This window comes from Pezoporus flaviventris, unplaced genomic scaffold, assembly GCF_033815535.1.
Source record: "Pezoporus flaviventris isolate CSIRO_AGI_PZ_B2104156 unplaced genomic scaffold, CSIRO_AGI_Pfla_v1 ptg000073l, whole genome shotgun sequence".
NCBI lineage: Eukaryota > Metazoa > Chordata > Aves > Psittaciformes > Psittacidae > Pezoporus > Pezoporus flaviventris.
The window spans coordinates 3,600,339-3,744,517 of NW_026892621.1; the positions used below are offsets into that span (position 1 = coordinate 3,600,339).

General features: G+C 42.3%; 2 protein-coding genes and 2 long non-coding RNA genes across 12 annotated transcripts in view; 2 read left to right on the forward strand and 2 right to left on the reverse strand.

Annotated features, from left to right (window-relative positions):
• Positions 1-3,820: 3,820 nt before the first annotated feature.
• On the forward strand, positions 3,821-5,939 carry LOC133279355 (uncharacterized). The gene is made up of 2 exons (XR_009746851.1): positions 3,821-3,920; positions 5,635-5,939. It is a non-coding gene; the product is annotated as an uncharacterized LOC133279355 (long non-coding RNA).
• Positions 5,940-6,565: 626 nt separating this feature from the next.
• Positions 6,566-73,372, reverse strand: VGLL4 (vestigial like family member 4). Of its 2 annotated transcripts, none has more exons than XM_061472961.1 (5): positions 73,296-73,372; positions 27,558-27,747; positions 11,702-11,924; positions 8,548-8,668; positions 6,566-7,027 (listed from the first exon to the last, which is right to left on the reverse strand). In XM_061472961.1, the coding sequence occupies exons 1-5, from the start codon at positions 73,357-73,359 to the stop codon at positions 6,759-6,761; spliced, it is 867 nt and encodes a 288-aa protein (XP_061328945.1). In that variant the 5' UTR covers positions 73,360-73,372; the 3' UTR covers positions 6,566-6,758. The 2 variants fall into 2 exon arrangements, with proteins under 2 accessions (XP_061328945.1, XP_061328944.1); XM_061472960.1 differs by lacking the exon at positions 73,296-73,372 and adding an exon at positions 48,193-48,477.
• Positions 73,373-84,742: 11,370 nt separating this feature from the next.
• Positions 84,743-117,010, reverse strand: TAMM41 (TAM41 mitochondrial translocator assembly and maintenance homolog). Of its 8 annotated transcripts, XM_061472951.1 has the most exons (10): positions 116,790-117,010; positions 115,372-115,551; positions 113,526-113,618; positions 108,914-109,064; positions 106,667-106,812; positions 104,298-104,463; positions 102,149-102,211; positions 91,930-92,065; positions 85,054-85,120; positions 84,743-84,953 (listed from the first exon to the last, which is right to left on the reverse strand). In XM_061472951.1, the coding sequence occupies exons 1-10, from the start codon at positions 116,925-116,927 to the stop codon at positions 84,936-84,938; spliced, it is 1,158 nt and encodes a 385-aa protein (XP_061328935.1). In that variant the 5' UTR covers positions 116,928-117,010; the 3' UTR covers positions 84,743-84,935. The 8 variants fall into 8 exon arrangements, with proteins under 8 accessions (XP_061328935.1, XP_061328938.1, XP_061328937.1 ...); XM_061472954.1 differs by lacking the exons at positions 84,743-84,953; positions 85,054-85,120 and adding an exon at positions 91,059-91,163; XM_061472953.1 differs by lacking the exons at positions 84,743-84,953; positions 85,054-85,120 and adding an exon at positions 91,446-91,533.
• A 99-nt stretch (positions 117,011-117,109) lies between these two features.
• LOC133279329 (uncharacterized) overlaps positions 117,110-144,179 on the forward strand; it is a 41,434-nt gene continuing 14,364 nt past the window's right edge. The window contains exons 1-2 of the long non-coding RNA XR_009746843.1: positions 117,110-117,227; positions 119,888-120,015. This is a non-coding gene — a long non-coding RNA (uncharacterized LOC133279329). The remainder of the gene's footprint in view (positions 117,228-119,887; positions 120,016-144,179) is intronic.

Here is a 144,179-nt window from a genome sequence, read left to right on the forward strand (position 1 = left end):
GCCATTGCTTTCATCTCTCTTAGTTCTTTCCGTTATTGTCGTCCCCACTTCCCCCTCCAAAAATCCAACCAACCCAACCCAGCGTTTCTGGGTGAAAGGCTGGGTTTAGGCTGAGAACTGAGTAAACAGTCTTGAGATAAGCAGCTTTTTGACTGTTAAATGTAGCAGGCCCGCGGCTGACACAGCTTCATGTTGGCAGCTGCCTTCACGTCTGCCTTTGTGATGGAGAGAAGACAGATGTTCTCCTTGGCACGTAAGAAAGCTGCTGCTCAGCAAGATGAAATGTGAAATCAGAGTGAACAGTGCAGCAGAGAGCAGTGAGTGGCCAGCCTGCAAGCTGGGACAGCCTGATGTGGATGTCATGAGGTGGGTTCTTCTTTGGAGTCAGCAACTGCTTTGTCATTATTTAGAAGCTATAGAGGAAGGAACTCTGCTTTTTCCAACTCTGTTAAAATCTTGATGCATGGCACTGAGTGAGCATCCACTGAGACGAATCCCAGGCCAACAGGTGGAGATGCTTAAGTGATACAGCAGTTGGCAGCTATAAAACCCCTACAGCACACAGTGGTCTGATGGATTGGGTTCCTGTGATGGCTGGGTCACAAAGGAAAACATGAGAGTTTCCTATTTAATGTTACTTGTGGATTCTGTTGTCAGATGAGTCTGGGGGCTGCCTCCAGCATGACAGGGTCCACTTCTAGCACCGGAAGCAGGAGCCACATAGGAGGAGCTCATCCTGGGGAGAGCCTGGCGTTCTGCAGTCCCTCTGTGTCCTGTGGCAGAGTAAGTCCGTGTTCACTGGTGTGGATGCTCCAAGGAGAGGGAAAACCCTGTGGGTGAGGTAGATGGATGCCGAGGGTGTCAGCAAGGAGCCAAGGCTCTGCCTGTGGCAGGGGTCCCATGGGCCCGATGCAGAGGGCTGGGCCCTGCTCTACTCTCAGCACGTCCCTTCCCCTCCGCGTGGGTCTCTGTGAAGGCTCAGGTGTGACAGCAGAATTGAGCACAATTCAGACCTGGTGCCAGCCTCCCCAGATGGTCCAGGGTGGCCGTGGGCACACGCTGGGCACGTGCATCCCCCCGTCAGAGCTGGTTTAGGGAAGACTGAAGGCTTTTTTAGCTGCAGTTGAGAATGAGAAGCTGCAGCGCTGCACAGGCGCTTCCCGCAGCAGCAGGGTGCTCTGGCTCCCAGCTCTATGTCCAGGCACAGATTCACCCTTGGAGTTTTAATTAGATACAACGTTTAGTTCATTGTCTTGCACTTGAACCACCGGCAGTGACTGTCCAACGCTGGGCTCTGCCTCCTCCCGCAGCTGCTTTCAGCCGGTGCTGAGGGTGTCCCTAAGGTACGTGAGCTTGCTGTGAACTACTAAATGCCCCAGGGAAAGTGTGACATCAGAGAACTGGAGATAGCAGCAGTGTCTGTGGCTTCCGATCACAGATGAAGTGGCTTCCTCTCCCCTCACCTTCTCCCCAGAAACGACTGGGAGCAGCAGGGTCTCCCTGGGTCCGCGTTTGGGCAGGGTTTGGCTTGGACTTCGCCACAGTCCCAAAGGTTTGAAGGCTGAGCACCGGGGGAAAGGCCTCGTACCTGCATGGTTTCACTCCTGGCTTTGCCATCGGTCAGAGGTGAGTGAGATCTGCCCAGGTCTGCTGCTCCCTTTTGAGGCTTGTGCCCTGCAGTGCATTGGATGTCACTTGTGTGGAGCGGTGCCTGCGGGAGCCTCCCAGCACCAATCTTGGGTGGAGCAACCCTAGGAAAGCCCTGGGACAGAGCACTCCCTTGCACAGACCAGAGATGCAGAGGGCTGCGGCCTTGTGTGCTGTGACAGGAGAGCACCAAGGGGAAATGGGAGAGCTTTGTCCGAAGAGCAAGGCAGCTGCTGTGGAGCTGTACGTAGCTGCAGTTAAAACCAAGCAATTTATCTGTTCTGGCTCTTCTACACAGCACTTGAGAGAGCTGCTCCACAGAGAGGGGGGCAGCATGTTCCCATGGAAGGAGAGCTTTAACAATTATTATAGCAGTGTATTTTAGTTACTGAATTGGTGCATTTTCTGTCGTTGGCCCTTCAGGATAAAGCACGCTTCACCACTGTCTGCTGGGGGAAGAGCTGGAGACACCGTGTTAGTGTACTTGGAGCTAGAGGAAGGGGAAGCTCCCGTGTCAGGAGGATGCAGACTGGTTGGTTTCTTTCTTCACTCTTCCTCAAGAAGGATCTAAAGACAGTGGTGATGGGGGCCAGCGCCAGTGAGTACAGCCCTGACACAACCTGCATCTGAAACGCTCCCGACGCGTGGTGCCAGGGCATCACGCTGAGCAACGCAACTCGGTGGTGTGGGGTTGGCTTCGTGCCTGCAGCCCTCGTGGATGCGTCCCAGCACTGCTGCTGCACACAGGCCTTTGGAACAGGGCTGCGGGAGCGTTGGTGTGCTGTCACCACGGGCTGCTTTGGCCTCCCGGCAGGACCTGGTTTCTTCCCCACTGGCCCCAGCACAGCCTGTGGAGCAGGATGTCCACAGCGTCCTGTGCGGCTCCATCTCTGGTGTTGAGCGGGTTACACCTTCCAGTGTTGTGAACAGTCCAGTTGTAAGGTCCAACAGGTCAGCTGCGCTGTGTCAGTGTGGCTGCCTCACATGCAGCAGCAGCAGCAGTTCCTTGCAGGGTTTGCTGCAGCAGTGGCAGGAATCTCAACATCCATCGGACACCAGTGCGCCTCTACTGAGCACAGGCATGGTGTGGTACCCGCTGCCTGTGAGCTCCCCTCACTGCTGCCTGCTGCTGTGGTTGGAAAGGAGATAAATGTTGTGCAAGTAAGGTCCCAACAACCCCACAGGGTGAGGAAAATCCCATGGGAAGGTTCCCTATGGTCAGGTACCAGCAGCACTCTTGGTGCTGCACACATCTGGTGTTGGTACAGATTTAGCAAGTACACAGACAGCAGCACTGCCCGTGTGCTACACACAGATGTACACTCCTGTTGCGTCAAGCCATCACTGTCTGTGTTTGTGTGTGAGGTTCATGTTCACAGCTACAATGTGATACATAGAAATGTATAGCTGTACACAGCTAAAATGAAATACATAGAAACTGCATCCAGGAGCAATGGATGCACTGCTGAACGATGCAGAAAGATGTGAACTCCATCCCCAGCATATTTGTGATGTCAGGTCTGGTTTCTAAACTAAACCCCTGCTTTGAATGGAATTAACACAAATAATGTGGTCTGTGTGTATGCGTAGGGGTGAGGGTACGGATGCACAATGGGGAGTTACCTTTTGTTTAGGTCACAGGAGAAGGTAAGCCACGACAAATAGCGTAGGACTTCCTAATCATGTGAAGCATGTGTGTAGGGTCCAGTTTCTCTAGGCCATGGTGCCACCCTTTGTGTAACATTACTGCTAATGAGAAAGATTATGTGGCAGAAAAATGTGTCTTTTAACCTTTATCACATAGAGAACAGAGCACGGTAAGTTACTGACCTGAAAGGCAGCCATGCTGCTGGTCCTGCTTCACGTAGGCCCCAAAATGTTGGTGCAGGGATGCGTTTTCCTAACAGGAAGCCAGCTCCCATCAGGAAGCAGACTGGGAGGCTCTGTGTCACCAGCCTCCCTCCCAAGGGCTCTTGAAGTGTGTATTTAGCTGCTGTCCATGGACATGGGGAGACGGCTGCGTCGTAGCTGTGTTAAACTCATCATGCTGGATGTGTCCTAATGGGACCTCCTAAACCCAGCCACTGACTGGAACAGTCTCACCTCTTCCAGTGACACTGAAATCCATTACCCCTACCTGGCTTTTATACAACAGTACTTTGTGTCTCCTTGGTTTAGGGTCTCCTCCTCTAATTCCAGAGACTGCTCTCCTACATTCACTTGAAGTTCCTCTGAAGGCTTGCGCATGGTTAACCAAACTTCCTCAAAATCAGGTAATCAGGATTTTAAGGATTTTGTTTTTAAGGATTAACCATTTCCAGTCAAATGAATGAATGGAAAACACTCACCGGAAGCACAAGCCCCTGGATTTCTACCTTGGAAATACAGCTGCCTCCAGCAGGGAAGAGTTCCTGTCCTCGGGATGGAGCTCGAAGAGGGACAGAACAAGATGAGGACACTGGTGTCTGATGAGTGGTGCAGGAACCGGCTTCCCTGGTCCCTGACCCCCCCCCAGCCCCAGCCCGCAGCACGGAGGCGGACGCGCGGTGATTTAAGAGCACTTTTATTGTTCTTTAAGGCTACTTTTAAGTACAAAAAAACCCCAAAACAAAACAAAACCAAACAGCTGTCTCTTCCCGCCCCAGTCCCGGTGGGATGCGGCCGCGGGAGAGAGACCTATTTTACACATTTACAAACACAGAGTCTGCCAGACGCAGCTGTAGGTGACCCGGCTCTCTGAGGGAACCACCACCGCGCACGGCAGTGACTGCGGTTTAGTTTCCTTCCACACACCCCCCCCCCCCCCCCCACCCCCCCTTTGGCTCTCAGGACATTATTGTGTCTAATACATGGTTTACCGGACAGATCGCATTACGTCTTTATTGCCCTCAAATCCATTTACCTATCTCAGATAAGTAAATGTAACCTTGTAAAACAGCTCTTATTGAAAACATTAGCTTTAGAAACATCATCTCATTTGTGTTTACAAAGAAATATAGGAGTCACATTTTCCACAGAGTCAATCTACAGCATTAGTATTTAATGTTACGATGCTCAGTAGCCTGTAGCAATAACAAACTAGTGGCTATTAATGCTAATGCAGTGTTCTCATAGAATAACTGTGTTCCTGCACTTTTACTGTATTACAGACAAATCTACAACAAAAAAAAAAAAAGATCAACTTTTTTCTCCAAACAAAAAAGAATGATTACAATAAAGGAAAGGGAAAAATTAAATAGCTACATATCATTAACAAATTAATTGTTCCTCAAAAAATACCTACAAATTTCTCTGTACATTCTTTACGCACAGCGTAACGATGGTCTTAAAGTTACCTATATAAAAAAGTGTTCTTTTAACAATCTTCCTACAGAGAGTAGGGTACTGAATGCCAAAGCAAGGAAGCGTTGACTACCCAGTAGGATGGTAGTGAAATGTGTCAAACTGGGGGGCTTAGGTGGTGGGGGTTTCATTTGTTAAAGAGAATTGAGCAGCCACCTTCTCAACCAGAGCAAGAGCCAATCTCCCGATCCTTCCAAATTAAATAGCTTAAAAAAGAAAACAAAAACACAGAAGTAAAAGCCACAATGGACCCAAATACTGTAACGTAGTCCAGAATACATCACACGTAGTTCATCTTCCAGCTAGTTCTAACCTTCTACACTGAACCAATTGTTTCAGGTAACCCAGTAGAAAAACAAAGCCCTAGTTGCAACTGTACTGGGAAGATGGAATGTCTGGGGGAGAGCAGTTACACATAACAAGAAGAAAAGCTCTTTACTAGCCCAGCTGTGGGTTTACGCCTGCCTCTATCGCCTACTTTCTAGTTAGTAGCTATTAATATAGCAAATGATAATAAACGCAGTAATACCTGTATAAAGTTCTCTACTGGAGGAATGTATGCTGCAACTTGGCATAGGCTTATGGAGAAGCTTAAAAAAACCCTAAAAGATCATATTTCACAAACTGTAACAATCTGTTGTCCAGCCAAGGTACGTCACGGTAACCGTTTCTGCAGCTGGTTCAAGGTGGATTACACAGACTTGGGGTCAGGAAGCAAATCCCTGGTTAAGCAGACAGGAACAATGACTCGGTCTTGCGCAAAGCTGTAGCATCCTGTACCACGCACCATCTATCTCTGACTGCGTCGTCCGAGGCCTGGCCTGAGGCTGTCCTCTTTGCTGGCTGCTACTAAAGTGAATATCAAATACAAATATCATAGAGTACAACTGTACCAGCAGTAAGTATATCTAGGATTGTTACTGACAAAAATAAACTAATTCTGAAGAAAAGCTAATAAGTATTATGATTCTTACTGTCTATACATTAATAGATACCAGCTATTTTTCATAAAACATGCATCGTTAAGCACTATTGAACCCTCCGACCTCAGCTCTACTCTAGCAAACTGCAGTGTTTAGGAAAAAATGCCCGTGTTCTGTAAATTATGCAGTCCAGTTGCAAGCACTAAGCACCTGAAATCTAAAGAGAGAAAGACCTATAACCTGTATGAGACTTCCCCTTCCAAAGCTGTTTTGCTTTAAGAAAAAAATAAATCAAACTGATAGAAATGTCATCCTTAAACCCTTTTTTCAGCAGTTTGCCCTCAAAATATTAGCGTCTTCCAGAAAGTTGCTATGCAACTTCAGTCCTCCTCCAATAGTGCAAATCATACATGACAGTTCTTTTCAAGTATATACATACAACGTTACTTCACAGAGGGAAAAAGAACCAAAACGAAACAAAAAACCCCAAAGCAATGTAAGCAAACCAGACAAATCTAGTTTCAAGAAGCTAATAAAAGCAGAAAGCACTTGGGTCAACCAACTAAGTGTGATGGCTTTTGTGGATTAGCGTGCATTAGTTTTTTTTAAGGGGCAGCAGATTTGCATCAGAGGTTTCTTTGGTAATTGAGGCAGGAAAAAAGGATGCTACATCAGATGAATCGTTATGAAATAGTTCCTGCTATCATCTTTAAGGGCACCCTTTCACAAACAAAGTGAGTACACAAAACATGTGTTCAAAACTAACCTCCCTTCCCCGACACTACCGTAAGCACTGTTCAAAGCTCAGTCAAACCATGCAAATTCACAAGGGTCCCGGTCCCCTCCTCAGGAGACCACCGAGGGCGAGTGATTATGATTGACCATGTGAGAGGAGGGGGAAGCCTGGCCCCGCCGCGACGCGGACTCGGGGCTGCTCGAGACGCCGTCCTTCGCAGCTTTGATCTGCAGCCACGTATCCCCAAGTGCTTTGGCAAAGTGGTCATCGACCGATCCTGTGATGGACACGGAGTTTGCCACTGGCTCAGGCTCCTTGTAATTCTTGCCAAGGCTTCGGCGGAAGTGCTCTTCCACCACCGGGTCGCAGGCAGTGGTAGCTGCACAGGGAAAGGAGGCAGAGAGTGTGTTATTTCAGGGCAGAATCCCGTTTTCCTCAGCATAAAGCAAGACCTTACAGCAGTACAGAGCTGTTGGTGAATGGGGGGAGTAGATGGAAGGGGTTACAATGAAGAAAAGTAATAAATGGAGTTACATATCTTTGTATTTCTGCAACCTGCAGCTGTTAAGCGTTTTCTATACAATTTTAGTTCTTCCTCAGGCTAGTGACGACTACAGTTCTTGTTCTATGGAAACGCTCTCCCAAACAATCCCATAGAAGTCCTATTTAGACTTAAACAGAATTAAAGATGGAAGCAGTTCTTTAAAATCAGCTCCCAAGCCTGCTGATACCAGCTGGATGTGGGGAGACCTCATTCTAAATTACACTGTGCCAAACGCTGATTTCAGGGTATCATCTTCCTCTACGTGCTTTGTGCTGAGAGCCAGTCTGAAAGCTGACTGATTCACTACCTCTGCATTAGGTACTGCAAGCATTAAAACAGCATCATAGTATCGCAAGAGAAACAAAGAACCTTAAAAACAGGGTTTGCGCAACAATAGTAGTTAATTCTTCAGGCTCCATGTGAGAGAGCTGCAGTTTTATGCTTTAGAAACATCGTCTGTGTCTACATGAGATTCATCTTTAAAGTCCCCTTCAAACTGGCAGGATCCACGCGACTGCCCTTAGTGCCACAGACAGGCTTGACTGATCCCAAAATACACCGGAGCATTGCCCCCAAGACCTGTTCAAGCGACATGAGACAAGTATCCTCTGACAACGTCCACCACTGCTGCAGAGCCCATGTAAATACAGCTGGGGCTCGAAGAGGGAGCTCACCTTGGACAAATACCAGCAGGTTTCTAGCAAACTTGTGTCCTCTCAGGTCCTTCACACTAGTGAAGGTCTCCTCCAGGGTCCCGCCTCAGTTGTTAATTCCGGGTTTCAACAATACAGGGATCTTCTTTGAGTAACAACCACACACGCACCCCCCCACTGTGGAATTCAAGGGCCCTACCTCTGTCTTGCTGGTGTACAGGAGGCAGAAAGCTGACGCTCCCTGCCTGGGAGCAGCTGCCCTCTACAGCAATGTGCGCTACCCACACAGACAGACGTGGAGGGTATTTACTTCGGAAGAGTATCTGTACCTTCAGGAAGAGGTTTTTGTGACTGCAGTTCAATCTACTGACTCCTGAAGGAGCGGAGAAACTGCAGCACCTCAAATGACAGCGTGGCTGGATCTGCTGTCCATTAGACAGTAACTAAGGACTTGTTTGTGTGGGGTGTGTGTTTGTTTAAAGCAGCTTTTCAGAACAAGAACGAACCCCTCTCTCCCCAACTCTGAACTGGTACCTCCACTGTGGCACGGGACCGGCGGCTACGAAGCCTGCAGAGAGGTGGCTGTTGTTTCACCTCCTTTTGTCCCTGTTTGTTAATACATCAGTGCCTGCACTGGGCGGAGGGTAACACGGCTGTGCTGCTCTCCCAGGGTGCAAGGGGCAGCGCAGGGTGCACACTTACTGCTGGCGGGCCTCCGGTACGGGGGCACGGCGGAGGCACAGCCGCTGTGCGCGATGGGGCAGTGGGACAGGTTGCAGTTGCGGTTGTTGGCGGAAGCGCAGGTGATCACCGAGGGACGGTTCTGAGGGGGACAAGAGAGAAACTGTCAGTCACTGTCAGCCAAAGCTGTAGCAGCAGCAGTTCACTGCAGCAGCACTTGAGAGTGCAGGCACTGAACAGAATCCCAGCAGTGAAATAACCCATAAACCATCCAATTCAGTAACGAGCATTAAACCCCAAAATACTTGGCTGTTGTTTCTTTGCCTGATTAAAAAACCACTACAGTGCACTTCCATCACGGTTCTTAGATATTTAAGTGACAAGCAGCCCTACACAAAAAGTGCAGTGTAAAAGCAAATAATTAAAAGCACTGAAGTGATTTTACAGCAACTGTTTCAACTTCACAGACAACATTACATACATAGAACTAAATGTCAACACAGTGTACGCTTGTTCCATTCCGGTGCCACAGATCCCTGTGATCCCAAGACTCGGCCAGGCTTTACACAGGTTGCAGGTATTTGCCTCCTTAGTGTTACTCAGTTTTTGATGGCACCATTTTTCCTTCAGGAGCTCACTCTTCCCAGCCTGGCTGATCCTGTACTCCCTACTCTGGGCACAAAATATAAGCCCATAAGATTAAATTATAAAGAGCACCTGAGTGAGCCTTGACCACAAATACTTTCCTGTTATAATTAATCTGCTTTTCTAGTGCTGCTTAATGCATCACCCTTCTTCATTCTCAACATATGCAAACTCCCCAAAGCGTTCATCCCATAACCTGAATTCTGCAACGGATACTCTGCACAGTGTAATGGTAAAACACTCTTCTTATACTTGTTCACTATGTAGATGTTGCATTGAAACAAGGCCTAAGGAGGAAGAATGTCCGAGTCTTTCAAGTGGCTGAAGGGAAATGAAGGGGATTAGAATATTTTTGCTTTGCATCTTTGGTCTATTTTATGGTGCAAGGAGTCCATTTTGCTCCAGCCAATGCAAGTTCACTGGTAAGTGTCCAAAGGATTAACTGAATTGCTGTAATTAACACAGTTTTAATTTCCTGTCCATCTTGTGTGCAGCAAGCCCACAAGAATCACTGCTTTACCTACCACCACATACAGTCAATGAGGAAGGAAAGAGTTTTCATTGTGTAGTGGTACTTTAGTGTACAGAGTAAGAGCAAGGCCAAAGTGAGAGTCTGGAAGGGAAGGTTTAACACTGCACGGACACAACAGGAATGACGCCGTTCACATCTTACTGCACTGCAGCAAAGTACAAAATGTAAATGAAGAATTACTCGATTCTTCCCGAAGCATTTGTTTTCTTTTTAGGGACCAAGACTTTGCACATCTATGAAGCAAAATGTATATATGCTGCTCTCTTTTTAAAGGAGTATTTTAGACATCCAAGAGGTGGGAAGTGGAGACAGAGTGAGGCAGCAAACAAGGATGCACGTTCGGAAGCGAGCAAGGATCCCAACACCACAGAGGATCTGCAAGGCAGGATAAGGCATGTGTAGGTCTGTGTGTACAGGAGCACGGAGCAGACCACACAGATTTAGATGAGAATACTGAGAAAAGCTGAGAATTTAGTGACAGTGACTACAGCAGCTGAAATACAAAGGTAGTTTTTCCCACCTCTTTATTAGAAAGAGGGCAAGATAAAAATCCCATTGAACATACTGAGGTGTAAATAAATAAATAAATAAATCCAAACCCAACAAAAGAACAAATTGTCAAACCTGGGTTTCTGCTGGGTTTTCCAATACACTTTTGGCTCTGGATGATTTCTACAATGTGCTCTTAGCAAGGTCTAACCTCAACATCCAATTTTCCAAGAAAACAGATTGTAACCTAGATCAAAATGTCAAAGGTAACAAGAGAGGAAGCTGGTAACGGGCACCAGGAATGGGCCCAAGTCAAACACCCCAAGAGGCTGGTGTCAGAGGTGGTGGCTGCTCTGGACACTGCCCAAAGGGCACCAGTGTCGTCAGCGGCAGTGAGGCCCTTCCTCCTCTGTTACCACCCAACACTGAGAGCAAAGAGGAGCTGTTCTGCACAGAACAATAGCTCTGCAACCTGTGTGCCAAGTGATGCAAGAGAGCAGCCACACTAGTGCAGAGCTCGGCCTTTTGGGAAAGCAAAATGGGAGAGACAAGTGTACACAGGCAACCCCTGTGAAAACCCACACAGCAGGTGTAAAGCGCACAGCTCCGGTGAAGAGCAGCTCTCATACATTGTATATGAAACCCCAGCCTCTGAAACAGTATCTGCTCCAAGTGTTTACCCTCTGCAGGGCATCACAGCAGGGGAGGGAAGAAGGCAGGAAGGAAGAGCTTGGGCTAGTTTGATTTCTCAACACTGTAGCTCATCACAACTCGGTTGTCTTGCTTTGTCTCTTCACTTGGGATAAAAGCAAGTATGACAGAAGGAAACTATTACTGTCTAACCTGCATAGAGATAGCTCATCTTCAGCAGTTCTGGAGAAAAACACAACATACAAGATGGCAAGCCAAAAACCAAACCACCAGCCAAAACCAAACCAGAACACTGCAGCATATGGAAATAAATGATAATAGAAAAGAATTACTTTAGGAAAAGTCACTGCGGAAGAGCGAAACTACACTGCTCTGAACAACACAATGAATGCTTATGGCTGGCTAAACCAACCAAGGTCTTTCCAGCTTCTTTCACCTGGAAAATTCAGTGACAAATTCTCTGCGATGCCCTTTCTGTCTCACAACTCTTCTTCAGCAGTCCCAAGAGGAGATCAAGTGAATACCTGCTTTACCTGCAAGCTGCATCGGTTACTGCCTAGCAGGCACTGGAGCTCTGTCCAACCACAGACTTTGCATTCCCAGCTAAAGCAGCATTCACAAGCTTAGCAGAGCATCAGAGAAAGGTGTGTCAGCGTGTGACACTGACACACCTCACATCCAACACAATGAGCTGGGACATTCCCTGTGCATTTTTAAAACACTTTTTGTCTGAAGACTAGCATTGCCTACCTACTGTAACTCGCAATATGTTCTGCTTACACCCGCGCAGTCCTCACTGTGTCTACAGCAAGGATTCATACAACCACCCACAGCTGCTTGTCAACTAGAAGCCAGTACCTGCTGCCGTTCCACAGAAGTCAGTGTAGGTGTGATGCCAACTGTCCGGGTTGCATCCATGCTGTTTTTGGTCAGTGCTAGAGGTTGATCCATGGTCAAGCTTGGGATTGAGGCATACATGTGATTGGCATGAAGGCTCATTGTCGGGGCAGCAGCCCTCTCTATGGGGCTGCGACTCCTCTCTCTGTGCTCCTTCCGAAAGTCTCCATTGGCAGTCTTGTTTCTAAGGCAAGAAAGAAAAACAAGATCAAAGGACTCACTATGGTTACAAGCTAGAGCGGGGTACACAACACTGAATCCCTTCAAGAGGCAGGAGGCAATGCATTCTGCTGGGCCTGTGGGGAGGGCAGCGAACCCCTCTGTGAGGTACCCCTGCTCTATCCAGCCAGTGGTTTGCATCTGCAAGCTCTGGCAGCCAACAGTTTTCTTCAGCCTGGAATTCCTTCAGATCCTTAGCTAAATGCACTGAGTTTAAGTAACACTTCTGTTAAGATCAGACACCTCCTCATTTCACATACTATTAATCCCACTCTGTCTCCTGACACTGCAATATTCTCTAAGCATTATTAAGCCCATGCAAAGTCTGTTTTCCTCAAAAGCCATGGCTGTGAGCAAAACACAGCGAGTCACAGCAGGAAGCAGGATTTTCACAGCAGAAAAGGAAGGAAAAGCTAAACTGCACTTTTCCCAGAATCACTGGATTAAGCCATTCTTTAAAAAGAATCATTTCAAACTACTACTGAACAATAAATCTCAGTAAATGTCCTCGCATCATTAGCCTATCACTCACTGCAATTAAAATAATACTGATGTGGGGCTTATGTGTGAGACATCTCAGTTTCCACACATGAAAGGCAAAGCAGTGAGCCACAGACATACAGCACTGAGGGGTTCATGTGCTGCAGCACCCAGTGCCTCAGTGCCACAGAGCAAACCCAGTCCATCTTTCACACAGGAAAGCACTGGAGGAGAAGGCTGCTTCTATGCAACATAGAATTTCTGTCTTCAGAAGGTTCTTGAAGCAAGAGGGACGTGTCCTGTGTGTAAGTGGGTAAAATCCAAGGTATTTCCCCCACTTTTTAAGCATATATTAATATGCAGGAGCAATCTTTACAAATGCTCTGATGAGTATTAGGCAGAGAGAGAAAAGGAACAGAGAAGCGTTTTCCATAGTACTAGAAATGAAGATCTATGAAGAGTATTCAATATTGAAGTAAACTACAACTCCAAGAAGCCCCTGCCTATTGCAACATCAGGGAAAGCATCAAGAAGGCAGGCTGACAGCTGAGGGGAAAAGGAACAGAAGCCAAAGCCCTGCCAGCAGAGGGAAAGGAGGAACCCCGAAGCTTTACCAACCAAAATGCTACAGGAAAAACCTGCAGGAGTGCCCCAGGAGTCAGGGTGCTCATCAAGTTGCACAGCATTTGTTTAAGCGCCTTTGGAGACCACATAAACCATGAGCTTTGACAGCATCCAGTGGCAATGGATTCTTCCATTTAAACTACACACTTGTTGGGTACCTTTTCTTCACAGGTTGTTTTTGTTTCTTTTAAACGTGAAATCTACTGACGTGCTCTGCTGTCACCTCCTTCTTGTATGAGGAGAGGCAAAGCCATGGCTCCCTGCTGATCATCTTCACACCCCTCCTGAGTCCATCTCTGTCCAACAACCCTTTTTCTCCCAGGTAATACTTCCTTCAGGTACAAACTGTTCCCACACCTTTGTCATCCCTGTGGCCCCACCTGTGTTAGAGCTAGAGAAGCTCACTCTATCACCTCAATCTTTCTTGAGGTGAGGGTCCAGATCTTGGCTGCATTCACGAACAGGACGTTTGCTGAACTAATCAGCTATTCCCCAGCTTGCTCAGCAGTCACTTGGTTGTACAGAGATCTGCTATTGCTGCCCGAACCAAAACTCAATTGGCACGGTGGAAGTTAGGGTTAATACGATGCCAGGCAACCAGTGACTTCAGGACACAGCTCATTCTCTCTGCCAAATCCCCTCGATGTCCTTAGGAGGGAACAGTCAATAGAATAATACAATACATAACTGTTCAGATCCCCCAGCTCTGCCTCCTCCCTTGCATCCCTTGTCCCTCTTAACTCATGACAAATCAGGAGCTGCTGATCAGCAGCATCGACCATAAAAACTAACCTTTAAAGTTTCACAGCTGGTGCTCAAGAGGTTCTCTGAACATCATGTGTTTCCTGAATCCTCCTTTGCAGGCCAGATTCAGGCACAAAAGAGCAGCACACAAACCACTAGGAAATAACATTCTCACAGTGCTACATTTCCCTCTCCTGCCAGCGCTGGTCCCATTTCAATTCACAAGACTACTCTGCAGTATCAGCATTCACAAGAAAGACGTTTAGAATTGCAGCGCTCTGAGCTAATGACTGATGCAAATGTGTGACTTGAGGCAGCACAACAGACTATATTTGAAGTACAGTAGCCTCATCTAGAGTTACAGCACTGAGGCAGCCACCGAGCACAACAGCAACATCCATCACCACCCCTGAGGAAGCAAGGATGGACTTCACAGTGTGCCTTTGCTGGCTGGTCTGTACCTGGACAACAGCCACGAGACAGCCTGGGAAACAGCAACATGAAAAGACATGGCTAAAATCATTGTTCAGGCGATAAAGGCAATGCTGTGGAGAGGGGGACTCCCTCTCCTTGCTGCAGCACAGTTATCTTTGGTGGCTGCAAGCCAAGATCTTACTGTTCAACTAAATATTATCTGCTCTACTACAATTTAAGTAACCATTTGGAGGCTGCAAACCCACATACAGCTCCAGCACATTCCTGCTTCTCACTGCCTCAAAGGAAAAAAGTAACCCCTTCTCATCAGGACTGTATTTTGGCTTAACGAGCACAAGCTGAGTTTTCAAAGGAAAAAACTTGGTTTCCTCCACCCAAAAATGCCTGTAAAATGAAGCAAAAAATGCAGCCACACCAGTTGCTTGGGTTTTTTCCTGAGAACTGGGGATTTCAGCAACTCAGGGCTGCATTTCCTGGGGGGGCAGGGCTGTCAAGTGACCGGCCATGACCAAAGCTCCTGAAATTCCCAAGCAAAAGACATTTTCCAGCTTACACAACAGCACCTATTTCACTGCTCCTTACTTCACACAAACAGCCACAGCCCTATGTGTTGGTCAACTTGGAGGTTTTGCTGGGAAAAAAAACACAAAGCAAAGCAAAACAAAATCAAAACAACCCAAGAAAACTTCTGCAGAGGTTTTTGGAAGCAGGGACCGGGAAAGTGGGAAACGGGCTCAGCCGGAGACCAGGCAGCACAGCCCAGCACAGGGACCTTCCCGAAAGATACCCAGACTTAGGAAGCTCTCAGCAATCTCAGCACACCACACCCCAGCCCCTTCTGCAGGCACGTTAATTCCCTCAGCCCGAATTAGAACAACTCCTCTTCCGGGCAGGGAGCTGTTCATACCCCGCTCCTCAACGCTCCTCAGTCCATCTACCTTCACCTACAGAGTCTGGGCAAAAAAAGAGAAACACCTGAAGCTTCAATTCCACATCAGCCCAGCTGAAAATGCTACAGCACCGGTGGAACAGTAACATGATAGCTCTGTCCTTGTGAAAACACACCAGCACTTCTGAGTCCCTCCTGTTGAAATATAAATAGCAAATCCTACAGGCATCTGACTCCACTCGTAAAACAATTGGGCAGAAAATTATTTATAGTTAGCAGTCTCACGTTATTCAATAATTTCAGTTGAAAAGACAACTTCAAAACCAGTTTTAGATTAGAAACCGAAGGTTTGCTACAGTATTATTAATATTATTACCATACTTGAGAGAAGCCATTCTTGTTTTTATCTCAGATGCTCTGCCTGAAGGGGCAATCAAAACAGCCTGCTTGAAGAGAACTGCATTTCACTAAAGTCAGTTAGCTTAACAAATCCCCCCGCACTGAACAAGGGCAGAGGCATCTCTTCGTTCAAACACAAGAGCAGAAAATTACAAAGAAGGATTTCTGACCATGTTTGAAAAAAATCACTTAAAAATACATGCTACAAATAAATCCAGCTGTCCAAACAGCATTACCATCCCCCAGCTCCACGCTGCCCTAAAGATCAGCATGTGTGACTCTGGACTCCATCTCCTGTGGTGCAGATGTCAGTGCCCTCTATTCACAGTGGTGAGAGCCACCGAGCCCAGGCACTGGGACAGTCACCTCAGCCATGCCTACCACCCTTCCTTCCCTGCTGACAGGGGCAGGCAAGCTGCTTGCAGGCTTATTCTAGTAAAATTCTACACCATTCCAACCTTAACTTCTTCTCTCCAGCATTTGAAAAACAGACATTGTTTTCCATGTCTCTCCCCAGTGAATCATAACCAAGGCTCCAGCACTTACCAAGCATCATGTGCTCAGATGGATGTCATACCAAAACCACACACATCCTGACTGAGAGCTGCAAGTGTCCTGCAGCGGGGTTCTAAATACCTTTTGTTAATTGAAAGCCATGTTTGAGCCCTCCTCAGGAGCCAGTTCAAAGGTAGCTCAAATGCATTGTTCTGAGGATTTTGTTTTTGCTGTACAACCTCTGAATGTGGCTGTTCTGCTCCCTGGCACACAGCGGCGGTAATTCACACTCATCCTACAGGAACAAGCTCGCTCTGCCAGCTGCTGAAGGAAAAGGGAAAGAAAGAGGCCCACTGAAGGGGACAGTTTTGCTTGCACTCACTTCCAGCCTGCAGATCCTTAAGGAACAGATGCCAAAAGTATTACTGTACCTCCAAGTGAAGAAATCACAGACGTTTCACACTCCCTTTGGCAGAAATAGAGCTCTAACTTGGAATGGTTGTACTGTAGGAGTGTGTTTCACTCACAGAAAGAACAAGTATCCACTTACAGTGCTTTTAATTGCCATGTTAGATGTTTTCTTTAAACATACACAGCGCACAATACTGCTTAAGAGCAGACTTTCATCTCTGTAACCTAATTCAAATACAGTTTAAGTATTTTCAGCATCTTTATAATGCACCTATTCTAACATATTTTACTTTATTTATTCACAAACTCTTAGGTCTGAAAGAAGACAGCTGCTTTTGTTACAGACTACTTAAGGATTTACAACCCACCACTAGAAAACATCTTCTCCACATTATGGGGATCATTTCCTGCAAAAGTATCTACTTGTATACATAGATTCTGTCACTGTGAGGTGGGAATACAAGTATTGAAGGTCATATTTCAAAATATGTATTTCCAAAGAGAAAAATCCTTACTCAGGATTATTTAAGTAATCTAAATTCACTACGAAACCCCAAACAAAGCCTGCAAGTATTAGCAGTTTGCTCTCTTGAGTGTCAGCCAATTATCTGAAGGACTCATAACACGAAAAAAACCCTCCTAACAGCCCAATACACTCTTCAAACCACGTCTACTTTGAATGGCTGCCACCTAAATACAGAACCCTTTCTCCACTCCATTTTACTAGCTGTACACTTCCTTGTTACTTTGAGTAGCCTTTTCCTTTTACAGCTTAGTACTCCATCCCAAACAGCTTTCAAGTAGGCAACTTGCAAGAGATTTTTGCCTTTGCAAGAATCACTTCTGCCCCATCTGATTTCTCAGGTTTCCTGAGAAAGATAACGCCCTTCCCTTTTTGCCACTGCTGTGATTTAAGCATTATTTGTACAGCATATTCCCCCCTGCAGGAAATCTTTTGGACAAACCAAAGATCGTGTTCAGACCAAAGTGCAGATAAAGCTGACAACTGATCTCCCACTAACGCCCTTCTCCAGGCGGCTATGCCTCCTGCACTGGCTCCGGAGGAGCCCAGAACAGCACTTTGTTAGCCAGCTGGCTACAAAGCCTTCTTCAAGTGAGGTCTGTAGCTGGAAAATCCTCCACTTCTCCCCCTTTCAAGTGTGGTTAACAAGGGAAGAGGCAGGTGGCAAAGTCTTCACTTTCTGCCTCAGGCTAGAAACAGCTCAGCAAAGGAAGGAGGAGCAGGATTCTGAGCACTGCCTCAAAGCTTCTCCAGCCACCAACAGTCACACTTAACTCTTCCCAGAAAAGAGCTTTTGTTCTTTAGAAGTTTTCAGCCTGAGCATCAGGCCGGGTCTGGAGCACTAAGCACCGTAACTCACACCAGTTCCTTCAGAGCCGTAAGTACATACATGGACACCAACTGTACCTGTTCTCCCCTGCCCTCTCCACTCCTCTCTAGCCAGAATCCTTAAGAATTTTCAGTTCACAAAGATTTTCCTCCAGCTCAGTGACACAGCCAATGGAAACAATCTTTGAGATGAGAAGTCAAAGTAAAACCGCTGAGAACAAACTAACAAGAAATAGGGTAACCTTACATATAAACAAACCTAGGTCAGACTTTCTTATCTCACCAAAGCCAGATTTCTCGAGGTAAAAATCTTGGACCAGGTAGTTACTTGTGAATGTAACCAACCAGGAGGGCAGATTTCACAGAGTAAAAACACCTATGCATTTCACTACTAAGCTGTGAAATGCATAAAGGAGCATCCCACTGCTGCCTGCCTGCACCAAGCAAACACACTCAGACACGGAAGAGCTCCCCTTCCTGAAGGCTTAATAGCCTCAAGTACGAAAGAACGCAAGAGAAACCGCATGATGTAAGACCTTAGTCAAAAGCCAAAGCCACAAAACTGAAATCTAAATCTAATGTACAGTAAAATCAATTTACACAATCTCGGATCCTACTTATTTTTCTCACAGGGTGTTTGTTTAGTGTTTGGCTGTGTCTGCTCCGGCACTCACAAGGTTGGTTTAAAAGGTAGCACGGGTTGCTTTATAATGGCAATCACTCATTCTGTCCCTAAGGAAAACTCTGGGATTAATTAACTGAAACATTATGTCACTGCTGGAACGCAGACGTGTACAATCCAGAAGCAAAGTTACCTCCCTGCAACAGGTACAGACTGCAGGTTAGCTGGGAAATCAGACCCTCCAAGTCAACTTAAGACCTCTGCTCTCCCACCACCTTCTCTGCCCTGCACTTCCACTGCCTGCTTGCCCACCTCCTACCCCTGTGGTTCAGCTCTCAATTGGTGAGGTAGACCTGATGGCTGATTTTAAAGCCCTTGAATATTTTGAAGAGGTTTTATGTGAGGCCATACCTGAGATGGAAATAACTCAATTTTAACATGTAGTAAATACGTGGGGAAGATGTGAAACCCTGAGTGATCTCATTGATTCTGCTGAGGCAGCTGGAAATATGAATTAGCCTGTTAGGAAAAGAAAATAAATCACTAATGGCTCAAAAGTAGAGCTAGAACAAGAGAAAGCTCCAGCATTTCAGTATTACCACAGTAACAAGTGACCTGGTACAACTGGACACTGCAGTAATTATACAAGTTTCCTAAAATGCACCCTGGTTTCTAAAGGGTAAAAAAGCCCATTTCATCCCTTCAAAGTTGTGTTTAACTGTATCTAGGTGGACACCAAGCTCAGTACAACTCCCATCAGCTCGGATTTAGTTTTCAAAGACTGAGGACAAAAAATATTCAGGCTCCTGCCAGTTGCATTAGGCAAAGAAACGAAACCTTCTGGTCCTCTGACCTGCAATGCAGCACCACTGGCCTCCCTCTTCTACCTACTGTTTAAGAGCAGGAACAGCACCCATCTTGGAAAGGAGACAGAAGTGACCAAACGCTGAAGATCTGCCTGATCCAGCCTCCTACCCGTAACTCTCAAAAGAGCAACAGTGGCCTTTGGGAAAACCAGCACAACACACTAGAAAAACACAGACATGAAAAACTATTTCTACCAACTGTGAAAACCAAAAGGCAGGAGATGCGAGCTTTTCAGCTGCAGCACAGGATATGGTCTGCCTTTAGAAGGTGCTGGTGCTACTGTTCCAGAGAGCCCCTTTTTGCGAGAGAGTTTCAGTAAAACTGTAAAAGTCAGACGCGTCAGCACACACCAGAAACTCAATGCTATGGCTGCCAGTTAGGAACAAGAACTAAGGTTTCATTTCTAGCGCAAAGGTAAACTGTGCAGAAGTCAACATCATATATGGGCACTTGAAGGCACAAAAGTCTTATTCTGAGAAAGTCAAATGAAGCCAGTGAAACAGCAGAGCCTGCCAACGTCCACATCTGGAGAGCAAGTAAGGCTACTGCCTATACTGAAACAAACAGAACATCATCTAGAATGGCAACTCACCGCTGGAATGGAAACTAAATGTATCCCTGCAGAAGCATGAACTGTTTCAAGTATGAAAGGCACTTGGAATGGCTCGGAGGGGAAAAACATCCAGAAAAGCAAACGATACAGAAAATGAGGTTAAAGGGACACTCCAAACTTTAGGGAAAGTTTCTAACAAGGAGGAAAATCTGACAGTACAAGGGAAGCGCAGAGTCTTCCATGAAGGCAGCTGGAAGGTCAGGGGGGTTACTGGAAAGATTCAGACGTAGCTGTAAGATGATTAACTTGTACCTAACTGCAGCGCCCACCCAAACACCTCTGGCAGACATTTCCTCTTCCATTCTACCAATTCATGTGCTGGGTCACATGCAGCTTTTATAACTCAGCCATATTAACATCCTTTTGAAGTCATACTTGGCGCATGCAACAAACCTTTTCTACTGAGTCACTGGAAAATACTGTAAGAACTATTTATGATCACACAGAGAAAACTATGGGCCAATGTCAGGAGAAAGCTCATACATAAAATGCAGACAGCAGCAGGGCATGTCCTAGTGGAACAAGATTCACCACATACATGCGTGCTCAATATCGCCAGGGGACATCAGGCTGTTCTGTAGGCTCTGGGAAAAGTTGAAGGTGGTGAAACTCAATGGTGAAACTGTGCAGAACTGTTAGAGGAAATAAAAAACGGCTGTTACATTTTCTCACTGTATTTTCTGCATTATTCCTTACAATATTTTCCACATTATTTGGAAAAATACTTTCATTCCTCACCCAGTGCTTGACATGGAACTATTTGTGTTACAGCAAGTACCAGCTTCAGTCAATCTGTGATCCTCAGGCTCTCAAAAGTTTACATGAGTTTATTTAGTTCAGTCACCTGAAAGACTGCATCGAGTAGAATCTCATGGTAGAGAAGCTGATGAATCACTTTCTTCAAATAGATCATGGGGGAAGTAAAAGATCCCAACAACCTGAGAATGGCACGTTTATTACTAAGAGCTTTAACAACACAAGCCAGTCTCTGGAAACAAGGTCACAGTGCTGGAATTAACCATGTCAGACTGTCAGGAGATGGGATGATAGAGCTTTTTTTTCCAGCTTCAATGGTTCTTATGAGAAAGAATCGCCCAGGGAAAAGGCCCTGGATCATGAAAGCTTACAAATGATCGTCTCTATCCATCAGATACACCATGTAACATTAGCTGATGAGATTTCTTTTCATGGGCTGTTTTATAAAATAAAGATTTCACTAAAAGTGTATTGAAACTGTTTGTAATCACTAATAAAATCTGAATTACCTAAACCCTGGAAGCACTATAAATACAATAACAGTTTCATCGTATCTTGTACAACTATTCATACAAATATAGTAAAACAGCTCCTTTCAGGAGCTGATAACCAAACTGACCACAACAGTAGCAGGTTTGAAAGGACACTTTGGAGTTAACGTGCCCAAGTTAACCACTGAATTCTGCAATCTGCAGTATCCTCTCAGAACAACTTCTTGTTTAAGGGAGACTCCAGTTAGAAAAGCAAATCACAAGCAAAAGTGTTTGGGGGGGGGGGTGCTTTAATTCCCCCTCTTTTTAAAATCCTGATTTATGAACCCTAAAAGTTCCTAATTAAAAAACAGATTCATGAAACACCATTTCTTATGGTTCAGACAACAGCTCCAACACACACCCCACAAACAGCTCTGACAGACAAGGCCTTTTAGGACAGGACTTTTACAGGAATGTATGACTCAACTTTAACTTGACTGCAGTATGCAAGCGCTCCATTACCTACAGGAACTGCAGATCTGTGCCACGTTAAAGACTATGTGGAACAGTAACTGCAGTGCACCAAGACTTCTCCCCAGATGGTTCGGGAGGTTTTTGTCATGGCTAAACTGAACTCATCCCACCCCCCTCTTTCTTTCCAATCAGGCATTCTGTGCTCCAGCCACACAAGGAGGGTGGCCATGCAGCACAACGGAAACGTCACCTTTATGTTTCACATTGAGCTCTAACAGTGCTGGCAGAGCTCTACACAAAACATAAAGGTGACTCGACTTAGGTACAGCTAGAAATAGCCAGAGGAATACTATTCACCTTTCAACACTGAGAAATAATGCCATTTGTCCAGTCAGCACTCAGCAATGCTGCAGGAATGAGTTAAAGCCAGCTGGGTGTTTGTGTAGCTCATTACAACATGAGAGAAAATGAAAGGAGACTGCCCAGGCCAGAGCTTTCAGTCTGGGGAAAAAACGTACTTATTCAACCAGAAATTAATGTAATGTTTTATTCCAAATCTTATCCTTACAGAGCCATTGTCTATAGCAACCGTGTCCATAACATCCTAATTCTCAAGAGCGCAACTTTCTAGTAAATGATACATCTGTCAAACTGCAGGAAACATCTGGGAAAACGGTTAAATGAGAAGTGAGATTAAACCCTGGTTTCCATATGGTTAGGATATACATCTAGAATGTGTCTCTAAACGTTACTGGTTCTTTTCTCTTGCTTAGCTATCAGACTTTGGATTGGTGGTCAATGTTGGAGCTAGCTAACAAACCCCTGCTGCTGGCAAGAGGAGACACCTGAGCTAACATCGCCTCACTTTTCAAGTACTCAAACATATACCCATACTCTGGCAGATGGGGTCTTTTGGGGAAGGACTGATAAGCTATCCATCAACTTTTAGCCCTGAAACTGCTCCTACCAACCAGTTCACATGTGTTTGCCTACCCTCTCTTCAACTAAAAAGGACTTGAGTGCTTTCTGAAATTCTCCCTTGGATGAGAACTTCTGCAAAACTGTGTTAAATATTAACTCGGATACATTTGCTCTTTCAAGCCTGCCCCTGAAGGTTCAATTTAATGTATATGTGTTGGAAACAATTTAAGAGTATTTGTGTGATGCACAATCTTCATTAATAAACAAGAAAATGTATCAGATTTGGTCCAGTATTCAAACAATGTATACATGGAAAGAAGAAAACATGGGAAAAGCAGTTGCAATCCTGCTCCTTTGCCCAGTCATCAACAGGAGGCACACTGTAACAGCTCCACAGGCAACAGGGAGGACTTCAGCTTCACCAGGACTGCTCTGCAAACACCAGGTTAATCCTAAAACACTTCAAAGGCATATTTGTGCCAAGAGAACTGAGTGAAGATGCTCACAGCAAATGAGAGAGACCTTTTGGGTGTTCTGAGCTCTGTGTGTTGGGGTTTTCGTTTTTTCCAATTCCAATTTGTCACAATAAAAAGACAGTGTAAACATGTTTCTTAATCCCCCATGGAGCTTGGAACCCAAAAAGCAGCAGTTACAGCAAAGAGCTATCTGAAAACTGCCACATTACCTCTGCAACCCAGTTCTAAATCTTTCTGAGCCCTTCCTGGAGCCGGAGCCAGCCTCCAGCACAGCAGGGACCTGGTTTTCTGCAAGACATTTCCACCTGGCATCTCAGCCAGGGTCAGGGAGGACGGAAAGAGGAGGGGGATAGAGTCCTCCAGATCTTAACTCAAAATTCCTTGCTTTGAGCCACTACAAGCTTGATGAGGACAGAGCTGACCTTGCTTTGAGCAGGAAGCTGGATGGAAAGGTCTCCTGAAGCCTGTTCTAACCTGAATTACCCCATGGTCTTCGAGTCCAGGGAACTTTCCATAGAGCTTAGGGCAGATTTTTTTAAAAGGATGTCAGGATAATTTCTCTGACAGTGTCATTAAAGCAAGCAAACTCCACTGAATAGTCATGGCAAAAGCCTTATAATATATGGCAGCTTCCAAACTCCAGGAATCAAATTCAGCTTTATAGATCAGATTTGCCAAGATTGGTCACTGCAATAAAAGTGAAGACACAACCCAGAATGAGTATCAAAAGTGTCTGGGTCTGATATATGGGTACATTTAAAACTAAACATCATCTTACAAGATATACATTGAACTACCTTTCTGATGGGTAGACCTTGCTTGTAATGCAAGAAAAAGCCAAATTATTTGGCTTTTTAGAAGGGCCTGTAGGGACAGGCCAAGGGGAATGGCTTTAACCTGCCAGAGCGGAGACCGAGATGAGCTCTTAGGCAAAAGTTCCTCCCTGTGAGGGTGCTGAGGCGCCGGCACAGGGTGCCCAGAGAAGCTGTGGCTGCCCCATCCCTGGCAGTGTTCAAGGCCAGGTTGGACAGGGCTTGGAGCAAGCTGCTCTAGTGGAAGCTGTCCCTGCCTCTGACAAGGGGTTGGATCTGGATGAACTCGTAAGGTTCCTTCGGAACCAAACCAGTCTGAGAGTCCATGATTCTATGCTATTAGCTGTAACTGTCCCTAGCTAAGAGCAGTTAAGAGCTGTGTATCTGCTACTCCCTACTCGAAATCAGAGCAGCTAAATCAGCCCAGTGCCATTCCTCCACAACACTCAGCCCGCCACTGCTCCCCGGTAATGCAGGGCCTCCATCAGGACTCTTAGGGCTGCGGACTGGCTGATGTCCACCCTGCAGCTCCACGGAGCAAAGGGAAAAACAAATCACCCCCCGAACTGCTCTTCTGTAAACCAAGGCAACTTCAGTGAAGTTACACATATTAAAAGAAAGGCATATTTCAACTCGAGGCTTACAATAAGCTCGCTGCTTCTTTACAAAGCACCAGAAAATAAAAGCATGGTAAAAAAAAAAAACATGTTTTACTTCAATAAGATTATACTTTAACCAGTGCATTTTAAGTAATACATTTGAGGGACACATAAGAAAGTGTAAAATGCAAATAAAGCAGTTTCATATGACAATAGCTGGGGTTTAAGTTGGGGTGGAAGCATTCCTTTTCCCAAGTAAGGAGCTATGGATGTAATCTCTATGGCCAGGAAAACACAGAAGCTGTATAAATAGAGCCTGTATGCTGCTGTAAGGAAGGCAGGCAGTCTCACATATTGACTTTTTAAGTCATCCACAAGGTCTCAAGGGTATTTTATTATCCTGCAGCTGAGAATTATCTCCCCTGAAAAAACAGAGCCTTTGATAAATTGTTCTCTGCACAGGAATTCCATGACATACTTTACAAACCCAGGAGGACTGCCAGGCCATTTGATTCACTCTGCTCCAGAGACTGTAGGCCAATAGTTGTGTTTTCCATGACAGAAGTAAACATACCCCAGTACAAATCAAAGACAACACACTGGGGAGTTACACCTGAGCAGCGCCTATCTCTACGCATTCTGTTCCCAAGCTGAAGGCTGGCATCGCTGGATTGCTCCTCATGCTTCCAAAGCACTGAAATGGCTTTATTCCCAGTGAGATGCTAGGGTGCTGGTACCTAAGAGTTAACATCCAATTGCTAACAAAAGGTTCTACCATTTACAATGAACCACAGCACACAGCTCCTGCCCTGTTCAATGATGTCCCAACCACAATGTGAAGCAGTTTTGTATTAATTGCTCACCAGCACAGTTCTGCCAACATCATCACAGACCCAAATGTCTGAACAGGAGCTGCTTGTGGCGATAAACCCTTGTCTTCCAAATGAAAAAGATCTGCCCACCTGGACATTTAAACACCACTACATGTCAAAGGTGTAGCCCTAGCACTGACTGGGGCAGCTGTGCCCAGTTTGTGTGGCACCAACTCATGCACCCTATGCTTTCAAGGACTTTGTCCTGAAAAGTTCAAAATGCAGACTCTAAACTTCACCTTTACAGTCCGAATCACACAAAATGCCTTTGCTACCAGTGAAGGTATCGTGCCATCTCCACATCTCTTACGGAGCTGGGTCTCTAAACCGAATGTTGTCAAACTCATGCTTCTAAACCTCCAAGTCACTACCGTGGGGCTGCCATTATTCTGTTCCATTAAGTATTTATTTCCCCAAATCTACTGCCTTGTCTTCAGCGTAAACAAGTCAAGCTGCTACAACACGCTGCCCATGCCCAATGTGCATTTTTAGGACAGCTGCACACAGTTTGAGTAATTCATTTCTATTGTTAAGCCAGAACATCCTCATCCGAAAAAAGAAGGAAAATATGAAAACCATTCGAAAAAAATAACCTCATTAGTGGTGGTGGCAGGGAAGTGGCAGTAAAATTCAGAGAACATGCATGAACTTTCCTTGTATTTGAAATCCACTGATACTCAGTTATTTCAGCTTCACAGAAGTCTGAAGTTTTGCAATATTCAGTTGAAAGTGTATTTTCATATGGCCAGATAAAACTTACAAAATAAAGCAGAAAAAAGATGGCCTCACATATGCTATTTCAGGTCAGGATTCACGTGCAGGTTTAACTGAAATTAATTATGTCCCATCACATGAACACTGGGCAGACAACCAGTGCTTTTCATTAAAAGAAGAAAAGATGCACATTTCATACATTAAAAAAAAATAAAATCACAGAATCTACTGAGTAAAAACATTCCATACTGGAAAAGATCAAAGAGCTTTCAAATACACCTGAGGGAATCACATAAAGTAACTAACTGCCCCTATCTTTTAGGTTTGAACGTTAGTCAAACATGAGTCTGCTCGTTCAGACTTCATTATTTTTATGGCCTCCACTGTATAAAGTGGTATAATGTATGTAACTGCCAGCTGTGCTTGATTCCGTCATCAGCAATTGGGTTTTAAAGAAAATAACACCTTTTCCCACAATCCAAACACACCAACTCAAAAATGCCATAGACTTCTTTCTCATGCATGTATGCCACAGAAATGCAGCACACAGTTCTCTCCAATACCAGCATTCCCAGCTCCAGAGAAGGGCTATAAATAGTTAAGTTTTTAGAAGAAAGAGCAGGGTATGCTGTAAATGAGAAGTCTCCCCTCTGCTTGTGAGCTTCTATTGTTTTGCATTACTTCAGTGCTGGATTCCTGATTTGTAACAAATTCCAAGACTGCAGACTACAGGCCCAGCCTCTGACTAACACTGTGGTGATTTATTTGAGGCTAAATACCTCTGTCCGCATCTTATGACTGAACACAACAGTCCACAGCAGCATGGAATGCGAGGAATGCCGAGGCTGCAGGAGCTGAGGCAGCAGGGAAAGGCACACAGCTATCAGGCAGCCCTGGACTGCTGAACCGCTCCAATCACTTCCTCCAGTCAAGAATGAAAGGAATTCTCTAAGCCTGTACTTCATGCCAAGCAGACTTGCATTCCCAGGAATGAGAACAGAGCAAGAATGGCATTTGATGATTACCCAACACAGGCACCTAACTCATCTACACCTTACCTGTAGGAAAAATTCCACATCTGACTGTCAGAGCTGAGGCACGATCCTTTAAGTAATGTTTAGTAACAACTGCAGCTTACCCAGCTGTCAAGGCAGACTACAGAGCAGCTGGCTCACAATCCTGGCCTCGAAAAAATGCAAAGCACTTCTGTTTCTCCTCCTCCTGCCTCACCACCCCCACCAGCAGAGAGTGCAGAGCTCAGAATCAGGGGAAGTGAAAGGAGCAGATTACGCAGAACAAATGAACAATACTTCAGAAATCGCGAGGTGAATACGTATGTTCTACTATAAATAGTTAAACTGAGCTAATTCCTGTTACCTCATGCTGTATGAAAACAAAAGAAAACAAGATGACCCACCAAATCACACCAGTCTTTGTGCAGATCTTCCAGACTGGAACAAAGGAAAAACCCAGCCCAAAGTTTTGGATGCAGTATGATTTTAGCACACACAGAGACGAAGAGGATAGCACTACATTCTGTGAAGCAGAGGAAACAGAAGCCAGACACTTACAGATGGGGGTTGAACATTCGACTCATTTTAGAAACGTGGTCATTTTCACAGTCTAGCTCATCGTCCCCTTGGTCCATGCTCAGCTTTCTCTTGTTGGGGCTGATAGGAGGAGGGCCTGTTCGATGGTTGGTTAGAACGGAGGACACTGGAAGGGACTGCATTCTGGGCTCACCTCTTAGGGCTGCTTCACCTGCAGGAAGAAGACAAGTGAGAATGAACACAACAGGGAGAAGAGAGGTAAAACAATATGCTCTCTGAAAACATTCTCACACAAAACTCTCCCAAACATATATCAGGTCTGCACAGGCACATTTAACATGGCTGTAAGATAAATAAAGTATCATAAACCATATTCCAGTGTTTTATGCTGGAATCAACAGTCCACAAAAGGTAGTACGGGAGGGGTCAACTCACCCCAGATAATCTGAAAGGCTGAGCTAACGCAGCTTTTCCAACAGCAGTTTTATTCAGAAGCATTCCTTCTTACAAGCTGCAGCTCCAACACTGAACTTTCATTACCTCATTCTGCAAAGCATGACTGTTCGCACTGAAATAAGCTTTGTTCCTTTTCTTATGGTTGTGGTTATAAATTCCAGGGCTACAGATCACACTGATGCCAAATACTCAAGATCTAAAACTGAATAAATGTTCAAACGATTCCTTTTGTGAAAGGCTGTCCAAACCAAGCTTCTCTGGTATATAACTGTGCAAGGCAAAAACTAGGGAGAAAACTAGAACTTGCTGATGTAGATTTTTAAGTTTGTCCTTAAACATCCTGCTCTATACTTTTAAACTACGTTTGGAGCAATGAACAGAACAGCACAATTCTTCCGCGTAAGAATGACAACATTTCACTGTAAGAATGCTAATGCTCAACTAGGCAGACTGGTGGCAGAGTACTGAGGAGATTATAAATCGCATATAAATCTACACTTACCAGAAAGTGCCACTCACAGCATGCAGGAGCTGTGTATGAATAATTCCAGAACTGATACAATGAGCTTGCACAAAAACACATCCCATCTCATTACTAAGCACACAGGACTCTTCCCATTTCAACTAAACATCTCACTAAAGCACAATGCTGCTTCAGCAGCAGCTATGGACTTGACTGCAACTCACATCCTCACAGCCACAGGTTGTATTTAGACCTCAGGGGGATTCAAAGATGTTAAAACAACGCTTTTGGGACTTCATAAAGGGGTTGGAGAGGAGCTGAATTAACCAGCATTACCTGTTCCGGAAACACCCCTGAAATAGCCACTTTTGCTAGAGTTTAGAATTTGTATTTTTCCTACACTGCCAGACACATTTGTTTTCTACATGGCCGTAATTTCCAGAGCTAAAATTAGGATCAAGTTAACTCCATCTGCAGTACCTGACAATGGAAATCTTTGTATGCCACCACACATTTTCACATCATCGCCATGACAGATGATTTATAAAATGCTGCCCTAATTCCACACACGACAAACAGTGTTTTGTTGGAAAAGGAACGAGTGAGGAGAAAACCTCCTGAATGTTTACCAGTAAAAATAAGCATTTTGCCAATTTAGTCAGCATAATATAAACTAGCAAATATACACCAACCTATAATACACCACAATTCACGATTTCTATTAAAGACTCTGGCACCAAATCTAAATAGGAACTTTCCATCTCGGCTTTAAATAGTAAAAACTGCGCTCTACTGCAAATGCTCCGAGGCAGACATCCAGCCCCTCTCCTGTTCCTAACACCCAAAGTGTTAGCCCCACAACTGCCCCACTGTCACAGGAGAAGCTTTAAGCAAAAAGACCTCTCATGAAATAATCTTTGTATCAGTAAAATTTCTGAATATTGTCTTCAGCCTTTGTATTTTGCCAGGAGAAACCTCCACCTACATAGCATTCATACTCCAAACTCCAGATGTAAACCACATCATACCAGTTTCTCCCCAGTGATGAACCTCTCTCACTTCTATCTTTGACAAAAATAAGTTAATACCAAAGTCAAAAGATAAAACTTTTGATCACTTATGGCTTGTGATACTTTCATCCCACCTGTATGCAACCACACTTCTCTCTGCAGGACCTCAGATCACTTCTGAAGGCTCAAACACGAAATTCCATTACAGGAATCACAAATTCCATGTAGGCACTTAACTCCAACTGACTTCTGAGCAACTCCTCATGGGAACACAGGCAATTTAAACACCCATGTAAAACTAACACTGGTGTTTACAAGAGACAAAAGAACTTTACATGCTGTTAGAAACCTTTCTGTTTTTCAGGAGCCTGATTCTATACAGTTACCTCAATGGGGGTGTGTGCGTGTATGTGTGTCCTTAAAAAAAATACAAAATAAATTCAAAATACACATTCATCTTACTCTATGCATGGTAACACCACCATCTATAGATATTCCTCTGGGAAGATTCTGACTGGACACAAGAGGAAAGTTTTTCGCAAAGAGAACAATCAGCCATTGGAATCAGCTCCCCAGGGAAGTGGTGGGGTCCTCAACATTGGACACTTTTAAGACTGGGCTGGACAGGGTGCTGGCCCATCTAGTCTAGGTCATGGTGTGCCTAGAAAGGCTGAGCCAGATGATCCTTGAGGCCCCTTCCAAGCTGGGATCCTATGATTCTGTATTAATACCCAGATTGAGCACAAACTCTGGTAAAAGCTCTATCGCTATTTGATGCTGGAATTAAAGAAACCCATTTGAAAGAAATCTAGCAAAGAAAGAAATGGCTTCAAATTAAAGCCTGTCGAATTTGGTAATACACGGTCCTCATTGTATAGAGACGTGGTAATTATGCAGGGGATACCAGTGCCTTCAGGTAACCACACCAAACTGCCCAGTGTTTCCACAGCACCACAGGGCCATTTGGCCACAATTAATCTAATTAACAAAGCTTCAAAGAGATGGCAGTGCTGAGCAGGCAGGAGCAGCAAAAGCTCTTACATCCTCAATCTCTTACAGAACAGGCAAGAAGAACTGAGCACCTCCTCATAAGAAGATACAAGTGGCCAGTGTTGGACAAAGCCTTGGGTCATATGGTTTAGTGTGAGGTGTCCCTGCCCATGGCAGGGGGGTTGGAACTGGATGATCTTAAGGTCCTTTCCAACCCTAACTATTCTATGATTCTATGATCTTGCACAGCCCACCCTGCAGACACCAGGCAAGCAGAGAACAATACCAAACAAGAGAGTCCAGATGACAGGGCAAGATCAAGAGGAAAAATATCTCGTGTTGTTTATGGGGATAAACTGCACATTTGTATACTGTATTTGTACTGCACCATGAGTTTTCATGTGGCTGTATGTTTGATTAAGGCTAAAACTGCTTTTTATTTAAATAAAAAGGCAACTTCTCTCTCCCACTACTTTCCTGCTTACCAAACTTGAATTTAAACCAGAGAGGGCGAAACCACAGCAGAGCCTACCACACAGAATGCTGCTTTACTGACTCCGTTTGTCTCCTCCAACTGACCACACTCCATGGTAACCAGACTCGCATCATACAGCTGGCAAGACAACACTCTGATAAAACAACTGTGTCTTATAAAATTCCCTGAGTCCAAACTCCAGGCTTCAAAATTCATTACTGTGACGGCTTGAGTCTGCACTGCGACTGAAAGCAGAGATAGCAAACACATTTATTGTGCCTCTCTCAATACTTCTCTTTGTTTCAGTGTGCAGATGGTGTAAGGCACTCCAGATCTGCTGCTTTCAGATACTTCTACTTACAACTATTCATACTGGTCTCTTCCCCCCCCCCCCTTTTCTATTAAAACTGTTAGGCAACATGATAAAGCACAGACAAGCTAAACAAAGATATCAACGTGACGTAGTGTCTGCCTATATAGCAGTACTGCAGTAGTGCACTCAGTTGACAGAAGTCCATGCAGTCAGCAAGAATGTTCTTTATTTTAACCACTCAGGAGCCTACACTCCTGATGGGAAAGGGATTCACATTAACACGTGCAAACTGAATGTTTGTAAAACATTCAGACCCGTACACCACCAGGACAGTGCTCTGTAAACAGTGGGTCTTCCACACTGTTTGCGTTTCTCTTGCAGTGCAGTCAGCAATATCTGCATCCCTTCTGCAACGTTCGCACAATACAAACATCACAACAGCAAAAGTCGTGTTTTTACAAGTGTGGATTTGATAGCAGGACACCAGAGAAGGCTCAGAATATGCCTGAGAACTCCAGGAGTTACCAAAGACTTGGGGGGGAATATACACCATTTTGGCAGTAAGCTTGCTTCCTCTCTGACCCAGCAACTCAGTACGGGCTGCACTAAGACAAGGCTACCCTATCCTACTCCCCCTCCCAATTTCCTCTCCCCGCTGGCTACTATTAGTGCCTAAAATCCAAGCACTAATCACAATCCAGAAACAAAAGGCTTCATCTTTCCAGATGAAGACTGACATTATACAGACCTTAAGACAGATCAAACTAGAACTCCCTGAAAGAGAATTCCAGCACTGCCTTTGCCGATTTTACTTCTCCATTCTGCATCTGACAAAGGGATTTGTCCTCAAGAGTGAATTCATGACACATTTACCAACTTTAAAGAAAATTTTCTTGGTTGTGGTGTCTGTCAGCAGGGTACTTTACCTTTAAAGTCCTGGATTAAATTACCCTGACCTCGGGCCACTCCATTAGCTAATAAAATCATGGGCACCAGAGTTTAACAGACTTCAATTAATGTGCACTGCACCTTTAATTAACTTTTCCAATACCTCCATGCAGACACAGGCTCATTAGAAACAGGAGGTTCCCCATGTTCTTAGGGCCAGACATCCCAGGAATCAACAGCACATGAAGATGTTCAAGGGCATTTTCTCTGCTGGTTCAAGATCAAAATTGAACTCTCACGACACATGAAACATTAATGCTGAAAAGCTGCATATCTGTGAAAAGGATGTTATAAAATGGAATGCCTTTTATTTTCTATTCCTATTTGCTAACAGTCATGAGGAGATTAAATTGCAAATAGACTGGAATGAATTTATGAACTATTGCATGCTTTCTTCCACTATCTCAAACACAGAATTCAGACTGAGCCAACATAAATTGGGATAAATGGCATAAAATTTCCAATTCATGCACAAAAAGCACATGATTTCAGATATCAAGTACCAAGCACGGAAGTCGCCACAAATTACTCAATTCAACGAGTCATCAAAACAAGTTATCAAAACAAAAGAATCATAATACAGCACCAGAGAATTAATCTGCAGAAGTTGTCAGCTGCCTAGTTTGAGTATTACTTCACATCTATATATTGTAAGAGGACTGATACCCTTGAAACTGGGAAACTCCCTAGAAATTAAATCTGTGTGAAATAGACTACAGACAGTCTTAAGAGTGTGTAATTTGAGGCAGATTTACTTCACTTACTTGCCCAAAGACATTTAATTAATCCAGACTCCCGAGTGATAAATCTCTGGTTCACAATAAAAGATATCCTAAGCAGCAGCAGCCACACATTTATGTAGATACTGAACATTTCTACAATCCCCTACTCAAAGTCCCTTATGTAAACCCATCATTTTGTACCACTGCTTTATTTCTATCAAAGATCTGAGCTTAAATAAAAGGTAATTCTGGGAATCAGTCCACCAAACACCGCAGACAAAGTCACAGTAGTCTGTATTTCCTTTAGAGCATATAAAACAGACTACCTGGAGAGCATAATAAAACAGCAAACTAGAGGAACAACAGAAAATTAAATATTAATGGGAACAGCCTAATCATAAAACACTGCTATGAATCAGGCTTCCCAAATATTTCTCATTATAATTAATAGATTTCTTTCACTGGCCAGCTTAGTGATTCACTTATCTGACAGATATTTTACTGACTTTCTTGCAAGATGACAAAAAGCTAATTTAGGAAACCAAAAAGTCACATACACACATACAGAAAAATTGGCAAAAGCCTGCTCTCCTCCGTTTACAAAATATATGAAAAGCACTCCTGGAACCAAGCTCTGGCTACCACTGTGCAGACACATGGATGCCAGAAAATCCACAGCCAAACCCAAAATCCAGTGATTAAATTGACTGTTCTGCTCTGGCTCCTCCATCTGACCATGCCTGCCAACAAGGGACACATTATGCTTGACATGGCAAGAAGAACATAAAACGGTGACCTCTGCATTCAATCACTTCCACCCACTTTTTCCTCCTCTTCCTTTCAAAGGCCTGCACACAGGAAGGAGCCAGAGTTTAGGGACAGCGATACCACTTGCAGAGCTTGCTTGAGGATCCTTCCAAAGATCACATATTGTTAACCAGAGCCGAGCAGCACAGCTGAAAGCAGATTTCAACTTAATAGGTCTTGAAAATGCTAATTGTGACAGGCAGAATAGGGCAAAATTGGCTCCCCAAACCTAACTGTATTTACTCCTTCAACTGTACTGTGAAACACTCTCATCTTGAATTCTTTCTTATTGTAAAAGCCTACATGCACAAAATAGCACATTCTTATGTTCTCTTACATCCACTGACTTACATGGATAACTGCTTCAGCTCTACAAACTACTTGATAAACGTAAGTGAAAGTCTCTGCTGACCACTTAAAATATGATTGAAATAAATTCTCTTCACCCTGCTACCCAGATACCAACTGAAAGAGTACCCTTGGCAAGTAGGCCAGAAAGTGATGACACAGAAAGAAGGGCAGCAGATAATGCCACAAAAAGAGCAGCATGGAATAAAATGAAATTCTTTGGTCTAGCAAACCTTAGTGTTTCCAGCATGTGTCATATCACCAGCAGCATGTGTCTCAACATGGCGCTGCCCTTGGGCCACCCAGCCCTGCCCAGGGACATGGGCCTGCGTGTGCAAGAGACACCTGAAGTACTTACAGAAGAGTGGAGAGTCCTAGACCTGTACATCGTCACTCACTGGCTGGCCTTGTCCTGTGATTGTATACGTGCAGATATGCACAGTCCTCCTTCAGGTAAAAGCTACAACAGTCAACATATCAGTACATAAAAAGGGAACTGTTAAAAGAGCATCAACTGACAGCACTGTGTTAGGTACTTCAGAACTGACAATACCTAGCTGAGTAAGCCGATGGACATACAACTGCTTTACTCCTCAGGCTAATAGTACTTCCTGCGTAGAAGGCTACAGGTGACTTACTTGGTGCAGAACAGACCCAACAAGGGCATCCCAAACAATGTGAGAGTGTAAAAGAAAAAGGGAGACAAAGGGAGAAGCATAATTTACATTTTCTGCAGGAAACAGTGATTTTCATATTCTTCTATCTGCTTAGAGAACACAACATTCCTATTTACTGGGCAGCAAAAAGACAGATGATCCAGTCAGCTCCCAGGAAAAACATTCAGCATTGTTAAGTTCTTGAAGGAGTCCTGGTGTATCTCTACACCATGCTCCATTTACAGTAACACTGAAACTTCAGTGGCAGGTCATGTTTTCTCCTCCATGCAGCTGAACTCTAAAGGCTCTAGGCAGGTGCCTGCAGCACAGACCCATGAAGGGAGGTTAAGTCCCACCAGTCTTGGTGCCTCGAGATAAGACACTCTTCACCTCATAACCTGACTGGAATGCTGCTGGGACACACACTTGAGAAAGTGGGAAACAAACACCACAGAGGTGGTTACAGGAATTCCTAACACAGACAGTAATTCCAGGATATGTAATTAAAACTACCACCATTAAAAGTTTAAATAATTAACATAAATGAAAGGAAGCTGAATTCTATTTGCAAAACTATTATAAAGTCATTCTCTTAAATTTCTGGATTTTTAAAAGTTCCCAAATAAAAAGGGTTACTTTTATCAGTGTGATAATGTGGTTTTATTAAAAATGGAAAATCGCTATCAACAAAGAACTGTGAATGAAATACGACTGAGTCAATAGCTTGGAGATGCTGCTTTCCAGAACAATGGCGGTTTCCAGATCTAGGTGCTCCTTCTTTTGTCACCCAGCTAAATGACTGTGTTACATGAAAGCTAAACGGATCAAAGGCTTTCTGTCTTTTAGCTGAAATAGCCAAAGCTCGCAGACCTGCCATCTATTTCAAAAGTAAACCAAAGTCACAGCAAGGTCATAGCACAAAAAATTGTTAGAGTGGGTGCTTAAGCAATATTTCAACATACTAAACAATACAACCATGTATTTTCATGCAACGGCAAAGACACAAATAGGAAATTCAGTTTGTGAAAGCTCGAATTTGAGTAACTCTTCCTAAGCAGGCAGAAAGTATTTGCTACCCTCCTTCTGAGGCTTTTTTGATAGTTTCTGTCAGTGGACAGCAACGTAGATAGAAGGTGGTCTGAAACATCACCTTCTGCTCTGCCTGGATGACATTTCACAGATATGACCCTATGACATAAATTAAACTCTACTGCTCTGGGTAATCAGTGCCCCTTGTGGAAACGAGCACAGTCAGCATGTTCTAGGGCAAACATGCTTAAAACATTGATTCTGAGTTGTTCGCTTGTAACGGGGTCATAATACAATGAAATCAAATAAATTGTAGTTTCTTTCATAAGGGTTTGAAGCAAAAGGCGCTATGAAATCTTCCACTTATTTAAATTGGAGCCTATTTTTAGATATACTGAAAGCTCTTACTGTAGTTTGCTATAAACATGCTCCAAACACCTTTTCTCACATTATTCTCCTATGCTACATGTGGAAAATTTCACAACATCAAGAAAATGAGTTTTCTACAAGAACTGTGAAATCTGATATTGCACTTTCAAGCAATGTTGCTTTTATTCCCATCTTATTTTTCCCCAAAGCTCCCGGCCGGAAAGGAAGAAGGCCCTCAAGAGAGAGGATACAAGTCCTATATTTTTCAAATACAAACACAAAAGCAAATACATTCAGAATGCCAGTAAAAGATGTACACACATGGGTGGCTCCCTTCGGAATGGATTTGGAATGAAGTAGGGTCACTGTTCAGAGCACTATACTGTGTGCAGGTCCTGCAAAGCTTAGTGCTCTGTTCCCTGACTGGATTCCTATTAGGAGCACACACATAGCCTCAAGATGGGAAGTTAGAAACATAACCCAAGGTCATTAACAAGCAAAAACATCTCAGCTACGGTATCTTCCCCACATGGCATATGGCCAAGCAGCAGAAACTGTGGCCACAGGGCAGGAGGAGATGGCACTGGACACAAGCCTTCGTCATCACATGCACATGGACACATGACTAGGAGCTGCTGCTGCCTTCACTGTCACCAACATGATGTCTTCCTAAACCGAGGTGAAATGAGCAAATGCCATTTGGCCTAAGGAATGCCAGAAAAACTTGAATCCCAGTTTAGGTTTTCTGCTACCTGACTGCGGCCTGTCTGAAATGGACTCACGGTACTTAAGAACACAGAGTCCCTTCAACCAAGATGGGCAGAATATTGAAGACTTTAATCCACAGAGCATCAGAACAATTCCAACCCATCTCCACAAAGAATCCATTGTAAAGAACAACATCCCTTTGTCCTTCAAAATGGGCTGCAAAATCCCTTCCACAGAGGGAAAGCAAGAGAGCAGTAACAACTGTGCAGTCAAGCACTCTGAATCCAACAGCAAACTACACGAGCCATTCAGATGAAAACAAGATAGTCTTTTGATCATGTTATTTACATAGAAAATGAGGAGGATGTGTCAGCTTGCCAACTCCTTGCGTGCAGGGTTTTACTGTAACTGATGGCAGTAGGCTGAGATATGACCCAGCCAGTGCCTCAGCCAGTAGAAGAGAATGAATTCAAGCTCATTCTAAGATCTACAAGGTTGGATGATGTAGATCCTTCAGCCCACTGGCTTTGTGTTATTCTGAGACACAACCCGAGAGCAGCCTTCAGATGTTGCTCATATGTTGCGTTTTAATAACCAAAAACTTGTAAGGGCTTCATCTTCTAGAATAGCACAGAGAACAGCGTGGCTCCTGCGATGAAGAGGAAAGGATGTCACATATAATTCGTCTAGGAGCATGGGTGCTGGTATGAGAAAATGTACATAAAAATATCACCACTGTTGCCCAAAGGATTGTCTTTCCAAAACAAACAGGTACATGCCACCACCCAGGAAAAAGAGAAAACTAACTGTGTGCCTCTGACATAGGAGTTTTTAATTCAGCGTTCGTGATGTACAATTGAGGTAGGTGATTTTCTTGGGAAAACAACTGGCTATGAAGAGATCTGCAAAAAAAATGTCAGGTAACCACAGAGTGAAAGAGCTTGAAAGCCCTTGTTTCACTGTAAGATTCAGCTGGGGAAAACTTGGTACCAGAGAACATTATTAATTCCTCCTCAAGAGGACTGAAGATAATGGATTTGAGTTAATGCTCCTATCCACTCCAACAGTCAGCACTCCTATCCAGTGACTGAGATAGCCAGAGGTTGTCAGATTCAGAGAGATAAAAGGGAGCATCTAGCACCCCACGGCGCTAAGGGATAGATGGAACCATTGTCTAAGTCATAGCTGGACTGCTTATTTCGCAAGAAGGAGGTGGTTTATGGGGCCAAGTTGCAGGGTCACTTAAAATACATGTTCTGTCCAAGGGGAACAAGGCTGGAAAGCTAGAGGGAGGGATTGTGCTTGCTCCCAAGAAATGACAGGCTGCCTGGATAGCCTTTCTCACAGTTTTCTGGGCACTGAGGGCAGGTTTTCCAGAACTCCTGGAAGAGCAAGGAACAAGCAGAAATTCGTATTTTTGAACTGATCTTGACAGTCACGAGATTGGAATGGGTGAGCAGTACCAAAGGGACACTCCACTTTTCAAAGCTCTTTAATTAGGGCTTTGTCTTCCTCCCCCCTATACCAGCTAGTCTTTAGCTGAATCTCCCCTTTGATTAACTTAACCCCAGGCTCCTTGTTTGTTCATTTCTAAGCTGCAGAAGCACCTCATTCCTGACCAAACACAGAACAGGCAGGGAAGCGCGGATGGGTTGATAAAACCAAGGTAACAAAAAATGACAGTTGTATGTCTGTGACCCACCACTCACAGGATTAAATCTCTCACTATATTACTATGATATCACTCTTCAGTTAAATATCTGTTAAATCCTTCCCCATTTTACCTGAATGATGTACAAGCTCAACATTTCTGCAGATTTCTACCCCCATCACACGTTAAAGATGTTCAACCCCATAATTAGGCAGGCACTCTATTAAATACCACTGTGAAGTTTTGAATGAAAGCAAACAGTACCTCAGGGCAGTGAGATACTGTGTTAATTAAAAAGGTTTGGAAGCACTGCTTTAGGTCAGAAATGGGTTATCAGCATGCCTGAGTGACATTAGCACAGCTGGAGTGCTACTGAATTGAAGTTTCTTACCCCAGCTCATCTTCTGAAGAGAATATAAAATCGACCACCAGCATAAGTGGGCACGTTCCTTTTATGCAACTCAACAGGTCCCAGATATAAAAGAACAGACCTGCAAAGGTCCTGTGGCTCAAATAGGGGAACTTCCACCCAAAAGTCTTCCACCCTGCTATCCTTTGTAGAATCTCATTCCTTGTACCAGCTCAACAGACTCAACTACTTCCACCAAAACAGATTTCACCACCTCAACTTAGAACAGGTCCACTACAGATCAGAACTACAGTCACAACAGGTTTTAGCCCAAAAGCTCCACGGCTACTGACCAAAGAGCACCTAGGTCATGTATCCTCAGTTCAAGTGTCAGTTTTTAATCTGCTAAACTCATTAATTACAGGATTTTTTGCACATCTCAAAACACTTTCTGCTCACTAACAGAGCACAGTGAGGTTTAGCAGCTACAGCAATTTATTGAAGTCAAGGCACTCTGGATGCTGCTGTCTACTTTATCCCTTACTTCTGTGAATTTAACTCATTCCAGCTCTTTTTTCCCCTCTAACATTCACTAGTGGAGGTAGGCTTCTGTGAGGACTAGGATTCTACAGAGAGAATTATATATACACACACACACACACACACACTTACATTACAATGAGTATTAAAATGTTTGTTGCCATACTTGCTTCTAAATGGACTCATTGAGAAACACTTGAAAACAAACAGGGTAGTGTTCAATTTACTGTACTGCAAAGAAAACCTCAGTACATCCAAAGACCAGCCAGTAAGACAAGTATCAAGTACCTCAAAGCTCCCGCTGTCGAGAAATTAGGACTTCTAAGGATTTTTAAAGGAAGATAATTTTTTTTGGCAGTTGAGCCGAGTCAGATACATTGATTTTATAACATTGATAAGGAAGCTTTTTGAAACTAGCCAAGAATCTGTAACCATCGCTGCTAATGCTGGAATTCCTGGTTTTGACCCCTTTGGTAAATAGCTCAGTGCGATGCCTACAGCAAGACAGGAGTAAAGTGTTCACCTCTCCTAACTGCAGCCACTGATTTTAGAGGATTCAGCAGGAAAAGTGTGCACATCAGCAGTCTCCCAGCCGGCTCTAGGAGATTTCTTTTACAGCAACCACAGAGCAACTGCTACAGCTCTCCAAGATGCCACAGCATGAGAAGTGAAGGGTGGGGGTTAAACAAGCAGCAATGCACACCAGATGTCTGAGAAGGACATCTAAAAGATCCAGAGCACAAGGAAGCATATTAAAAAAGAAAAAAAATCCCCTTCAATGCCATAAATATTTATACTAAATCCAAGAAACTGGCTGGGTTCAAACTTGTCCTGCATGAATCATACAGCACTTCCCTCACTCCCTCTTCATTTAACATGTTCTGTATAAAACCACCACAAAGGAGGTGCCATAGTTATGTCAACTTCTTTTTCTATATGCTAAGAGTACTTCTTGTAGAGCTCCTTTAGAACGGATTACTTTCCAAAAAACATAAACAGAACAACTAAATAGTCTTATTTGACTTGGCTAGCTCCCACATGCCATTTACTGCTCTTCCCAGATAATTCAGATTCATGGAAATAGTTTCCTTATGACTGGACAACTTTTATTTTCTTCATTTGGCCATTTCACTACAATTAGCAATGCATCACCAAGAAAACAGCTCCAACCAATTTAGCACATTGGAGCCAAGAGACAACAGTTTTCTGAATGCTTCTGCTCTGAAAGAGTCAAAAGCTGCTGATTTTACAGATATCCGAGTTTACTTTCAGAAGTGAGACATACTAAACATGAACAATAACAAAACTGTAAGTCACAATACCATCTCTAATGCCATTTGTAAAGCAAGTCAATACTCATGCCCAAAAAGACAACAGCTATTCCAAAAGTTCCACTTAACAGCTTTGGTTTTCACTCGTCTTAAAGCAAAAGCTTGCTGGGTTACAGTTACTTGCTGTTACAGTTAAAATAAAACCTAATAAATATTTTGATATTGAGTTATATTCCCATAAAGCAGTGTCACTCCTGTCCTGGAGAAAAAAGAAAAGAAAGCCTTATCTACTAAATCTCTCTCACTTCTCACTACAACCTATTTCTGCATGCGAAAGGATAAATATTAGGCCTTGCAAACCAGGGAGGTGTAACGCTCAGTGGTTTCCATGTCTCTCCTCTCCAATGGTTTTCCATGAAAAATTACTGATTTTTAAACACAACTGGTTCCAAACTTTTCACGGGAGAGCAAATATATTTCCTGGAACCTTCTAGCAAAGTTTGGAAGAACAAGAGGAAAGTTCTACACTACAATGCTTGATTCTCACAGTTGACAAGGAACACTCCAAAATGATGAGGAGTGAAAAAGAACATGTCTTAAAATAATGAAAGATAAACTCTTGCAGTGGAGGCACATTTCTCATGAAGGCATACTTTCTTTCTTCCTCCTATGCCCCAAAAGCTCTAACATTCTACTTTATCCCAGATATTATCTACCCGCATCCACGTACACCAGTGCGGATTACCTTCTCCTTCAATGACAAAACGTGGCAGTGTCAGGTTACATTATAAGAGGGAAAAGCTGAGCTGAACCATGCACTACTATCTGTAACAAGTTCTTGTTTTTAACACTAGCAACAATAAAGCTAAAAAGTGAAGAAAACCCAAAAGTGTTACCCCGAAAGTGTTACTTTAAAAACTCTGTTACCAGCCAGCGCTGTGAAACTGAGGCAAAGGAAACATTCCACACTCCTTTCACACTTTTGTCCCCCATTCTCCTTTTACTGTTCACCTGAGATTGTCCAGACTTACATTCCTATTAAAACTAGGCACCTAAAGATCTTTGATGAAGACTCACCAACTACCTCACTGAAGTTTCTGGATGACTTATTTTCTGGCTAGAAGAAATGCTGTGGTGCTCCTAGGAACACTGTTACTTCATCCTCACTGAGGCTATGCAAGAAAAAAGCTGCTTCGAGCTCTGTCCTAACAACTAAAATGCTCCAAGTTTGCCTTACCTTCCAATTAGTGCCAAACTACTACTAATATTAAGAATAAAATTCTTCCAACTCCATCCACCCGTAACACGAGGTTTACAAGCTGACACAGATAAACCTAATTAAGAGTCCAACTGCGTGTTGGAAACCACACTTGCACTGGATGATCCATAGCCTCGCTTTCTGTCCCACCAAGGCTCCAGAAGTACATGCTGGTCCTCAGAAGCGACATGCGCCATTACATTGACTGGTGGGGACAGGCACGAGAATGCCTGCTTGCTCTTAAAGCTGTCAGATGAAGCACCAAGAGCAATTAAAACCATGGACTGTGGCGCTCACAGCATATAGGTTACTGCACCCCCAGCCTTGGCACAGGGCTCACACACCAGCTTCTAGCAGTGCTGCAGTGCACAGCCAGTTATTCCCCAAAGCACATGGCTGTTACCAAAAGAGAAGGGAACAATGGCTCCGTGTGTCCAGCAATCGTTCCATGCTGATTTGTAAAGTAATTTTCAGGGAGATGATACAAACTGCATGATGAAGGAAAAATTGGCTGGCTTTAAGAAAGAAATTAAAACCAAAAGCACTCCTGATTCTTTAACACTGAAAAAGCATAACAGCGTTTTTGTAAACACTCCTCCAGAACCTTGTATTCATCACTACCTCATACTATTATCAGTGAAAAATTATAGGCTCTGTCCTGCTGGATTATTGTTCGTGTAAACAACTTTGCTAAATTGCTTGGCACACCGTCTGCATGCAGCATGCTAAAACTCTGGAGTCTATTCATCCCAAATCAAATATAAAGGCCCATCTGTATTAATCCTCAAGCAGAAATTAATAGACAACTATTTTCATGCAAAGTAGATATTTAAAAAAAAAAAGGCAAGCCGAATACATATGGATGAACTTTTTCATTCATAATTTTAGATAGCACACAATGAAGACTGTTGTTTAAGCTTTATTTTTTCCCCTAACAGTTCTCCATACAATGCAGTGCATTGTTCAAACTCCGGAGCAATTTAAGCTTTTTCAATGTCTCCTAAAATCCCTGGATTTATATCCAAAGAGACCTGGCACTGTAACAAATTTGACTTGTGAGTAACAAGTTACAGCCTTTAACCAAATTGCTCATTAACAGAGAATTCAACTTACTGCTACAATCCTCACTGGTGCTGCCTCTCTTATCTATTGAAAGCTGTGGGATAACCCACTATCACATCTTGGGTTTTAATTTCCTTGTTTGAGCTCTGAGCACAAATGCTCAACTAGCAGCAAGGGTGAGGAGAGCAACAGAATTCCTGGGGGAAAAAAATGCTTAAATATGACATAAATCTATCTTGCCTTTGATGAATGATTGAATTTTGATGTCAGTAACTAAAGAGGATATTCCCCACTTCATGCTCAGAGGAAATGAGTAAGAAAAGCCCAACTGTGAAGTTGGAGCTCTTTGTTTTTTTCCTGTAGATAAAAGACATTGAAAAAGCAAACCCCACAGAACGTTCTATAAATGGGGAACATTATGTAGGTGCAACTTCATTTACATGACTTTGAACAGAAATTTTACACTGCATTACAAGTAAGAACACGTAATTCACCATGAAGGAGATTTTTATCCCATTTATTATTCCACTGATTCTTAATAGGAGAATAGTGTTAAAGTAGATTTATATATTTAGAAACTAAACCAAACTCCGGAGCTAACAGGAGAAAGTGATGTTATAAAACCCAGAGTAAAATGTAAGGTCAGCAAAGAGAACTGGTGGAAACTATTCTTTAGAACTTCAGAAAACACATCACGTTTCATTAAAAAGCAAGTGGAGTTAACAGAATCTACTTCAGGCTCCTCGTTTGGTATCAAACATCTCAACTGGCTTTGAGGAAGACAGGCATATATTCAAACTGCCTTGCAGTGTGCTAAGGTGACATTTAGATATGCAAGCTCGGTGCTGAAGCCAACTAATGCTCCATTGTTACAGGAAGTCAGTGAAGTAATTATGTAATGCCACTGACTAATGTAAGGTGTCCTGAAAGCAAGAAGGGGTGGGTTTCCTATCAATCTGGATCCAATTTTCTTCATTAAATAAAAAAATAAGAAGAAATCCAGCCTTCTCTGTCCAGGGAACTCTATAACTACTTCATGTGCTCCAAGTCTCATAACAGGCCTGGGGGATTTCTTAGCATCTTATTGCATTTCTTTATACCTTTCCCAGCACAGCAGTTCAGGCCTTGAGAATGTAGTAATAACACAAAGCATTTGAAAATGGGAGCAAGAGGAAGGAAGACAGAAATCTGCTTTCCAACGTACAACCATCTGTACACTCCCTCAGATAAACAACTACTCGGAGACTGCACCTTCCCATACATATTCTATTGGAAACTAGGAGCCAAAACTTGCTAGACTGCCCCAGCACCAGGCAAAGAGCAGGATCACCTGTGATTTGTTTTGTTTAACTGAGCCCTCCTGCCATTACCTCACACACAAAGCTCTCTGAAAAAAAGAGTATTAAGCTAAAGTTAAGTGAGTTTCCATTGCAAAACAAGATGCAGATGTTCCACCTCTGAATACATGCCCGGATCAAGCACTTGTTATTCAATACGAAGCGCTGGGAATGCAGACTACAGACTGGTATAGAACGGTTCTGCTTCGTGGCCTTTGTACCTTGGTGAGGACAGCAGTCTCCCAAGAGTTTTCTGATGTCTCTGAGCTCATTAGTGAGAAAACAATAATATGAAAGCACTACTATTAAACTGGCCATTGTTGATAACTGGCAGCAAATGTTCAGTAGGAGGATATCAGATATATTCATGCTAAAAATCAACATCCAGATGACAAGTAGACAATTCTCTAATTATTTCTTCTTTTCTTTCTTACTACACTAAGTATCTTACAATAAATTGCTTGAAACAGTTGATCATGGCCAATGCAACTGTCATTTTCCCACTGGCAAAGACTGAACATTCTCATTTGAATGATTCAAATTTTTCTTTCACTGGAGAGGGAGGCAAAACTCAAATGGTCTTTTTTATGCAATTTGGTAAAAAAAACAACCACCATGTTGTTAACATTTTCCTCCAAAAGTATTAATCAGACTTGAGATTATCACAGGGCATCACCAGGAGCTCAAAACTAGCAATGATATTAAGAAAACACTTCAAAAGGACACCAACTAATGGTATGAAACAAACAACTCTAAGGGAAGGAAACTGATTTAATCTGTGATTCAAAATTCTGGACACCCTTTCAGAAAGCTCTCTCATCTCTGGTTCTAACCCTTTTGCTGGCTGTGGCTCTTTATTATATGAGTGTGAAGAACTTTCCATCATATTATAGAATCACAGGAGTGCTGAGCCTAGAAGACACCTCTGGCGACCATCTTAGTCCAAACCTCCTGCTCAAAGCCAAGCTCAACTAGGACAGGTTGCTCAGGGCCATTTCCAGTCAGGTTGTGACCATCTCCAAAGGTGGAGATTCTAGAACCCCTTTAGGCAACCTGTGCCAGGGTTAGACTAACCTCACAGCGTTGAGGTAACTTCACCTAAGGTTGAAGGCAAACTTCAGTTAAGGTTCCGTATTAACAAGGCAGTCAGCTCCATCTGCCACATGCCATTATTTCTCAACAGCTAAGGAGAACTTCCAGATCAACTATTTCCACCACCCTCGACAAAAGGACACTCTTCTGTCCATAGGGCAGATAAACAGCACTCTGTCAATAAAGGTCCCCACAGTCAATGGAGCACGATCATGAACGACACTACTTAGAACAGAATGAAGGCACAGCTGAGGTTTCTTGCACCTACCAGTCAAGGAAGACTCACCAAGGGCTGGCATTAACCCAGTAACCTGAAGCTTACACATAACAAATTGCTATCCATAACTCTTGCTGGGCAAGAAAAAGCATGGCTTGTCATGGGACACAGATTACATTCTTCTTCTCCATGCTGAACCAAAGGGCTGCCAAATGCACATGATGGAAGAACCTTTCCACCTTCTTACATACCAATGTATCTCTTATCCATAAGCTGCAGCTATAAATCAACCGCATACAGTTCCAGTGGCTTGTGGCAGAGGTGAAAGATTAAAACCGCTAGTACACCTCCTAAACTGAGGTGCCAGTTATCTCAATAAGCAAAAGCAAATGTTTGGAGAGAAAATCTAAAGGAATAGGGAGCCCATCTCATTTACTTCTCATGGCATACAGGCCCATAATTCTTTCCTCTGAAATTTCAAACCTATTTTCTCATCATACAACGTATTTGCATCCTATCCTACATCTGCAAAAGTACTTTTCAGGAAGACATCTATTTATAAGTAGTTCAAGTATGACCTTCAATTAATTGAGTTTGAAAGGGTGCTTTGTTGTCAGGACAGTTACTACAGCAGCAGCGTCTTTGAAAAGACAAGATCCATCTCTGCTGACACAACTCACTTCTAAAATAAATACTATGGCAGAGGTATGGAAGATGTGTAGGCATCTCCAAAACACTCTTCGAGTTCAGTGCAGATGTTGCCAGTGTTTATACTTTTTAAGCCACTGGGATATAAACACCTCACTATAAACACCACTGAAGTTTTGCTTTTCTTTTCTTCATTTTGTGTGTGTTTATTTTAGTGTTAAAAATGTTAACTTCCAGAATAAGGAAAATAGCAACAGATGTTCAAGCTAAACAAAGACTGTTACAGTAGAGTGTATTCCTTAAGCTGTTCCTTTGCCTTTGAGCTATTAAAGCTAAGATCCAGTTAAGTAACAATTATTGGAAAAGCGGGTAGGGGGAAAAAGCAACTGGAAAAAACCTCCCATAAATATTAGGCATAATTATAACGAATTGAACTAATGAGCCAAAACTACAGTTTTTCTGCCTTAGTCAACAAAACACTCAGGAATATGTACCATGTAAACAGAATTTTATGCAAAACTTCAAGGTTTACATCAATAGTTGTCAGCTGCTTCCAAAGAAAACACTGGTTACTGCAGAGAGCCATGAAAAAGTTAAAGGACCCTGAAAGTTGTTTTTCCTCTTCCTCTCCCCCTTTTTTAACTACTTTTCCTCTTGTAATGAAGAAAGCACAGAATAAGAAAGAGCTTGGAAATGGAACTCTATTGAATCGCAGCTCTGTATTATTCAGTACTAATGGGCAAGCTCAAGCTTTTGTAAAAGAGCTTTATTCAAGCAAATATATACATATTTGTGCAGGAAAGAAAAGGAAAAGGGAAAAAAATGGAACAGAGATGTTAACAGGGAGCCCCTGCACTTCCCAAAGGACAGCTATGTGGCCATGCTAGTTTAATGATGGAAAAGATGGTGTTTTGCAAAGCGAGGCTCAGCTCCCTGCCTTCCGGCCTAGCTCTTTCTGAAGGGTGTGAACAGATAGCTCCCAATCCTATGCACACCCCTTCTTGTTTCTTCCCTGACAACTACAGCAAGTTTGTTTTCCAGATGAACGCGGAAAATGTTCCTGCTGAATCAGAAGAAAGATTTCTGCAATGCTTGTGTGTGGCTACAGCAAAAACAGCCCTACTGCCAAGCTGAATTAGCTCAATGGTGCCTTTCTTTCCAGTCAAAGCCAAGCCATAACCACTTCTTCAAACTGCACGTAGATAAAACTCCACTCGAGTAAGAGTTTCACCCCGTTACCTCAAGCAACTTCCAAGGAGGGCTGTGAATGCTAACAAGAGGCAGAACGAACCTTAGCTGAAGACAACAGAAGTAAGATTCAGAGCGCAGGGAAGAGCAGAAAACCTGCGTTTTCCAACTAGTTGTGTAATTCTTTCCCCGGGGAGATGAGCGTGGGGCGGTTCGGGGGGGGGGGGGCGGAGGAGGGGCGGCCTCTCGCCGGGGCTCTGCGAGGCGTGCGGGGAAGGAGAAGCCGAACAATGGGCGGCTCTGTGCTGCCGCCGGCGCCTCGCCAGCCCCGGGCCCGGCCCGCGGGACCCGGCCGGGCCCCAGCGCCGGGCCTCGGGGCCCACCCGCCGCGGAACCGCCTCTGGCCCCAGAGCGGGCCCGGTGACGGGGATTGACGCCGGGTAACTCGCACCCGCCTGACAAAGTACTTCTGGTGCAGCTGCAGGCGCTGCCTGCCGGGGCAGCAGCGCGGCCGAACGGACCGTGTCTGCGAGAAAACGGGACCTGACAGTAAAAATGCTCTTTACGAACCCCTCCCTCCCCAAAAGAAGGCAGTTAAAAAGAACTAACCCCCCTTCTCCAAACCAAGCTTTAACAGCACAGACTGCGAGATGCCCCCGACCGCCCGCGATTCCCTTCCCAGAGCAGAAATCGCGCTTACGAACAGCACCCGCACCGACAAAAGGCGCTCCGCGGCGCGGAACCATTACCTTCGTAGCACAGAATGCCGATGTTGTTGTTCATCTTGTCCAAGTACTGGTAGTTCAACAGGTCCATCTTCATCAAGAGCATTTATCGTGCTGGCAGAACGGACCAGCGCGCTCGCTGCCGCCGGAGCTCGGGGAGGGGGCGGCCGGGACGCGCCCGGCTTGCAGCAGTACCAGCGCGGGGCGCAGCCTCCCGCGGACCGGCGCCGGGGGTGGGGTGAGGGGGGAGCGCGGAGGGGTTACAGCGCACACACGGTCCCTGCCGAGCTCCGGGGCACTACCACGGTCTGCGCGCTTCCATAGGGAGCGCGGGGAGGAGAGGCCCGGGAGGACGCCGAGGACAAAGGCGCGGTCCCGCCCGCGGCCCGCCGCGCGCTGACTGCCTGCCTGCCTGCGCGGACACGCGGGCTGCGCGCACCCCGCCACGCATGCGCAGAGCGCGCCGGGCGGCTGAGGGGAGGAGAGCGGCCTGCGCGGGGCAGAGGAGCAGGGGCCCGTCGGTCGGGGTGAAATGAGCGCTGCTGCGCGTTCACTTCATTTCCTGGCGTGGCCTCAGGCGAGGCCGGTGCTGGTGCAGTGAAAATAACCGTTTTACATGGCCGGAGCAGAGCAGCAGCTCCGGTGCGACAAAGACAACTAAAGCTGGAGAAATGAGGTGTGGGGGGCATGCACTGCACACACGTAGTGCCACAGGTCAGCCAGGACACAGGCACGGTGAAGTTATTAGAGCCAGTTAAACATCTTGCACTTCTAACAGCTGCTGAAGCTCCAGTTTCGAAGGCATCGGTGATGGGGAGTTCCTCCCTGTGAGGGTGCTGAGGCGCTGGCACAGGGTGCCCAGAGAAGCTGTGGCTGCCCCATCCCTGGCAGTGTTCAAGGCCAGGCTGGACACAGGGGCTTGGAGCAAGCTGCTCTAGGGGTTGGAGCTGGAGGAGCTTTGAGGTCCCTTCCAACACAAACCAGGCTGTGAATGTTGCAGGAGTTGCTCCCCCCTCAGATTGGGGCTGCCCTTCTGCAGCCCAGACCTCAGCCACAGAGGCTTATCGTAAGGGGCCAGAACACCGGCACAGGTAATAAGCATGTGCTCACTCGATGGGCATCAGTTTGCATTTCCTGTGGCTGATCAGCACCTGAAGTCTGAGTTGATAATAAAAGAGAAATGAATACTAGGAAGGTTCGGTGTAAGTAAGAAAGAGCAGAAAAGAAAAAGCTAAGCTAATGGTGTCCTGATCTTCTCCCTGCCTCCCTCTGCCCATTTGGCTCAGAACACATCCTACCCTACCGGGATGAGGAGTTCTAACAGGACACACAGGAGCAAAGACTCATTGAGAACCACAAACAAACTTCCATTTCCACCTGAGAATTTCTCCCCTCTGTTAGAAAAGGGGACTATCATAGAACAGAATCACAGAATAGTTTGGGTTACATTACAGAGGCAATTTGTGAAGCAACATTTTGTCAAGACATTGAGAAGTACTGTTTGAATGCTCTGGGTATTTCAGTGGGACCAGACAACTTGCCTTACACTGATAAACAGGAATAAAAAATTCATCTCCAGGGATGATTCCCTAGAACCCGAATAAGGTTTTTCCTCGCTTGCGATACAGAAAAGTAGTCCTACCCACATGCTTCAGTTGCAGGAGAAAGCCCAACAGAGCTGAATTCAACACAGCAGGCAACAAATCCCCTGACTGGAATTCTGCGCTGCTGGGAAGATGAAGGTCAAGATGAAGGCCTTTTATTGATTGTTTATATGCAACAAGGGCACTCTCCTAATTGAAAGTGCAGTTAATCTTTTGAGACTTCAACATGGTGTAAGAACTTATGGGTTCTCTTCACTAACAGTACATTACTTGGATGGTACTTAATAAAAAGGTTGCAGTTGCTTTTCTGCCTCACAAGGATTTGTCACCACAAAAGCTGCACCACACATCTCCAGCCCAAAGGAGTGTGTGCTGTTTTGTAGGAAGGGAAATGTTCTTTATTAAGGACATTATGATTTTTAAGCAGGGGGACTAGAAGTTTTATATAGCAGATCATGTTGTGCCTACTCAAAGATATTTTATGCTAATGCTTCAGATTTAATGAGCCATTTCATAAAGGCATCAAGAGAGGCCTAAGTCCTTTAGGATATAAACTGCAACAAACGTCCATACCTACAACATTAACAAAAGAGAGGCACGTTTCTTTCTTAAGTATGACAAAGCTTTTGGAGAAAAGTATTCCTGATACATTCAGTTTTTACTATAGACAGCTTCCATGTAATCACTTAATACAATACATTTAATAGATGCTTGGGAAGGATAAGAAGAGCTAAGAATTTTTTTTTTCCAATTTAAAATACTTGACTTTTTTTCTCCAGAAAACGCAGGTGATGAGGAAGAAATGAATATTCTAAACTTATTTAGAGCGGTGGTCTACAAGAGAGGGCTTGCACACAGTGTGTTAGCTACAGAAGGGCATTACAGTTCAAAGTCCAATGTGAATTCCCCTCTGTATTCAAAGATACATATTTCTCAGCTTGCCTGGAAAACCAAGGTTGGGGATTGCCTACAGCTCCCTGACTACTCAGTAGTGTTGGGCAGATGCTAATGAAGAAGTTAACTCTTCTGGTCTACAGGTTTTTAGAAAGCAGTGATCACTTTAATATGTGAATGAATGGCTTTCAGCAGTGCAGGACACACTGATAACATTGTCAGATGTTGTGTAATGAACTTAGATGCTTCAGATTAAATAATAATAAACTGGTAGCAAACCCTGGGAACTTTATGAATTTCTAAATTAAAATATCTATACTGAAAGGCAATGCCTAGTGGAAGAACAGGGGGAGAAATCACACAAGTAATGTATCTCAAGCATTCTAAGACAACAATCTATTCATAAGAAATCATTCTTCGAAAGAAAACAGCTACATTAACCAGCAGACATTAAATACTGACTTAAATATGGGTCACCCTAAAGTACTCTGTTCTTGACAGCAAAGAATTCCCAACTGTGTGATTCAGACTGCTGTCCATCAAACACTTCACCACTGTGAGATACCATTCACTGAACTGGAAGCAATAATTGATGCATCAGCAGGTTAAATGCAATATACATAGAAAAAACAGCTATTAACATCACTCTGGGGCCTGTGTTAGCTCACTCTATTCTACATATTGATAGTTGCAAACACAGTTACATGCTGTAGTATCTCTGCTTCATATTAGCTAGAATATTTCTTACAGGATTGCACACACTTTTCTTCTGTAAGGCAGATAAATACCATTATCTATGAACAAAATGTTTGAAACACTGAACTTTTAACACAACAGCATCCCCTAGAGGTAGCTGAAAAGCCACACGTGTCCTGGATCACTCTCGAGGTCACACTGAAGTACCTTGGATTTGATTCTCAGCATCCCATAAAGCAGATGGGATCAACCTCTTAAAGCTCTAACGCACTTTAATACAGAAAGCAAATTCAGTCTTCACACACAAATGTCTTATCACAGAAGTATTCCAAGGCAAGGAAAGCAAATGAGGAAAAAAACAACCAACCAACCAAACAAAAGGAAGTTCTAAAGGACAGGTCAATCACCACTGTCAAAACTAGGCAGCTAAATACATACTTTTGACAGGACAAAGGATAATGGGTTCAACTGTCAACAGGGGAGGTTCAGGTTAGGCCTTAGGCAGAAGCTCTTCCCTGTGAGGGTGCTGAAGTGCTGGCACAGGGTGCCCAGAGAAGCTGTGGCTGCCCCATCCCTGGCAGTGCTCAAGGCCAGGCTGTATGGGGCTTGGAGCAGCCTGCTCTAGTGGAAGGTGTCCCTACCCATGGCAGGGGTTGGAACTGGATGAGCTTTAAGGTCCCTCCAACCCAGACCACTCTGTTTTCAGCATGACACCAGTTGAGAATTGACACCATAAAAGAACAATGTTCAAGCCATTCACTTGGACACAGCTGACATTTCAACCTTGATCATCAGCAGGAGCTATTTCTACAGTGACCAATTTTGCAATGTAGAAAAAAAAAATCCAAAACAGTCTTTATAGAGGCGAGACACACTCTGATGTAGAACAACATCCAGTATTGCTCAGGACAACTCAATTTTTGAATGGACAGAAATATGTGTTGCAGCTCCCGAGGTCAGAGAGGTATTTATGATACACTGCCTTTTAGCTGATACCATTCTCCAAGGATGAGGTGGAGGAATAAAGCAGGAGTACTTAGCTACAGGTTTTACTACTTTTCTTCAGCCAAAACATGAGCAAACTGTAGTTAACGGCTGCTAGGTGGCGATGTGCCTGAAGGGAAAACACTGCTGTTGGTTTTCCACACACCCAACTGCACAATTGCCACACTTAACCACCTCGGCTTTTATTACTTCAGTTAGAATACATTTCATAGCTAAAAAGTAAAGGAAAAGTCTCATTTAATCAAGATGGGGTGTTTGCTTTTAAATACGTTCAGATATAGTAAAGAATACAGTTAAAATGTATTAAATGCACAGGATGCTCAGAGGTGCATGATACGGAAAATGACATTTCTAGTTTCTTACAAGCAGCCATCTCAAGATCTTTGATCACAAACTACCTTCTCTTTTTCACAGCCCTAGAAAACAAATCAATAAAAGCAATCCCTACCAGGAAGAACATCTCTGAATGAAAACCAGTGCATTCCTTCTTGTTTTACCAGCCCTCTATTAGACAAAGGTTTCAACAGTATGCCAGACATTATAGAACATGAACATATTTTTATTATTACCAGTGGACTTCCTTAGGCCTGATATTAAGTTGTAGCAAAAGAATTTGCATGGTCTCTTTCATTCTTGTCATACCCTAACTTAGGCAATCCTGCTTAGAAAACAGTCATATCTAGCAAGGAAATCTGTTTGTGAGTGTGCATGTGTACTTGTCTGCATCCATCATAAGCCACTGAGTCACTCAAGATACGAAGCTCTCTACTGCCTGAAGGACCGAGCCAGCAGACATCCTGCTCTCAGCGCCCTGCTGGCCTAGTAAGAATAGAACTGCCACGGAAAGAAAAAACACAGTGATGACCAAAACTATCTTGAGTTGCAAGCCTCTTAAGACTGGCTTGTCTGCACTGGGGGCTGGATGTTTTTACATGTTTAGCTGTCCTGCGGTTCTTATTCTCTATTAGTCACTTTTTTGAAGACATTTAAAAAAATGTATTTCCCTTGTGAATGTAAATACAAAATTCAGCTCACTTATTTGTAAAGATTTAGCCATTTAGAAGCAGCCCTTTCACGCCAGATCAAAAACCTCCAAGACATTTATCAATTTAAAAAGCTTTCAGTTAGTTAAAGCCTGCTCTCATCAGCAACAGCCTGCTCCCTCTGTTCTCCAGTACCGCTCCATCATACCTCCAGAAAGCTATTGTCTCCTACTCCAAAACTAAATGCACTCCTCTACTGTACCATAGACTGTTTACATGAAGGAAGTGAGGCAAGGGTAACAGGACAATAAAAACAGGAACAAAGGCAGGGACACAGACAAGCCACCACTGCAGCCTGCATTTGGTTGGTTGGGGTTTTTTTGGCAATAGCTACATTTAGCTGTCTGGGTCAAACTAAAATAGGCCAGAAGACGGTGTTTGATGGTTCTGGCAGCAGCTGCTGCCCTAGCAGGTACTTCTTGTCTCCAGAAAGCAGCAGACAGCAATTTAGGAAGCAGCAGACTTTGCTTCCATCAGCTGGATCGTGCGGACCCAGGACTTGAACTACGTCCTTTGATTACCTTCTGTCCCCTCACTGTGGCACAAAGCTGTAACTCCTGGTTATTTCAAAGCTCAGAGTGTGTGTAAGATTTTTTCAATGCATGGTGAGCAGGAGCATGCCGAGTACACATTCTGCTGATCCTGTTACAGCTAAAGAACTATGCTGCAGTCGCTAAGGACTGAAGGGCAGTGGAGGTGATGTACCAGGTGATCCTTCCAAGTATCTTCCAAGTTCTACAAGGTGAAATACAACTGAGAAGTGTTCAATGGCACCTGATTTGACTTGACTGCATTCTTTGCCTGCTTCCGTGAACTGAACAGCAGGCTGGGACGATCAGGTTTACCAGGAATATTTTTCATTCCTCAGTAGTACTTTGCAGTTCACAATTCGCTGGTGTTTTCCTCTTTGTTCTCTTCAGCTGGGCTGAGAACACTTAAAAAAGGCAGTTAGAATACATAACTGATAAATCTAGTTTATCTAGGTTGAAAAATTGTTGTTTGCTAATTAAAATCTTGATAATCTTCCCTGTTACTTGCATACTAATTTAAATTTCTGAAGGATTGATGATATAATCACAAAAGTAATTTATCTCAAACTACAAAGAGTCTCAAACACAGTCAAAGCCTCTAGATGCACACAGTGAACTGTTAACTCTGCTGTGCCCTAACATTGTGTAACCAGGGCAAAGAAAAGATTTTGTATCTTTCCATTATGAGAAATAAGAAGGGAAAAAAAGTAAGAAAAGAGAGTGTATTAAAGAAATAAAGCCAATTCTAAGTCAGCTTGGTTGGTGCTCGAGCATCTAAAACACTTCTTACTTAGAGAAGTTCTGAGCCAGACCATGTTTAGAGGCTAGATTTCAGAATTACTGTGCATACCCCTCAGCTTTGGGAAGAAGCAAATCCAGTTTCAAGAAACCACTAATTACAGGGCTTCAAAATAAAGCAAAGAGCTCAATGAATGCTGAAGTCTTTGAAAAGTTTCCCCCTTCATAACTCGCTTGGCAATGCATAAAATGTACTCACAGGACCTAATTCGAGTTCCATGTCAAATGTACGGACACCTGCTTCTGTGTGCAGAGTTGACCTTGCTTCCATAAAGACTGAGTATCATAGGCCACACAGGTGACAACCATGTAAGTGAGATAAAACCATGAATCCACACTGTCTTGCTAAGAACCACTCAGTAAAACCAAGTACAGCTTTTGTTATAGAAGAAATTAATTTTGGCTTTTAAACATTAAAGTAATTACTTATCCTCAATGGTAGGATAGAAATGTTAATAAGTACCTATTACAGCACCTGGTTTTATAACTTGCAACCTACTACTTCATTAAGTTAAAATGAAATCTCATTGAAGTCCTTTTCCAACTGAGGGTCTTATTCTCTACAATTTTAACACTATTTGACCTTAATAAATTATTTTACCACACTATAAAACCCCGCCACCCTAAACACACATTCACTTATTACCAATTGCAGTGCTCACAAAACCCCAGCCACCCACAGCACCGCACCCTTGCTCAAGATGCTGACGGGGTCTGTTGTCCCCTAAAGCCACTAGAAGAGCACAAGAGAAAAGAACCACCACATTCAACCACCAAAGCGTTGCCCTTGCGTTGCTTAAAGTAGCAGTACAAGAAGAAATGTTTTAACTGCATATCTATACACATCATATGTGTGCATGTGTGTAGTATGTGGCACGCATGTGGAATGTGAAAATGGTATTGATTCTACTAGAGGGTGTATTTACTCACTACAGAGAAAGCCTGTACAAATTCACAGCTCTCAGGGAAACAATACTGCTGCCTGCACAGGTCCGAGGGAAAACCTTTCAGAAGGGGTCAGCCCTCCCTGTTCCAAAACACAAACATCAGCTCCAAAAGTTCATGCTCTCAGGCCTTGACAAGTACTGACAGTGAATGCTGTTACAGTACTAGGAAGGTGAAACCCTACTCTTTCCCAGTGGATCAAAGTTACCATTTCCACTTCTAGGAGAACACAAGGGAAGACATTTTTCCTTCCAGAAAAGTAATTTTTAGTCCCAAAATCAAATGTAAAGGCTGCTGAAAATTCTCCATGAAAACTGTTTTTCAGTGGAAGCAGCATGAGCTTTTCCTACTCTGCTACTACAAGACCAGTAATATACCATCTTCTTCCAAAGTGCTGGAAAAGAGCAGGGTCCTCCTGGGTATAACGGAGTCTACATACTCTGAGAGGGTAAAAAGGGCATTATTTTGGGACAGGTCTGGTGGCTAAAGAGGAAGGGGTCCTGATAGTCCCAGTATCTCCTTCTGATAAACACTCCATTGTAAAGGAAATCCCATTGTAAACAGGCAGATCCCAGCTCCCATGCACGGAAAAACTAAAACATGAGCTGTAGGGGGTGAGCTGAGCTAATGACACAAGTCATGTTCTTGCCAAAATTCTGTGCTTCCTGCTTCCAGAAGGCAGAGAAATTGAACCATCATATGAAAATGATTGCTCAGGCTGGGTCAGGAGAGTGAAACAAGGAATCACATCATTGGTCTGAATTGCTGATCTGTTGAAATGACGATAAATGAACAAGCAAATAGGCACAACATGTACCAACAGGCATTTAAACCATGCACGGAAGTATGGTACTCTATCCCCAAAAATCACAGGCTCAGTTTACAACCTTAATATTCAGCATAATTTAGTTTATGTCAGTGTTGGTAACTGGCCTAGAAGCACGACTCCAATAGGAGTGAGCAGCCCGGACTAAACTGCTTGGTGAGCGACATGGCACCCAAAGCGCACGCATGTACCAGGCTGAATGCTGGGTTTGCTGCTATTCTTAGCTGAGCTGGGATTTGCTTTAAAGGAAGTAGCAAAAACGTTACCAAAAAAAACCAAAAAACAAAAAACCCAAAAATAAAATTAAAATATATTTAAAAAGCCAACCCCCCTGAGCTGGGGATGTTCTACTCCTTCCATTACAAGCCTGAGCTAGCTTTTTTCAGGATAAATAGCGTTACAGATGCTTTTTAGCATACAAAAATGCTTAAAGAGAGTCACAATGGTTGTAAAAATCCAACGCAAGTTAAAAAATGCCAGGAAGAAGATTTTGGGGGGTTACCCTGGTGTGCCACCCATACACAGCTGTAGTGCATGATTCTGCTTGGTTACCTTGCAGGCTAAATTCCCACAGGACCTCACCTCACTTTGGGTAAAGAAAGATTTATTGGCTCTGGTCCTGAATAATGATTAAATGGAATCATATCAAAGAGGTGGTGTAAAGATTAATTAAAGGTTTATGAAGCTTTGTGGCAATTCAGCGATAAGTGCCACATAAAAAACTACCAGGAATTGAAAAGCCCTGCCTGTTGAGCTTTGTTTGAGTAGTGGGCACACATGAAGATGAGGCTCCACACTAAGCAGTCTGGAAAAAACCCACCCAAATATCACCCAGCTCTTTCAGTAAGCATGGTCCCTCTCAGCAAGCAAGACTAATGCCTTATGTAAAAAGTGGCTTATGATAAGAACTGCTGTACACCATGGATTCTTGACAGAGAAGCCGTGTCTTCAAGAATCAAAATTCAAAGCTCTAACACAGTATTTCAGTAGGAGTTCCCTAACGGGGCGAGTCAAAAAATAACAGAGCCACCCAAGCACTATCCCCATTACGGCACAAAACTCGTACCCACACAGGTATTAACTACTGGCTGAACTACTTCTACCTGCCAAACAGGCAAAATGCTCACGAGAGCCTTCTGTGGTGTCCCCTTCTCAGCCCACAGTATTGCCCTTAGGCTGGTTTGTGACCGCTGGTGCCAGCCTCACTCCTCTCCTGTAGCTAGTCCTATCACCCGAGCCTCGCACTCCCATCTTCATTTCCAGTACTCCTTTACTAGTACCTACTTGTCCCAGGCTCTTGCCCAACCAGCCCCAATTGCCATGTTCTCCTGCCAACATCCATTCCTGCCTTCCCACACACGCCCTCTGCTCAGACACCTCACCTGGGCCCGCTTCCCCCCTCTCTGCCCTGGGCTCACACCTCAGGAGGTCAGTGCTGGAGATGCTCAAGCCAGGCAGCTCCTCTTGTGCAGTGCCAGGCCCTGAGCAGGGGCTAACATTGCCATTCCTCTTCTGCCCTGCGCCCTGTGGCCGGGCAGCTCCTCTCACCTGCGGCATGTTCAGTGTAGGCAGAAAGATCCAGAACAGGGCCAACACCACCGAGGTGCTCATTAAACAGATTCTTACATGGGCAGGAGAAAGTGCACAGAGGTCAGACTTCAACCCCCTCTTCCAGAACAGCAGGTCACCAGAGTTAATGGGGTTTTAAATAGGGACAAAGAAATATCCAATTATTTTGTATCTTATTTTTGGAAAAAGGCAGCTCATTCTGAATGAAGTTGCAGGATATATATGAGAATGATCAGGGGACTGGAGCACCTCCCGTATGAAGACAGGCTGAGAAAGTTGGGGCTGTTCAGACCAGAGAAGAGAAGGCTGAGGGGAGACCTCATAGCAGCCTTCCAGTATCTGAAGGGGGCCTATAGGGATGCTGGGGAGGGACTCTTCATTAGGGACTGTAGTGACAGGACAAGGGGTAATGGGTTAAAACTTAAACAGGGGAAGTTTAGATTGGATATAAGGAGGAAATTCTTTACTGTAAGGGTGCTGAGGCACTGGAATGGGTTGCCCAGGGAGGTTGTGAATGCTCCATCCCTGGCAGTGTTCAAGGCCAGGTTGGACGAAGCCTTGGGTGACATGGTTTAGTGTGAGGTGTCCCTGGCCATGGCAGGGGTTTGGAACTCGATGATCTTAAGGTCCTTTCCAACCCAAACTATTCTATGATTCTATGACATGTACATCCATGTATACGTACACACATGTGTACCTATAATGACTTCTAAAAAACAGGCTAATTTTTCTCCATACCATCATTGCCTCAGCTGATTAAAACAGCTGATGTGAAATACATTTCCCCATGCATGCTACTGGCTTAACTGAAACAGCCAAAGAAATAAACCCTTAGCAATATATAGCTTAAAGAGAATTGAAGACCCATTTTCCTTAGGTTTGGAAATGCTCTATTTCATTTATCACAGACTTTTTTCAAGTAGATACTCTACTAAATTGTTCCATGTTCTCAGAAGTGTTTTAAAATATGCTTTTGAGAGTGCTGCTCAGTTGAATAAGGACAAGAAGTGTTACAACTGTTTAAAACAAGAAAAACCTCAAGTTATTATTCTCAGTTTTTCAATCTATGTATGCATAAATCAAATGCTCCATGAAATGATGTTAAAATCCCATAGCAAAGAAAGGAAAGCAAATATTGCTACCAAAATTAATCCTACAGGCTATAGTGGAAGAGGATTAGTGAAACAATTCACTGCATCTCCTGTAAGTCAGGATGTGTTTGTCACACCGAGTAATAAACCCCTGTGATGTGTATGCACGTGGCGTAGCCTACAAAGTACATGACAACTATTTGCAACTAAAAGAGAGATGCATAAACCCCAGGAAAACAGCCTCCATTTCCCAGCAGCTTATCCGAGTCCTTCCTCTGCCAGTCGTTTTGGGTGCGGATTTAAACATCTAAGGGGCAAAGCTGTAGCTAAAGAATAAAAGCAATCCAAAAGAAAGCCCTCTGCACAGAGACAAACTGTGCTCCAGCTGTCTGCGGCTGAGCTGCGGAACCAGCCCCAGCTTCAGCTCACAACACGTTTCCCTTGGCTGGGATGCTGCTCCACCAAAGGAGCTGACAGCACTTACGGAACCAGCTCTAGGGCAGGGCGAGAGCGCGCCGCTACAGCTGGAGAGAGCAGCTAAACCCTGCTCCTCCACAGTGATATCACACGCTCCTGTCCACACTTGCAGTCACATGAAATGCAAAGCACCAGATATGTGGATGAATAACAATGTAAACCCACAGCACTGCAACTAACAAAGATTTCCAACTATTTCATACATCTGCCTGAAGACGAATCAAGTTAAGGGGAGATACAACAGTGCTCAGGTCGACACAACAAAATCCTGATGTGCTCAGAACAGTATTTAAAGTTTCGTATTTCCAAATGTAACAACAGACTGCGCAGAGTGAGTGAAACAAGGAAAAAACAGAAGCAGCTAGCCTTGCCCTCCCCCCTCCCCGTGTTCTTTATGTTGCAATTCCATAATATTGCAAGTTTTGCAATGCTGGTGTTTTCCTTAGAGCCCCATTTCTCCCAAGGGCATCTCAAGACATTGCACACAATTTATTTCTTTGAAGTTTTTAATTCTAACAGATAAACAAAGACATAAATTATGCCTCAAAATGAGTCCTAAAGCTCAAAATTAGAAAGCAGGGACTCCCAACCCAAGTTCTCACAAGTCTGAAGGCCAATCTTCCAGTGCTAAAACTGCTTGGGTTTGACAGAACACAGAACTAAAGAACAGTGTAGATGGATAAAGACTGTAAAAATATGTTTCCTTCTTAGATGTCTCATCAAATGCACTTGATCATTTAGATATGTCCGGTCTCAGGACAAATTCACTGTCTTCATCTTTCTCTGAGGTCAGATACTCAGACACACATAGCACAAAACTGAAGAAATTACCAGATGGAAATGTTTGTGGCAGGTTCTCAGAGGGCATTTTCCAGTTACTTTCCACACAGACAAGAAGAAACGCAGCTAAACTGAACTGAAGCCATTGTGATCAGGACTTTCATTTTAAAATGTTTAATAAAAAGGTTAATTTTCTACCATCTAATACAGAGAAATATTATGTAGATAGAATTTCTATCTCCAAGGAACTTTGAAAACCCAAATACATTCAGTTTCCTCCTGAGGCAAGTATCACACCTCTATCGCAGCTGGAGAAATCAAGGCAGGAAGATGAGATGCACCTGAAGGCACAGAAGCTAGTCAGTTCCTGACTCTGTGCTGGGCCAAAGACCACACCTTGCTTTCATCCACTCTAGTAATTAAAAATAAAAGAATCTGTGGTCTGTATATTCTTTTCAGACAGAACCTGTCCGACCTGTTAATTTACTGACAATGTATTTAAAAAGTCACAAGACAGCCAGTGGGGAACCTGCATTAAAAGAATCCTGGTGCTACATGTTTCTTGCAGAATCCCAACTTCTTTTTCCTTACTCTGGACTGTGTTCGTTCTGCAGGCCATTCTCTCTAGCTTTGGATGACACTGTGCCAGATTCTTGTTGCAAGGAGGGATTGCCTTCACCAAACATTACTTACAAGAGGGGAAAGAAATTAATTCAGTCATTAGGAAACAAACCAAAAGGGACTACAAGACACTTGGAGAGGGGCTTTGGACAAGGGCCTGTAGGGACAGGACAAGGGACAGTGGCTTTAACCTGTCAGAGGGGAGACTGAGATGAACTCTTAGGCAGAAGCTCTTCCCTATGAGGCGCTGGCACAGGGTGCCCAGAGAAGCTGTGGCTGCCCCATCCCTGGCAGTGTTCAAGGCCAGGTTGGATACAAGGGCTTGGAGCAAGCTGCTCTAGGGGTTGGAGCTGGATGAGCTTTAAGGTCCCTTCCAACACAAACCAGGCTGGGATTCTGTGATTCTATGAAAAAAATACAGAACTGTATTACTGCTCCTTCTCTGATCAAGACAGAATTCAGTTTATAAAAAAAATATTTGAGTGGTAGAAATTCCCAGAAAAAGTACTGTTGCAGTTCAGATTCTTCCAGGGACCACAAGGGAGAAGATGTGATCTCCTCACAAGTAAGCGCAGCATGCATTTACCATCTGCAAAGTCAACTAGATTCATACAAGCAAGTGAAGGCAGCTCATTCTTGCCTGTAAGTCCTGATCTGCAAGCCTAATATTGCATCAACTAACCCCTGCTGTGGACAGCCCTTGGGAAGCTGCCTGAATTATGTATCTCCTGACACTCTTGTATTCTGCTTGTGAACCTTCACACATCTTGGTGAGCACTATCTAGTTCTTAACTAACCAGAGAAAGCACTGTTCTGACTTTGGGCTCTGAAAGACATCCTTTCACATTTTCTTTGCATTTAAATTGGGCTATATCCAACTCTGCCAGGATCAAACACAAGCAAACTAGTAACAATGAGCCTCCATATCCACATACATCACACTAAGTAGAATGTCACAATACAGCTCATGGGAATAAGCATTGGCAAGACTGCAGGCTCGGTACAAAATCTGCAGTACAGATGATCCCAAGATCAAAGTTCACCTTACAGACTTATCAACAGCATTCAGCTACAAAGGGAAACACACCATCAGACTTACATCAGATATCCATACCAACATAGCTCTCCATGTGTAAGCATCACTTCCTCAGGGAAAAGTACCTTCACAGGTTATCCCGAAGAACAGAAACAGAGTGCTGTCCGTTTTCCTAAATGAATAATCCTCCCAACACAAAAGCCAGGAATTGCTTTATATTTTGTCAGACCACAGCAGATACACAAATAAATTCACGTCATCAGTATTATAAAACAGATCAACTGTTGGTATAAAACAAGACTAACACATTATTCCCTGACAAAACTGCGGTCCGATTTTATTTCTATTCAAATTTGTACGCAGAGAAATCCATCTCTCACAAGCTACAGACCTTGTCTGCATTGCTCCATTGTTCTCTGAACACAGATGTCTACCTGTGGAACATGAATTACAAAGTTCAGCACAACTTTCACAAACTACTAGTTACACTCTACTTCCACTGCGGTCACTATTCTCAAATCGCTCTTATTTACTGATAAGCAGCAGTAGATTCATTTTTATACACCACTTTCTGCCAAGGTTTTCCATGTACTTAAAGATTGAACACTCAGAGCTCTTACGGCTTCAGCAGAGTTGGTAAAACTGTCCATGCTGATTGAAACTTCTCTTCAGTTAGACTAACAGAAGCAATTGCCATCACATTAGAGAATAATACTTGAGCAACAGGTTTCTGTATTACAGGAGTTGTGCTAAGTACTCCCAGACAGACTAAGCAACTGAGGTTAAAGCCTGCTTGATTTGGGTTTCCTTTACTTGCTTGAAGATGGAGTATGAGTCAGGAACGCCCGTGCAGTGAAGACAATCCCAAGGAAACTCATTAGCCACACCAGCCTGTACAGTAGTTGGCTTGGAATTAAGTATCAGGAACACTATTTGAGCACTGTCAGAGGTTATTATACATCAAACCATTTGCAAAGTTTTGAGGGGAAAAAAATGACTATTAAAAAGTGATACAACTCAGGTAATGGTGTTGTCAACAAACATTCAAAAGAAACTGTGCATCTTTGGATGCCTGTGCAAGAACTTGTGCAGTGCTGTTTACCGTAGACTCAGCAAGACAGCGAGCCCAGATAAACACCTCTGAGCTTGGAGTGGCAGTAGATGACAGCGAGGCCTCCCAAACAAAACAGGCACATACAGAACAGAACAGAAACATGAAGCTCTCTTCACACATTTACATGTATACCCCTCTTAAGATTCCAGTCAAAGTTTATTCTTGCTGCTATTTGATTTAAGTGCAGGAAGTCCTATTGAATCAGTTCAGATGGTTGTATATTGATGCAGCCACAACTGACTGTTAGCCACAGGAGTAAACTCAGAACCGACACAACTTTGTCATCATCGGGGTCTGCATCAGCTCCACAAAGTTTGGGTTTGTATTGGTTTCCAAGTAAAACTGATATAACATTCAGTACACAGCTTAAAACAGAACTGGGAGGAAGTATGACACCAGTATCTGACTGCTTGAATAAATTCTGATTTAAATATTAAATCAAATCGGATTCTGTTGCAGTTTAGGAGTCTCACTTTCTTCAGTGTGCATGGTGGAAGGGAGTCAGGAAAAAACCAACACCTCTGGCAGCAGAGCTGACTTGGCCTCAAAGAATAAAAAGCAGGAAAATTCCCCGGTACCATTTGGGGGAGGCAAGCATCTCTGACCCCCTCTTGGGAAAGAGCCTATAAACCAATCTTTGTGCAAGGCAGGGATTCCTGGCAGAGCAGGAGGCACAACCCATTCACTGCTTTCCCCCGAAACATCTTTTCATGAAGAAACACACGGATCTGTCATGCAATCAGTGACTAACACTCGTTTGAAGTTTAGCCTGAAGCCCGTGGCCACTTGGCCAGTTCTTGTTACAAGTATGATACTTTACAGGTTCTCTGCACAGTTGCAAGCTAAGTTAGGAATGAAGCTTGACATTGCGCTTAGTGTGCACGACATGCACAGTAGGAAACAGCTTCAAGAACAGCGATGATTCTTAAATACAGTGAGCTACCAAAGCTGTTTGTAGTCTGGCCATCTATAAAGCAAGGAAATCTGAGTTCACATCTCAAATTCAACAGAAACTGAACAGTCACCACGCTGCACTGTGTTAATTCTACTCCTCACATTTGTCTAACACTGTACCAGTGAAGTTAGAGACTGTTGCAATGATTTAAATTGTAACAGACTCAGTACCTATTTCATAGTAACAAAACCAAACCCTACAATCTGAAAAACAAACCTATCAGCTAAAATATGACTGTAGTAGACTAAGAAATAATATTGCAGCTCTTAAAGGGTCTTTTAAGCCATCAATTCCTTTCTTCCTACCCCCTAACCTCCATCTTAATTCCCCAGAGAATTCCCTATGCTTTTCCAGTTTTCTACTCATACAGCTACTTCAGACTGACCTGGATATTATACCTTATAAATATGTATATACCTAAATTCTTATGAAGCATGGCTACAATAACACACCACTGCGAAGAAATTGTGCTATATGTGCCAAGGATTTTCTAACACAGGACAGCCTCATCGTTCCTTCACCCCACGTTACTACATTTCTCACCACATCTTTCACTCCCTGTTAGCAATGTGCCTTCAAAACACCAACCACTAAACTTACTATGTGTTGGTTAAAGCTGATGACACAAGACCTCTATGTTGCTGTTCTAGGAACACCTTCTCAACAGAAACCAAGCATCTTCAAATTATTTCTATTTCAGCTAAATGCAAAAGAAACAAAAAAAAAAAGACATTAAATAGTTCGCCTCTTTTATTACATTGATACAATTAATTTCACTTCAAATTCTTGAAATTAATCTCAGTTACTTCACAAATGACACTACGTGGATTTCCGTAGGGCCATACAAACACCAACAGCATAAGGACACTAATCTACATTGAACATTTATCGACATAGTTAGCCCATGTAACTTCATTCCAACAATAAATTGTACCTTCATTTTCAGCCTGTGACCTACTACCTGCACACACAAAGAACAGAAAAATACCCACAGAGTACTGCCTCCACAATGGCAGGTAGAAAGAAAACAGAGAGAAAGACCTCAGAGAACGCGGAGGGCTGATTCTGGGGAAGAATCTCATATGCTTATCACAAATACCAGAGCTTATTTTCACGTTTTGCAGGGCACAAAGCAATTGCTGAAGGGATTATGAATGAATGCAGCTCTCACAGATGCACACCTCATGTGAGGAATCACGTAAAGAATACTGACATGCGTGTGACCTCCAACACGCACAGTGCCTGCAGCTGCCTGGCCATGGGGTTGGCAGCAGCTCAGCTGGGTCCACTTGGGATCCTGGCACATCCTTCTGGTGATGAGGGACACCCACACGCACACATCTCCCCAGTCCCTCCCAGGATTAAACCTGTTATAAACCATTGACCAATATGCACTCGTTTGTCTGGATTTGCAGCAATTCTAGTTCAGAAACAGCTGGAGTTGCCCCCGAGCGTGAGCACGCGATCATTACTGTTTTCACGATCTCAGGCTGAATGCACAGGCATATTTCACTGTCACACTTGTACACAGACAAATAGGAATCCTCTAAAAGCTGTTCCTGGGTTACAATAAACAACAGATCCTTCTTGCTCTATTTAATCTTGCCTTTTTTTTTTTTTATGAATACAGGTAGGTGTTTTCCTTCATATGTTTGCATTTAAGCATTGGCTTAAGAAAGTGAAATAAAGCACACATCAAGCCAAAATACTACTCTCGGTAACATAACTCCAGAATACATTTTAAACTACCTTCTCAAAACCCATACATAACTAATCTAAGAATAAAGAGGAAACCAAGAAATCATTACAAAGCAGGGATCAGCATACACTCTTTGTGAACCTTCCGTATCTGCCACATCTTTTCATTAAACAATGGTTAATTATAAGAGAGGGTCTTTAGAAAAGAAAAAGTCAACTTTGAAATCTTTACCAGTAGCACTGGAAAATGCAATCTATTAAAACAGCTAAGCAAGATTAAGATACAAGAAGTGGAGAGAGGGATAGATGGAGCTGGCTCTAAAGAAAGGCAATAAAGGCCAGAGGTTTATAGCAATAAAGCTGCAACTGTAACACACAGATGTTTTCACATGAACCAGACAGCATGGGCAAGCCCCAGCAAATAAAAGCAGTTTACAGTTAAAGTTTCAGTTAAAGTAAGCCTAGTGCATGTACTAAAATTATTCTGTTTAAAAGAACAGAAAAGGCTATTTCTGTCCAACTACTGTTTATAATTTCTCTCTTTTACAAAGCAACAAATATATATCTAAAGCAAACTTAATTCCAGTGTTTTGAAAGTATTATAACCTCATACAATACCGTTGTAGTGGATGGACAGAAATACTCTTGTAATGCTGTGTAGTGTTTTGGGGACCTTTCAATGAATATGTCATTAAGTTTAAAATCAGAACAGAAGGGGAAAAAGTCAGAGGAGAGCAATAAATCACTCTTCACTGTTCTATTTGCTAAATAAGAAGCATTTCTCCTTTTAAGATTATGGATGACAGAAGTTTCTGTAGCGACATTGTTTATAGCTGCACAGCAGATCTGTAGCCAGAAATATGCTAACACAAGCAACTGATTTCTGGTTCAGCAGCAAAAGAGGGGAAAAAAAAAAAACCCAAAAAACACAAAAGCAAGTAACTTCAGTGTTTGCTTCCTGGGGGAGAAACATGTTCTCTTCAGCCTGAAACAAAGCATTGCTGCTTTTCTTTCTTGCCTTTTGTTTTTTTCTGAAGCAGAACAACAGGCATGAGTTAGTAAAACAGAGTGTGGTAATTGACTGTATCCTCCTTTTATTTTATACACCATTAATTAGGACACTCATCTTGGACTTGTTCAGGTCCCTCCTCCTCCAGGTCCAAATTTGAATGGCATACCAAATGAATAGTCTGGGTTTCCCAGCAAATGAAAATACCGAACATATGCTTAGCAACTGAGAACTTGCCTATTTCTGTTAACAACAGACCTGTAAACATTCCATGATCATTTCACTAAAGACTGTATAACTGAAAAAGGAGTAAAGATTGTTTAGGGCCAGCTCAATTTTAACACTGCACTGCTGCTGAAACAATTGACTTGACCACGTTAACACTGTTTTAACGTACTGTGCTGCAGAGGCAAGAAGGAAGTTGTAAAGCACATGGATAAAGTGCTGAAAGAAGTACCTACAAAAACAACTAAAGGAGGAAAAGCAGATAAGCAATAGTAAGTATATCAAAACATCCAGAAAGAATTCAGATTTAACGCCTTTCCTGTTACTAATCTTGCCCCATACAAACGCTAGTTTTTCATGCACGACACTGACATTGCCAGGCTTGTCCTGATTCTCTGTGCTCTTAAAGATGTGGAAGGAATAACCTGGGAAAGCACCCTGCGGTCCTCCTAATTAATGAACTAATTTTTTCATAATGAAATAAGCCAATGAAGATTTACCACATGAGGAATGGCCACATTTTCACATGCAGCACATTCTGCCTACCTGTAAAAAACAGCTCATTTATGGCGTTTCTGTCACTACCAGAAAACTTCACAGACAAAGCCTCACGACTGAATAATTTCCCTGCATTGTTTCAAAATTCAGGAGATAACAAATATCTATTTTTGCAAAGTAGGCAAGTTGAGCACAAAGCACAGCATTTTGGAGACTCCAGCCATTGAGAAGTTCCATGCAGTAGTGTATGTGCTATCACGCCTAACAGTATGGTATTCCGTCAGCTGCAATTTTCAGAGCAATGCCTGGTATCCGATGACAAATTCCATTCTGGGAAGAAGACTCTTCCCCCTCCATTTGCCAAACAGCATTTATAGAGTGGTTCTGTAAGCATCATTTCCTTGGAGGTAATGCCACCAATCACTGCAAGCATTTGAGCACCAATTAGCTAAGAAGGACTCAGAAAGAAAAGCCACATTGTGTGGCTGACATTGCTCAGGAGCTCTGAGTAGCCTGTTTCCTGAGCTAGCACAGCTTGGGTAGAAACATCTGGTATGCTGAAGGATGCTACAACATGTTTACAAACTGTAGGCAGCTGAACCTCTTGCAAATTTGGGGGTTTAAAATGTTTAGACGCTTTTGTTCCTGGAGGCATTACCATCCCTCCACTGCTCATGCTAATGGTGCTCTACTGCCACTAAAATACATCTAGGCGCCAAGCAGACAATTGCCCCATTTTCCAGCCTATTTAACAAGCTGAAAACATAACTCTACTCATTCTTTACTTCTTTGCCACAATAAGCTTTGAGGGAAAAAAAGGGCAAAGCTTTCTGGAGGTAAGAATAATTTATTTATTAAAAAACAACGCAACCCAACCAACCAGTTATCCTGTTGAACACTTCTAGTTTCAAGAAAACCCTAAAATTGAGGGGATGGCCCTGACACCATTTACAGGAAGCTTCCCTGTGAAATACTAAGCAATACGAAAAGCTGAAGATTTTTGAAAGACAAAAAGCAGAGGGCCAGGAATTCAGCCTTTCAGGTGTTCTACTAAAAACCAGATTAACTGATATTTTAACCAGAGCAGATAGTAATATTTTCCAATCTGTGTAGTTGATAAATTTAAAAGTAGAACACTAGGCATGTCATTACTCTCAGTTTTATTATTTAAAGCTTTTGGTATTCACACAGCAACAACAGATGCTTCAGGCTGCATCTCAGTGATTGAACCACATATGGTTTTCTATCACATTATTACTAAACTGAAACATCACACTTCCAGACTTTTCCCCCTTTCAAGAAAAAACACGTAATTATTTGTGCCAGATATTCCACTCCAAAACTAACAGGACTCCCCCTCTTCCCTCCCACTGATCAAAAACCATGTAAATGACTGACAAATCTACTTTCAACACCTCTCATAGCTGTTGAGGGATTACAGATGTAGATTTTTGCTGATACTGCCGATTAGAATGTCTTTTTTCCTCCAGAAAACTGAAGGGTTTTGTTTGTTAGACACCAGAGATAAGCTCTCGCCACAAGCACAGTTGCCAATTCATAAAAGCTATTCAATTCCTTAACTGCACACCGATTTCTGCAATTAAAGAATTCAGTTTATTAAACTGAGTTGCAGAACAGCAGAGTCAAACCATACTCCTAATTTTCAAGGCCCAAGTATTTGTGTGTACCAAATCCCTGTGCCATTTCTGAACCAACAGACATATTCATCCAATCACTAACCTGGTAGAAAAAAAAACCCCAATCAGCATTTTGATTTGCCACAGAAGAAGAAACAAACATTCACATGGCAAGTCCACTCATTTCCATGTGGGGAAGTAAAGACAAAGCACTTCTGACCCTCCAACTCCGCACAGTAAGGGAAAAGTCTCCTGAAGAAGAGTCAAGCTCTAAATGAAAAGTTGCACTGGGCTGGTTGGTAAGAGACATCCAAGAGTTGACCAACCCTGATGAAGAATCCCCAGACTTTGAAAGCACTGAAGAACAGCATTCAATCAAAACACTGTTACTACAAACGTGTTATTCTTCCCAGTTGTACTTGGGATGGGGTGAACTTGTGAGTAGAAAATGAACAAGGACTGTGACATGATACTGCTCTTTCACTTCTGAAGCAGAAGTGGGGGCAGGGGGGACCCAAACAAAAACCAAAACACAGTCCCAAGAAACCCCCAACACCTCAAATGAAACTGATTGTCGAGACTGTCTTTGTACTGACCGCATTCACACAGCAAGTTCTGTGCAACTCCTCACTTTCAGTCACTCAAAACGCCTTCAGTATCATAAATGTTTTCAGAGCTGATTTAAGTGTTCACACAGTAGGATGGAAGCTATTTAAACTTCTGCAGACATTGATATTAAAACCTACCTTAAGCTCGCTGCCCATAATTTGTTATCAATTTACAAAACAAACAGTAGTGCAGGTGAAAAGTCGTGGTGATGCTAGAAATATTTCATCATCAGTATCTTTAACAGAAACACCCATGTCTAATTCTACTATAGATTGTTTTGTATTTAAAGACAATCAGGTTACAGATTCATCATCCTCTCCAAGAGTGTTAAAAAATAATCAGTTGTTCTTAACACAGCCTTAAAGTGACATGCTTTTAGGATCAGCTATCCAAAACATCTATTCATTGCATATTTATTAATTATGAGATGGTAGCCAGGACAGATTCATTCCCTCACTGAACTGACTGATATGAATGAAGACCAGAACAGTAAAAAACTGATTTGTAGGGCTTGTCTACATGAGGATTTTATCACAAAGGGGATTAGGGCATGGGTTTTAAAGCACAATAATTCTTCTGTACTAGAAATATCAACTGTATGGTCTAGCTTAATTATTTGAAGTGGATTAAACTAAACCACATAAAAGAAACTGCTGCCAAATAATAACAGTGTTCACAGGCAAAAAGTGTGGAATAGCAATTGCAGGCTTCCATTCACACAAGGATGACACATGCAACTGATGGTACATGTGTAAGAAGCATGGCTTGATCAAAGATCGCCTTTTTAAGTCCTGTATCAGTTTTTCAAAACATAAATCAAGACTCAACAGGTATGTATTTGGTACAATGCATATGAATTCAAAGCTATTACCTAGGACTTTATTGTGGCATTTACTAGCTGTTTCCAAACCTTTCATTTCCTTGTGGAAGTACATTTTCTTCCGTTTGCCAAAAGCAGACTTTTCACTATATTACCCCAAGAGAGTGAGAAACATGTTTCTCTCATTCGTTCCCATATTCTTAAACTGGAGTTGTATATTGGAGGGAAGTGTAAGTTAAGTGTTACTATAAAATCAGCACAGACTGCGTACACAGTGCTATCAGCTTCTGCAAGTGCAACTCCTTGTTAAGCATTTTCCTTCACTATTTTCTCACTAACAAGACTATGCTTTTAAAACACTTGATAACTGGAAGACCAGTTCCCAAACCCCTTATTTTCACGTGAGAGAAATACAAAATTGTAATTCTCCTTCATGTTTAAACATTTGCTGTTCAATGCAATTATGGGAAGTAGAACTGTACTTTCAGTAATTCTTTGTCTTTACTTAAACACTACCAGCTTACACTGTGGTCTTACTTACAGATAAAATAGTTGCACGTTACCTAGTCTGGCACTGGACAGCTGCTCCTAAACAGCACAGACTTCTTCAATCCTTTCCCCTTACTTGACAAGTACGCAATTAGTGACAAGCCTTTAAGGTGACTGGCTGATAATTATACCACTATATCCTTCCCTTCCACTGAAACAGAAGACCAAGCTTGGACAGTAAGTAAGCAATGAACTCCATTAGGAAATATCTTTATCCTCTCCCATCAGGGGACACAGAAGTACAGACAGGACCACAGAATTCCAGAAGCAGCAAGCCAGGCACCTTACTGGAAAGCTCAAGGATAATTGCTAAATTCAAGATTAAGAATAACTTCCAAGTGTTGGTACCCACTTTGTAACACAGAGCGAGGTCCAGCTGGCACTGTTTCCACAAAAGCTGACACAAAAGAAGTGTAAGTTCAGTGACCAGTCTCATTTCTTCCTCTTAGCAGCTTTTTGTACTCCAGCATTCTTGGTGTGCAATATGCACAACAAAAGGACAAACTCAGAGACAGCATCAGTTAGAAGCTGCAGAGTGGCATAAATCTAATTAAGTCTAAGTGGTAAGACTAAAGGAACATAAATTAGAACCAGATACAGATCAGCTTCCTCACATGCAAGTTGCACTGACTCAGACTTCCTCTGGATTCTCTAAATCCAGCCCAACATTCCTACCCTGTGGAATTCAAACTAGAGTCTTAGGCAAGTTAACCAGAAAGAATGCATCTAAGCTGAGAAAATGGAGAATACATATTCAAAATGCATTAAGAAAATGTATTGAAAAGAAAGTAAGTTAAACTTTTGCCTTTTCTACAGATATATGTTAGCTTATAAGAGAAACCCTCCAGGCCAGAGAAGTTCCTCAAGGACTTTGCCTGTTACTCATTTTACTAGTAACAGTAAGTAACTAGCAGACAACCAAGTCATCCTATTACAGTGGGATCTGTAAAACCGGTATGCGTCCCAGTGAGGTGAACATGAAAGAACACCAAACCCAATACCCATTATAAAGCAAAGAGCCATGAAATGAAACCTTCATTTTACAAACCTCTGGAAGAGTGCACCACTATTACCTTAGTTATTTGAACATACACACAAATTCCGGGACTTGCCCCAATACACCGTGTGTGTTTACTTGGCAGTTAGTTATTTTAGAAGGTTCAACAGCAGTAAATCAGTTTCTACTCAACATTTGAGGCAACTGCTTTTCAAAAAATATAGACAGAATAAAGGAACAAAGACCAAAAGAAAAGCTGAATTTGTCTTAGAAGGTGATTTTATACATAGAAGCTACACACAAAAGCAGTCTGAAATCCAAACTAGCATTTTCTAGTCAGCATCTGTACAGCTTGATATCCAAGATACATACACTCCTTGAGTGCTTACACTACTTGGACAAAACTACTAAACATGGAGAGAACAATCTGATCTACAAAGTAGTACTGCAACTTGTCTGACCTGAAAACACTATTGTAACATTAGTTAACCCATCTTAAACACTTATTCTGAACGTTAAAAGCAGTGAGTGGCATCATGAGTCTCTGTAGCTGGAGCTGATATAATTGCTATGTTAAAATCCTGTACTCACCTTTTGCTGGCTGGGAAAGGAAAATGAAGTGCTCATTACTGATAATAGTCCACCTCTTAGTTTTTATGAGCTGAAAAGGAATCTTTGCCCACCCAGTTATGTGTGGGTGGAAACTTAAGCCCACTCAGTTATGTGTTCTTAAACAAGAACGGGTCTACCAGACATTATTAAGGAGCATGAGTTCTCAAACCATCTCCAGTTCAACACCAGTTCCATTATAACTTTTTGTTCACTAACAAAGCAAATGCAGCTGGGAAAAGAGAGCACCTTTATATGAGTCATTAAGTACATTTTCCAAACACAGGAACGATTCCCTCTTGTGTACTAATTTAATTGTATTGGTTTTGGACGCGAGGAAGACAACCTTTGAAGGGCTTCTGAAGACATTTTTCTACATGTCTTGGATTCAGATGGATGCACAGATGGATGAACACAGCATCGAGGCTGATACACAGCATAAACATAAAGCATCTGGATTCAACAAAGCAGAAAACTAAATTTCAGACTTACGTTTCTCATCATCAGCATGTACTAGAGATGCTGCTCTCGACAAAACATCCAATGGAGTCTCCATTCCTCTCTGGATCCTGGAAAATTCAAAGCCAAAGTTTCAAAGAGTAAACTCACCGAGTCCTTACCACAAAACAACATCCTAGGTAGTATGCCACTTGTTCATAGCACACACACACCACATTTTACAGAAGGAAGTAGTCATGAACAAGAGCACAACAGTAGAAAGAATCAAAAATGCAGGTTTCTGCTGCTTTTTTTCATGTTAAACTACCACATGATTTCTTAAAACTAAGTCATTGCTGAAAACAAGGAACACTGGAATTAGCTTTCCCACCAACTACTCCTCCAAAACAAGCCAAAAGACCAAATTCTCAAGTATTTGACTGAAGCTGGTGATCACTGCTTATTTAGTTGCAGAAGGGTTATGTGCTATATGCTATAGGCAATTTTCCCTCCCACATGCCAGCCTTCCATGCCAGTAAATAGCTACTTGAGACAATATCAAAAGATGCAACTCATCTGAAGTGAAGATGACAGCTGGCCTGACTGCCTACATGAGGGTAAGGCTGCTTTAGATCCATAGTATTCAATGGACTTGCACTCCATACTCTCCTAAGCCAAAGTAGAATCATCCAAAGCTTATAAGCCATTAAGACATTTTCTTACTCATGAACATACAAACATCATGTGTGTGTGTGTGTGTGTGTGTGTCTGTAATAACACAAACAGAAAACTAACTTGTATAATCACAATCACACCTCGGAGCTTTTCCCTGTTTCTCTTCCCATACAACACACAATTCCTGTACATGAAAATGAGCCCCATTTCTGTGGGTTTGACTTTCAGCCTTGGAACAACGCTGATAACACTAGCACTGGTACTAGCAACAGCTACTAAGGAGGAGAAAAATGACCGCTACTGCTGAACCCAGGACAGACTGTTAAGAGATTTGTTGGTTTTTTCCCCTGCAAAACTAGCATGCTGGTCTGACATAAGAACTGCTTACTGGAACTGACTTTACAGTATGAGCTTAAAAAGGTAGTGGCAACTACTAAATCTCAAACACATGTATATGGACATAACAACAAGCATATGTTTGGGAAGCAATTTCCTTGACTTAGCGCTATCAATAATAAACCTCCCTATCCTCCCTCCCTCAGCCTAAATAATGTCAAAGACTTGAAAACTAATCAAAGATTTTTGAAACAGAAAGTATTTTGAAAGTATTTTTAAAATTTAAAACCTCTCTTTTCAATAAAAAAAATAAATCCAGTCTTGTTTGCCCAGAACTGTGCAAGTGGAAGAGACGTACTTAAAATAACTCAGCATAGCACTTGAGGATTATGCATCTCCCTCCCTGTCAGAATCAGCTTTTGCTCAAGAACAGTGTTTTAACCCAACTTATAAAATCAATTAACTCTCTCATTCAAAGACAGTACATGCAGGCAAGAGGTTTTAGGAAACAAGATGTTAGATTCTTATTTTACCAAGTGTGTCTTCATTAAACATTTCTTTACACAATATTTGATGTTCCAAACCAAAGCAAAAACTTGGAAGAGAGCATTCCTTAAAGAAGCCTTCAGCATCATTCCACTTTGATCCCTTCAACCTTGATGACTGGTTTCTTTCCCGTTTTGTTTTTGCAGAATCTAAAATAGCACCACTTTATTTCTCACCAGGCTGTCAATTACCAACCCTTTCACACACATTCCTCTATCAGAGTGAAAATTCTGTTGGAACAATGATTAGAATATGTCTGATCAGATCAGACATATGAACAGATGATGCAGCTATGCCAAACCAAAGGCTAACTCATGATTTAGTAATAACCAGCTCTGTCCTACCTTTCAAAGCCAGCAATACACAGCTTTTGGTCAACTCTTTAAAAAAACCCTCTTGATAAAGAGCAATACGAAGGATACTAATATGTCTCATTGGAAATAAATTGCTGCTTTAAGATTTCCAGAACTTTTCAAATAATGGGACTAGCAGATGCCCAATCCCTTTCCGGAACATGCTCCTAGTAAGAGAATTAGCTAGTGACAGAAGTCCACACTGAGAGAAGGAAACAGGAACCAAGTCTTAATTCTGTTCAGGAAATTAGACACTTTAAAAACAACTTCACTAAAACTGGCCTTAACAGAGTTTTGTAGCTTTGCATATTGTTAAAGATCACATCATGAGAGAGCTGCAGAAGTACTTCCCTAACAGTTAAGGTCTTGTGAAGAATGCTGTGGTCATTCAAGAGCTTCCTTGAAGCCACACTGTTTGTCAAGAGATCTGCAAATTCCAGGGGGCCATACCATATGTACTGTGACTTTTAAACATGCTGAACACATTTACAGTTCTGAAAATCACCTTCAAGGAGCTATCAACTTCTGGATTATTTTTTCAAGTAATATGAAATACCTTTCTCTCTAAATTCACAAGCCAGGGATAACAGTTCAGGAAAGAAATGAAGGTTGCCTATGAGAATGAGAGAGGAGGAATCTTTTCTTAGTTCGCAGCCTAAAACCCTAATTCCATCGCGGCAAGGACAGCGACTGCTACAGCTACTCCATGGCAGCCTTTAGAGAACAGCCCAGTCACCCTCAGAAGGCCTCATGCTTCAGAAATGAAAGAATAGCTCAATTTCCAGGGTTCTGACAAAAAAAAAGCCAACACACTTGTGATGAAAGGCAGCTAATTCTCTGTGAGACACAGAAACCCATCTGTACAGCAGAAACCAACAAGGATCTAAGCTGGATTTTGTTAGCATCCCTAACTGGGTAAAAACCCAGCTCTGCAGCCTGTGTGCAAGTATATTACTCTACACTCAAAAAGGAAAACAAGTGACTAGCAAAGACTGAGAACACAAATTGAACCTCCCCTGGATAGCTCCAATTTAAATACTGTGGGAACAGTTTCATAAGTTTCTCACTTGTTACAAAACCTTAACTGTTACAGACACAAACCAAAAGTACTTTTACAAGCATTCAAAATAGTGTTACCCACTGTAATTTCAAATATTAGTTTAATATCTTAATCCTTTTATTTATCAGTTAACCGCTTCCACTCAACATCCCCCTGATCTGTCATCTCACCTACACTGCAGTGAAGAAACATTCTGAAAACACAGCAAAGACTTGGAACATCAAATCACAGAGACACAACATCTGACAGGCAAGTTACTAAACACTGATGCGCTGCGGGTTTTTTATGCAACACTTGAAGAACATAACACCTATTAGCGGAATGAAACAGCACATTACTCTCCCTCTCCTTTTCAATCTTTTGCACATTCCATGCACATATGGAGTACTCTCAGCTCTGTGAATGCCAGGTAACATTTTTATTTTTTTTTGAGAAAAGAAATCTTGTTAAAATTAACAGTTAAGCAACTCATGGGTTGTACAGCACCTTCCAAGCAGCAGGGAAAGCATGCAGGCAAAAACCCTCAAGTTGCTTGGTTGAAGCTTCAGTAAACAGGCAGTAGAGAAACAGCACCAGAGACTAACTGCAGACTGAACAACGAGGCGTTTATTTAATCCCACAAAGTTATTATTCACAGGGAGGTATGTCAGGGAAGATTTCAAATAAAGAGAAGAACTTTCTACTTGATTAACAAAAGAAAGCAGGAATAGCAAAGAGACAGATAAGATTTGACATAACCTCGAAGATTCTGTTTGCAGCAGCAGTCTCTATGATGGAGATATGATGGGGTTTGTGTAACAGCTGTTAACAAGTAACTGAAATAACACCTTCGATGACAGAAAGAAGGAAAAAGTTGGGCGATGAGAACAGAAGACCTGTATGAAAGGCATGCTGTGCAGATAAGAAAAATCTGAAGAGTTTATATGTCATTTGGACATGAAGATCTAAAAAGAGGTCAAAGTCATAAAGATACTTGGATTACAGGTCTGACTGACAGAACAGCAGCATGGCCCACAGCCATTGCTAACACATTAATAAGAACCATCTGAAAGCAGACACTAGAAAGTGCTCTCTCAAGCTTGGCAAGTGTGAACTAGAGATAGACATCTACATGATGCCAAGGAGAGAGAAAGGTTGAACCCTTCAATGATGTAGAGAAAAGTCTGGTACTTGAATTCATACGTCTGGTGAAATTGCAGAGATAAGGTTGGAGGGAGAAGAAGTGGATTAATAAACAAAGCCCATTATAACAACCAGAAAGTGAGAGAGGACCAAGACACTCAAGAAACAATCAAGAGTGAGGACTTAAGTGAAGTGTAGATAAACAAAAGTATTGGGAAAACGAGATTAACTGAAGATCAGTGTCAGACAGGTCAAAAGCGGCTCACATCCAGGAAGGTACAGGCATAGTACTTTCCTGTCCAGTTCAGAACCAGAAGCACCTAGAGAAAGAGTCTCCAGCTGACTGAAGTAGAAGAAAGCTAAACTGAAGAGGAAATGCAGACACAATTTATCAGCACAATCAATAAGTCTACAGAGTAAGGGAAGATAAAGCATAAGCTTGATGCAAACTAGGTCAACATCTTTCACTTTTTACGAAAGGAGAGAGTAAAGCATATTTGGACTGTGAATGAGAGTAACAATAAGCATGTTGTATTCAATGTGTCCTCAATAGCCACAACACGTTTAAATTCCTTCAACCACACTTAAATCAGAGCTTCTCCCTGCAGGTACATAAACCCTGTGGAGATACCTGTGTGAAATGTTAACCCTAAGTGTGACTGTCACGTAGCACAGATCATCCTTCTGCATTTAAACTCCCAGTCTTCAGAGTGAATTCATGCTACTCCACCAAAGAATCCTCAGAACACCCCTTTTGGTGAGGGTTTTTTGTCATGTATTTATTCAGTACTTTGGTGGTTGGGGTTGGTTGGTTGTTTTTTTTTCCCCATGCTTGTTTTGCATGGAAAATGTGTTTGAACAGGCAAGTCTTCAAGCAGAAACAGCTTCCCAATTTAACTTATCACACAGAAAATTAAAAGCTTAAAGCAAAGCTTTGGCATTTTACCTTGTGTTTTTTGTTTGCTTGTTGCATAAATCCTCCTTACCAAAGTAACATTCTAAAAAGAATGCTATTAGCAGTGGTATTCAAATTGGATGCTAACAAACATAAGAAATTGAAGGTGAAGAAGTCTAACCTGACCACATCTTATATCTACAATACTGCTCAGTCCATCCTCCGTTACACATTCTGCTGCAAACATATTATGAAACATCTAACCAAAGAAAACAGAACTGAACTGAAACTGCCTCTTATTACAGAACGCTGTCAAATGTAACCGAAAGCAGTTTGCCTTCTCAGTGTCTCCATACTGTATTAGTTAACAAAGCTACACATATTTAAAAAAACGCCTCCTTATGCTTTATAATGTGAAAGTGCTTTTTGGTTAACATGCCCCAAAAGCCTTTGCCAGTGATTTTCTACGCTGGTTTAGTGACTGGGTGTATTTTATACTACCCCACTATTCAATGCACCCCTTCCAGCACCACTTCTCAGTGCCCAGCACTTAGCACTGGCCTAACCCCTACTCTACGGTGGGTGTTAAAGCTAGTCGGTAGCATTCATCTCATTGAGGTAAGGCAGGCTTAGAAACACAGCACCCAGCACGCAAACGCCATCCCCATTCCCCACAGCGTGCCTCCAGGATGTTGGTGATCCAACAACTGTTCCAGCCCAGCAGTTTGCTCCCAAACCCAATGCACATGCACAGCGCGGGCACACCCGAATTCCACCAGCAGTCTAACGGGCCAGAGCTGCTTTACTTGTGACTGAAAGCAGCTCTTGTAACTGCTCCCCAAAAGCCTCGCAGCCTGATCCTGAACATCAAGATTATAACCGGGTAATCAAAGAGAGCTGTAGGGAATTTATGGAAAACACCCTCGCGAGTCTGCAGGCAGGAAAATACAAATGAAGGCCAAGAAGTTCGCAGAAGAGCCTGAAAGTAGAAAGTTTACGCATCATTAAGGCGGGAGAGGCAGACTGCTGCCGATCTAAGCGTTACTAATAGCACTGCGAGGAGAATTTCGCTCAGTTCTCGCAACCTCCACTTTGTTCCTCCCCCAGAACCGCTTCTCTAACAACTCCGTACTGCACAGCTGGAGAAAATCTAATCAGAGTACCCTGCAGGAGGAAGCCTGGAGATCCTGATCAACCAGTCTCCTCTGCGGTTTAACTTAAAAACCTCCATTAGTTCCGATAATGCCGAAGCACCAGCAGGGTAAAGCTGTAAGTAGCTGTCTGCACGGTTTGGCAGGCGTCAGTGGTTAAACCGCTCAGGACAGAGGTGCTCGGCTGCCATGTGCAGTAAGCTGGGCTCGGACAATTAATTACTACCGATTACAGCTGGGAACCACAAAGAGCCTGACCGAGCAGAGCGGAGCCGCGCTGCTCCGGAGTACATTAAGCAGTCCCTACAGATGGACACAGCAGGCGCAAACACCCCGGCAGTGCCCTCGGGCTAGCTCTGGGGTGCTCCACCACAGGAGCCTGTGCCACCGGCGGCTGTTCCGTGCGCTCGGCGCAGGCCGAGGAGCGACTTTAAGATGGCAGTCAGCCGCTGCCCGCAGGTAACCGCGGGCCGTTTCCCGGCAGCTCCCCCGCGCCTCCCGCCGTTACCTGGGCAGCCCCGGCCACCGCCGTCCCTCCCCCGGGGGCACCGGCGGAGAGCTGCGAACCCCCGCGGCAGCGGGGCGGCCCGGGTGCTGCCGACAGCGCGGCCGCGCCTGAGGGGGCTCTCTGAGGTAACTCCACACTCCCCACCCACCGGGGCCCCCTCAGGGTGACGGCGGCCCCCGGACCAGCGCGGTGCCCGGCCCAGAGGCAGCCCCGCAGCGCGGAGGACGGGACGGAGCTGCCCCGGCCGTGAGGTCGCCGCGTCCCGCCTGTCAGCGCCGGCGGGGCGATGCTCGCTCCCCTCAGCGGCCGGAGCACGGGGACCCGCTCGGGGAGGGCGGCGGGGCCGCACCCTCGGGGCAGCACCTGTCCCCTTCACTCCCGTCCCCAACGTCCCACCGGCGGCGGGGCTCGGCTCCGCGGGTCACTCACCAGGGTGCTCCCGGCCGGACGGCGAGCAGCTGCGGCGGCGTGTCTAGGGCGGGCGGGCCGGAGCGGGGCGCAGCACAGCACAGCGCTCTGGAGAGCCGGTTGTTTACTGCCGGGCCAGGGCCAGGGCCGGGGCCCCGGCGGCGAGGCGGAGCAGGCGCGGCGAGCCCCGGCTCCGCTCGCTGCACGGGCCCGGGGAAGAATCCCAGGAATGATGGAATTCTCCTCCTAGCAGGTGGGCAGAGCGCCGCGGCCCCATTGGCTGGGCCCGGCTATGAGGTCAGCATAATTAGGGTAATGAGCCGCTGACATCATAACCTCGCAGGTAAAGAGAGCGCGGCGCGGGCGGCGGGCAGGAAGCGGGACTGCGGCAGCCAGGCCCCGCCCCGCCCGGCAGCCGGAGCAGGAGGAGGAGGAGCAGCAGCCGCAGTGCCCGCCCCGGGCTGGGTGCCGGGGGTCAGAGCGACGGGGAAATGGAACGTGGTGTGGTTGTGTTGGGTTGTGCTTGCTTTACCCTGCCCGAAGGGAGACTGAGATGAGCTCTTAGGCAGAAGCTGTTCCCTGTGAGGGTGCTGAGGCGCTGGCACAGGGTGCCCAGAGAAGCTGTGGCTGCCCCATCCCTGGCAGTGTTCAAGGCCAGGTTGGACACAGGGGCTTGGAGCAAGCTGCTCTAGTGGAAGGGGTCCCTGCCCGTGGCAGCTGGATGAGCTTCAAGGTCTCTTCCAACTCAAACCAGGCTGGGATTCTCAGAGCGTGTTTGATATTTTCAGGACTCCGGCAATTTAGGAGCACATCTTGCTAAAATATTTTGCCTGTTCTGAGTAATTTGATGACATTAAACCATCTGACAGCTTATACATACGAATGAGCCACTTTCAGAGGGATGACAGGCCAGCCGGGGCCCCACCACAGAGCTCTGTAGGGCTGCAGGTCTGTGGTGGAACCCAAGAAGCGCACAGCACAACGAAAATACAAAGAGTTGCAGTAGAATTCTGCTCATGGTGTTTCCTGTTCAACTCCTCCTCCTTTCAATGCAACAAACATATACGCTACCATAATAAATGCACAGGTATATAAATGGCAGCACAACTGTCTGTTCTCCCAGGGGAAAAAAGTACCAAGACGCAGTAAGGTTGATTTCAGATCCCAAAACTTCAATTTCCATATGAAACAGTGGAGGGGGTTCCCACCTTTGCCCAGAGGTGCAGCCATGCAGCATGGGAGGCACTCAGGAAGGGAATGGGAATGGGAATGAGGCCATCAGAGGTTCGGATTCCACAGAGGGTCTGTGCTGTCCAGTTCCAACTTCAAAACCTATCAAAATCATGCAAGATTAACTGATACAGAAGCATTTTCACATCCTTGCAAGGACAGGTCATGAGATCTCAGGGCTGTCACACGCTAGCCAAAAGTGCATTCCAAACACCAAATGAAATCCAGATTTCGACTCAGCACACACAGTATATGGAATAGAAAGATTTCAGTTGCTACAAAGCTGAAAGGCACATAGTCTAAGAACAACCACAAACATTATTTTATACATTTCTTAAACTCTCTATTTATGACATTTATAAATAGTACGATATTCTTATTTTTTAAAGTTGATACTGTATTACCAGACTACTAGAAAATATTTTCATTACCAGCAAGCAGGAGTTTATGACCTAATATTTGAAAAAATGGTAGTCAATAATGTAAAAACACATTCTTGAAATAAATTCTTGAAAAAAAAAAAAAGACAAGAAAAATACCATGAAATACGGAAAACCAAAAACCAAACCACAGGCACTGAGAAAAGATCTTAAGTAGACATTGGTACATATCAGGACAATGAGTTGCTGCAAACTACTTGCAAACCTTTTTAATGCCTATCTTCAAGAAAAAAGCATGCCACTCCTGTTTGTAAGCGCTGGAAGGGAAGAGGTAGGCAGTTTCTTTGTTTAAAGAGACAGAGCTCCTGGGACAAGGAGGAGCTTGAAAAAGGAGCCGTCAAAACAGCTTTTGATCCTTTGGATACGCTATAGCAGCTCCCAGCCAGTGTTTTGGAGCAGGATATTTATTAAACAGCTGAAGAGTCTGAGGGAACATTGGCTTTCGGGGAACAGAGACCCTGTGCATTCCCACAGGAACCCCGTCGGCACAGACCGCTCCACTGCAGTTAGGTGAAATGCTTGTTAACACAAGACATAATAAAGTGCAAGCTGTCGGATGTTGGAAATCTTTGAGAACAACTCTTACCAGCTAACACACCATGAGAAAACCTTGCTGAAGCTGCTGAACTCAGCACATGCTAATGCTCAGCCAAGCTGCTCAAAAGGCAAACTCACAAATTAGCAAAGCAAACCCGATCTTGTTTGATGAACTGTATTTTGGTTTGCCTTGGGATTCAAACTTGGTTTTCATTCTGCACTTACAACTGAATGATATCAAAGGCTCTTCGCTGACTCAGATACCAGTGAAACCATAATTTGCTGAAACACAAACTGACCCAGATAGTTGAGGGTTTGTACCTGAACTAGAACACAAGTGCTTCATCCCAAGCCCATGCACCCAGGCAGAGCACCAAAGGTCCAACTCAAATCCTGGGCCAGACTCCAGTTGCCACTCCTGCTCCATATGCCTTCATCACTGAGAAATGACATTGTCCATGCAGTCCAGCCAAGGAAACCGTGTGAAGGAGCCAGGACTGAGTGACCCCATCTCTCTGTGCTAGCACCAGCAGTGGCTCCTGGTTCTCTGCTGTGGAGGATGCTCAGCAAGCAAGGATTTCCTACCCCAAGTCTGTGTGACAGCCCACATCCCCTGGGCCCACTGAACATTGCAGACCAACATGTCAGCAGAGCTCCACAGAAAGACACCGATTTCACAAGCAACAAATGCTGCTAGGTCATTTCTGGGTATGTTTTGAGACATTTCTTTCAACAGTTACCACTGTTTCACAACTTGTTTTATTATTTTCCTTTTTAATGGGGGGGGAGGTATTACACCAAGTGCAGTTGCAGTCTGTAGGGTGATCTGATAGCCTAGTTCTATAGACCCCACTCAACCATTAATCTTGTAATTATTATTGAAATGAAGCCTGACATCTGTTCCATGTCCAACTAAGAAAATAAAACATTTCCACTATAACAACAGCTGGTTAAACGCCTTGGGCAAGCATCTCCCTACACATGGGCCACAGCAGCGATATGCCTCACTATTGTGAAAAACTTCAGCGTTAACTAGACATGGATCTCCATGTGGAAAGAGACTCACACATAATTTGTTGAACTATTTTCAAGTGGTTTCAGCTTGTAAGACTATCAGCAGGGGGCATGTGTTGTGTCCATCAACAAGACTAAGTGTACAGCTACAGAGAGATGCATCTTTTCTTCAGGCGCCCATCTGAGGAAGTAATGTGCCAGCTGGCAGTCACTGCATAGAATCATAGAACAGCAAAGGTTGGAAATCCTTTAGGATTGTTTTAGAGGACTACAGCTGTATGACCATAAGAAATCATTTCCACATAGTGCCAAGGAACTTCAAAAAACTGGATCATCCAGTTCCAACCCCCCTGCCGTGGGCAGGGACACGTCACACTAAATCGTATCACCCAAGACTTCATCCAACCTGGCCTTGAACACTGCCAGGGATGGAGCATTCACAACCTCCCTTGGCAACCCATTCCAGTGCCTCACCACCCTCACAGGAAAGAACTTCTTCCTTATATCCAATCTAAACTTCCCCTGTTTAAGTTTTAACCCGTTACTCCTTGTCCTATCACTACAGTCCCTAATGAAGAGTCCCTCCCCAGCATCCCTATAGGCCCCCTTCAGATACTGGAAGGCTGCTATGAGGTCTCCATGCAGCTTTCTCTTCTCTGGTCTGAACAGCCCCAACTTTCTCAGCCTGTCTTCATGTGAGAGAGGACTTTATCAGAGTTCTCCCAGTTTCTTACTGCAACCTCGTTTCTGCTTTTCTAACAACAGCAACACAGATACTTGTGTTACAACACAAAGGAATGCACGGTTACCTTAAGTCTGAAGAGAAGCCCAAGATACACTGAACTCTCCTCACAGATGATTAAGTCTGTGCCCAAAGGAGAAACTTTTCCCAAAGCACATTATTTGTCACAGGCTTCATAAAGTGACATTGCTTCAATTACAACTCATATCTCTATCTATCCACACCTCCTTTTACCAAAATAGGTTGGATATACACCAAATGACAGCAGCTTTTAAAATCCTGTATCAAAATACATTTTATCATAAAAATTACATAGCCTCACAAGCAAACATCTCTTCTTCAATGCTAATCCTGCTGAACTCTGAATCTCAAACTCTTCCCTGTAAAAAGCCAGATTCATTTGCACTGCACCTCAAAGCTACCACCCGAATTCACATCACTGGCACATAAGGTTTGAAAAGACACTTTACATTTTTTTGAAGATGGTTTATTATTTCATTAGACCATAATGTGTTAAACTGCAGTAATTCCAGACAGACAAGTTGATCCAAACTGTAAGTTGATGGAGATGGTTATTTATTACCTGCTTCAAGACAAAGCTTGCCCTCTTCATAATTGTCTGCCCCATCATCCAAAGGAAGATTAAAAGAGACAGTGTAATTTCAGTTGGAGCAGGGTCATAACAGCAGCATAATCTTCAAGCAAACAATGAGATACTTTCAGAGTCAAACAGAAATATGAACACCACTAACTCTGTTCTTTCAGAACATTTAACCACACTTACTTTCTGCTCACTTTGTTCCAGAGAAGAGGAAGATTCCACCCTATGGAGGTTCCCAGAAGATGAAGACAGACAAGATAGCTGAGCAAAAAACAAAAGGGAAAAAGGAGCATTGGATTAACAAATGAAAAGGCCCCTTTGGCCATAACCCACTGCCTTTCACTCGTTATAGTTCTGTTAAACACCAAGCAAATAACCACAACTGGTTCACAGCAAAACTCCAAACAACAAACTCAGTGTAAAAGAAAAGTCAGTCTAATCAGTGATGCACAGATGTAGGTAAATACTCAGCGTATTCCATTCATTATCCACTTCTTTTCTGATTCTGCCCATCTTCTTGTGCAGTAAATACACCCTAGATTTAACTCCCTACTAGATTTGTATCCTAACTTTCACACAGAACAAGAGAAACCCGTGCAACTGGGATCATTAAAATCACAAACAGGTTGCAGTTCACGGTAAGACGTGCAATTATTTTCAGAGTTTGCCTAGTAACTCACTGTAAGCTACAGAACTTACATACATTTCCAGGCTGTAAGAAAAAGTTATTTAGTCACCAGAATTCCTTCTAAACCAAAGACACCAGCAGTGGGTTGCTGGACAAGAATAACGTGCCTGTTTAAAGGAACTGGACACCAGAAGGCTGTCTAAAGCCCTTTTGAATATCCCAAACTGTCAGCTTCAAGATGCATCAGGGAATCACAATGGAAGAATCCAGTTTAGCCACATTTGTTGGATGGGACCATACTGTTTCTATGATGTGCCAACTTTATAGCTCTTATGGTCAGATATTAGGAATTACTGAGGACTTGAAGTTCTTACTGACTAATAACTTCTAGACTAAGGTCAGTTACCTCACCAGAACAAGCTGGTGTCCCTGCAGGTCTCCAGATGTGCACTGTGATTTCGGAAGGGCTTGCAGAAGGCTGCAGGTGACCCCAGCACAGCCTCACTGATGCAGTCCCTGCCTTTATGGGGGACAAGAACCACATCACCACTCGGGCAGCTGCGCTAATCCAAGTGGAACACCAGCCAGCCACCAGCTCAGTTCAGTCATGAAATCAGGAGGGTAGAAGGGTCTGGGGTTCTGGGAGGTTTTCTATTGTTTTAAATACAAACAACACAATTTCAGTTTTATGTTGGAAAAAGAATCCCACTGAAATTAGTCAGTCACAAATAAATTCGAGAGGGAACAGAGGAGACACATCCTTAACAAAAAGTAGAGCAGAAGAAAGCAGATCCTTTATTTTAAAAGCACCTACGCAAGTACAACCTTTAAATGTAATCCATTTTAAAATGTCATGAGAACTTACAGCACAGTGATGTAGTTCATCATCGACTGCTGTCTGTACAAACTCACTTTCAAACTGTCAAATTGCTACTGACTCAGTCAACTACTTGACAAAATGCAGAGTCAGAGTACAGCAGTGTGCAGTGTGCACAGCCTCATCCATCCTTTAGGCTCTATGCCCCATTACCAGACTTGGGAGGCAAGGAGGGAACAAAAAGAAGACAAAGAAAGATTGGGTAGATTTTGTTGTGAAATTCATTTGGATTTAAATGGCTTTGCCCCAGCCTGTAATGCCAAAGCTCTGCGACAGCACCAGGAGAAAGACATTGGCAGGCTGCTTCCTATCGGCTCTTCCCCCTCCCGCACCACTGCTTGGAGCCTTCTAAGAAGCTACAAACTTCTTGGCTCTCACTGTTGTCTCGTACAGGGAGTGAGTCAGGCATTTCATCACTGCCGAAGAGCAAGACAACTTGAAGATGGCAACACTGAAAGAAAAAGCCAAACCCACAAACAAACCCCAGAAACACTGCCCCCTTCCCATGCCGCACATCTAATTTTAACACAGGAGCTTTGGAGAGACCTTGGCAGGAGGCAGAGATTAAAAAATATAACCCATGGTCTGGGAACAGCAGCTTTCAAATTTACCAAGTGCACCATAGAGCTAAAGAGCTTCCATGCAAGAGAAGTCAGACAAATGAGTTTAATAAAGGCAAAACGAGATATCTAACCAAACTATTTACTTAGCTTGGTTAACTGAGTAGGGGAGGCATCTTAAACATCAGGCTGAAGTCTTTCCAAGAAGGCCTCTAGGTACAACCAAGGCAAGTGAAGGAACCAAAAGACAACCAAAATATGATAACTTTTTAATACCTTTTTAAGGTATTTTTTATTGTTATTTTTTAAAGACAGCCCCTTCTGGTTGCAAACTCCTCACAATCCGGTTCTACTCAAATTTAAAACCAGGAAAAGTCCTGCATAGCCATTACACTGGCATGAAGTTTCAGGCAGGTCAGAATACTGGTCTTTGCAGCTGCATGACTTTCATTTCCTCAGAAACAGTACGTGATTCACTGTCAAAGCAGCCATCCACCATTAATGAAAAGGCTTGGGCAGCACGCTGGATTCTGAAGGTTGAAATGGCATGTAAGTTCCGAGACTAAAGATGTAACTGAAATCTTGGGGAGTTTTCATGACCAGTTCCAGGATGTGTAATCTGAAGCTTCCTGTTCCTGTACTAAAACCTAATCAATTTCTTAACATTTGTGATTTAACAAGTTTGAGCAAGAGGTTAAAACATGCAAGAGTAAGAGACTCCCTAAAGCAGTCATTAAGTTCAGGATCAGTTAACAACTGCACTGTAGATTTTTATCTAGAAAACCAGGTAAATAAGGTCACTACAGAACTGTACGAAACTACAGTATCAAAAGTGACAGAGCAGCTGTTCACTCAAAAATATACTTGAAAATAGCTTTACAAAGGTAACAGCTGTTCTTCCTGCAGTAGACAGTACAAAGAAAATTCATTTTCCACACATTCAGACTACGTGGCCAGCAGAAGTGAATTTGAAAATGAAGAATGCTTTGTCCTCTGTCAGCACCTTACCCATGAAAAACTATCACACACACTGACCTGACATCCTGACCTGCAAAGCATATTTCAATTTCAATTCTATTTTTAAAGTAATTGCTGGGAAAAGGCATGAGTCACCACCCTGCTTGGGTCCCCCTCGACTGGACAGGCACCAAGTGCTATGTTTACTCTACAGTTTCCCAAGTCAGAACAGGCTCTAGCATTACCACCTCCATGGACTTAAAGAACATGGACCCTACAGTTCAGTTCCATAAGCCACCCAGCAATACTGGCATCTAGCTCCATCCTTCTCTTCCCAGTTTGGCAAAGGTGTTTGTTGCAAACATCAGGAAGCTGTGGGATACTGTAAAGTCCAGCTCTGCAACAGAAAGGGATCGCACTTTTTCAGCCAAACCTAGAGGCACCTCATTTATGATAAGGCTGCAGCTGTTGCTCTCCATCTGTTCACCAAATTCAGACACTGAAGGTCAAGCAAATCTAAAGAGAAACCTTACTGAAGCACAGGTGAGAAACACAACCTCTACATTTGAAACTAAGTCTGGTGTATTCAATGGAGCTGATACTGAAGGGTCACATAGCAGCCATCTGGAGGAACTCAATGCTCAAATACTTGGAAAAAGGGGAAATGAGCAAGTGATAAGGAACACACCTTATGCATGTTGACAGAGGAAGTCAGCATCCTGGGTGGTAGCTTTATGCACTCCCCAGATCATAAGTTTAGCAGCAGCCAAATGGGTTGCTCACAATGGTAGGAGAGTTAATAAAGGGACACAATACTGAGATTAGACTGTAAAGAGAATTGGAAACCAGAATCTGTGGTTATGTATCCAGTCAAACCTTGATTTCCCATTCATCCTGTGTCATCTGGTTTATTCCCTCTGAAGTATGAGTTACATACTCCACTGGCACTGCTGCTCTCAGAGCCAGCAAGGCCCATGCTGCTGACTCACCTACGGAAATCCTTAGTAGTTTGATTGGGTCCAGGCTCTTCATTACAAAGAAGCCTTTTAAGACATCAAGAAATAAATCATCTGCCTGGTTGCCTTTAATGAAAGCACTGTTACACAGGAAAAAAGGGAATGGAGCATGAAACAATATCCATGATAGAACAGGCGAACCAGAAGAGAGGAATGTCTGAAGAACAGAATGAAAGACTTAAGAGTTAAGAAGAGAAACAATAAAACAATAAAGCAATATGGAAATGAAGCAGGAAGGCATAAACAGGAAAAGTACAAATGGAATGAAAAGCTGAAGTGACTATTTGTTGTGAAAAGGACAAACACACCTCATTACAACAAAGAGTTGGTAACATATTCCCATGTACTAACTTCCCGTGCAACAATCACTAGTTGTTTTAGAGGACTACAGCTGTATGACCATAAGAAATCATTTCCACATAGTGCCAAGGAACTTCAAAAGCAACTAACAAGTCTGAAATCAATCTCTCTTCTATTAAAAGTTTTACATAGCGAAACGCTGTAACAACTGCATGAAGTATTTTAGGTTAACAATAGAGAGGAGTTCAGACCGTAAGCTGCTCCAGGCCATGATTCATTCATGGCGCTCTGCCAGAAAAATAAATACATTCAAGACCAATGGCCTCAAGGGGAAAGGTAGGCCACTCTCTAAAAAGCACAGAGATAAATGATTTACAGAACACAGTTTAAGATTTCAGCCTATATGGATGATGAGGAAGGACTTTCTTACGTCCCACAAAAGATTTACTGCGGAGACTTGAATGCTGGCAGCGTGTCAACAGATGGAGCAAACTAGGAACTATTAAACTGGGATTTGCAAAACTCTCTCCAAAGAGCAAGAAATGACCCGTGACATTGCTATACACAAAGCAAGTTCATAAAGCCAAATCAAGATATGCAATGGGTATTTCAGCCACGCAAGACAGACGCGGCCAGTTCAGGTTACAAACTGTACAGTAACACCTGCAATGGGAAGGACCGGTCCAGGGGCAGCATGACAGGCAGTTTAAAGGTTGGGAGGCTTTGACGCCATGCAGCATCTGCTGCACATAAAAATGTTTAATTAGCTGCTAACCAGCAAGCACTACAGGCCTGGGTTTCCTACAGGAACCTTATTTCTTGAGCAAATGCCCTTGCTTAGCTTGCAAGGTTCAGAATGAAGACAACTGTTTCACTATGGGAGCCGAGGCCAACTCATTCTCACACATCAGATTGACTTGTAATTGACTTCTAACGTTCTGAACCACCATTTCAGTAGCAGGCACCTTCTGAAACAACAAACCCACTTCTAAATGTGTCTTATTTTAATATTCAGAACATGAACTACATTGCTAATGGCTTTGAAATGAAAGCTGTTCTTTTAAGCGCTTCCATAGAGTTACAACTGCATTTCATCATTTAAAGAAATTCTACGTTTAACCATTGCTCATCCCCAAACTTAGCAGTGAGGAATGGCAGAGGATGAGAAACACCTAGCCTCTCCGGATGTGAGATGTCCCCATAGGATATTCTGTTTAAAGCTCTGGTACACAGACATCTCCCAGGTTCTCTGAATAAAAGGGAAAACAGCCACAACTTCAGGGTAACAAGAACCGCCAAAGGGAACAAGCTGTTAGCATCCAGCCTTCACTTACACTGCAGCCACATCTGAGGAGGAGCTCAGCAGTGCCCAACTGTACTGAGACATCACGCTATTTTGTTTGCAACTTCTGCAGATTCAAGCCCAAGCTATATATTGCCATTACTCTCAGAAAGGAATGGCAGACCTATTCAGTAACAGTAGTAATGTATGCATTTTAAGTCAAGCATGTGATTAAATGCTCTGTTAGTAAGAATTCTCAACCAGATGTTGGGCAATCTGACGACACACGATCTCTCTCAACCACTGCTTGAAGCAGTTATAATTTATGAGCCAGTGGTTTCACATCCTGTGGTGCTGTTATTTAACCAGATTTAAGGAGCCCCATCCTTGCCTTTGTTAAATACAGCACAGGTTGGTCAGGATGGTTTTGTTCAATACTGTTATTTCCCAGTAAAGCTCATTATGTAAAACTCCACTTAGCTGCACTATTACAGGAGGAGGGAATTAGCTTCTTAAAAGGTAAGAGAGTCTAGTTTTGCCACTGCCTACTTTCTGTAATTCATCTGGTCATATTGCTTACTCTGGATAAGTTTTTGCTCCATCTGTGCACCACAGATGTCCTATTTTCTTCCAGCTTGTACATTTCTATGCAGCACCTAGGAAAGTCTGCATCCTGAAGGAATTCTGGGAATTACGAAAATGCAATAGTTACATTTTCATTTACAGACATAAAGAGAAGATAAATGAGGCAAAACTTGGAGTACGATTTCAGTTTTTTGCCTTCATTTTCTGGTAAATGTATTCAGAACATGGAACAGATTCCCAACAATCCAGAGTGCAGCAGCTGGCATTTTTTAAAAAGCAACTATATTTTTCTGCTGACAGTATTCATATTCCAGAATTCACATACACCCCCCCTAACTCACACACACAGAAAAATACATTTTCACTCGGAGGGATCTCACTGACTCTGTCGTGGATGAATCCTCACCAGCAGTGAGCATCCCCTCCGTTAGATGGAGTTAAGGCCCACTGAGACCGTTTCCCACACAGCCTTAAAAGAAAATAAACACAAGTACAAAAGCAAGCCCAGAACATATAAAATTCAGTTACATTAAGAATAAATAAATCATTCTGCTGACTGTTCATGCAGAGGGTTATTTCCGAAGTGGTCTTGTTTCCTACAAGGAGATGGGACATGATGTGCTCTTTATTTCACTTTCCAAGTTTTCTTGTATCCCAAAGACTTTCACAGTTCCAAATAATACAGTGGACCCCATTAAGACTTTACTAACACCAAATTACCGGTGTAAAAACAATCGGTCTTTTGTCCATGCTCCTGCCCATATGCAGTTTCCCCTACAGTGTACTTCATCTGGGACAGAAAATACAAGCTGTTACCTCGTCAGATGACTCAACCAGGCGGTTCTGCCAGCACTGCACTTCTTACCTGGGAACTATTTCATTCAGAAGGTCATGACTCCATCCTGAATCTTTCCTTGTGCTGCTCATTTGTATCTGTTGGGGTCTGTTTCTACCACTGGGATCAGTATTCTCTGTTGTTACGAGTTTTCCACCAAGCACACCTAAGTAAGTCAACATCTGATTTCAGATTTCTTTTTACTAGAGGTTATGCTGAAATGTAAAAAGTCATATGCTATTTCAAGTCTTCACTACATATGTACTTAATTTTAAGGTGGATAGGGTATATTTTTGTACAAGAGACTTCGAGACTATCCAGCCAAAACCCAAGGTTAATTTAATTTAAGCAGTGGCTTCAATTCACTAGTTCCATTTCTTATAATAGAAACTTCTCAAGTTGGGGATTTTGGCCTCTTTACTGACAGAGAGTGTTAGTGCTGTACATACATACAAACGTTCTCTAGCTGAAGTCACTTCTTATGCAGAATATGCCACCATAATAAGGATAATCAGCCTCCTACTATCAGAAAAGAGGCATTTGATGGGATTTGTCTTACAAATTCTAGATCTACCATCAACAGATAATGCAACGTGTTAGGAATCTGCCTGTGACCTTAGAAAGTTACTACTGAACAGTAACAGTATTTTCCAAGAAAGTAAAAAAAATGAGAGGAAGAGGGACACATTTCCTGACTCTGGATTCAAATTCTGCCACTTGAAACTCAAATATGTAAGAAATGATATTTAACAGGTCCCCTGTGATTACAGAAAGCCTGAGTCATGTTACACACGATAATATATTTGCTGTCTTCTCGCTTAAATTTAGGCTTTGAACTGCTCCCTGGAAATCATTAGCAGCCAATTTTATCCCAATATTTTCTTTTGAAAGTAGATCACTCAAACAAATGTAGCTTGAGAGATGGCCCTATGGATCACAGAATACACCACAAATACAGAGATGCTGATCAGGAATGGTACATTTTATTTCCATTTTTTACCTTTCAATTATTTTTTGCATTGACACTCTCACAAGTAAAATGTTCTCTCCATTTATTTTATTGAGAAAAACATCCAAAATCCACAAGCCCACCCAACTCAGGGCAAGAAATATTCTATTTACAACAGATGCTCCAGATTTATTGTGCTCCAGCACATCAATACTGCCAGAAATGTCCATTCTTTAACGGCATGTTTAATGTACTATGTTATGTACAAATCCAGTTTTCTTTAGTTTAGCTAATTGAATTAAGCAAGGGAGAACAAATGTTATCTTTGTGGACAGTATTTTCAGGAAAACAAGAATAAGGAATCAATTAAATAATAGGTACTTTTGTTCATAAACTTTAAAGGACTCAGAATCTTCTGCCAAACAACACACATTTCATTAATCCGTTTAAGTAGCTCCCGAAGGTCACTTTCCTTCTAATGAGGACACTTCTGGCAATGCTTAGCCATGAATTGGGCAGTTGTCCTCTCAGTCTCGGGAAAGGAACATCCAATTTGAATGAAAAGATCTGATATGCGACAAGCCTCTCATTTCAAACACTCTTTCTCACACTGAAAGTCATGGCCAAGGGTTTTTAGATTCAGCGTGTCACACATCTGGGAAAACCCTGACTTTTCCTGAAGTCCACCCTGCAGAAGCACCCAGTAAACATCCTCAAAAGAATCCTAACGGTGAACCTGTACATGAAGAAATAATGTGTTTTAAGAGGACAGTTTCATATCTACTTACAACTCAATGGACTCCAGCTCCACACGTCCCTGGCAGAACTAAACCTGGGACAGTGAATATTTTGAAAGAGCCTGAGGGTACCTTGGAAAATAAAGCTAGCAATGCATAGAAAAGGAGTGGCTTTGGGTTTTAATTCATAAGTACAACCTGATTTCTGAAAATCCAAGCTATAGTGTACAGGAGAATTCATCACAGTATTTACAGACTATAATTCCTTTGCCCTATCACCATGGAACCTTCCCCCACTAACAAAAGTCCTCTTTCAGTACTAAAATTGAGCATGTAAATTATTCAAACAGACTTCTTAAATACACCATCTTCTCAAGTAGGCAAAGCAACATCTGCAAAGTATTTAGTGAAAAAGTACCATTTATTTACCCATACACAGTATGTCAAGATTCAAGATGTCTTCCTTAACCATCCCTTTGTCATTTTATATAATTTCTTCATGCTGTAAGTTACAGATTTCTTTGCCCCTAAAAAACAGAACACCAAAAAGAGACATAAGATTGTAATAAGATTGCAATAAGATTGCCAAAAATAAGGTTCTTACTATATTAAGTATTCCCTAGAAGAATGACAGCCTAATCCATCAGGCAGACATGCAAATAAGCTTCTTGTCACATTCATAACACTGAATAATGACACAGAAAAATAGTTTTCATAGTATCAAGGCATGCAAAGTAGGGTGGCTTCATTCTGAAGGCCTGACGATGGTGCATACAAGCATACTGTATAGACAATGACCAAGGTATAGCAAATGTACAGAATGATAAAACTCTTACATGCTAAATACAGGCAGGGTTTTAAACCACCTCTGTCTGCTGCAGACTCTCACCAAACCAGTATGTGATGCTTTCCATGTCTTTTCTGACCTACTGCGAGATAGGTTGTCAGGCTCTACTCTTGCCTGGTAACAGACACCACCAACCTGACAGACTATATTCCACCACAGGACCCAAGCAGGACTCTCCAGAGAAATCCAGGCTGTTAGGTGTGCAGGTTAATGAGCTGGCCACGTCTGTGAAAACCACCAAGTTCTTGAAGCCTTTTGGCTCTTAAGACAGAAGCCCACCACCAGATGCTGTAGATAGATGAGGCCTAATCAAGAACCACAGCTGTGCTACAGCTGTGCAGCCAAAATGTTACTGAAGGGATAAAGGGGAAGGAGAGAGAAGGGTGAACCAAGACAAAAGAAGAGTCTTCTCAAGCAACACAAGCAAACTCCTCATGACTGGTACACAACAAGCTTTATACTTCCAAATCCTACTTCGACAACTTCTGCTAACCAGATTTTAGTTAGCCTTGATTGATGCTACACATCGGGCACTTGACTGCCTTCTTGTAGAGCATTTCTACACAAGAGTTCAGAAGCATCATGCTGATGCTCATCTTGATGAAATGTACCAACCCAGAGCATTGCTCTGCAAAGGCTTGTGAGTTAAAAAAAAAAATGAGTTTTTTCACAGGATATGTGTTGCTGACTCTTGAGGTGGAAATCAAATTGTTTCAATGAGGTGTGAAGTACATTATAACCTCCTTGAAGATTCTGTTATTGCCTCATCCTAACTAATGGCAGCTACCATTTCATAACTGAGAATAGCAGCATATCTGCAAGAGAACAGAACTGCCTGACTTGTGTAACAAAATGACATCTGTGTCCCTAGGTAAAATTAGATAATATTGAAACGATGATGGGTATGGAAAACCAGATTAATAAGGCATATACACAGGTGAACTGAAAGAGCTGGAAATAACAAGATGATGACGAACAACTGGAATTTGGCAACACTGCCAGTATCAGAAATATACCAGTGTGAATACCCTGCCACATGGATGTTGCCTGGACCACTTTTGCTTCGAACCAACCTGCCTGTCTCTTGTTTACAATAAACCTCAAGCGAAGCCAGAATAGCTGTCATGCTCCAGCACCACCCTGCACTAGCTCACAAGTAGGGAGCTCTGGTGAGTACCACACTGTTACGCTAGGCTTACAATGAAGGAAGGCATTTCTCAGTTTCAGTAAAGCTACAGAAGGATTTTGCAGCAGTCACTGCCCCCAAGCTTTTCCAAGTTGTAGACAGAAAGGGACTGAGGATGATTCCTACACAATTTTATATGGTTTACCCTTAAACACTGCTGAAGTTCTACCAGAGATGAGCCTTCCCTTATAGACAGAGAGTAAAAAGATGGAGCCTTTTGCTGGGTTTAGTCGTTTAGTATTTGGAAACTTGAAATGCTGTTAGTCTTGGCATTTCAACAGGGCTCGGACATCCGAATCAGTGCAGCTCCTTGGTTTTCCTCCTTCCAGATTTTTCTGATTAACAAAAATCACCCCAGAACAAAAAAACAGAGTGACTTTCCAGATTACAACAGTCTAATCACACCCTTACAAACAAAACTGAAAAGGCAAGTTCTTAATGCTGCACAAACAGCTTTCATTTTGACACTTACATGCACAGACTAAGAAGTATACTTTGTTTTACTTAACTGCAACCCTTCTTATATTCAATAGAACACGGTTTGCCTGACAAAACTTGCTAAAAGTGCAGAAAAGCAATGTAGCCAAAAATCACAGTCTGACACCACAGAACACAAGGGAAGATCTTCTGACCCAAGTTTAGCCATCTGCTGCACTGGACATTTTATTGGGTGGGGAAAGGGTATGATAATATTTGATTTTGAAAAGACCTTAGAAAGTAATCAATTTAACACTGAGTATTTTAAGATGCATTCAGCATCAGCAGTCTAGAGTCACAAGAAGTCAAATGAGTATGCAGCAATAAGGAGAAGTGCATGCTCCATTTCTGAAGGAACATGATGGACAGCAAAAAGCCTATCACAACAAATATGCTGTACATGATCAGTTTTGCACTGTCTCTAATTGCAATTTAAACAAACTCAACTGTACTTTTTGTAAGGAATCATCCATACATTCACTTTTCAACATGTGCATCCCATATGTAAGCTCAAACTTCCCTATATTTAATAGGTTTTTGCTAAAAGTAAGCACGCTAATGAACTCACAATGGACTTTTCTTTACAGCATCTCAACTAACAAGTAAATAATCATGTAAATTTTGAAGCACCTCACATTATCTGCATTAAAACTGCACAGAGTTGCAAGAATTCCAGCTGCAGAATAAGGCCAGACCGAGCTCAGGTAGAGCACATAAATGAGAGAAGTGCTTCCAATCTCCAAAGTTAAAACTATGTAAGTGTACAGCTTTGGAATTTACCGTCCATTCTCCTAGGTACTATCCTTGCAGGATACAGCCCCTCACATGCTGGAGCTGCTCTGCCAGAACCAATGTTCTGCTGTTCCAACGAAGCCAGTGTACTTCTGGAAGCGCAGTTTAGCATGTGGCAAATCAACAGTGAGACAGCTGATACAGCCCTGCAGGACTGTAATTAACTGTGCTGGCACTGCAGCCTGCAAGTCAGCCTGTTCCATCAGCTTGCCAACTTACCCTGCCTCTTGCAGCAGCTCCACATAAAGAGGTTTTTCTCCTCCATATTTTCCCCCTGCAGGGAGCACTCGCCTCAGCTCCACCCACCAGAGCCTTATGTAATAAATGCTTACATTTCTGCCCTAGCACATCAGGCTACAAAGCAAAATACAGATCTGTACATACAGCTGGTTTCTTAAAGCAGCCCTCAGGGTGATGAGTCACATCTGTAGTAAAAGTTAATGGTTGCAATTATGGTGCAGTCTCAGCATCTGAAGCAGTTGGACCACATGAAAATGTCTTTCTACTTCAGCTATGAATCTATGACTTGGTGGTTCCACCCCACCCCCCACCCCCCCTTTAGATTTTTCCACTATATGCTACAGAACAAAGACCTAATGCACATGGAATCAAGACCACAGCATTTCAGAGTAAACAGCAGTTGTATCTGGTTTTACTTAATGATCCATGTTCGTTTTTTTGGAAGCGTCAGTGTTGTAAGACATTAATTTGGCTATAAGTCCCCCACAGTTTCCCAATAGATATGCCTGGCTGCGATATTCTGTATTTCCTTTTGAAAAGAAAAACTAATGCACATACTGCTGAAGAACTGGCATGTGGAGGCAAACAGTTACATGCTGTTAGTGTTTCATGCACATGCAAACCTCTTAAACATTTACAGTGCAGTGGTGTATACAGTATCTGCTCCGGCAGATGATGAAGACAGCAGCTATCACAAATACACAGAATATTGGGTATGTAAACCTCCTCCTTATAGTTCAAAAAAATCCCTTAAAGACACAGGATATTAACATCCCAATTCTAAGTAAACTAGTGTTATTCAGAGCAGCTACAAGCGTTTGTTCTAACTTAACAGCATCCTGAACAATCGCTTCAACTGACGCTTTAATGCATAGTATCTTATTTACAAGTAATTTTCAAGGCTGCAGCACTCCTCTAGGAAGACACAAAGAAGAAATCTAAGCTAAAGAAGTTCAACGTCTCCTTCAGAGGAGCTAAATATAAGAACTTCAGAGTTAGTTCCCAAAGACTGTGCAGACTATGGCTATGTGGGAAAATAAATCAAGCGATGGTGCCATCCCTAATGGGAAACAGAGAGGCAATCCCACCACAGACTTGAAGAGATGCACAGGCACATATTCAAAAACTAAATAGGGCATTTAACAACAAACAAAAACACAGAGCTTGAGCTCAACTCTAAAACCACACTGGCAGAGAAAGACAAAAAAGGTTCTCCTAAATGGGCTGAAATTCTTTATTTTGCTTGTGCTCCTTGACAGTGATGTTAATACACAGCATGCCATCTCCGCAATGAGTACTGCCCATTTAACATTTCGTTTACTAACAGGCTGTACATTGGGCTATCATGCTACAACCAGAGAGTAGGCATTGTTCTAGCTCTTGTTGCTGATAAAATAACCAGCCAAGGAAATCATTTTGTGTCCTCCCATTACATTTCAAAAAGAATGATGGCCATGCAGTAAGAACTAATTCTTTTGAAAGCAGACACAGGACAAAAGTATTTGTACAGTTACTAGGAATAGCAAGAAAAAATAGAGCTTATTTAGTGGAGCCACTGATTTCAAGAATATCTTTCATAATTCTCTTATTTTAGCAACTATTCTTTACACCAGCACAGAGGGACAGAGCCATAATACTCTTCCTAAAATCTCTATTAGAAAGCGTGAGAATAAGTCTTAGGGGAACAGAACATTAGACAAGAGTTGGTTAAAGACTGAAGAAAGGAATGCAGCATCCTTAGGGATTACATTTAAAATTCAATACTTTCCTACAAAACACATTCCTTTCATGAGTCAATCAAATACTTTCAGCGTAGGAAGCACAACGTTTTGTCTGTGTACATGTGTATCTGTACGAACAGGAGCTGATCAGAGCCCCAGGAAATGGCAAAGTGAGGTGCTCAGCATTAATGCCTGCCCTCTAGTGACCAAGCTTCACAATAAGAAACTGGGAGAAAACATCACCAGAGGATACAGTGAGAATTAACATAAACTCGATCAGAAATGTTTGGAGAGAAACATTAAAAGAATCCCCACAAACAACATGCAAAAAGCTTCGACCAAGCCCTAACCCCATGGGAGCCCATCCCTCCTCCATCCCAGGGCCGATCACACCAACACACACCTGATGGAATGCTGAGGTCATGTGCCTGGTCAGTTAAATTTCATTTCTTCCTTGATGTGCACTACAATGTAGGGATTTTGATTACAAAAGCCCTATTCCTGTGCTTCCATCCACCTCCAGCAGTGAAGCAGGGGCAGCTCTAGCGAGGCCTACACACAGGCCTGTTGGGAAGCAGGGCTGTTCCTGAACTAGCAGGGGAGGCAACGCTCACCCTGGGTGCAGCACCCATGTCACAGATGCTCCTGGTCCATCTGAAGCTGCAGGACTCCCTTTCTCCAGGCAGGGTGGCTCAGGAAGGTGACCCTACAGGCAAGCTCTGTGTTCATCAAATGACATCCAGAGCTTAGGAAATGGCAGAAATGGTCCTTTTCCAAATCTAACTCATTTCCCTCAGCACATCATCTGGAGTACCCCCAAAGGATCACTCCTGAATTCTGCTGCTAATGGGTTTGGCCAGATACTTGCAGAAGTGCATAAACACAGTTAAAATAAACAAAGCTAAACTATGCTAAAAGTAACAGAACACCTCTCCCAGGCATCCTTGCTCAAATTTGGCTCGTAGCTGAGGCAAAGGATCACAATCACTTTGCTCTACCAGCATCAAACTGCAAAAAATGCACTAGTAGGAACAACATGGGTTTTGACTGTGTTACTCTATGAAGCTGGCTGATTAGAGGACTACTAGAGTTTGTTTTAAAGGGAAAAAATAAAAAGCACCACAACATGTGAATCAAAAAGCAGTTAAGACTTTCAAGGCAAGAAAAGGCATTTCACAAATACCTTCTCTTGGATGCACAAAGTAGAAAACATGGTGAAAATTACAAGTCCTACTAAAAGATGCATTTGAGGCCCCCGAAGTCCTAGTAATGATATAGGGTGTGATTTACCCTGTGACACACAAAAGGAGCTAACAATTCTCAGAGGTGATTTTCTGTTTATGGGAACAGACAGAGGGAAGCATAAAGGATCTGACAAAGCTTATGTGTTTTTATTCATACTCTTGCCGTTACACACAACCTGCTTTGCTATATGGGTCAGTCAGACTCCTGACTTCCACAAGCACCAAATTCAACAGGATAATTATTCTTCCCTGTGAGGGCGCTGAGGCGCTGGCACAGGGTGCCCAGAGAAGCTGTGGCTGCCCCATCCCTGGCAGTGTTCAAGGCCAGGTTGGACACAGGGGCTTGGAGCAAGCTGCTCTAGTGGAAGGTGTCCCTGCCTGTAGCAGGGGTTGGAAGTGGATGAGCTTTAAGGTGCCTTCCAACCCAAACCAGTCTGGGATTATGAGATATCTTTGTCTTTGACCTTTCCCTCCAATTATTTCACTCTAGAAAATCTACTCACCATGGTTTTATAAACAGATCGGTTACAAGGTGGCATTTCTACAAGAGGCATGTTATGATACAAGAAGTCTTGACCACTAGCTGGTAATTTTGACAACAAATCCTAGAAGAAAAATGTCAGCTATTTGGCTGGAAACCTTACAATTAGAAATTAATACTTGCAATATGCCTAACTCATATAAAACAAACAATTGTTTTCTCAAGTGGAGTTAAGTCCTTAGTCTCCTCCAGCTACCAAACAAAGTTTTAATCCAGAACTAGACTATTAACAGAATCATATAAAAAGTACAATTGCTCCTGCTTATTTTACTCAGCAGACCACTAACAGTCCTGAATACTGCAACTGGTGTTTTTTTACAAGGAGGTAGGAAGTGTAACATGGAGCAACCATCTTTAATACTAAATGGGAAGGGAAGAGCACCTGTAGAAGTCTGGTTTAAGGACTGCTCAGTAGGAAATTATACAGCTGCTTTTAAAACCAGTAATGGCATCATTTGTATATAATTGCTTTTGTGGGAGAATTAGGAACAGGTATGAATGAGTTCAGAAAATTATTTGAGTAGCTTCATGCAAGGAGTTTTCACTTTACAGGGATTCAGAGTAGCTCCTGATCAGTTTTAAGAAAATGAAGGCTTAGGTCTCAAGTATTTCTTTCAAATGGAGCTGCAGCGCTTTCAGCTTTTTAAACTGTAAAAATCAGGTCCCCTTAAAGTCAGATATATCCCAGAACCCAGAAAAAATGATGAAGCTTTTTACTGCCAGTTGCCAGCTATGCAACTGGCAGTAACTTTCATTTAGTTCAGAAGACCCGGATAGCTGAAAAACATCCCTAGTTTCCCATTTCCTAGTTTCTACACAGGCAAGTCTTCTTTCCCTTCTAACCTTCCCTCTCATTGACTTTATAATATTCAAGTCTTTTTTCTGAAGTGATTAATTGTGAGGTATGAGAGTTACAGTAATATCCAATGCTCACCAAGTATAGTATTCAAATACCTCTGGTATTTGAACACCTGAAGTCTTCATATACAGACCTGTCTTCCAAGCCTGACAAAAACATCAGATCCTATCAAAGTTCTCTCCCTCAAAACTCATTCCCTCCTTTATTTTATGATGAAATCATCTTACAGACTACATAACACACTGATACCATGCACTGATCATTTAGGGATCCACTCCCACATAGAAAGCCAGAGTGAATTATGAAGTATTTTGTTTCTGTTTTTTAATACGGACAGAGCAGAAGTCATGCACATAGCCAAATCTGGCCCACATATAAAATGAAACTGAAGTCAGAAGCTGGTTTTTTGCTACTTTGGGGTTGTTGGACGGTTTTGTTTAAGGGTCATATAGACTCCAATTCCTTTTGGCATTTTACAGTTTCTCAATAGTTATATAAAGCTCCTGCTTTAAACATTACCTTTATTTTCCAGGGGCTTTCAATTAGACACCCAAAAATTTTATTCTCTAAACTCTTGCAGCCAGTCTTGGGGCCTTATGATTTTTACTCTGCGAAATCAGAAGGCCTATGTTGATGGAAATCACACTTGTTCTTACCAGCTGTTAGTATGGTTTTAGCACTCTGCACTACACTGGAAGACCTCACAATTCTTGAAATGCCTGCAGACAGAAAAGCACACAGATGTTACCCATCTTCAGAGTTTTGTGGGTTGTTTTTTTTTATCCTCCAACATATGCAAATAAAGTTAAAACATTTTTCCACTTCTATAATAAATCCAGCCTGAAAGGAAAACATACACTTAAAACTGTTCTGCTTTGTCACACTAATTGAAAAAATTCTTTAAGCTTTTTTAAGTATAACATACAGAAAAAGCCCTAAATCAATATTAAACCAGATAACCTGTAGGAATTAATCTAATTAATTTATTTAGTGTTCCCACTATTTCTCTACCAAAATGATTAGTCACAAGGCATCCAGAATAGTTTCATCTAACTGCTGGTATATTGACTTTCTAGAGCAGAACCAATTCTACTCATTGTTTACTTCAGTGTGAAATCGGCATTTTGCTCTTCTCTGATCAAGCAGAGATGCCTGTATTATGCAGTGCTTGTCTGGCTGGTTTCAGTTATCAGCTTTGGAGATAAGGCTGGTTTAGCACTTTGCACTGTGGCACATTCAGTTCTCATTGTCCAGCAGTTCTTAAGTATTAATGGAATAGAATATAAGACATGAAAACTTTTTTGAAAGGCCTCAGGTTTTATCTATTCGAACACATCTGTAAAGCAGACTGCCATGTGCAGAACAAAACTGTGACAAAAACTGTACATTATTACAGACTCAGAAATGTAAAAACTGTACAAACTGTACAAAACTGTACATTATTACAGACTCAGAAATGTAAAAACTGTACAAACTGTACAAAACTGTACATTATTACAGACTCAGAAATGTAAAAACGCAGGCAGCCCCTGAGCTGCCCTTCCAAACTGAAAGTTATTCTGCATTAACCAGAGCGTAGACTATAATTTCAAATATTAATTCCTTCAAATCTACGACTATAATGAAGAACAAAACTTCAGGAAATCCATTTAAAAAAGGAACACAATATTCCATCAAAAAATAATTTGGGGGGTAGGGAAGGGAAGGAAACAAATCATGTTGAGCTAGTAAAATACCTAGGGACAATGCAATTCAGCTTGAGTAACCAACTTTGCCTTGTGGGATTACCAAATGGCTTGTCCTGCCTTTTATCTAGATTCTTGAATTAGAAAAATCTTTTGGACATAGAAGTCAAAGAGGGGTTTTGATTTTTTCTCTTAAGAGTACAAAGTGCACAGATACAGTCACAGCCCTGCCTGCGATACCCCACCAAAACACAGCTGCAAGGAGAGTTCTCTCAGGGTGGACAACTCAGAGCTCTAAAACTATCTGCAGCTCACAACACTGCAGCTCCTGCTACCAGGTTCAGCTACTGTCACATTACTGCTGCAGTCCAACCACAGCAGCACAGAAGCTGCCATAGACTTAACATGAGAGAAGGTGGACACCTTGATGTCAAGGTGCAATTCATCCTGTACTCTCAGTGGAGCACTGCAACGCTCAGGAGCTCCCTCAGGAGCTGGCTAGTGTCAAGTGGCTCTCCGGCACCCAGGGAATTTTTCCTGTGCCCAAGGAGCCTGCAAAATTGTCCACCTGGAACTAAGATGTGTCAAGTTCTTTAAGGATGTAAAGGACTCTTCAGGCACCGAATGTTTCCATTTTTAATTCAGTATAAGAAAACACTGATGTTTGCAGCTTTAGCTTTAACTTGCTCGTACAGCATAATCTTGCCTCAGAGAGACTGTGATGGTGAGAAACACCTCAATCTTTCTCTTCAAAGCTTGAGCTCTCTGCCAGAGCTGGGCTAACCATGATGACTGGGAAGAGGAATGTCAGCAAGCCAGAAAATGGATGTAGCATCGCAACGTATGACTGGTAGGATATATATATAGCTTAGTATTTAGCTGAAATTATGCCAGCCAATAAAATCCTAAAGATGTAAACATCCCAAATAGAGTCGGATTGTTGCCATGGTCTAAGGAGGCCACACTAATACCCAAAGACTACTTCTTTCAGGACTAAACCAAAACATACCTTTCTGTATCAGTAGGAATGCTATTTGCTACTATTTCAGCAGAAAATATACAATGGATCTGTAAATCTGTCATGTCTTAAAGGAGATTACAGGCACTGATCTAGACCTACCTTGATGTACCACAAATCCACAGTCAGGGTCATGGGCAACTTGCAATAGGATTTCTTCCACGTCTCTGTTTTTCCCAGGAGGGTCTACCAGAGAAGTTATCTTTTGTTGCAGAGTCCTTGGCAAAGACATCAATTGTGCAAATTGTCCTTCTGGACTTTTATCTATCTGAACATTATGAAAAAATAAAACAGCAAAAACATCCCGTGTTAATAAAGCAAAGTCACTTTCTCAAAGAAGTCAGAAAAGTCTTTTGACTGTCTCTGACCTCTGATAAATATCTCGCAGAAGATGATCCATTTCACTTTGAGGAGTCACTGACAATGCTAATGAAAACTTCCCAAGCACTGGGAAATGCAGTATCCCAGTTCTGAACCTGAAAAGTTAACTCACTGCAAAGATGTTGATTTTCATCCAGAGAAGACTAATGTACACATATGATCTTGCTGCCTCTGCAAGCAACTTTTCATTGAAACTGTATCATTTCTGCTCTATCCAATTTCCTTCGGAAATATAAGTACACTACAATGAGAAAAACAAAGCTCCCAAAAGACCACTTAGCTCAGCTTCTTCTGCCTGAACATAATCAAACTGCACACACACACACTTCAAGTTTCGTTTGAAAAACATTTTCTCTGCTTTAAACTCAAACCACATCTGGTTTTTATAATGTGAAGGAAACATTCATTCCACATTTTCCAATCTAAGTCAGAAATACAGTGACCCCGTTTTGAACACAAGGATACCAGCATGCAGGCCCGTACACGTTTATACACCAGGTAAGCACAAATACTGAAAAATGCATAAAGGAGCAGCTCTCTCCAAAACTGAAGGAAAACATGAAGAGCTCAATTCCTCCCACACAATGTTTTAGACAGTTCATGGAGACATCAGACAGGAGTCTAGCTGTCCTATACACTCCCTTTAGTCAATGAGGGGAAAATGATATCCAGATGAATCACCCACTGACTACAGAGGGAGCCGACAATGAGCAGCCTCTTAACATTATGTGGGAGGAATCCACGCCTGAACCAGAACTGTAAGAGCTAGTGTCTGCCTTCAATTGTTTCTGAGGAATCTTTTAAGAAAGAATTTTCTCTGTAACTCTGAGAATGTGTGCTTGGAGAAGAGGTTTCTGTTCTGCATCAAACAGCACTCCTGATAGCAGTTATCCTATTCAGATGGGGGGTAACTGCCAACAATAAACCAAGGTGCGAAGAATAACATATTAAAGCACTTTGCTCAAAATCAACAGTAAAATGATGGCATTTAATCAACAGCTTTGATGACTACTATGGAATTATGGCCAGATTTATTATTCAACAACTTATCAGTCGTATGCTACCAGGATTTGTTTAAAGGTATCACAACAGGGATTAACCTAACTAGCCATTTCCTTCGACAAAGCATTACTGACTCTTTTCAAAAGCCATGTAAATAGCTCTTCCACTGAACTGTTCAAAAGCACACTGATAAGAAAACATGGAGACAGCTGCAGTATAATAGATTTGCCTACGCTGTGCTGTACTCCAAAGCACTGCAGTAAAATTGTTTACTGTACTCAAGCTTGCTTCTATCTGAACTTCAGTTTCTAAAGACACATCCTAAAAGGAGACACCTGGGAGATAATGACCAAGGTAACTTGAGGATGAAGAGATACCATATCCATGAGACAACCCATGTTACCTGTAACTTCACGTTGAAATGCGTATCACACTTGAGTATCCACACACGGACATGAATACTGGAAGAGGAAAAACTGCTACTGAACCCCTGAATATAGCATCTCTCCCCTAATTGCAATCACACACATTATGCCAGAAAGGTGGAATTCAAGATACTGGTAGTTTTGGATACCTGTTTCCCAAAAAATAGGGAAAAAATGGCTTAGTATGGGTACTTAAAGATAATGCCAGAATTTCATCTGGGTTTAGTCAACTGATCTTCATAGCTAGCGCTCTAGGGTTTTTTTGTCAGATGCAGTTTCTGATTGCAGCTCTAAGAAGTTGCACCTCTAAGTTACAGCCTGATCTTTTTAACACAACCCATATGTTTATTCAGCACTTCCTAGACTGGTGTTTTCATATGGTAGTCATTAGAGCATGCGTTTTAAAATGATCTTGTCTCGTTCCCTTGCTAGGGCTCTAGTTCTATGCCCATACTCAAACAAAATGAACAGTAGTTACTACATATGCAGAGACTGGTATTTAAGGCAAGTCTTCTGCTTGCAGAATTAACTAAACAGAAACATAACAAACAGCAAGTACAGTGACTACAACTGCTCTTAGTGTACAATAGAATTCCTGCCTTCTGTCAATGTGATAAAGCACTTCCACTTGCTTGTTTTAAAAATGTTTTGAAGAACACTTGCCTCTAGCCTTCCCAGATGATGCTTGTATACCACTTGAGGGCAGTCCTGTAGTATGTTACTGTACAGCTTCTGAAAATGGGGAACATTAGGTTCCACTATGTTCTGCACTTTTGATCTGTCTTCTCCTACTATCATTCTGAAATCACCTAGTCAAGAAAAGAGAAACAGTTAATTCATTAGGAAAAAATGGAAACTCAAAAAGAATATAAAAGAAACAAACACAGTAAAAAGCTGTAGTCTAAAACTTTATTTTCCAATTCTACCTATATAATCCACTACCAGGTTCACCTTCCAACAGCCAAAAAATACTATTCAAATACCTTCAAGCACAGAAAATAAGACTCAGAATTGTTATATGCCCTCTTGTGTGCTGTACCATCATCAACCCATGTGTCCACATTACCCCTTGGTCAACAAAAGAAAAATCTACCTTGAAAGAGGTAGTAATTGTATTTGAACCATGCATCAGTTTCAACAGAATATACAAATGGACCAGCCCCAAGTCTTTGTATCCAGAAACAAATAACCTTCTATTTTCCAGTATTGAAAGAAAGTAATTTGCATTGCCTCTGCACTTCAAGGGCAGTACCTGCTAATGGTGTCATGGAAAGATCACAGTATCATCTTTTACTCATCAACTTTTCACCCTACTATTTGGTTATTAGTTTCAAAAAGCAGCTCCTTTTAACACCGGTTACTGACCTTTACATTTCCTTTTATGATAAATGACTGAAAAGTTTCAAAGAGAGTAAGTTAAAAGACAGTCTGTGATAGAGCATTCATCTACCTCCATTGGGTGCTACCCTGGTAACTTCCAGGGTTACCAACCAGGAGGTAGAGGCTCTGTGCAGCACATACGAACAAACAAACTCCTGAATCAATTCATTTTCCTACTTCCCACATGCAGGAGATAAATGTTGTTGCAAGGTGGCAACTTGCTACATCACTGAGTTTATTTCAATTTATGCCAAGCCACAAAACAAACACTTCCCATAGAAGCAGTACTGACTCACTGCTCTCAAAAACATACAAAAATAAAAGGATAAACATTTTCCAAACTAAAGCATGAGCAACTCTCTTCAGCAGTTTCCAAGGAGACAGATTGAAGTAACCCATAAAATCAGTTTTGCCTACTAGTACAGCCTCTGAAAGACTTAACTAAAACGGCAGCAAAAAAAAACGTGTTATCAACAGTCTTTCTTGAACATTCCCAACTGGGAATTAGTGCTTTAGCTTTGTTCACACAGCAGAGCCAATTTCAGCTTACAGCATGGTAACTGATCTCCCATGGTTTTCGGAGGATGTATAAAAAAAAGTGTATCTTGGTCAGCAGTGCTCACCAAGAATCTAATGACATTCCTGGGTAAGTTTCAGGCAGGCAGGTATGCAGCCCTGTTCCAAACATCCCCAGTTAGCAACCTTTAGCCAGCCCGCTCTCAGCACAATCAAGTGTTGTATTGAAGAATCGCTTGGAGTAATTTCTTACTTTTTTTTCCCTTAGAAATTCATACTGATCTCACAACGAAACGAGAGAATTCTCTTACAAAAAAAAGTGAACAAATACGAATGAGGAGGTGAGTGTTAAATGTACACTGGAGGATCATAATCTGGATCACAGAATGCCAGAATGCTTTGGGTTGGAAAGGACATTAAAATCATAGGCAAGGACACCTCACACTAGACCATGTCACCCAAAGCTCTGTTCAACCTGGCCTTGAACACTGCCAGAGATGGACCATTCACAACTTCCTTGGGCAACCCATTCCAGTGCCTCACCACCCCCACAGTAAAGAACTTCTGCCTCATACCGAACCTGAACTTCCCCTGTTTAAGTTTACTAAAGAAGCCTAAACACAGCACATTCAGAAAGTAAGAGAAACAAAGTATGGGTCAGGCTATCAGATGAATCAACATCACACTGAGAGTGGTAAGACATTTCTGCCAAAGTTTTGAAACATTAAAAAAAAATATTTTCCACCCTTTTCCATCACCCATACTTAGCTGTTCATAAATCAAGCAGGTATAAGGTTTTGCTTATGCACCTATACCTGCATTCTATGAGTCAGCACAATTAGTCCTACCAAGCTGTTATGAAACACAGCATTAAAATACAGTTGCTGAAGCATGCAAGAGTGTAGGCCCAAAGCAAGAGAGCAGATGACTTACTATGTATTAGAATTCCTACTGTGTTACAACAGCTTCAACTACAGCTTTTCTCTTCAGTGACATCAGACACCATATACTAACCAGTATAGGAGAGTCCTGCAATCTGCATATAGAGGTCTTCTTCTGAGAAGCTTTCTGGTAACATGAGAAAGGCTGCTGTGACTGCACTCTTCAGATTGCTCACAAGAGCAGCTTGTAGCTTGCTATTCTCATTCTGTGTCAGGATTTTCACCTGAAAAAGCAGAGTCATTGGAAGCAAGACTTCAGGGAAGTGCTACTGAAGATGGACCTAGAAATGTTATTCAATCCATCATGAAAGTAAGTCAGAAATTTATTTAAGATTAGATCCTGTTATTTTGGTACAAAAAATAATAGTGTCCCCTTGTGTTTACACAGTGGGAGAGATCTTAACAGTTCAGCAGCCTGCTACAAAAGGCTGTTTTTACAAAGGGCTGCTATAAGCGACAGCCACTAACAAATCCCTAAAGAGCTATTCACCTCTTCATAGTCATAAATTTAAGATTAATCAAAACAGTAAACATGAGTGTATTAACAGAAACAATTCATATGTGACTATGCAATAAGGAAAAGACCACTATCACACTGAAAGAGAACAGAATAACAGAAAATGAGAGAGGTTTTCCCATTCATCTGTATTCTGTTCTTTTTTCTAACAGAGGACTCTTCTGTCGCATGCTTTAAGTAGTTTGTCAGACATTAGTTGTTCTCCCCAAAGCAGCAGAGCTTTATTTCTTTATTTTGCACTTCGCATGAGCAGAACATGAACTCAATGGAAGCTTCACAAGTACATGAAGATCACTGCAGTTGAGCGTTTACGTGCCACAAGGAAAAGTTTGTATTCAGGAAACATACAAACTGTTCCAAGACCCACTACAGAATTCAGTCACCTGGGATATGGAAATATACCTAAATAAAAAACAGGTCTTCAGTAAGAACTGAATATAGACACACATTATTATAGAACATTAGACAGATGAAGTCAGCCTGGTTTACAAGATGGCTAATTGTGCTCTTTCTGAAACAACTCTTCCAAAGAATACCTCCATGTTGTGAGTTCCTGTCTCTTTCAATGTTCTAGTTGAGCAATACTGTCTTGCTTATAAAGGGCAGCTTAACATTTGTTTACTCTAGAGTATCTTAAAATGCAAACCCACTTGCAGTTATTAACAAACATATCCAATGTGCTTTTCCTCCCCTAAGGCCCATTCACACACAGGTTAGTTGCAGTATTACTTGAAGCTTTGCCCCCACATACAACCTGAAACAGCTAAGGTATCCTTTCAAGTTAAGTATTTTCCTTTATGAATGTATATGCTTTGTTAATGAAGAAAAAATAAAACAAAAAAACCCAACCACACAACAAAAAAAAACAACTAACCCAGACTCAGTGAAGAAAGTATGAGAATCAGGCATACTGGCTACACAAAACTCCTGTGGCAGAAAGGATGTTGACAAAGCAACATCATGGCTGGCCAATACAGTATTCAAAACATACTTTCAAATTATGAAGTACTTTAAGAGGGATAAGACTAGGAACAATATCTCATTTTGATGTGATGGTGAATGCAACAGTATACAGGCTGCTCGTTCCAATCGTTCTGCACGGGTTTGCCTAACATCAAATCTGTGTGAGAGTCTGGAATTGGTCCCAGGTGGATTTCTGAAGGATGTTTTCCCTTCTTCGTTTTTCACTTTAAAAACACAGATCACTGTGTAAGCAAACATTTCAGAACTCTTCCTAACTTCTCCTGCAAGTTATTTTGTGGTTTTTAGCATCAGAATGAAGACAATGCTCAAACACATTAAAATAGGATAGATTCATCTGCCCTGAGTAAATCTTATTTCCTTGAAAACCATGGGAGTTTACTAAATGCATGCAGACTTGCTCAAGTAAGTCCCAACAAACAAGACACACTGCTCAAGAGGATAAACTAATAGTTAAAATCTCACCACCTCATTCACTTACACGTACTTTCGTAACTTGCTGCCACAAGAAAACTCTAAGGAAAGACAGGAGAGAAGCCTGTGGCACCCTAAGCAGGCCCACCCACTACTTATACCTTAGGCTAGCCCTGGAAATAACAGCAAGGTACAAACTAGTTTTAAAACACCACAGTTACAGGCTTTTCCAAAGGTGAAACTCAGCAAAGATGCTGTTCCTCCTCATGGAAGGCTGCAGACTTGCCTTAGTGAAGTAAACCAGCAGTTTAAAGATGGAAATGTTCTACCTTCACTGCTCCAAAATTGACAGACAAGAAACTGCAGACATGTGCAAAGATACTCGCAGACAAACAAAACACACAAACCCAGTATCATTATCGAATAAAAGATGCTAAGAGCACTATTGCAATTCGCCAGTTAGCCACATCCACACTACTAAATATCACAACAGGATTTTTCCATTCTCTTTCAAAAGATGTTTTTACAGTTTTGGACAATGGAAAAAATCTGTAAACAGAACTGTGCTCTGCCACTCCTCCGTGGGAATTCTAGGATAGAAAAAACCAAACCTCCCACCACCTCTCTAAAATAATACAAGATATTTCTATACACCATTCATACTCCTCTCTTTCTCACCTCACTTCAATGTATTAAACACTTCCTTCTCTTCACAGTTGCTCCAGAACAACAGTAAATAGAGCTGCTTACACCAAAGCCATTGTTACACGCTATGTTGAACAAAAGATTCAGTAACACTTCATATGCTTTTTAAAATCTTCTTCCTCTGAAAAGGAATTATATGTCACTTGTGCTTATTTATTTTACTTTTTAGGTATGGCAGCTTCGCAGCCAAGGAAACCTCTCAGCTATGATGAAATTACAACCTAAGTTTATTCAGTTTTTCAGTAGAGTTAAATGGGAATTTAGCTAATCAGCATTAGAAATACCATACAGGATGAAAAGCCAATAAACTTCTAACACAAACAAAGAAGCCTGGGAAGAAAAGTCAGCATTTCCAAGTGGCAATTCCAAACTCCATCTATTCTGCCAAACATTCTGGAAAGATTACTTGGTCGAGGCAACCAGTTTCTAACAGAAACAAAACCTCCAGTGAAAATTAAACCAAGATTTTCAATCCAGAGCAAATGTTTTAGCTCATGTGCTAGAATATCTTGGATAGCTTTCACTCAGAGTGACAGCTTTGTAATGGAACACCAGAAAGGCACTGAGCTCTTCCTCTACTATATAAGAGTGAGGAGAAAATTCCCAAACAAACTGTTAAACAATATTAATCTGGCTTCAGTCAACTGTGCCTAGAACTGGCACAAACGGTAAATGGTATGTCAGAGATTATAATGCGTCAGAAAACAAACCTAACCCTGTGATCCCTCTAAAAGAGGCTTACTGTATATTTTTCAGGGGGTAAAGCAAGCTTTCTATCACTGCCACTTATAACATATATATCAAACATCAAATCAGTTGCAAAGCCAAAACCAGCAGACATTTGACATCCATACCACAGAGCTAAACAAATTATTTGGTCATTTTTGGCCAATATGGTGTAGCATTCAAAATCCCAGTTAGTGATTTTATAGCTTCTACAGGAAGAGGCAGTTTAAACATTCACCAAGTATTCTTTCAGACCCCTTCTGTAAGTCCTGTAGTCTTTACTGAATGCAAACTCCCCTGAGCATTAGGAAAATAATTTGGACCGATTTCTTCTTTTATCTATTAAATACGCACAAATATATCTCTGCTGTCTTGTTAGCCATCAAACAAAATACCTAATTCCACCTTCTCGTGCAAGTACATACTCCCACTGAACTTAATCAAAAGATACAAAGCACAATTTAAGATGAAAAAGCCTAAAATAAAGCAAGGCAGCAGAAAAATGCAATTACACTGAAAATAAATAGTCACTACTCACTGTTAATGTGAAATTCAGAATTCTTCCTTCAGTTATTTTTCTCAATGTATTAAGTTTCATGCTTTATAAAGGTAACAGCTGTTCTAACTTGTATCATGCTGTAATAGGTCTCCAGAGACACAGAAAAGCCAGTAGTGTTGAGACAATCTATGCAAACTTTCACCTCAAATATTAAGTTCAAAGCATTAATTAACTCCTGTTATAAGGCTTGAACAGAGTTCTTCCCCCCCTTCTCCTCTGAAGAAGGGCTTAGCACTGCTGCCATCTACTGAAAGCACGAGTCAGGCTCCCTTGAAAAGTAGAGGCCTCATTTTTTGACACAAACATGGAGGAGAAAACCCAACATGTTTAACACATGGTTCAGTCAGTTACAGACTTTTTCACACAATTAACCAGACAGTAACTGAACAGCAAAGCAGCTTTCATCTCTAAAGATTTCCATTACTCGGGTTACATTTTGGTGACTCCTATAATTTGTTATAAAAGGTAAATATGGCATTAAACATGAAAGGGACTTGGAGTTAACATAGTCCAGTTATTTGAGATTTACTACAGGCAGAAAACTGTGATTACCTTCGGGGGTGGACTTTTTCCATAGAACACAGAATATCATTAAGGACAACATTTCACTTCCTTTCTGAGAGATGATCCCTCTAGGCCTAGACTCCTAAATCAGGGCAGGTTATTTGTTCAGTTCTGATGCACAGATCCTTAACAGTTAAAAGTTAAAACTACAACTGATAATTTTGCAGCCCTGTGATTTCCTGCATTTCAAGGCAGATAACTGAAGAGACCGACAGTTACCGGCTTCTGTAGGCGTCCAGCCACGTAGAGGGTTTTCCAGTGGAGTAAATCATCAATCAGGGTATCAGTGCTAATTACACCATATTTTATCATCTGGAAAAAAAAGAAAACAAAGGCTTTTGAGAAAACCACATACCTGCACCATTTTCACTACATGATACTTACTCACTGGAACTATCATTAATTCTAAGGAACACACACCTCCAATGAAAAACTGGATGCACAACAAGAAATCATATTTATGGTTTTATGAACACAGGAACAAAAAAAAGTGCTATTTACATGCAAACTTATGGGGGAAAAAAAAGTGGAATGCACAAAACTCTTTCAGGTCCTTTCTAGAATCAAAGTTACAATAAAGTCACTTCAGAATCAATCACTACAGCAAAAGACTTCAAATCCCAAAGAAACCTAGTCTAGACAGACATTAAAACAGAACAGATCTGATCACTGAGATACAACTGTTTATGAAAAGATTTTGGAAAGGTTACAATCAGTTTTCTACCAGTCAAATGATACAATATGATCCACAGTATCCTTCATGATACTGAAAGCTCTCAAGAAATAGTTTGTCAGAGACCTAAAAGAAGCAAAACCCCTACACATTTCTGTGTACTGTTGGGGGGGGGTGTGTGTGTGTGGGGGGGGGGTGTGCAGTGTGTAGCAGGGACTTTTCTCTTTTGCTCTTTGATGTTAGAAAACAAACTGTGATTTTGTAGCCTATTTTATGTAACTGGAAAAAGATGAACTTTCAACAGCTTGTTACCGATTTATGTTTCCAAATATTATCACCACACCAAGGTAGCCAGCTCCAGAATTTCTGGATAAAAGAGGTTCATACACAGTGATATGACAGGTCATTACTGTACGATTAAGGGCATAGAGCCAAGGACAGAATTTCATAGCAAAGATCCCTGGTTCTTAAAACTAAAATCCCTTTTTACACCAAACGAATAAGGTTTAAACCCCAAATTCTTGCCTCATACAGATGCCTTCAACCAAAATAGCAAGTATGCAAAAGACTACTTCATCTAACTCTCCAACTTTCTAGGAAGAATTCTGACATATATCCAACATTATTGCAATCATGCATGTCCCGAGAAACTTCCATTAGGTATATATTGCTCAGCTCACATGGCATTTTTCCATGCCTGTCCTTCATTTCTTTTAATTTCCCATCTGTCTTAAAAGAACTTGCTTTCCCTATGTACAGTTTGTTACCACAGGGCAAAAGTTACTCAGAATCAACACCAAGATTGACAGACGCAGCGTATCCCTCCTCTGACTCCTATCTGCACTTCTCCTTACCAAACACAGTCTACAAGTAGATGCAGGAGTAGGACTTGCTGAACAAGTACTATTTACCTAGAATTATTAATCATACCCAAGCTTCACAGGTCAGGACCTGAGCCATTAAACACAGATGTAAATTTCAACTTGCTATGATAAATACTTTCATTTTATGTCGAACAGTAAGAATCCACTTGGCAATTATTACATGCCCAACTGCTAAAATTAAGGCCCCATTTCCTCACAATACACTTTACAACCACCAAAGCTGCCAGACAGCAAGTAATAAGGAATATAAAACCACTTTCTGTAGTGCTTTAGTTTGAAAACACAAACATTGCTCGCATTTTTAAAGTGCAAGAGCAGCTGCTCTGTTTGCTTCGTAATTAATAGGCTGTTTGTGAAGGTTTTGAGACATAAATATTGTAGATACGAGTTATGAATCAGTTACAATCCACCAGATTCACTTCCTGCACAGAAATCTACTTTAAGCTCATTATTTCAATACTTCACACAGAAAAATTTGACTTCACTTACTCAAACTACTTGTACTTACCCTACCATTGCATGGCACTAACGTATTGTAGTAAATCCCTGCTCCGTAATTCTGCACACTGTTTATCTGTTTTGGCCCCAAAAGTTTTAGGAAGGAATAATGACTCCTGTTCTTTGTTAAGTTCATCATATGCCACGTCACAGCATCATCAACAGCAAACACAAAGTCCAGCATGTTGTTCTGTGGATAAGGAGAGAAGTGTTGGGGTTTTTGTGTCAGGAAGCAACCAGTATTAACCATATTGATCTAAGGTATACACAGTATCGAACTTCCAGCCAATTATTTTTCACCTGAGTAAAACTGTAATAAATCCAAACCACATGTGTTAGTGTCAGATCCAGGTTAAAGTTCTGATGAAGTTACATGTTTTCTAACCAGCCTAGCAGTGATGGACTAAATATTCCTGTTCTCCTGGTCAAGGGACCAACCTTCAACCCTTCAAAAGAAGGGAGCAGGTGAGAGGATCTGCATCATCCCAGTTCCCAGCTCAGCTAACAGCTTAGGCTGCCAACAAACAGGACTTTTGCTGATACACAAGGCTGTGAACAGGGAGGTGTGGGTGGGTAAAGGCATCTGAGCAAGAAACCGCACTTCAGGTACATTCATTTCCTTTGTTGATAGAACAATCCAAGCCCCAAAGGCTTGTAAGGTACAAGCCGTGCATTGCTCTTCTGAAGAAGTCAGTCCACACAAACTCCTACAGACACAGCAGATGGAAGTTACGACATACGCCTGCACAACAGTAATACTTACAACGACACTGCTTCACATTCATTAGTCCTGCCTCTCTCTGTGGTCTACTGATGCCAGGCAGCACCTCAGCTCATCAGTTAATACTACTAAAAAGACAGTCTGTTTGCTTCTTTACCCCAACACATTCTTTCGTGGGAGGACGAGATGCTGTTAGAGCTCTGATAGTCTTATTATCATGTTTTCCTCTTTTCAGAAAGGAAAATCAGGCACATTTGAAACCACGTCTGCGGGGAGTTGCTTAAGAGGCAGCTATAACGAGCAATGCTGCTGATTAACGAGTTCTAAAAGGTCACATAATAAAATCAAATCACTATCTCCAAGCAACCCGACCCCAAACGCTGAGGCAGCGCCAAGCACGCCCCTTGCAGCGTGTTCCGCTGGTGACCAGCACGCGGTGCCCAGCCAAGCCGTAACTCGCTCTAACCCGCAGCGGGGCGGCCCAACGCCGGCGCACACAGGGCTGGAGGGCCCTGAACCACGCTCCGGCTCTACCGCCCCCGCTCAGGGGCCCGGAGGTCCCGCCGCCACTTCAGGCCCAGAGCCGGCTCTCGGTGACGCACGGCGCCGCCGCTCACGGAAGCGTGGCCCCCCCCCCCCCGCCACACGCCAGAGGCTTGGGGAGAGCCACGGGGCCGGGCCGGCCCGGGGGAGGCCGCCGCGCTCACCTCGCCGGGCCCGGCCTTGTCCCCCGCCTGCCGGAACACCCCGGACCCGTACGCGAAGGCCAGGCTGAGCTCCTGAGGGAAGTGCGCCAGGACCCGCCGGAACTTCACCCCCGAGCTCGACAGCGCCGGCAGCGCCATAGCGCGGCGCAAGGCCCGGCCCGGCCCGGCCCGGCCCGCGGCTCCCCGCCTACCCACTGAGACAGCGGCGCCGCGGGGAAGCGCGGCCGCAGCCGGCGGTGGCGCCGCCGGCACACAGCGCCCCCTGCCGGCCGGCGCGGGAGCCTCCTGCAGCGAGGCCGGTGTGTGCGGCCTCCCCGAGGGGCGGGCGGCGCGGTGCCGCCGGCCAGGCCCCTTGGGGGGTCAGGGGGAGGGCGCCGGTGCGCCTCAGGTCGAGTTCCTGCGGAGGCTGCGCTGTCCTGCCCGAGCCAGGAGGGCCCGGTAGGCTGAGCCAAGTGATATTGATAGCACCATAGAATCCCAGCCTGGTTTGTGCTGGAAGGGACCTTAAAGCTCCTCCAGCTCCAACCCCTGCCACGGGCAGGGACCCCTTCCACTAGAGCAGCTTGCTCCAAGCCCCTGTGTCCAACCTGCCCTTGAACACTGCCAGGGATGGGGCAGCCACAGCTTCTCTGGGCACCCTGTGCCAGCGCCTCAGCACCCTCACAGGGAAGAGCTTCTGCCTAAGAGCTCATCTCAGTCTCCCCTCTGGCAGGTTAAAGCCGTTCCCCTTGTCCTGTCCCTACAGTCTCTAATGAAGAGTCCCTCCCCAGCATCCCTATAGGCCCCCTTCAGATACCGGAAGGCTGCTATGAGGTCTCCACTCAGCTTCTCTTCTCCAGGCTGAACAGCCCCAACTTCCTCAGCCTGTCTCCATACAGGAGGTGCTCCAGCCCTGATCATCCTCGTGGCCTCCTCTGGACTCGCTTCAACAGCTCCATGTCCTCCTTCGGTATTCATCAAATGGGTTTAACTTTTCCAGTCTTCCCTCCCCCATCCATATTCCAGTTTACTCTCTTTAGGTCACTGCAGTTCTGTGCCCCTTCTTCGATCATTTTCCCTCTTTTTTTTTTTTTTTTTTTTTTTTGTGGGTTGGGGTGGTTTTTTTTTCCCCTCATATTTTGCACCGAGGCTTCCCTCAGGAGCTGTCACCAGCTTTGTATTCCTTCACACATCGCCCATCCTCTGAACACAGCCCACAGCCTTTAATCATCGCATTTGTGCTCACGGTTGTCTCACACTCTCCTCGTGCTGAGGCTGCCTCTCTTTACTTTACAAGTCCTACCCAATAAACACATCTGAAACAAAGGAGAGGATAAATGAGTAAAAATGGCTCACAAGACTGTTAGTTTCCACATGATTTTATGGTTTTCTGCATCTGTCTTTCTAAGGGTCATATTTTCTCTTCCTTGGTTTTATAGCGTTCTTTATGCTGTATGCTGCTCTGGCAGGCCACATCCAGTCTGAGGCATTGCCAACCTAAACTTCAAACACAGTTAGCTCTTTAGACATCACTGGACTCGTAATGTCTGCTTAAAACCCACATAGGAAAGGATCTGTTGCAGAAAACACAGTTAGATATGCATAGTGAAGTCTCCGTCAATACCAATGTTTTTGTGATGATAAAGTAGCATATGATAAATTAGCTTCTGTGTGAGCCTGGCCATATTGGAAAGGAGTATCTGAGGCAGGAGAACAATCCTTGTTACTGCTGGCAAATAATACAGAACTGTGTGAGGTGGGTGCCATCATACAACTGCATCACATCTTGCACTTCCGAGCTTTTCTTCTCCAAATTCCCCAGAGAACCAGACCCTTCCTTCTGAAGTCTCCCCCCAAAATACTCACTTGCAGAGGAAAAACTGTAGTATACTGAAAGGAATGTGTTCTATTAGAGATAAATTGTAGAAAATAATCATGTGTTAATTAGAAATACATTGTAAGTAACTGAACTGTTCTGAATACTAAGCTCCCAAAGGTCCAACTATGGCTGGAGTTTGGAGACACTTGCTTTCCACTAGATTGTATGTTGTGTAGTAGTGTCTCTGCACTGGTTATTACTATTATTATTATTGTATTAATAGTATATCATTAATTACATTCAGGCTGGAGAACAGATGCTGGAGATCTCATAGCAGCTTTCCAACGCCTAAAGGGGGCCTGCAAGAAATCTGGAGAGGAATATTTACAAGGGCATGTAGTGATAGGACAAGAGGGAATGGCTTTAACCTGCCAGAGGGGAGGTTGAGATGAGCTCTTAGGCAGAAGCTCTTCTCTGTGAGGGTGCTGAGGCGCTGGCACAGGGTGCCCAGAGAAGCTGTGGCTGCCCCATCCCTGGCATCAAGGCCAGGTTGGACACAGGGGCTTGGAGCAGCTGCTGTAGTGGGAGGTGTCCCTGCCCATGGCAGGGGTTGGAGCTGGGTGAGCTTTAAGGTCCTTTCCAACCCAAACAAGTCTGGGATTCTATTATATTAACATATTACTTTATATTAATTATATTTAATATTTGTGTTTTAAATACTTCATGGCACACAATATAAAGAGCAGTAGATTTGTTCAGTTCACATTCAAAATTCCATTGTATTGCTTAGATTAGCAAAAGGTTTTGCTTTACTTTTGAGAGGAGGATCTAATTATAAAGCACAACTTATGGAAGCAGCCAAAGAAACATTTGGGGGGGAATAGCTGATATTTGTTCTGACTAAAATGTTGTGGCACAACGCTTCACCCATGTTAGTATTGGCTTTATATAGCTTTTTTTTTTTTTTAACTAGTTATTTAACACTTTCTTAAGCACCAGTGTGAACAATTTTACTACATGTTCCATTTTTTTTTAGTATATTTGTTGAAATTTAGAAGAGTCGTGGGGCTGTGTTTGCTGCAGGCTGCTATAAATGACAAGTTCTATGCTCAGCAGACAAGTTGTGGTTAGCAAATAATCTGATTTGGTAGCTGACAAAGAAAGGTGCTGCTGGTAGCTGGTATTGCTCGACTAGTTCTTTCTATCACCACTTAGAAAGCTTAGTGGGAAAGCTTTCAAAATATCTACACTCACTCACTAATGAAGTTTATTTTCCAAACTCTATTTACCTTCTTTACAGCTACCTGCAAACTCAAGAAAAGAAGAGATCTGTAATTCTTCATCACTGGCTTTATTGGAGATCAGAAGAGAGCAGGACAACAATGACACCATTAGAATCATCTGGAGAAAAGCATGAGTAAAGAGAAGGTATAAATATGTTTAATAGAGATAAAGTGTTATAAATTATTAGTTAATAAGGAAGACACACACACACACACACCCCCCACACACACACCCCATCCTAGCATGCCTTTAAATTGTATCCAGGAGCTTAACTAAATGAAAGTTGGTCAGAGCTAAGTAAAAGAATGTCACGCTTCTGAGAAGTTACTGAGTTTACAATGTTTATTTGCTTGGGAGTCTTAAACCCTGAGCTCTGAAAAATAGGTATCTTTTATTCTATCTTCTTAATGTAAGCTTAATTTCATGAAATCAAAACAAAAGGAAAAGGTTGTTAAGTATATTTTAATGGGTGGTATTGACCTAGGATGCAGTTACTCTAATAAGTAAAGCTGGCTTGAAAATGAATGGACTGGTATCTTTTCAGAAGGAAGTTATACTGTTGTCTGATACTTAAGGTAACAAAGCAAGCTCTTGAGGGGGAATGACATCTGGAGCACTTTTGCTTGTATATTTGTGTATTAAAGAAAATCTAGGGAACAATGTTGTTGCAGTATTGTGGAGTTGTCCATCTCAATCTTTAACTCACCAGCTCAAAACTTCTTTTTGAGGTTTTCAAGGTGGATTTTACTGGTGTAACTTAAAGCCCTGATCTTCTGACTTGTCTGGAAATGTGTTCATTGGTTTATTTCCTTAGCTGGCTCTAAGGTATTTTAGGTGGTATCAGAAGGTTTTTTCTTGTATCTATAACTGATGTTTCAATTGGGTTTGTTTCCAATAGTGCAGTTAGTTTTGAGACTAATAAATAGCTTGTGATCTGGGACAAAAGTTTGAGAGGCTCTAAAGTGCTTACCTGAAAGTTCCTGTAAAGTTATCTTATGTCTCATGCTGATTTTGAACTTGGTCTCTAATCTGTTTTTCAGTCTAACTTTTGCTTTGCTAACTTTAGTAAGAAAATCTATAAACACCAGAAGGTCTTAAGTTTCATTTACACTTTCAGCCAGCACTGCTGTTGAAGGGAGCAGTTTTCTTCTAGCTGCTTGTATCAGTGTAGGTGGTTTTGTGGCTGCATATCAGAACAGATTGGGGAACTGATGTAGCTTAAAACTAATCTTTCTAAGTAGTCTAGTTTTAAGCAGGTCACCAGTGTGCTTTACCACACATGCTTGCGCTGGTACAAGCAAGAGATTATGAGATTTCTTCTTCTTTTGCCAGTGTTGGTTCAAAAGATACAAGTACTTGGGATTTGTTTGGTTTTTTTTTAATGAGATTTTCATGCTTAGAGTCTTGGCTGTGATTGATTCCATGCATTAAAGTTATGTAAGGAGGGATACAATATTCTGTATGTCACACGGCTGTCTTCTGCTTTCATTTCTTCTTTTTTCAGTCAAGTACGTTTGAATACTTATTGCAGTATATTTCTCATGAGAGAGCACGACAGGAGTCTGATCTTAAGCCTGTATTTGGTTTTGCCACTAGCAATAAATCACGTACTTTGAACGGCCCCCATGTAACTAGAAAGCTTATCTGCAAGTGTGGGCCTTGTTCCTACTTTGCCACTATGTTCTCTAGCTTCTTAGAGTGAAGGAGTCTCACAGAGGTTGACTTTGTTCAGTGTCTGAAGTCTAAGTGGTTTATGCCACTCAAAGCGTATGCTAAGCATCATGTTACAGAAAGTCTCAGTGTTGGATCTTCAGAGTCACCCCATCTTCAGCTAAAAATGACAATTTTCACTAACGACATGGAAATCTGAATGCTTATGGTCTGTCAATCCAGGAGCTGATGTGGCAGTTTGGAACTGGGCTCAGTTCCCCTGTGCACCTGTGTGTAGACCAGTGGCTCTTTCCCCCAGTGTCAAAAATGCTGTGGTTTGGGTGATGATACGCACCTCACTTGTGGTGGTATTGCTTCCTGAGAGTAAGCTCATGTGGTTCTTTCCCTGCTCTTGCTTCCATGGAGATTCCACCATCAAAACTGACAACTTTGCATCCCCTAGTATTTCAGTAGTGAGGAGTATCTCCTGCTTTACCATAGCATGTGTCTGTTGGACGTGGCAGCCTCTTACGGTCATAGAGAAGCTACTCCTTATGTGTAACCAGTGTAACTCTTCATAGAGTAATTTTTGTATGGTAGTGGCAGCAGCTGGAATCAGAAGCTCTTTTATATTGGTCATTAGAAATTTCACTCTGTTTCTGCAGTTACCTTAAGTTCTATGTAACTTTTTATTACTAGTTTTATTTAAAGCGTGGCTTATATGAATTGCTGCTGGTGCAGCTGCACACACACTCGAATTGCCTTGCTGTTAGTGTACACTGGCAGCTAAACACCACCAGATGTCCTCTGTTTCTGTATCGGACCCGAACTACCTCCTGGAAAGCCTCCTCTGGATTCTGACCGAAAATACTGATGTTTAAGCAAACCAAGGGGGAGGGGAACGACACATGACACGACGACATGACACACACCAACCTTACTGCTTAGTTTTGAAGAGACTGAGCTGTGAAACCACTTGGAAGTGCTTAGGGAATGTGTGTTACTTGTTGCAGTGTGTTAGTGGAGCTAGCCTCCCTTCTCCACCCTCTAAGCTTCTTTACAAACATGGCATCTGTATCCAAGAGATTATTTTCCAACAAGAACAGGGAAATAGCTGGATATTTCTAGGTGTCTCCTTCAGACCTGTTGCTGCATTCAGCTCAGTCATCACCACACAAAGGCTTTCCCTTTTCTTGCTGAGAGATTATTACCAGGCAACACTTACAATCAATCAGTGCATGGCTTTTCGCTAGGCAACAATAGCAGTCAAGCTAATAGAAATAAAAATGAGCATAAAAGTTGGTTAAGTACTGAAACTTGTGGCTTTCCTTCTCACCTTGGTTCTATTTGCTTGCTTGTTCTAGTCAGGAAGGGATTTTTGTGACAGATTGGCAATGTGCGAGAGAACATTTTTACATGGCAACAGTAATCCTTCTGTGGGATGCAGTGAAACACTGTGAGACAAAAATCGTGATGTGTGCCTGCAGGTGGTGTACTGCAGTCTGCTTCGCCCCAGGCCAGGCAGTGATTTTGTCTCCAGCAGCTTCTGAGCTAGGGAGAACTGACCTCTGGATGAAGCCAAGTATCATGTACTGCCCGTGGAATCCTGTGGGAGGCGGGGGCCTCTGTTTTGCAGAAGTGATCGTTAGCCCTGTCATGCTTACTGGATGCTTTAAACTACTATCCCACCTGAAAGCTTTTAGGGAAGTTGCACCTTATTTTCTGTCTGTATAAGGAGTGATAAAACAAAGCCACACATTTCCCCCCCCCCCATCTGTGGAGACATCAAGGGGCAACAACTTTGGGTGCTCCCTTGTGCCTTTGTAAGATGGAAAAAATAGGGGTCAAGGTTATCCCCAGTGCAATGCATTCTATTTCAGCTCTGTGCTCCTGAATTATTAACAACCCTGGCTCTGGAAAAAATAACAGAACTCTAGCTGTATTCCCAGGGGCCCCCAACATAAGAAGGACATAGAGCTGTTGCAGCATGTCCAGAGGAGGCTAGGAAAATGCTCTGAAGGCCAGAACACTTCTGCTCTGGAGACAGGCTGAGAGAGGTGAACTGATTCTGGCTGGAGAAGGCGCCAGGGAGACCTTGGAGCAGCTCCTAGTGCCTAAAAGGGCTACAAGAAACCTGGAGAGGGGCTTTGGACAAGGGCCTGTAGGGACAGGCCAAGGGGAACGGCTTTAACCTGCCAGAGGGGAGACTGAGATGAGCTCTTAGGCAGAAGCTCTTCCCTGTGAGGGTGCTGAGGCGCTGGCACAGGGTGCCCAGAGAAGCTGTGGCTGCCCCATCCCTGGCAGTGTTCAAGGTCAGGTTGGACACAAGGGCTTGAAGCAAGCTGCTCTAGTGGAAGGTGTCCCTGCTGTGTCAGGGGATTGGAACTGGATGAGCTTTAAGGTCCCTTCCAACCTAAACCGTTCTAGGATTAACCTCCAGCAGTACCAGACACTGACTCACTAACAGCTTGGTTCATTGGAAGTAGTGAAGGAAATTATGAAATACCACCTGAAGATAACATCACAAACAAATAATTTTGGTGGTTTCAGTGTCAATGACTGTAATAGTATGGGTCTGTATTGCTCTTAATTTTAGTTTCATTTTTCAAGTACTTATAATTGTAATTGCCTGATTAACCATATCATTTATTAAGGACTGGGTTTTTTTCCTGTGCTATCTGTAGATGGTAGTAAGCCATGTGAAATGTGTTAAACTAAGGGTGTGATGATTTGAGGCTCTGCGTGCTCACTATGTATTCTGGAGAAGTCCTTTAGCATTTCTGTGTATGTCATTTGATGTATTTCATTTGATTTTTGTTAGCTACAGCATTTCATTGCAAAGTAGTTTGTGAAAGTGAGTGAGATCTTGCAGGTTGCTTGTATTTGTATGTTGGAGGAATGTTATTGTACAACAGCTTTAATTCAAGTGTGTTTATCTGCCTAAATTATTACTAATATCTTTATATCTGTTCATAAGCATGGCAGTTATAGATTCAAAACAGGACATTGTTTATTAGCCTAATAACTGTAGCCACTAAACTGCATATTCCCATCATCATCTGTTTCTAAAGCAGTATTGAAATTCTGTGCACACACACAGGGAAAAAAAGGATCATTAAGCAGAATAAACAGCAAGTGACACTGAAAAATACATTACAGTGATATTTTAAGCTAATGCTTGTGTGGGCTGTGTGAAAGCACAAAGAGTTTCTCCTACGATGCTGTTTGCATTTTTGCAACTAAACGAGTAGTTTGTACTTCTGCTTCCCTTTACCTGGCTGAGCAAGGTAAGGCCCTTCACTTCCTGAAGCAAGAGAGGGAGGAGAGCCAGGTGACAGTACTGCAAAATGGGGTAAAGAGGAGTGTTGACCTAGAAGATGACTGACACACAGTTAATGACCATGTCCTCAAAATGTCATTTTAAGACAACTTACTTCATTTTCATAAATGGTTGATGTTAATCAGGAGGATGTTTTTTTTCCCCTCAAAAAGTCTTAGTTTATGTTCTTTATCCTTTCTAGGCTCTAGTCCAAGTGGAGGCTCAATGTTGTTATAAACAATCTCATTCCATAGATGAAAGGGCAAACTGTCATTCTAGTTCCTTGTTTATGAAAATATTCAATTGTGTTCCATTGTTATCACTGGATCCTGGCTCTTCTTCCATTACCTAAACTGATGTATTTGGAACTGATTATAGTAGGAGATGCAATCAGTGGAATTAATATTCTGTGAGAATTGGGGCTTTTCATATTGACTGTGGTTGATAATGCCATGGCAATAATGCCAAAAACTGAGAATGTATTTCTTGATGTTTTGTATGTAATTTTAGAAATTACCATACTTTTGTGCATTTCACATGGCCTTTGTTATCTGTAGTGGAAATGAAATATATTCAAAGGGCATTTTCATGTAGCTACTCAGTTCTGTAGGGTTAATGTTTCATTTCTTTCACCTTAAATGCTGCTTCTTGAAGTGCCTAGGTAGATCTGTCTGAAAGGTCTGCAGTCCACAAAGGCAGTTCAGCCTGAGTAGGGGTTATATTTACTCTCTTATTCTGCATCTAATTCCATAAGGCTTTGTTTTGCTTATTTAGTGGAATCTCAGAGGGTTTGAACTACTTCGCAGAGCAGCAATTATAAGCTAGATCTCTTCTGTAGTGAATATTTTTCTTCTGGTCTCTCTTGTAGTTAGGAAATCTTTAAGACACTGTGTTCTGCAAGTTGGTTCAGGCTTCGGTGCACTCATGATTGGACAAATAGAAAAGAGAAGCAGTTGAATTTTAATTCCTGTTAAAAAGGTATTTCTCTTTGTTCAAAGGTTCAAAACTGCTGCAAAAATCCAGATGAGCTTATTGTGCCCTGGCCTTGCAAGCTGCCCTGTGGCTTTGCTGTAGAGATGGAGGCACAGAAAGATGAACAGTCTGCTGTTGGGGAAGTTTTCCTTACTTCTAATTCTTAAACACTTGTTTATTTCACAAAAATCCTGTGTTCCAAAGGGGAAATCCAGTGGAAAGAAGCAAACTGTGGAGAAGCAATTAATTGCAAAACCAAATGAAAGATTTTTAAGGGCACTTGAAGTAGTTTTGCAATTTTTTCTTAACTCTAAAGCTGAGGCATTCGAAGTTGGTAACTTGAGTTTGAGCACCATTTGCATGATGCTCTACTGTCACGATGTTTAGGATTAGTAAGAGAGAGAATCAGAACTTTGAAAACTGAAGGATCAGTGTGCACATCACCTTGGTCTGTTCAAGTGCACATAAAATGCTTTTTCTGTAACAGAACTGATGTTTACTTATATACAGGGTTATTAAAGTGATAACTTTTAAGAGGCATACACTCTATTACCTGGATTTTTGTCTTACATACCCTTTATTTTATCTATTCTTGTTCAGTTCTTTTCTAAAACTACTCTTGTCAGCCTAAGCGAGTAATAGATTTAGAAGCAATTTTTTTTTTCACAAGATTTAGGCACCTTTTCCTGCTGGGCTGGTACCTTGCTTTGCTTTAGTTTTGCCCAGTAACTTGTAATTAATTCTTTCTAATTTATCTTTGTTCTAACTACATATTTGAGTGTCTGAAAATTGTCTTGATTCCCTTTTGTGTGTTAAGAAAAATTGGAAAAATAGGGCCATAGCCTATTCTGCCAAGTCTCACTTTGTCAGAAATGAAAAGGGATGGTTTGCTTGTGTTTTGATTGCTCCAGAATTTTCTCTAAATGGAGATTTTGAGCTATTGTCTGTGGGTGTAAGTAGTCGCAGAGCTAGAGAAAACTGAAGACTAATTGAATAATACAGGCATATGGATCCTGTGTCCAGTAAAACCTCCTAAGTGATAATATCATATTTCAGTTTAACCTGAAGTAGCAGTGAATATTCAAGTGTTGTATGATGCAGAGAGCAAAAAGTCCCATTCTTTCTGCATTTTCAGTATTTCTTCTTATTTCTCAAGCTATTGCTTTTTTCAGTTGGTGTTTTGTCAGAGCTAAACCACAAACTATGACCAGAAGGCTAGAAATGCAAGAAAGCTTTTGTTTAAGAAGAAAAAATCACTTACAGTTGATGGACCTGGAATATAGCTCAGAAAAGTTGTTTTCCCAGCAACTTAAATCTCTTGCTTTCTGGATATATGAAGTTTTGTATGTTTGCTCCGGCCATTGAATTCCTGAATGACCCAGCAATCCTTTGTTTTCAGGAGGGGGCAGGGGAAAATCTACTGGTCTTAGTTATCCATCTTTTTTAGGGAAGAAATAGTTCTTGTACATGGCATTGTTCATGGAAAAGCAGGCGCTGAAAGTGGTTGTGTTAGTCACTGCTCCTAACTTGGCGCAGAAGGTTCCCACGTTGAGTCAGGGAGATGTCAGGCTCATGTCTGGGTATTTTTAGTGCTTTTCTTAGGTTCTAATTAGCGATGTCTTAAAACACAGTTAAAATTCAGCTGATTTCTGGACTAGCTGTTTCTCTCATCTTTGTAGTGAGAATAACAAGTGCATGTATTTGACTCCCTGTTGGAAACAGTCTCATCTCCTAATGATGTAGGTCAGCTTCTGTAAAGCTAAAAACATATGTGATGGCAGCTCTTGAAAGGGTCACTCTGTACTCTGATGCCAGAGTTCAGATGTATATGGGTGTTTCAGGAAACTAAGGCTGTTTCTGTAGCCTTTGGGAAAGGATGTGCAGCTCTGCTAACTCTTTACCACAGAATTCAGCCGTATGGAGGTTCATTAATGTTGTATGGCATAATTATTCAATGCATACACGGACCAAAACCCTTGATACTTTGAGTTTGACCCATGGGAAGTTGCTGTTAACTTGCTTGGTTTTCCTCAGGTATGATTATATAGGCAATGTATGCCCAGATTTGATATTCTGATATCCTTCTTGGATTTTGGAGAGCCGATTTAAAGATTTGGTAAGGGCTAGATTCCTGTCTCTACACTTCTCTTATTTCAGCCTGCTTAGGGGCAATTGCTTCCGTTAAGGTTTCTATTTCAGCATGCTGCCAACAGGTCTATAGGGTAGCTCTTTTTGACAGCCTTAATTACTAAGCAGAATGATTCCTATGATAACTGAATAAAAGACATCTTTCATCTTTACAGGTACCCTGAACTTAAAAAGTAGAACAGGGAGAATCCTGTACATATGTGTACTGGATCATTAAAGAGAACTGGCACTGCCACTGTTTGTCCAGTGACTGGAATACGTTTTGCACGGAAGGTGACCAGGCTTGGCTATGCAAGAGCTGTCCAGATCATAACTAGTTCTTGATGTTCGCATATATATTCACAGAAAAAGCATTCCTATGAAATGTGTTCTTTTTTACATTTACTATCAGTCTGAATAATTAATCTGATAATAAGCCATGTTGGGATGTATTTCTCAAGGACATATCTGCAGATCAGTGATAGAAGCACAGAAGAAGTTTGTACTGCTACTTTGTGCATTCTGTTTCTGATCTCCAGCCATGTAGGAGGCTTCATTGTCAGATTTGTTTTTCTGATGTCTTCCAAACAATTGAAATGTCATCACTTAAAACTCATGTTTTCAGAATAAAATGCACAGCCTCCCAAAATGTTCTATTGACTGAGCAGTTCACCCACTTTAAGCCAGGTTTGTAAAGAATTCAAGGCAATTAACTTGGCTTAGTCTCACTTCTTTAAGTGAGACTCCATCATTCCAGAGCTGGAATCAATGTCAAGTGTTCCTGTTGACTTTGGGAGCTATAAAAAAATGAAAAATACTGTTTTCCTTACTCCTAACTGATAACTGATATTTATGACTATTTAGGGCTGGATTTTAAAGCCCTCTGTGATTTGCAAAGATTTCATTTTGGGGTTTAAAAAATAGTATGTAGCTGAAGTAACCAAATACTAAAAGCACATTGGCAGTACAGGATACTTCGCAGCTTGGCTCCAAGTGCTTTTCTTACATGGTGACATGTGCAGAGATTCTCAGACAAGAATGAATCATGAAACGAATGATTTTTTTCACTTACAGGCAGAACTGGGGGAAAAAAACAGAACTGCAAAATACCAAGAAACGTTTTCACAGGACCAATTGAAACAAGGGAACACCAGGAACCAGGGTAGGAAGCCTTGCTTAAATGCCACAGATGTAGGTCACCATTCAAATTGCAATCATTAATATAGATGGTATCGTAGTTCAGTGATGGCCCATTCCTAAGGGAAAGGATGGTATTGGTTATGTGGAAAAAATGCTTATAAGACTCTACCCCCCCCAACTGGAAGGGGGCATGCACCTTAGGTGTTGTAATACCCAATTTTAACCAGCCTGTCTAAAGTGGTATTACAAAACCAAATGGCTCTAGACATGTTATGGGCATCACAAGGAGGGGTTTGTTCCATAATCAGTGAAAGCTGTTGTTCCTATATAGACCAAAGTGGCAGAATCGAAACAGCTCTGGAGGAGATTTGGAAACAAACTAAGATATTTCATGAACTGGCCATGGATGACACCTCCTGGGGGTTTGAAGAAATATGGAAAAAGTTAACTTCATGGTTACCCAGTCTCTCCTGGTTGAGGCAACTGGTTGCAGGAATATTGATGTTAATTATTTTAATATTGGTTACTTGTGATATGATACAATGTTCCCTCTGGTATTGTAAACGGTCTATGATTGGAAAAGGAATGAAATTAAGCACCAAGTAGAAATAGGAAATTATTTCAGAAAGAATTTTGATGGTAATGGTAATATATAAAATGTTGCAAAAGAATTTGCAAAAGGACAGAAAAAGGGGGGGAATTTGAAACAAGGGGGCACAAAATCACAAAATGGAATATAGAAACCTTTAGAATTAGATTTAAGCAATGTTAAGTTTGATGGCTTTGTAACAGTAGCAATGGAAAATTACTGAGGTGCATGACACATAGAGAAAAATATAGAGTACAGCTAGAGAACACACTGAGAATTCTCACAAGATAAATCATTATAGTTGTGACATAGTTAAAGAAAAACTGTCTAGAAGAACAGGACACAGGATAAGGAGTATCTGGGAACCGCAGGTGTCCAGGATGGGCTGCAGTTAAACTACTTGATAAGTAGGAGGATAGGAGGATTGTTATGTCTCTGGTGCTAATGAACCAATTCAACTGGTATGAGCATCTACTGTGCGTGCTTCAAAGGCTGCCAGAAGTGATGAAGATTGTTGGAAGAAGTAAACGACCCTCAGAGACCACCCCCACAATTCTGTACACATGCGGGGAACTCTCTGGAAAATGATGTAATCCATACGTAGCCTCATGAATATGTATGTATGCCCAGTGGCTATACAAGGACGGCTTGTGTGGCAATGGGGAGACACACGTTAGGAGGAGCTATCCCCCGTGTCTCCCGGCGCCGCAATAAAGAATACCTGCTTGTCAGCTAGAAAACTTTGTTGGCAAGTTTGTTCCTGGAGTTTTCTCCGTATCACAATAGAGGAAAGTATATTTGTATAGGTTGTCTTCAGCAGAAGACTCTTAATGTCTTGTGGAAATCTCCGCTGGCCTATAGCACGGCTCCTTTTGGTCTCATCTGAGCAGGTCCATCCCATCAGTTCCATGTAGCCAAGAGTTTATCCTGCCTGCAATAGGAAGACCTGCCAAGGAGTGTGAGAGCTTAAGCATTTACACTGCCTCTGGTTGGGCAAAACAAACTTTTTCCTGCTTGTGACACACCCTGTGGATACCCAGTTAAAATCTAACCAGCTAGAAAATGACTAAAATGTGAGAATCAGCTTACTGAGTGAGTCAGGTTCTTAATGCAGCTCTAGGATGAAGAATAATAAAACAATGTGCAAGAAAGAATGCTTGTCTTATACTGAATTCATGAAAATGAAATAGTCAAAGTGCTGCAGAACAACTTGAGCATCTGCAGCAGAACTAGAATTGAAAATGCAGTCAGATCCCCTTTTTATTCAAGTCTTGTGTATCATGCAGGTGGCAAAAGCTGATTTTGGATTCAGACAGACAAACACAATTCCTGTCAAAAATTTACTCAGGGAAGAATGTTCACCTTTACTTCAATCAAATGTCCAAAATTGTTCATGTACAGATCTTTCTGGGGGTAGTTTTCATTACATAAGGCTGCCAGTGTTTTATTTCAGTACCCTCCTTTGGTGTTTCCCCCCTGCCCCTTTCTCATCCTCTTCCTTCAGTGTACCGTTGCCTGCCTTTCATCTCTCTAGTTTATTGCAAACTTCAGTTTCCTCTCAAGAAGATAACTCTCCATATTTTATATTTCCATTTTCTACAAGCTCTGATAAATCTAGCCTCACCTCCCACATCTTGCACTGTAGATTCTGGCCAGAATCTTGAGCTGCTCCAGTTTCCTTGATGACCTTCTGCACTGCACAAGGCAACCCAGAAACTCAATGCAGGGTGCTTAGGGGTGAGCCTGGCGTTCACTTCGATGAAGCATCACCATCTCATCTGTCGGCCCCATCCTCACTGGTCACTTGGCCAATAGGAAAGGCAAAAGAAACAGTCACCTGCAGTTCTGTGCATGAAAACAGTTACTGGCTCTTCTTCATCTTCTCTTTTTCTGAAGTAAATATTACACTCTTGTTTCCAGCAGCTGTGGACCCTTCTGGAAGGGTGAGGTATGGAGTGCAGGTGGACAATTCCTGTGGTTTCTCATGCCTTCACTCAGGGTGGCTATCAGGAATCAGGCTAGTAAACAAACATTCATAGGAAGCTGTTTTACATGAGGTTTCTGGGAACCTGCTGGTGAGTATATGAACAACACTCACACTCTGGAAAAGTTCTCAGATCCAAAGTTCTTTTAGCCAAAATTACCACAGGATTCTCTGGATGCCATTGATAAAAAACTCTTTCGAAATATATGGGGGTGGTTAAGGTGGTTGTGTGTTACGTTACCAAAACATAGCCATTTTATTTCTGGGTGGCTTTCAGTTACAGGTTTTAATCCTGACTTTATGGATTTTATCCCTGAAATAATGTCTATAACCTCTAGCATCAGAAAATTTCAAGTTATTTGCTTGTAGATAGTGAAGTTTTCTGTGGAATTCCAGGTTGTTGTAATTTTCTGGCTATGGGATAATGACAGCAAACCCCCCATCTTCCCCCAGTGTCACTACTGTATTTACTACATTTGAACAGTATCATACATTATGAATACCCAAAGAATACTCAGCAGAAACACCGGTTTTGGCCTTTTTCCCTGTAGTCATTCTATATAACCCTTCTTACAGCACATGATTTAATAATTAAAATGGTTCTCCTAAAGAAGTTCCCTTTCCTCACTTAATTTTAACAGGAAATTGGTGGCAATCAAATATCCTGAGCCCTAAAAAGTTGTGAGAAATGTGTATTCTCTCAGGTTGGCTTTATACAAACAGTTCTGCCTTTGGTTCTTGAAAACATAAAGAAAACCCAGCAAACTGTTCAAATTCAGAATCTGATGTTGTTCTAAATCTCATCATTTCCTTTATTCAAAAGGATATTGTGGAACTTCCTTAAGACTTTTCTTTACTGACTAAGAACATATTCCTCATCGATATATGCAACCCATGTGGAGGTGGCAGCTTCATGGCCTGGAGTTCGCTAGGAGCCAACCATGGGGTTTGTGCTGCTTTGCTCCACTGCAAGTCATCACTGCCTGCCTGACATACATGCATTCACTTCACTTTACCTAGCCTGACTGACATCTTCTCATGCGTATGTATTGCCTAATGTCACTGAACTACTGTGATGTTTTCTTCAAGAAGTGCAAAATATGGTCTTGTCCTGTAAGATTATTTTCTAGTAAGAAATAAATTCAGAAATAATGCGCTGAGTAGCAATCAGATTTCAATATCAAGCTTATTTAAAGATACTATTGAAGCTGCCCATTGAAGTTGTCTTCAGATCTGATTTTTGCCTTCAGTTGCCACATCTTGCTGATTCATTGCTCTTAATTCGGTATGCTCAAAATGAACTTGAAAAGAGTAATCAGTTCAGTTTTGCAGTTGTTTTCTTCATTTACTCAATTTGACCACTTGAGAGCTGCGTAAGTGAAATAATCTGTTCCTATAGCAACATATGCAGTCTGGAAGGGCTTCCATGTTGTATAGACTATGCTGAATCCTTAAAAACAAACAAGTTAAAAGCAAGAGGTAAGTTTAAAAAAAAAGAGAATGGATGGATATGAAGAATAGGGATTCTGAGACAGCTGCACGTAATCAGTAAGAGGACATAGTTCCTGTCTGGCATCAGAATGCCCTTTGTTAAGGTGCCCTTGCTTGTTTCTTGGCAAAAGTTTCTGGAATCCCAAAGCTTGCCTGCCCTCACTGGTGAGTGTGCCAAGCAGCTGAGGTTACAGAAGCAGTGTGTCTGACTTCACGAGGTTACAGCATCAACCAGATATTCAAATAGAGAGGTGTTGGCAAGAGGCTTTTTGTAGAGAATTTAAAGAAGCCTCTTTGGTTGGTTGGTTGGTTGTGGGTTGGTTTGGGTTTTTTTTTAGTACTCCTTGTTGTAAGATGAACTTGGAGTGCTTATGAGTAGTAGGCTTTTCTGGTGAACAAAGCTGTGCATCTGATAGTTTCATTCAACGAAACATGCAAGGAAAATCTCAGTCTCTCTCATGTGCATCTTTGTTGTTCTACAGTGGAGTGAACCTAATGAAGCCAAAAGGCAAAGAGTTGGAAAGGCTCTGTGAAAAAGAGTGCAAGCCAGAGCTTCAAATAGAAGTGGATACCTGGCATCTCTAAATGCTGGGCTTGTGTCAGTGCCATTTCTAAAGTTTAATATAAATGCTGCAGCACCACTCACAGCTGACAAAATTATAGTTTGTGTTGAAAGCTGTATGAACTACTTTAGCAATACAACATGTCCAGGATGAGAAACAGAATGGATGGTTAACCTTTCAAACCCTGAGAGAAGACAATGGGTTTAGCATTTGTTAATCTCCAGTTTGATACTTACATATGGTATAACATATATAATCTGCTTTTCCTTCTTATGTGTTGAGGAAATCCTAAATTCAGTACTAACCAGAGATAATTTGATGATGGACGTGAACTGGATTAACAGTGCTCTACTTATTGAAGGAAGAATATTTTATGACTAGCTCATTCTCATGCCTTCCTCCCCCGTGATCCCACATCTCCTTTCCAGATTGGCCCTTGGAGTTGCCTAAAGGCAAGCTAGGCTGAGTCAGTCCTATGGCCTGGCAGAGGGCAAGCTCTGAATGTCACTGCATCCATCAGCAGACAAGCATCAGACAGCCCTCAGGCAAGCAATACCTGTGACTGTGTTTGGGAGCTAGGAAAGCTGTACAGATGGGAGAGGAAAACAAAGTCTTCCTGTTTCAGGACAGCAAGGAGCTTATTTTGCTTTCCCTAGGAGAAGAGAATTCCAAATCGGTTTAGGGTTTCATTTCTGTCTGTAACAGTCTTCATCTTAAAAGTTGCTGATGTTTGCAAATACATGTATAGGTAATTTTTCATTTAGGACTTTTAAAGGCAAATTATAAATTAGTAACTTGGGAAAAATCTCTTCCCTCATCCCTTCCCCCCTCTCCTCCCTGCCCCCTGAGCCTTTGCATAATCCTCTAATAGTCTTGAGTCATACAGGAGAATTATTCAGTTTGATGTGTTCATGACTGCTTTCATTATGGTCCAGGAGTTAAATTCTTTGCTTGTGTACAGCATTTACAAGGACCATAGCTTATGACTGCCTGCAGTAGCTGAATAACATGAGTTAATGCTAAAACAGACTTTATTTGGACTCCCCTTATCACTTATGAGTGGTGCAGGTAGACTACTTTGGGTAATCGAAGTATAAATCCTGTTTGTTATAGTGCAGCTTCTTCTGTCTCCATTTGACTTCCTTTACCTTGTATGCCTTGTGTTCCCTGCCTGGACAAGCATCTGCATTATAATGGAATTTGTTTAAGCTAATTTAGTACTTCAAGAATAAAATTAGTGCTCCCTATTTTAACTTTAAAATTTTTTAAATGCAATTTAAAAATTGCAGTGCAACTTCCAAATTTTAATTTGGGGGGGGGGGGAATAATCTGTCCCTTGCTGGGTAATCCAGAAACTCTGGATTTCTTTCTCTTTTTTTCCCTTAGAATGTGAAAATGAAGGGAGGTTTTCTATCAAAAATGAAATTTTCATTCTTTTATTTGTATTTTAATCTTGTTTTTAACAGGTAACGCTGATTTCTTTTTAAAAAAATCTTTGAAGAGTGCTTTCTGGTAATTCATCTTGATATCATATCCAGCATATAGAGATAGACATCTTTATCTCTATCGCTAGACATCTCCAGAAAGGAGCCCAAGCCTAAGCACAAAGCCAAACTGTAAAGCCTAATTCTTTTTTTAATAAGTAGAAATACATATCATATAATCACAGAATGGTTTGGGTTGGAAAAGAACTTAAGATCATTCTGTTCCAACCCCCCTGCCATGATGGGCAAGGATGCCTGTCACTAGATCATGTTCCCCTGTCCAAGGGCTCTGTTCAGCCTGGCTACTTGAACACTGCCAGGGGGGGAGAATTCACCATTTCTCTGGGCAACCTGTTCCAGTGCCTCACTACTCTCACAGTAATGAACTTCTTCCTTATATCTAACCTGAACTTCCCCTGTTTCAGTATGAACCCATCACCCCTTGTTCTATCACTACAGCCCCTGATGAAGAGTCCCTCTCCAGCATCCTTGTAGGCCCCTTTCAGACATGATACATCTCAGGGTTATGTTAGAAAATCAGCTGGGTTGGGAAACTTCAAATTTACTATGAATAATTTGCCTGCAATATTAATTTCAGTTACTAGCATCTAAGTTCCTCTAAATAAAACAAATACTTCCATACGTCAGAAATCACAAGTTTGCTTTCTCTTCAGTTTCTGTGTATAAGCTTCAGACAATACTAAATACTGTATCAACAGAGGCATGATTGCTATATTATTGGTCATTATGCTCACACATCACTTGAAAGTATTTATTCCTTTTACGAGTGGGTAAATGGGTTTTAAATAAGGCAGGAGCATGGTTTTGAGGGGAGAAGGCTGTTTTCCCATAGCTATTGTTACTTGCTAGGAATTATGACATATACGGCAGGATGATGTGCCTAGTTCTGCATAACTACTGGAACTTGGAACTTGGTTTGTAAAACTATCCTTAATATGTGACCTTGAAGAAGAAGTTGCACTTCTGTTTCCAAATGGGAATCTTGGGCAATGTCCGTAACACTTGGCTTTTGTTTGCCCCCTGATAGGAAGGGCAGTGGAATGAACAAAAGTTTACCTCCCTGTAACTTGAAACAAGGTGTTGCAGTAAAATACTCTTTCAGTAGAGAATGCATTCTCTAATTCTTGATGTGAAGATAATCGGCCTGTAAACAGTGCTCTGTTTGCATGATATGGCACCGAAAGCTTTGGTCAAAGACAAGTTGCCTTATACAGGATTAAGCAAAGGGAAATGTCCTAAAGAACTTGTTAGCATGAATAGAGTTCTTGGCTTAATAAATTCATCGAAGTAGCATCGTGTCTGAAAACGCAGAACCACATCCTTGAAACCCCAGTGCTTTTTCCATCCTCCTATGTTTGTCACTTGTGCTTTCTTTCTGCTGATGCTTGGCACGTATTTAATATCTCTCATTTGATGTGTCAGACAGTAAAAGCATTAAACATGTCTTGCATGCTAGAGCAAATGTATTTTCCATTGTGCAACGCTTCCATTATTTTTCCAAGTAATCTGTGACAAGAGTACTGTAAAGCACAATAGAAAACAGAATGTTCTCTTGAAATGTTTCAAGTAACTTGCACTCCTGTTTTCAGTAGGAATTTTGTTTTGTGCATTCCTATCCAGGTTTGTAAACCTGTATTGCAGACTACACAGATCAGTAAGTATTTTGATATGCAGGTGATACTCAAATGCTTATAACTAGAATGAAACAAAACACAATGCTATAGAAATTCAAGCAGAACTCTGGCCACTTTATAAGATCCAAGGAGAAAGACCATAAAGACTGTACCTAGTAAATTTGAATCTTAAGGTGGTGGAATAGAGTATAGGGGCACTTCAGTGTGTGTACAACTTCAGTTGTACATTCATATTCATTATGATGAGCACAGTGTAAGTTTCTGTTAGTAAACAATTTAACAGATCATAGTGTTTTTCATACTTGGTACAAGCTCTAGGTAAATATTACAGCTTCCTTGGGGAACATCAGAACAGACTGCAAACTGCTGCGTGATAATGAAGAAAATGAAGGACTGTTTGCCTTAGCTTTTTCTCAAGGAAATAGGAGACTAATCTCTCTCTCGACTCTTTCCAGACCCATCAAACATGGTTGGAATATCTGGGTGGGAATAAACTTGGGTAAGATCCAAAGATTTTTTGAGGCTTTACAATTGAAGATAATTCATATTTAAGCAAAACCAATCACATAAGAAGTTCAGGAGTATTTGTCATTCTTATTTAATGCTGTCTGTAGCCTTTAGCAGTTGCAATATTCTCCTTACCACATATGAGGATGAGCAAACAAAAATCTTGCATGTGCGTAAGTACAAACAGGGTTTATTAAAAGTTGGTCACAGAAACACTCATTTTACCAAATTTTGGATGAAAAAATCTCCGGGTTTCTTTGGGATAATGCTAAGACTTTTAAAAACACTTTTGAGAAGAGTAAGAAAATATTTCAGGTTATTCATTGTATCCATATTAAGACCTGTGCTCTCCCCAGAAACAGTGGTCTCCCATTATAATGAATGAGTGCCATTACAGCTGATATCTTGTCTAGTTTTGGGAGAGGTTTCCATACAGCTGTTGCTTTTGGAACTGTATAGCTCTGTGTAAGTATTTCTACTGCCAAGAATCTAAGTACCTGAAATTCATGCTCAGAAAATCTTTCTGAATCATGAATATTTGCACAGGATGAAATGTATTAAGAAGCTGGACAGACCAGGCCATTGGCTGGGTCTCTACCTTGGAATATGGAGAATGATAGAACAGGGACTGGAAGCAGTGGTTTTCACACTGTTGTCCATTGTCACAGCCATCACACTATATAAATTTGTTTTGGCAGATTCCTGACCATGTCTAATTAAAGCCTTCTCTGAACATTGTCAATGCATTTTACTGCATGCATGTGCATTTCACTGTACTATTAATATGTAGTGCAGAACTCCTAAGGGAGCTGGGTAATTAAATAGTTTACCTTAAAACAGATTGTGCTGAGCATAGTAATGAGCACTCCTTATTTCTGTATGCTGTACACTATCAGACAAAGCAGTGTTTTGAGTGCTGCTTTTAGATTGAGTCATCTATTTTAGAGAGCTGAGGAAGTACTGTCTTTTGCCTGTACATCTAATCTGTGCTAGAGGCATGGCTGTAAGCACTGGCAATCCTGTAGCAGTGTGTCCTGTATAAACATCCAGCTTACTGCAGAACAGCCAAACTGGAGCTTTCTGATGGGAAACTGTCCTTAAAAGAAAGCCTAAAGAAATTGGTGTGGGGTTTTTGCCCAAGTGGTGGACAGAAGCAAGTCAAAAAGCAGAGGAAGTGGCAATAGTAGTAGTGGTACCTCATAGTGACCCTAAATGTCTATGCTATGCCTTGCAAAGAAAAACAGGTAAGATGAATGATAAGTAATACTATCAGATAGCAAAAATAAATCAATCTTCGTTATCTAGACTAAGACTTGTAAGAAATCTAAGGGTGGAGGCCTGGGCAAACTGCATGTCTGTCTTCGCCTGCGCAGTGCATTCTGTAGGTTATACCCAAACCTCAAGTCTTCTAATCTAACAAACAGTAAAGAGGAGTTTGTTTTGCTCTTCACAGAACTCTTCCTGCTCAGACCTCGCTTGCTGGCTTGCTGGATTATTCAGAAGTTCTCTTCAACAGAGCCAGTGAGGTGTGTCTGATTCAGCAGCCACATGAGCCAGATAACCCTGTGTTTTTGGAGACAGCCCTAGCACTTGTCTGCATGATACCATTTTTTACTTCAGGGCATAAATCGATTGCTGATGGAATTGGAAAGGAATGCTGTCTTCTGAATCTCTGCCTACTCCTACAGGGAAATGAACTGGACAGATATCACCTGGCGGACTATATTTCTCTCTTTCTACATTCTAATTTTGCTGTTAACGTAAAGTTTGTTCTGAATGTAATTACAAATTGACAAGTACAAATTCATTCTAACTGCATTTCATAAGACTACTTAATCTTCATAAAGACACTAAGTCTGCACAATGTCTCGCTGTCACAAGCAGTGACTCACCAAGAGAAGGATGAAAATAACTCCAGGTCTTTCTGGTGCTCTGTGAAAAACTAAATGGGTCTAATAAGGTGCTGGATCTATAATTTCAAAATCAGTCTCCTTTGCAGAGCACTTTAGAAACCTGCTGTTTCATTCTGACAGTAGATGTATTAATATATAATTGTGTATTTATACAAATATTTGGAAAGCTTTTGTTTGTCATTCAGCAGCTGAAGATCAAGGGTTTTCCCAGCAGCCCTACAGCACTTATTTTCCTACAACTGAATATGTTTTGGATAGAAGAGGATATGTACATAAGGGGCAAGAATCAGGAACTTGGTGCAGCCAGTACAGCAGGATTTATGACGGATCAGTATTGACAATTTCATTATGTTACTCCTGGAAGGATTTCCTTTCACTAACATGATACAGCCGAGAAACCTCATGCAGATTAAAATGATCTTTCTAGATTCACTGATCACTTATGTACCTACTTATTGCTTAGCACTAATAAGATGAACCAGTTTTTGAGCAATACTGCAGATTCTCAGAGAGAAAATGTAGTTATGAGAGATGGAGATTTTGTTACAACTCTGAAGGCAGTGATTGTTATCAGGGATGGTTCTTGTAAAGAGGGGAGATGCAGAGCTAAGCCAGCATTCCCTTAGTCACTTCACTGGAACTTCTTACACTTGCATTATTTAGGCATCCTGTCTGGAGGCTCATTAGTCTATTCCCACAGGGAGTTGCGGTAGCGAATAGCAGCAAGAGAGCTGAGAAAACTGTTAAAGAGTGCTTCCAAACAAGCTTGAAAGTGGTTCTGTTGGGCCTAATTCTTTCTTTTGGCAAGTTACTACTGGTCTTTTCGTCCTTCTGGAGCTGACAATCAAGGATTTCCCTTTACACTGCTACCACCTTGAGCAGGAGCTGGGATAATGTCTACCACCGTGCCAAGTCAGAGCTAATGTACTCTGGTATACACCTTTTAGCAAAGTGTATGGGCATCTTAGATGGCAAAGAGATAGATCCACTTTATAATGAATTAGTGCAGCAGCTTTGCCTTGATCTTACCCAAACCCTGAAATTTACCCCCCCTAGAACAAAGAGAAACAAACATGCATTTCAGACGGGACACTTTTTAAAAGGCTGGCTCTCCCCTGGATGGAGGGGATGTCTCTTGGAATGACTGCAGGACACTGCTGCTGGCCCAGATGTAAATAAAGCCTTTTTAAGGCACATCTTCACCACATAAATCTTAAAAGGCATTTCTCCCAGGGTTGTGCTACTCCTTCTGGGCTTGCAGAAGACAAGACCATCGTTGGCCTGCTTTTGGAGACTATCTTGGGCTTGGCACTACACAAACTGCAGTTTCACAGCTTCCACCAGCTCAAGTGCAGGCAGAGATCACAGTTTAGCTACAGTCCTAAGATATCAAGGCAAAAGACTGAACTGGAGTCAGAAATACAGGCTCTGCTACTCACCATTCCCATGAGTAGCATGGGGAAAGCAGAGTGTTGTGCCAAGTTACAGCATTTCTCCAGATATGAGTGAAAAAATCCAAAGTATTCCCAGAGGGTGTTTTGGAAGTACTGGATCAGTACAGTAACTCACAAGGCTGTATGGCCTTCTCCAGACATCCTTACCACAGCAGTTAGAAATCAGAGGGTGATTTAATTGCAGTGCTAATGCTAATTCATTAGCCATTAATTTCTTTGTGGCTCAAAGTTAGTAAAAGAAAAAAAAAAAAGGATTTGTAATCTGAAATCCTACTTAATGACTTAGTGTTTCTGAAGTTAGGAATACTGTTACTTGGAACCTAGGCCACTAACCTGGCTTCACCAAGTTCATGCTTTGTCTGCAATCAAAGATTTTCTTCCTGGTGCCCTTACCCGCATTTGTCTGTTCTGTGATCTGAATCATCTATCCATCCATCTTCTACCGTACTGAAAGGAAAGCTAAATGGCAGTGTACAGCAATGAACTGGGTGAGATGGGGTAGAAATGCTATTTTCCCTTCCATCTGACAAGCTGTGCGATTGACACTCAGAAGTTTGCTCTGAAGGCTGAGCCAATGCTGTGTGCAGGGCTGAGCTGTTTGTGGGAGTGTTACAGAACAGTCAAGTTACATAGCAGTCAAGTTTTGGAAGACCAATTCCTGTTGTGTTTTTGAGGGGGACCAGCCACACTTCTGAAAGAAAGTATTACAAGTCACTTCTAGCCACGTTCCTATATTGACGTTCTGACTCTTGTGAGGAATGTAGTGTACAGGCAATGATGTGTTTGGATTTAAGGCTATTTAGAGCAATAGAATAAAGTGCACATTTAAATTTTTACCTGCTAGATATAATGAGATGAATTTCAGTCAAAATTTGAAGCAAACCAAAAGTGTTCTATAACTAGCTAGCATGTCTGTATGCCATATTTTAAACCATAAATACGCTGCTTGCAGACAGGCCTGTGAGAAGATGCAGAACAAGTATTCAGCTTCCTATCCAAGCGATGCTGTTTCTCCTCTGTATATTTGCTTTCTAAAGTACCAATTAGGATGTCAGCACATGGTTTTGCTCCTTGAACATGCAAAATAGAGTGCATAACACTGGGGATTTAAGATCTTAATTCAGCTCCCTGTTGTGTATAATTTGGAATACAGTCTCTTAACGACACAATCACATTTGCTTTCTCTTGCTTTTTCACACACTCCTCCCCTCCAGAATGCCTCTACCTCAGCGAGAGCACAGACAGCTTGAACAGGATGAGTCAGAGATGTTCAGTAAACAGAGACTATTAAATTTCCTCTTCCTATGCTAAAAAAAGTGATATCACCTATGTCTAAACAGACATCGGTTTGAAATTGTAGAAGTGGTTTTGAAGAGGATGAAGGGTTTGAAGATGGTTTTGAAGCCTGCCATAACAGACCAGTTGCTGGAAAACATTGACAGCTTAAAAGACTGCCTGGACAGACTGCTAAAAGCATGAGAAAAGTCGTGAATCATGCAGGCCATTAATTAAAACAATAAAATAGAATCAAAGGAGTATTGTTAAGACACAACTGCCTTTTTATGGGTCGAAAAAAAACCCCAGGCTAAACTGACTTTAAAACACAGTGGTTGTAGTAAATGCTGATGAAAAGTGACAGAGAGAAAAACACCTTTTCATGATCAGAGCGGTTTTGATTTAAAACAGGATGAAAATATTTGTTTAGCTTAATCTAAACACTTCTGACACATTTCTCTTTTAAAATGCTGGAGTATCTCTAACACTGGCATATGGAGTGATAAATGTGCCACAGTTTCTCAATTCTGCCCTTTACATTCTAATTAAAGGAGAAACAACCCACTTAAATGACTGGTTTCCAGAAGGAGGGATGATGAAATTTATGATAGCTTGTGAGTTGGATCCCACTCCCACCTTCCCTGCACAAGACCTTAGAGAACAATCTATTTCATAACTATCTGGTAGAGGGTAGGAATGTTTTTGATGAGAGAATCTTGACATAAAAATATCACTATCTTGAGGCAGGGTAAACAATGAAGGATTTCTCATGTTTTCTAGTAATGTTGGTGTTTTTGGATGAGCAAAGAATCAGAATCCTTCTCTGTGGGCTAGTTTGACATGTGAATAAGCTTTCTATGTGAAACAAGATTACTTTTCCAGTTTTGTCACAGACTTTCATGTGGAAAGGAAATACATTAATATTCTCAAAAGAAATTCTTTACCTATCACTACAGTTTATCACTCACAGAATCGGAGTGGAAAGGACCCCTTGGTGTTCCTCTTACCATACCTTTAAGTCACGGCAGCCTTGGAGGTAGGGCATTTGTCTGCAAAGACTTTTATTTACGATCAATTACAATTGCTGCTCCTCACTGATAGCAGGAAAAAACCTATCACAGGGTTCAATTTAATGCATAATCCCTGATTTTATTTTTCTGCAAATACATGAGATACTATGCAGCAGAAATATCGGTTACAATAATAGTATTGTGAGGAAGTTTAATAAATTGTGGATCTCAAAGGCAAGAAAGGACTCATGGTAACCTATGCTGTTCTGGGCTGCAGCTGCAATGTAGGACTGCCCATTCCAGTCAATAAAAAAACCCCAAACCACTCTTCACTGAGCGCAGTGCTGATGCACAGTCACAATTTGAAGCATTTTAAAGTTCAATTTAATTTTGTTTTTTCACTGAAACACAGATTTGGATCAATAGCTTCTAAACAAACAATCCCTGCTGGATTTGCCAGTTACAGGCAGCAGAAATGGGATTTATAAATAAGTGGCACTTACAATGTGTAACCCCTGTAACTGAAAGGGTCTTAAATATTGTTTTATTGTGGCGTGCAACGTGGGAAGGAAGCTAGCAATGTAATGTGAATCAGAACGTGACTGATGGCGGAATATCCCCAAAACACAGAGTGTCACCAGAGCCCTACAGGCTGAGGATTTCTTCTGTGGGGTCTCCTCAGCTTTTTCACTAGAGCTCTGCTCTAGGCTTTAAGCTATTACCAAAAGGAAAAACAAATTTAGTACTCATATCTATTAAGAGAAGCTTCCAGATGAAGACACTGTTAACTAAGGCTGGCTTCATAGTAACAGGATCCCTTGGGAAAATAGGCAGGAAGTACAAAGTAATGAGCTGGTGTATTATATTGGACCATGAAGAGAAGAGAAGAGATTCAGAGCAGCCCTGTGGAGAAGGACTTGGGGGTGTTGGTTGATGAGAAAATGAACATGAACCAGCAGTGCACGCTCGCAGCCCAGAAAGCCAACTGTACCCTGGGATGCATCAAAAGGAGCGTGACCAGCAGGTCGAAGGAGGTGATCCTGCCCCTCTACTCTGCTCTCGTGAGACCTCACCTGGAGCATTGTGTGCAGTTCTGGTGTCCTCAACATAAAAAGGACACGGAACTGTTGGAACAAGTCCAGAGGAGGCCACGAGGATGATCAGGGGACTGGAGC

What these genes read in the sequence shown, in the direction of transcription:
- VGLL4 (XM_061472960.1), bottom strand. Translation starts at nt 48,274, where the DNA reads ATGCTCTTGATGAAGATGGACCTGTTGAACTACCAGTACTTGGACAAG. An exon ending in CGAATGTTCAACCCCCATCT is followed by an intron (nt 11,925 to 27,557) that starts GTAAGTGTCTGG and finishes TTCTTGCCTTAG; the next exon opens with AAACAAGACTGCCAATGGAG. An exon ending in GTACCGGAGGCCCGCCAGCA is followed by an intron (nt 7,028 to 8,547) that starts GTAAGTGTGCAC and finishes TTCCCTGTGCAG; the next exon opens with CTACCACTGCCTGCGACCCG.
- TAMM41 (XM_061472951.1), bottom strand. Translation starts at nt 116,927, where the DNA reads ATGGCGCTGCCGGCGCTGTCGAGCTCGGGGGTGAAGTTCCGGCGGGTC. An exon ending in TAGTGCCATGCAATGGTAGG is followed by an intron (nt 113,619 to 115,371) that starts GTAAGTACAAGT and finishes TTTTTTTTCCAG; the next exon opens with ATGATAAAATATGGTGTAAT. An exon ending in ATCATCTGGGAAGGCTAGAG is followed by an intron (nt 104,464 to 106,666) that starts GCAAGTGTTCTT and finishes CATAATGTTCAG; the next exon opens with ATAGATAAAAGTCCAGAAGG.